This window comes from Lepeophtheirus salmonis, chromosome 13, assembly GCF_016086655.4.
Source record: "Lepeophtheirus salmonis chromosome 13, UVic_Lsal_1.4, whole genome shotgun sequence".
NCBI lineage: Eukaryota > Metazoa > Arthropoda > Copepoda > Siphonostomatoida > Caligidae > Lepeophtheirus > Lepeophtheirus salmonis.
The window spans coordinates 45,508,191-45,652,369 of NC_052143.2; the positions used below are offsets into that span (position 1 = coordinate 45,508,191).

At 32.1% G+C, this 144,179-nt stretch overlaps 5 protein-coding genes, 1 long non-coding RNA gene and 1 other non-coding gene across 9 annotated transcripts; 2 read left to right on the forward strand and 5 right to left on the reverse strand.

Annotated features, from left to right (window-relative positions):
- Positions 1-281: 281 nt before the first annotated feature.
- LOC139907078 (zinc finger MYM-type protein 1-like) lies at positions 282-3,133 on the reverse strand. Its single transcript, XM_071893054.1, has 2 exons — positions 1,823-3,133; positions 282-1,766 (listed from the first exon to the last, which is right to left on the reverse strand). The coding sequence occupies exons 1-2, from the start codon at positions 2,399-2,401 to the stop codon at positions 1,440-1,442; spliced, it is 906 nt and encodes a 301-aa protein (XP_071749155.1). The 5' UTR covers positions 2,402-3,133; the 3' UTR covers positions 282-1,439.
- An 11,455-nt stretch (positions 3,134-14,588) lies between these two features.
- On the forward strand, positions 14,589-15,799 carry LOC121127706 (E3 ubiquitin-protein ligase RNF220). Its single transcript, XM_040723141.2, has 3 exons — positions 14,589-14,920; positions 14,977-15,231; positions 15,296-15,799. Exons 1-3 carry the CDS (start codon positions 14,707-14,709, stop codon positions 15,631-15,633), a joined length of 807 nt encoding a protein of 268 aa, XP_040579075.1. The 5' UTR covers positions 14,589-14,706; the 3' UTR covers positions 15,634-15,799.
- A 1,582-nt stretch (positions 15,800-17,381) lies between these two features.
- LOC121127704 (uncharacterized) lies at positions 17,382-19,490 on the reverse strand. Its single transcript, XM_040723140.2, has 2 exons — positions 19,024-19,490; positions 17,382-18,972 (listed from the first exon to the last, which is right to left on the reverse strand). Exons 1-2 carry the CDS (start codon positions 19,313-19,315, stop codon positions 18,137-18,139), a joined length of 1,128 nt encoding a protein of 375 aa, XP_040579074.1. The 5' UTR covers positions 19,316-19,490; the 3' UTR covers positions 17,382-18,136.
- A 9,449-nt stretch (positions 19,491-28,939) lies between these two features.
- LOC121127619 (nicotinamidase-like) lies at positions 28,940-61,540 on the reverse strand. The gene is given in 11 exon segments (XM_040723039.1): positions 28,940-29,531; positions 29,594-29,736; positions 30,552-30,657; positions 30,659-30,721; positions 35,994-36,125; positions 60,599-60,733; positions 60,796-60,900; positions 60,957-61,013; positions 61,088-61,217; positions 61,273-61,418; positions 61,475-61,540. Coding segments are annotated over 10 exon segments (1,110 nt in total). The 5' UTR covers positions 61,308-61,418; positions 61,475-61,540; the 3' UTR covers positions 28,940-29,327.
- An 11,940-nt stretch (positions 61,541-73,480) lies between these two features.
- Positions 73,481-122,074, forward strand: LOC121127621 (uncharacterized). Of its 2 annotated transcripts, XR_011783089.1 has the most exons (4): positions 73,481-73,730; positions 119,294-119,346; positions 119,402-119,454; positions 119,505-122,074. It is a non-coding gene; the product is annotated as an uncharacterized lncRNA (long non-coding RNA). The 2 variants fall into 2 exon arrangements; XR_005867876.2 differs by lacking the exons at positions 119,294-119,346; positions 119,402-119,454; positions 119,505-122,074 and adding an exon at positions 76,693-76,869 and having other exon boundaries at positions 73,589-73,730.
- Positions 84,719-84,790, reverse strand: TRNAA-UGC (transfer RNA alanine (anticodon UGC)). Its single transcript has one exon. It is a non-coding gene; the product is annotated as a tRNA-Ala (tRNA).
- Positions 95,564-97,777, reverse strand: LOC121127620 (uncharacterized). Of its 2 annotated transcripts, none has more exons than XM_040723041.2 (2): positions 97,660-97,777; positions 95,564-96,796 (listed from the first exon to the last, which is right to left on the reverse strand). In XM_040723041.2, exons 1-2 carry the CDS (start codon positions 97,672-97,674, stop codon positions 95,687-95,689), a joined length of 1,125 nt encoding a protein of 374 aa, XP_040578975.1. In that variant the 5' UTR covers positions 97,675-97,777; the 3' UTR covers positions 95,564-95,686. The 2 variants fall into 2 exon arrangements, with proteins under 2 accessions (XP_040578975.1, XP_040578976.1); XM_040723042.2 differs by having other exon boundaries at positions 97,490-97,728.
- Positions 122,075-144,179: the final 22,105 nt, after the last annotated feature.

Sequence of the window (144,179 nt, forward strand, 5' to 3'; positions counted from 1 at the left end):
CTTCGAACATACATATATTTCTATCCCTGAAGCGTGTCTACAACAGGGTAGGGAATCAACCCCCCTACCCCACGGAGAATGATCAAAACAATAGAACTCTTTTCTTTCTTTTTTAAAGAAAAGCAAAACGTAATTTTTATAAAAAGTTGTATGAAACGTGACGATTTTATTATTTATTTCCCTTTCCCTTCAAAAAAAACAAAAAACTTTTATGTATCATATATGTTTATTTTTAATCAAGGAACGAATTAATTATAATAAAATACATACATACATGCACCTCAAATGTGTATTCCATAAGAGTTTAAAGTTTGTAGGTTCTTAAGCGTAATAGAAACCTCAATATCAGGAGGCATTTTAGAGACGTTCCTATTGTTTTTGTACGGTTGGGAGTGGGGTTAACTCATTAACTTTACTATAATATTATTTTGGGGGGAAGGGAGGTTAAATCCCAGTAGCCTATCTCCGTGGACGCCTCTTTATTTTACAGATATGAATACAAAATGGCGAATATATAATTTAAAAGAGAATAAGTTGCGTGGAGGTGACCACAAATAGGTTTTCCTCCGTTTATTATAAGTTAAAATATAATACATTTATATCCAAAAATTAATTCAGCATTTCACAAATATTTTGATTTAAATGAGGGAGTCCAAAGTAAAGTCAATGACTCAAACCAACCACCTCCATCTTCAACCACAGCCTCCAACCTGGAACTGGCCTTGAAGAGGAACTCATCGCCCATGTTGGGCACTGCCTCGAGAATGAAAGCCGACAAGGAGTAAACATTGTTATGAGAACGTTTATTGGCATCTCTCTCCAAGACACATATTAGTCCATAGGGTTCAGATCCGGCGAGCTCGGAGGTCACATGTTCATTGATTTAATATCAGTTATTAGTTCTATGAGATCATGAGTCTTCCTTGCTGCTGTTCCCAGTGCCGTATGTCAGGAAGATTTTTTGGTCCGCTTTACATGGGTGAACGCTTGATTTTCAGTGGTGAACGTGGGATATTTAAACAGGGCAAATGCTACAGCATAGATTAAATCTTGCAAAAATATCGTCCAATGGACTGTCTGACCATTATTTTCTTCAGGCAAACATTGGGAAAAATAAAATGAAAAGGAAAAACTCTAGACGGAAAGTCAATGCCGACCTATTCATAAAGGAAGGAGTATAATGGAGTATAAAATGCACGGTGCAAGAATGAGAGAAAATTTTTGAACTATACAATTAAGTCAAACAATTTAAACCTCCTTAAATATTTTTAAAATAATAACGGATGAAGATAATGAACGAGATTATAATATACCATGAAACGGTTACATCGACAGAAAATAAGTTATGTTCACAAGTCTTGATGTTCTTAACTCGCATGTATACGCGGTGATGTGTTTGAAAAAAATGAAGAAAAAAATGCATGTGTTCTTTATCATGATTAGAAGAAGAAGTTTTTCCTCTCTTTCCTTGACGCAAAGGTGTCAATCAAACTGTCCATGTCTTCATGGAGCACCTTGTCCATCATCACCCTCTCCATGTTCAAGAGGGTGAGGGAGGAGAGCCTCTCCTGGTCCATGGTGGTCCTCATGTGGTTCTTGAGCCTTCTGAGACAGGAGAATGACTGCTCCGCCTCACAGCTGCTGATGGGCATTGAGGCCAGGATAACTATCACCTTGTATAGCTCCGGCATAGGGCGGAACACTCCCGAGCTTATTAACTCCGCAGCAATTTGTGACGAAACCATGTCTTCTGTGTCAATATCTGCCTAGAGAAACATAAATTTTAAACATATAATGCAAAATGAAACATTATAATATTAACCTTGAATTGCTGGAAGATTGCATGGTCTGACTGGAGATGCTCGAGTTCAAGTCTGTAGTGCTTGGCAACACGCTCAATGACACAGGTCTCCACTTCACTGTCATTAACGATTGCAATGAGATCCATTGTGATGTTTGTATCGTCGGTGGCAAATCTGCTCTCAAGCTCTAATACAATCTTATTGATTGCAACATCGAAATGTGTTTCACGGAAGTAGGATTCAGTTGTTCCTTTCCACTTTATTCTCCTTGGAATCTTCGCCTCCTTGAATTCCAAATCAATTGAGTCCTCCTGGTCAAATACTGATTTCATCTCAGACGACTTCAACTCAGCAAGTTTCCAGATTGATTCAAAGATTTTCTCACTCTTAAGATCTTCAAGAGTCCTAATCACTAGGTTGACGTGTTTCCGGGCCTTTGTTAGGTCAACCTTTCTGCCTTGAAGTTCATCTGTCAAGCTAGATGTGTGTCTGAGGAGTGTCTTCAACAGTTCAATGCTGAAAACAAATTCGTGACTAAAGATGCTGTTGAGCAGAGAAGTTGCTGTTGAACTCGACAATGTATCTTTATCTTTTCTCATTATTATGAGGGTCTACATGATTCTGACCATCCCTAGAGATACAGCGTGTACAGCATCGTAGCGGAGACTCCAGCGGGTAGCAGACTGGTTCTTCAGGGGCATCACCTTGGCATGCTCCTAATCTTTACTTGTTATCTTCAACGACTTGTAGATTGCTGACCTCTTTGGTGACCCTTCAATGAAGTTGTATAAAATTTGTACTGTCCCCATTGTATTTCTCAACAGGGTTATATCTGAGAGAAGATCCTTGACTACAAGATTGAGGACATGGGCGTAGCAGTGGATGTAGACACACAGTGGGGCTGCTTCCTTCCACCTGGCGGCAAGACCCTTCTTGATGCCGGATATGTTGGAGGCACCGTCCGCGGCCAAGGAGACAGTGCGGGCGGGGTTAAGGCCGATATCCTTGACAGCCTCGTGAAGTTTCTCAAACAAATATTTGCCGTCAGTCTGGGCAACTTTTACAAACTTGAGGAAGCTCTCTTTCTTGATGCCTTCACTCGTCAGATATCCCAGTGACAGACTGAACTGCTCCGTGTTTGACATATCTGATGTCTCATCAACAATTACAGAGAATCAGTAGTCATCATCGCCGGCACAAGTCTTGACATCTTCAATTATATTTTCCGTCACTTTGGATGCTTTAATCTTTATCAGCTCATTTTGGATGTCAGGTGAGGTCCATTTGGCAAAACCTGCCCCAGCTGAACGAAATTTTTTGACTTCGGCCTCCAGTTTATCTGTGAGAATATGATTGTCGTGTGAACGCAGGGACAAAAGCTCCAAGAAGTTTCCTCAATTCTTTTCATTAGATTCCGTCAACTTTTCTCTTGTTTCGAAATCGGCCCATAAAGTAAATCCATGCTTTGCGAGGAACCCAACAGTTTGGAAAAGATACCTCAAATAAGCTCCCCACTTCACGACTTCCTCAGCATGTTGAGACTGAACATGGCCGAGAACCGAGGTATTCTTTCTCTTTGATGTGAGGTAATTGATCCAATTTTCCATCGACAGTTTGTGTTTTTTGTTGTTAGAATGAACTTTCAACGAGGAACTGTTTTTCCATGTTTTGAACTCAAATTTCCCAAGGTTGGAAATGGAAAATTTGGAACAGGCGAAACACTTGGCTGACTTTTCAACCTTGTCATATTCTAGCCACGGGAACTTACGGAACCAATCATATTGAAAGTCTCTGGAGTATTTGTCATCTATCTGAGGACTGTATGTTTGTAAATTGGGCTGTAGAGGATGATCTCTCTCGACTTTAGGCACAGTTTCCTGCTCAGTCTCCACTCTGGTTCTGGTCTGGATGTCCTTCCGCTTTGGCTTCCTCCCGGTAAGTATCGGGTCACCCAGCTGGCTCGTGAAGACAACAGGGTACTCTGGGCCTCCGTCCACAAACTCCATCTCCTCAGTCTTGCTCTTCTCACCTCCATGGACATTATCGCTAGTCTAAGAGTCCTCTGCAGAGGGAATATTGTTGTTGTTGACTACAGAGAAAATGTATTCCATGTTCAATTTTGAGAAAAATTATCTAGCTTCCTTTTGGGTGGACGTGCTACAAATATGTAATTTTACTATAATGACTCAGTACTATTATGAGTTGGTCATAAGTTACATATATATAATAGATTTTAATAATTAATTATGACTTAATTCATCTATATTTACATACCTATATGATTGGTGGACGGTTGAGTAAGGTTGTTGTCTTTTTTGGTCCGCTGAAGTGGACAAAGCGCAATACTGACGTACGGCCCTGGCTGTTCCCAACCCATTCGATTCTTTGAGAGACATGGCAACATCATAAATAGTTGATGCGGAAGGTTCTTGGGCCTGCACCTGGGACGGAGGCCACACTTATTCCTGAATGTTGTTTGTTTTCTGAGAACTTCTGAAGGATTTTGTATTTCATGTTATACAAACTTGTCGGCCAAATCTGACAAGCATACTTTCATAAACATAGATTTTAGGGTTGCCAAGATATTGAGCTCAAAACTTGTTTCCAGATTTAAAATCTTCCCCCTGTATGTACATACAAAACATATGTACGTTTAAATGAGTGAGTGACACATCCAACGAAGCCCCTGGGTCCCTATCTATCCTCTTTTTTTATATATAAAAAGGAACAGGAAAGTAAAACAATGGTGGATAATAAAATAACAATAATAATTAATTCAGAGCAGCTATGATGCTGTTAAAATAATAATGAAGAGATTTGATAAAAAAAGTTTTAATTAATTCTTGCTTTCATCACGTGATGAAAGAACAGGAGACCCTTTTAATGAAGAGATTTTTTAACAGATCTATATAATATATTGATTGGGTAGAAAATGTGGAAAGTACGAACCTCATAGGAATTAAAGGAATTAAATTTAAATAAACCGTTTGAATATACCACCCCCAAAATATTCTTTCTTTTTTTATAAAATATCAAAGTTCAATACATTTCTTAACCTTTCCCCAAATATATTTTTTCCAAATTACCAAAAATTATATGGTAGCCAACAAGTACGCTATAACCAAATAATAAGATGGGTAGCCTGTTTCATATAACAACTAGTCGAAAAAAGAAAAATCCATAATATTATAATCAGTTTAGTAGAGGAGAGGAGGGTGGACAACTATTCAAAAACGTATCAGAGCCCAAATGACTGCAACTGATTATGAGCAAGGCTGTGGACTAGATTAAATTTCAGGGCGAGTCCGAGTCTTGAGTGCGACTTGAACTTCAAGACCCAGTCCGACTTGAACTTTGAGACTGAGTCCAGGGTCTAATGGGAATTTCAAGTTCGAGTTCCGAATCCGCTAAGTCACACACACACACTTGCATAGATATATGTGTTGTATATGAATCTTGATTATGACATATAGATAAAAGACACTATAGTCTTGATTTTCATAAAAACGGAATATTAAAAAAACTTCAAAACTAAATATTTTCCTTTCGATTATATATATTTACGAACTATATATTCGAAAAAACAATTAACAATTATTTACATATCCAGTTTACTCTGAAGAAAAGGATTGCATTTAGTAGATCTTGACCTCTGGTATTTAATAGGAATTTCATTGCAGATAACAATCATTTGACACTCGCTTGTGATGATGGCATTGACACTAATGTGGACGCAAGGGAACGAACGTTTGAGGAATACATTGACGTATCATCGTCACCCTTCGACGTAGCCAATTTTTTGAACTATATATCATGCTCCTTTTTTTATACAGTAGTTTGTGTGTGTTTTTTACCATTATTGTGCATGGTGGCACACTCATTGATTAGAAATTTTGAAGTTGACAATCCATGTCTCAAAGGTTGCCTACCCTGCTTCATAAAATATATTCTTTATACAATAATATTACGGAAATTTATTTCACTTCATTAAATACACGCAACCTCTTCTTTAAATTAACCCATTACTAATGGTTATGGATTATGGGATACACTAAGGGCCCATTAGCGCCGATGATGTGTTGAAATATTAATTTCTCCATTAATATTTACTTCTTTTTTTTTGGTAAAGACGTTCATGATCTAGATAATATTTTTTTATTCTTCTTTAGATATGAAGTACCTTAAAAATTGATATTTTTAGCTTTATTCATGGTATTATTAAATTTTTGTCTTAAAAATATATATTTAAGATTTGAAGATCTTTTTTTTTTTTTTTAATTAATTTAAATAGAAAGAGTTGTTATCAAATTTTATAATACTTGCACAACATTTTTTTTTATTTCTTTAAAAGTTGTTCTAAATTTTTACGTTCCATAATTCTATAAAAATATTGGAAACAAATAAATCAATTTTTTCATTATCATTTCAATAGGAGGTGCTAAAATGTTTAAATAATTTTTCAGTTTCTGCTATAATGGGTTAATTGTGCTTAATTTTATAGAATAAAAATAATAATTTTTTGTTGGACAATTTAATAATTAAATATAAACATATTGAGGTGGTTAGTCTATCAACATAGAAAATAAAATATTTCTATGATTATTATTGTTAATTATCACTGTGATAATCTTGGATGCAAAATATTAAGTGTATTACAGATTTTCATAGTTTGTAAGCTTCCCTTGTTAAGTAAGTGTAAAACCAATAATCACTCAGCTTCTGATAAAAATTCCCATCAATTGATCATCAAACATTTATTATTAAGATGTAAGTTCTCAGTTAGTTTTGACAAAAATAAGGCTTTTTTTGAAAGAGATGTTGCTCAAAATCCAAGTAATTCATGTATTTATAATTTCGTAAGTAAGTAAACAATTCAAAATGAAGTAATTTCAGAACATTTGGTGAAGAAAAAACTTTTGTATATTAATTTTAGAAATCGTCTACCTTATTCAATCAAAATAAAACGTTCCTCAAACTTAACGTCATGTATTTTATACACTAAAGGTATTACTATTTACTTATTCTTAGAAATATCATTGATACCGCAGAAAATTTTATAGATATAATATTTAATTTTTAAGAAAAGTTTTAGAAAAACTTTCAATATTATAACATAAGTCGAAAAAAAGATAATTCAAGAGAATGTAACATTCTAAAAATATATTTTTGTATGCTTAATTATTTCGTTCATATCTAATATGTATGAAATGTATCTTTAAACAAGAAAAGTTCTTTAATTTATGTTAATATCAATTATATTTTTTATATGTATATATATTAGTAATGAAGATGTTGGCTTTTTTTAGAGTCCTTGGGATGTGAATTGTGTTAACTGACCAAAGCCGGAACATTTTAACTTAATTGACTACTTCAAATTATCAGAAAATGATTTATTGAGACAATATTAAAACCAAATAATATATTTTAGATATCAATATATCCCATTTGCGCTTATAATTCAGATCAATTTGAGTTTTTTTAAATATTAATTACGTAATAACTTTTATTATTCTGTTCAATGCTTATTAAATAAAATTTGTACTTCCTACGCCCAAGTTATATTGTTTTAAAGAAACACTTTTTATGATATTTGTGTAGCTGAGATCAAATAGATGCCAGATTTTGACAAAACAAAACAAGCAAGCATTATAATTTATTTACTTTAGGACATGCTAATGTACATACATAGATCTTAATTATTTTGTATAAGTACGGACTAAATATGTAAACCAGTATATGTAAGATCTTGTGGGTAGATTTAATCATTTGAATGCCACAGAAAGGGAAGAAATATTATATAAATCAAGTCTCTTGAAGAAATTAATTATTTTTCAGAAAACATTTTTGGTATTCTAAAAGCTCATATCAAATGGAATAGAAATACATACCTACTGATACTATTTTAACAAAGATACATAAAAGTTATTAATTAAATTGCAAAAATAAATTTTTATATATACCTTAAAATATATCTTTCTTATGAGCTAAAAATGTTCGTTGGCCAGAAGGGGATTGAATGGTTTTGAGAAATGATTTAATAATAAACAATATTACAATTGAGAGCAAACTGGTCCGATTAGGGATTGCTAAAAAATAACCTGGCCCATGGGGGGATCGAACCCGCGACTTTCGCGTTATTAGCACGACGCTCTAACCAACTGAGCTAATGGGCCTATTAAAGTTAATAATGATTTTAAACTAAAAGATTAAAAAAAAAAAAAATTTACATATTTTTTGAGGAAGTTTATAGGGGTTCTGAACATTGTAAAAAATTGATGTTTTGTTCTTTTCAATTTGCATAACTGAGTTATACAAATCCCTACTTTAGGAATTTTTCTTTCTTAAAAAAATTAATATTTGAAATTTTTTCCCTAATTTTTTTTTCTCCACAGGAAGGCCTTTATTTAAGTAAATAAATATAAACAGGAAATTTGCGTAATATATGCATACATTAATAAACATTATAGTTTTAAATTAATTTCCTATTTAAAGACCAAAATTTCTTGCTATTGTCTATCATGTACTAATCATTTAATCATATTTAATATATTGAAAAATAATTCCAAACAAAAAAAAAAAATCAAAATTATTAAAATATTCTAGTAAATAATAAAATTAAGTAAACTATTCCAGAACCTCCAATTCACGACATGCTTCTTGTAATAGTTGATAATACGTTTTAACATTCTCAAATGCCTCTCAGAAGTTGATGGGAGAATGCAGAGAATACTTCCACCAATCATGTTGTTCGCGAAGAGTTTGTTTAAGATATACCTTGTCTTGATAACAGTTGTGAATCCTACGCTCCCGAAAAGAAGCCCCTATCAAGTAATCTATCTAAAGTCCATAATATAGATAAGGCTACATTGAGCTAGAGGAACGAAGTCGATAAGGATCACCCCCAAGAACATGAAGCCCCAATAGAAGATATAGATACTTACTTACTTCTATTGACAACAAATTGGGTTCAAGTCCGGAGAGTGAGATAAAAAAAAACTTTGCAATTAATAAGTTCCGAATTGGAAGGAGTGACTAATGATAAATTGATTAGACCTAAAAAATCTGCAAAACCACCCATCATGGATGAAGTTATAATGTCTTCAAGGAATAGATCTGGATCGATCTTTAAAAGGACAGCCTGGGACTCAGAGTTATCTCCTAACAAGAGGACTACTCAAAAATTTAAGAAAAATCAGGACTAATTTTGGAGAAGTTGCTGTTACATTAAACATTTGATATCTTGATGTATCCCCCTCTGCAAAATAATACTATTTTTTCCAAGTTGTCTATGAAGCAATATTCACAAACATCAAAGCAAGATGTTATCAAGAGAAAATCGTTTCATTGAATACCATAAGTGGAAGAGAACGTAAATCCAGGCATGCTATTATAAAGAAAATTTTAAGCATGACACCTGATATTATTTGTCTACAGGACGTACGTTCAACAGTCACGTCCTCTTGTACTATTTCTTGTTCCTTTTATATTCCAACAAATTACTCTCATCACTATACGGGAACCAGCCTTCCTTACATTCGTTTCCAAATCTTTAGGGAAATCCCAATTCTTCTATAAGTGATTTGCACTGGCTAAGGGTAACTTCCAAATCGTCATGTTTTAATCTCATTAATGTCTACGGTCCAAACGTCTGTGTTTTATCAATCGACCATTAACAATCTCAAAAGTGATACGAATCCAATAATGCGAATTGGAGATCTTAATGTCAGTCTAAATATCAAAATCGAATCTTATCCGAATGCTTCTATTGTATTTAAATTGATATGTCAACTCAACATAATTGATGTATTTAAAAAGTTTGACTTGGACCTAAATTCTTCTTGGTGTGTTGGTCATAAATCGTCTAGAATCAACCATTCTTTAGTTTCTCCATGTTTATACTTTTGTGCAAAAAAGCATTGCATGAATTCACACCTTTTTCTGATCATAAGTTAGTTATTTTAGAATTTTTTACCAGCTTCACTAAGAAAAGTTTTAAAATACCTTACTGGGTTATCCATCAAGAATTTTTTATAGCCTCTCTGAAAGATGTATTAAAAATATCTTTTGATTCTTCCTTTTCGTGTAAAAAATTATATCAAATTTTAGACTCAACCATTCGTGACACGACTATCCTTTTTATAAAAAAAAAAAGAAAAAAGAAAGCAACATTGAGCCAATTACATGATGACATACAGAAAATAGTGAAAAAATGTTCCTTGTTCACTCGCCATTTGACATCAGACACTACCCAAGATATGGCAATTTCAGAGATTTCAGAAGAACAAAAGAGGCGAAAGTTTGAAATCAACAAAATCCTTTCAAGCCATTAAAAAATGTGTTGCCTAGGAACGACATATGTGCTACAAGGTTAAAGAAACTTATTATTGACGGCAAAAGTATAACAGAATCCAAATAAATCATCTGGCCCCGACAACATTAAAGGAAAAAAAAATTACCCTGTTCTGACGCCATAGTCCCGAATCTTTTGAAATTTGGGGAGAAGCTGGAACTTAAAGGAAAACTTCCTCCAGCATTAACTCGTGGAAGAATTTCATTGATTCCAAAGAAGGGTGATGGAACGAGCTTAGGTCATTGGATACCTTTAACTATATTAAACGAAGCCTATCGAATATTGGCTGGTGTTTTGGCTAGGCAAATACCCCATCTTGTGGGGGAAAAGTTGTCGACAGGGATGAGTCGTGTACTGTTAGGGAAGTAAGGGGTATTTGGCATTTGCTTTGCTGGAAAGAAATATCTCTTGGATATATATGCTGACGACATCACTCTTGTGTTGAAAGGAAATTCAGTCGGTCAGATAAATAAGAGAATCGAGACTAGCTTTTTTAACAGATTCCATAAAATATCTGGAATGAAAATTAATTTAGAGAAAACGTCTATTTTACCCTTAGATCTTTGGTCTCCTTTGATTCCTTCAACTAAAATAAACGGTTGTAGCGTCGTGGAGAGGATAAATATATTGAGCATTGAGTGGCAGAGTAATGGAGCTTCAGATACCAATTGGAACATTCTCCTCTTGTAAGCACGAAAATGGTGTAAAACCTGGAGAACACTAAGGCTTCAGAAAAGGGTAGGCATATACAATACTAAACTAATATCTCAACTGATATATGCCACAGCTGCACTCCCATCGATCGGGAAGAAAGCTATCAAGGAAGAAGAAAACTGGCTTAACAATTTATTTAGTCGTAAATATCTTACAGCGTTGAAAAGACTTTGCTCGAGACTAGGTGGAGGCTGGTCCTTATTGGAGAATATTTTACTTATAAAATACATAAAAGTTTTTGTTGATATAATTGCTAAACCTACTGTGGAACGAAGGAATTTTATTCATGAATTGCATTGTTTTTAAGTTTCTTATGTTTGGTACATCTCTCTCGATTGATATTATCAACTGCTTTTCAAAGGAATGGGGAGGGGGGCGATCCAGAGAATCATATGGAAATTGTCACTTCTTTATGATTCGAATAATATCGTCGATATAGTGCATACAAGAGACCCTTCTTTAAAAATCTTTTATCGCGAAAAATGATGGAAAAGACTGCCATCGAAAATGATACTATAACTATTCATGACACTCACAGAAATTCTATTTTTAATACCGGAAGATTCATTTTCCCTCTGAAGCGATCAGCTCTAAAACACGTGCCTCTCACTCCAGGGCATATGAAATTGCAATAAAAGAATAAGGAATACCCTGAGGTTAAAATAATAATAGAGCTTTTATAAAAATGGTATGCCTTCCTCCATCTTGGGGCAAGGTGATTGCACATTCTCTAGTGGGGATCAATGATAGCCAAAAATTCACGGTACAATTTCAAATATGTAATACATTTATCCAATTTTATAGTCCCTGCAAGGATTGTAACTTTTAATAATATAGTTCATGCTTTTAGCGATTATCCTATTCTAAACATCGTCAAGTCTTTTATCATTATAAATCAAGAATTCATTTGGAATTTTAGCCAAATTTTGTAAAGGCATACATATTATTTGGCATGACATCTAGAACATTTTAGAGTACAGAAGAAAAAAATGGCATTTGAAATGTCAAAACCTATATTAGCCAACAGAATATGGAAGAGGAACCAATTGACACCACTCACATTAGAGCAATTATGATATCTGCTGCAGCAAGGTATACTGCATTTAAACTGAAGATACCGAACCTAACGAACGATTCATCGTGGAGGTACGCGTTTGGATTAATAAATTACTTTCCATCAACTTCTGAGAGGCATTTGAAAATGTTAAAATGTATTATCAACTATAACAAGAAGCATGTTGTGAAGTCAGAGGTTCTGCAATAGTTTGCTTTATTTTATTATTTACTAGAATATTATAATAATTTTGATTTTGATTGTTTTTTTGTTTGGAATTATTTTTCAACATATGAAATATGATTAAATGATTAGTACATGATAGACAATGCCAAGAAATTTTGGTCTTTAAATAGGAAATTAATTTTAAACTATAATATTTATTAATGTATGCAATTTCCTGTTTGTATTTATCTATTTAAATAAAGACCTTCCTGTGGAGAAAAAAAAAATTAGGGAAAAATTTCCAAAATTAAATTTCAAATATTAATTTAAAAAAAAAAAATTCCTTAAATAGAAATTTGCATAACTGAGTTATGCAAATTGAAAAGAAAAAAATGGATGCTCAAGTTTTCTTTCATTTTGACAAAAAAAAATTAATTTTTTACAATATTCAGAAACCCTATAAACTTCCTCAAAAAATAGGTTAAAACTTTATTTTTTTAATATTATAGTTTAAAATTCTAAGTATTCCCAACAGGCCCATTAGCTCAGTTGGTTAGATCATCGTGCTAATAACGCGAAAGTCGCGGGTTGGATCCCCCATGGGCCAGTTTAATGTTTTTAGTAATCCCTAATTAGGCCAGTTTGCTCTCAATTGTAATATTGTTTATTATTAAATCATTTCTCAAAACCATTCAATCCCCTTCTCGCCAACGAACATTTTTAGCTCATAAGAAAGATATATTTTAAGGTAACAAAATTATATATAAAAATTTATTTTTGCAATTTAGCTAATAACTTTTATGTATCTTTGTTAAAATAGTATCAGTAGGTATGTATTTCTATTCCATTTGATACTAGCTTTTAGAATACCAAAAATGTTTTCTGAAAAATAATTAATTTCTTCAAGAGACTTGATTTATATAATATTTCTTCCCTTTCTGTGGCATTCAAATGATTAAATCTACCCACAAGATCTTAAAATATACTGGTTTACATATTTAGTCCGTACTTATACAAAATAATTAAGATCTATGTATGTACATTAGCATGTCCTAAAGTAAATAAATTATAATGCTTGCTTGTTTTGTTTTGTCAAAATCTGGCATCTATTTGATCTCAGCTACACAAATATGATAAAAAAGTGTTTCTTTAGAACAATAATAATTTGGGCGTAGGAAGTACAAATTTTCTTTCACACTTAAATGCAAATTCCAGAAAAACTTATGCACTATCATAAGTATATTTTTATTAGTTTAACTTTAACTAAAAAGTTAAAATGTTTTTTGTAAAATTGAAGTAATTTAACAAAATGTCAAGATTTTCAACTGTTTCTGCATGGCCTACAGGATTATATACATGTGTAGAAATGATGTTGTGATAGTATTCCTACAAATATTCAGTTTCATAATCTGTTCGAAAACATACATTGGAAAAACGATTGGAATGAGTCTATTTGAAAGACATTGAAGACAAATTTTTATATTTTTCTTAATATAATCCTTGAAAAATAAAAAAGTTGGGAAATAATGCTGTCCAGTTTATTTGATAAATTAAAAGTGCGGGAATATGCATTGAACAGAAAAATATAAGTTATTAGGTAATTAATATTGTTCAGAACTCAAATTGATCCTAATTATAAGCGTAAATGGGATATATTGATATCTAAAATATATTATTTGGTATTGATATTGTCTCAATAAATTATTTTCTGATAATTTGAAGTAGTCAATTAAGTTAAAATGTTCCGGGTTGGGTCAGTTAACACAATTCACATCCCAAGGACTCTAAAAAAAGCCAACATCTTCATTATTAATATATATACATATAAAAAATTATAATTGATATTAACATAAATTAAAGAACTTTTCTTATTTAAAGATACATTTTATACATATTAGATGTAAACAAATTAATTAAGCATACAAAAATATATTTTTAGAATTTTACATTCAATTTTTTCGACTTATGTTATAATATTGAAAGTTTTTCTAAAAATTTTCTTAAAGATTAAATATTAAATCAATAAAATTTTCTGCGGTATCAATGATATTTCTAAGAATAAGTAAATAGTAATACATTTAAAGTATAAAGTTTATGAAGTTAAGTTTGAGGAACGTTTTTATTTTGATTGAATAGGGGAGACGATTTCTAAAATTAATATACAAAAGTTTTTTCTTCGCCAAATGTTCTGAAATTACTTCATTTTGAATTGTTTACTTACTTACGAAATTATAAATACATGAATTACTTGGATTTTGAGCAACATCTCTTTCAAAAAAGCCTTATTTTTGTCCAAACTAACTGAGAATTTGCATCTTAATAATAAATGTTTGATGATCAATTAATCGGAATTTTTGACACTTTGTTTCATCTCAAGAATGATTCTTCCTTCAGGTTCTTCTAAATATGTGACTATTTAATTCATTAAATAAGGATGTGCAACAACTTACTCGGTCCTCCCTATCCGGGCTTGCGATACATCTCTAATTTATTCACGTATTAGGAGAAGGAAAGAGAAAGAGAAATCTATACTTTTGAATAAATAAGTGAACCACAGAAAGTGGAGTTATTAGTTATTTCTTATTAGTTTATATCTTGAAATATCACTGACATCTCTGAAGATGTCAGAGATAGTGGATCCTCGCTACGCTCTCCGTAAAAGGATTCGTGCTTCCGTTGAAGGAGCTCTTCAGAGGTGTGATGAGAGAGAACAAAGAACTCGTAGAAGTCGATGTCGACGACAATTCTGCTCCGTATGTGAGGATTTTATATCAGGAACTCAAAATGAAGTAATGAAACACATGGATACGTGTATAAGAGTCCCTTCCTCAGACGGTCCGTATAAATGTTAAATTAATACTTTCTAGTATCAAAACTCTTCTTTCCCATAGATAGTGAAGAGGGATCCACATTTGATGAGTATGAATGGGCTGGACAACGACGTGTTCGTGCCACTGGATTTCTTGAAAGAGGAGACTCTGGATTTACTTCTATTAAACAGGGAAACGAAGATGAAGTACTAGATATTGAGAGTGAATTACTTCATAAACTGGGCCCTCCGCAATATACCACAGCAGATATTATTTTCCCCGAAGCAGAATCTGCCAAAGAACAGTCAGAAAGAGACTCCTTATTGTTAGTTTTAGGTGAGTAAGGGAATATAAGAAAAGGTCCTTAGCTAACACGTTATGATTAAAATGTATATCGCAGGCCATAAAAAAGATTTTTCAAACGCAACTAAAGAAAAGATTGAGGCCGAAGAACACAGGGATCAAATCCTCCTTGAAAAAACGGACGAATTGGATGAATCTTCAGATATTGCTGCTTTACAAAAACAAATTAAGTTATTAAAACTCCAAAACGACGAGTTGCGAAATATAACTTTATGCAAAATATGTATGGACAATTATGAAAAACCACTTGTATCTTTAGAGTGTTGGCATGCTCATTGTGAGCAATGTTGGATGCGAACTCTGGGAGTGAAAAAGCTCTGTCCCCAATGCAAAGTCATTACCAATCCAGAAGACTTACGGAAAATTTTCTTGTAGTTTTGTTTATTTATTAGTTTTTTTTAAAACATAATAATGTTCCTTATTTGTAGTTTTTGAAGTATTACTATCTTTTATCTTTAAATATTTTACTCATTACTGTATATTGTTTTTCTTTCTGATAATCAATTATTTGAAATTACACTATTAACTTGTTATCCCATAACGGCGGTGCATTTTCCTTTCCTGAAAAACGATTGCGTTCTGGGCAGGTACATGGGTAATTAATTATACGTAGGTCATCAATGTAGTAGATAGACTTAAATGTTCATGAAACACGAATACAGATACTTGGTTTAAAAAGTAATTCTTACGAATACTCCAGTACTTTTAACAGAACATTATGCATAAGATTTCACTTATTTTGTTATAAAATGTCAAACAAACAATAAAAAAAGAATATCAATTGTATTGTCTTTAGACTCTGAATGTATTATCTAATTGCGTCGTTTAGAATATCAACAAGTTTGGAACAATTTTTTCTCACAAAAATATCATTTATATGTATATATAGATAGTGTACAGGCACACATCTATTGTAAGTGTACACGTCTAAGTAAATATATATATATATGATATTTTTGTGAGACAAACTCTTCACCTGATATGATTATATATATATGTCCCTCATATTGCTGTTTTTGGGAACAAAAAAAATTCTCGTTGTACAGGGACTTTTTCAGTACATAAACCCTTAAAATGGGAGAAATTATTTTTTAGTCAACTTTGTAGGATTTTTTTATGATTAGGTCAATGAAACATTTTATTCATCATAAATTATTTTAAATAATGTACGCCAGACAAGAAACTTGTAAAATTTAATTTTAACATTGTATTTACTTGATTTTTACTCCGGTCATTTTAATACTGTAAAATTTAAATAATCGAAACTTAATAAGACTATATATATTCAGCAACCTTTTTAATTGCAAGTTTGATAATAAGTAATAACCAAAAGTTTTCAGTCGTAAGTATCAAATTAAATACTTACAGGACTAAGGAAATTATACACTTTTATTATATGAATAATATATAGTCATCGTATAAACAAACTCATCAATAACCATAACAATTCTTGTTAACCTTAATCAATAAATGCATGTAGTCATTGCCTTAATATATATTTTATAACTAATTATTATAATATACAAAACCGCGTTATGAGGGGGTCCGCTGGTTATACACTTAGACGTGTACATGCACTTAGGATGATTAGATCTGTCCTCCCCATTTCGGACGCATAAATTGTTTTCTTCTCAAGGAATTCCTTAGATAACTTTCAGTAATTTAATTACTATTAAGTAAGATGGGATTGAGACAACCCAATAAGAAAATATATTCTTCATAGTACCTAAAAACTTTGCAAATTCTCATAAACTTCTTGAATATCTCAAAAAATAATCCTAACGGTTGTACTTAAAATTTCAATGAAGTACTGAGATAAATTTAAAAGTTAAAAACATATTTGTCTGAACTATTAGCCTCTCATGATTATTATATAATTTTGACTGCACTCTGCATATTTGCTTTTAAAGGGACTATGTATAAAATGTAAAATATGCGCTTAGGTACTCAAGCCTTGTAAGACAATTAAGAATTAAACAAGCAATTTCAGGCTAAAACGTCGACTTGGAGCTTGTAGGAGAATAAATATGATGAAGCTCTTAGAATCACACATTAGGTTAAACTCTTAACGACTATTAAATTTGCCTGTATGCTTACATTTTCAAATAAAAACATTGACGTCATCAAGTGAATGATTATAATATAATTAAAAGTCTAAAACAAAAAATCGATAGAAGAAAAAACTAATATAAAAATTGATAAAATTGTGAATAAAAATATGTTAAAATAATGAGTCTCTTTAAAAATAGCAATTGTATGGGTTAAGCAACTTGTGAGTAATATATGTAGCTGCAGAAGATGTAAGTTAAAATCGGCTGAAATTTTCAGACGCTATTGGTTTGGTGCATATCAAGGGGCTTGGGATCTTCAGACGGAATTAAGGAAGTTTTTTGAAGACATAAAGGTTGTAAATGCTCTAGTGAGTATTGATTATGAGCCTCAGAAGGAGGGTCTGAAGGAACTTCTTGAGAGGGTGATGTGTCTTGATTCTCCTCGTCATCTTCTGTAGTTGTTATATACGAAGAATCTTTGGTATGCTTCCACATATGAATACCCCAAGCTATTTTGGAGTCTAAATTATCACTACAGATTTCACAAGGGTACATTCTTTTGGAACTGGCCTTTTTTTTACAATCGTGATTATTCTTAATATTTTTCCCACAATCGTTACATTTAGGCACTGAATGAATTTTAACATGTCGGAGTAAATCATGTCTTTCATAGAATCCCTTTAGACAAGTTTCACATTTAAAACCCTGTTTTTCATTCCCATGAACCCTTTTTAAATGTCTTTTAAGCCCAGATGCATTTCTGAATAACTGGGGACACTTATCACATTTGTGTGGTTTTTCAGACTTATGTTCTTGAACATGGATGTTCAAAGAAGTAGTGCTACTAAACTCTTTAAGACAAGTAGCACACTGGTATGTTTTTTTTCTTCAGTTGACTTTTTTCTACCTTCATGAGCCAGATCAATGTGTTTCTTCAGATCTCTTCCTGAGGTAAAAGTCATCTTACATTCGGAGCATGGATGAGATAGTGACTCCAATGGATTCATTGACGAATTAAATTGTGTATTCATATTCGAATTAGGAGTAGGAGGATCGTTTTGAATGCGTTGTGGTTGTTGATGTTGAGACGGCAGTTGTGGTTGCTCAAGAACCTGACTACTCTCAACATCATTCATGGATGGAACATAATTGAAAGTGGGCATTTCCACCAGGCGTGTCACATAATTTTGGGGCATGTTGAGGGAGTTATTATTATTCATATTGTTACTATTATAATGACTGTATTGTTGATTGTTCCATACGGAAGAAGTTGTAGAAGAAGAAGGGATCTTATGGGATGTCTTTATATGATTTTCAAGGGAAACTTGATCTCGAAAATTGGATCCACAATGCGTACAAGTAAAATATACATCATTGGATTGTATACTTAGAGGATTGTAATAGTTAATATTATAGTTACAATACATTTGATTTTGATTGTTGGTTGAATAGGAGTTGTAGTTCGTATAATCGGAAGATGGGTTATTATTAAATCCACAAGGATTTTGAAGATAGTAGCCATTAGATCCATTCTGATGCGTGTTGTTATATTCGTAGTACTTATTGGATATATCCCGCTCTTTGGAAGATGTAGCAAATGTTAAATTGAGAGGAGAAGAGCGTCTCTCCAGATTCAGGGGGGAATTGCGGTCGTAACCAGAGTCTGTAAAAAAGAAAGAAATAGAGTTGAAGGAGCATTTATGGATCCACTTACTTTGACTAGAGTAGTACTCCTCCTCTTCCCGCGTTGGGTAATAATAATTCCGAGAGTCCGTCGTGGACAAATTGACAATCTCATTTTGGTGCTGGTGCTGCGGATGATGATGTTGGAGAGAGAGATCCTGAGGCTTCTGAGAGAGGGACTCTTTAGATGACAAATTCAAGCACTCTTCATTATAGTAGGACGAAGAACAACTCAAGTCCAGCCCATTGTTCGTGCTAAGGTTCAAACAGTCCGAAGGAGGACTCCGAAGGAAATTCTCTATTTGCTCAAGCGTCGAACACATGATAATCCACTCAATCTCCAAAACCAATGGGGAAAATCAAAACGACATTGGCTTTAGTCTCCAATCATCAAGAATATTTCTTTAATATCCATGAGATATGTCAATTACGTACAAGAATATTGTTATTATGTTATTAATAAGGAACGATCTTCTCTTTTTTTCTCTAGATTTATTTGTTAGCAGTAGGCGCTGCGCAAATGGTCCAATTTTATAGGGATGTGATGTTCTATCACCTTGAATCCGGGGTTTTTTATATATTATTTATTTTTCATCAGTGTTATTATAACATGATTTCAGAATTGGGCATTCCGCTAATTAGTAGACTAAGAAAACATTAGCAGATTGACAAATTAGCAGAATACCAATATTGTAAGATTTCATAACTTCTTACTTACTTAGATAACATCTACTGGTTTTTGAAGATTTGAGGAAGGTTGTACCCGGTTCCGGTTCAGCGTTTCGATCGGTCCCGGTCTCGTCCTTTCATTTCATTTCAACGGTTTCGGTCTCGGTTCAACTTTATCGATCTCGTTTCTTTTTTATACAGGCTAAGTTTTGTAACAGGCACTTAAAACAAGGGACACCCCTAAAAAAATAGATATTAGATACAAACAGGGCCGTAGCTACCTTATACCCAGAGTGCATAGTGCTTCAAGTTCCTACAGGGCCCCCGAAAACTAAGGTTGCTTATGACAATAGTTTTTAAAGTGGGTGCTGTGAGGGGAGGCTAAGGGGGAGACGCAGGAAGATATAGAATTGAGGATTGCTTTCAGACTACAAATTCATAGTACACAGGTTTCGTATAAAGTGGACCTCAACTAAAAATGTATTAGTGCAGGGGGCCTTGGCAGAGTAAAGTTTGGGAAACCCTGGCTTAAGAAATATGATAGTAATCAATTATCATATTATTGGGCCCCACAAGCAAGACCGCTAAGGCACATCCTTGGATTTGAGCCTATAACTTCATTAACGTTTTGAGAGTTCAGAAGTTTGAATTCCCCAAACACTCAAAAACTCACAATTTTAATTATTAAACTGACCATAAACAACCGCCAATACATAAAAATTATAATGAAGAATTTAAAAAAAATCGCATGGGTTCAGGAGACAAACTTTTGCATGAACATAATTCAATCAGCATTAGCGGACCATACACAATAAACCTACAAAATTAGTGATATCAGAATGGCCAAGAAAATTAGCGTTGAGTGGACTAACCAAAAATTAGCGAGTGAACACCTCTGCATGATACTATTAACAAATAACATCTTAAAATAAATCGTTGAAATGGAAATATATAAGATCTTTGATTATGTCACAAAGTTAGAAATCTAGGCGAATATTCGCCTATTAATAAAAAGATAAAAGAATATGGTAGACCTAATTAAATCAAGCAAATTCAGGTATGTTAATGGGTGACCAGAAGTTATACCCTATGTAGTTTAGCCTTGGGAAGTTTCGTCATCATACATATTTTTTGGCATAAATGTATCTTCTACATATAATTTAAGGCCTTCCTTAACTTGAAGTCCTTTGTAATTAATTATGAAATAATGGCATGGTAATGTTAATTCATATGAAATAAACGTTGTTTCATATTATAATGAATTCGAACCGTTTTTATACTGGTTTACTTTAACTGAAGAAAAGAGAAAGAAGGAACACAAACAAATAAATTTGAATGAACATAGTATTAATTCAAATTATAAATTAATAATTTGCTATTTTATTTAATATAAACATATAAAATACAATTGTTATAATTAATAACAATTTAAAAATATAGCATACGATCGAACATAGTTATAGACTGACATCACACTTTCGATTGATTTTTTTATTTATTATATTATATAGGCTTCGTTATGACGTCTCTTTAATATTTCATATTTTGTTTATCATATTTATATTAGTCAGAGAGACTATACTTGGACTTTAAAAAGGGGGACCTACAACTTCTTTTTGACTCACAAAACTTAAAGACCCTAGTAGGGACGACTTTGAATTCCATTACGCAGCACTCAGCAGAAGGAGAGAGGTGAGGAGTTGGAACTATGTGGAAAATTAATTCATAGTCATTTGGATGGATCTCTCCTACGTAGCAATCGGATATATGGATCCACATCCATCCATCCTTCCCGTTGATAGAAATATCCAATTCACATGCCTTCTGATCTCGACTCTTAAGGGGAAATCTCTTGACTGAACAAATGCTTCCCTCGTTGGATCTCATCTCCTTTAATAGAAGGATCGTTAATTGTGCAAGTGTCTCTTAATGTCAAGGTCAATGATAGTTACTTCTGATCTCGTTAATCATTGGGTCTATATATAAATTCCTCAAGATCTTCTACGGAATCATCGTATACTTCTACATATAAGAACTAAGGAGTTCCATAAAAAGATAGACAGACGATCCGGTGAGGAACAGAGTGAGAGTTATCTTCCTCCATCCACAGCTCCTTTTTGGACATTCTTGAAGGTCAACTCTACTTCGTCTCCTACTCTAAGAAGACTATTTCATTAATAAGAATCCTTCAGTGTTCTTGATGTATGTAACAGAGAAATCACTCATCTCAATCACATTATTTCAATTCCATTTATAAGTTGGACTTAGTGATATACCGTCTTTACGGATAATTATATAACCTGGACACTTCAATCTCACTCCTATTTTTTTATTACTACTAAGTCTCTTTTGTCATTGGTAAACAAGTGCAAGAAGATTCTAGACTCGGAAACATAATGTGCCTCGATATTTTGGTGTACAATGCATATTCTATTCTGATATTACATATAAATAGTTCTTTAGAACTGGTGAGTTCCACAAAAAGAAATGATTCCCTACAAATTACTCAGTGAGGAACAACGAATTATCATTTCTCATCCACAGCTCCTTCATCTTCAAGCCTGTTCCTACCAAAGTTGTCTTTTTTTCGTCTCTTATTCTGAGAAAAATATTTCAGTGTTAAGAATTTTCCGTTTCCTTGTTATATATATGACAGAAATCCTTAGGAAAAAAGTAGAAGTCAATCTTAGACTCTTAATGAATATGCAAACTTTTTTCTCTATACTTTTGTATGTAATGCATATTATATTTTGCTGATATCTGCATGAATAGATTTTGTGAATTGTTGAGTGGCTAAGTGATTATTTGATAACAAATTATAAGTAACTTCTGTAGACTTGCAATTTCGAAACTTGGTCAGTCTTAATAATCTTCTAAAAAATTTAATTGGTTATCACTATATTGAAATATTGTCCCCATGAAGATTTAGGATTTCCACACTAATAAAGATTATTAATAAATGTTTCTTATTAGAGTTCTTATATTATTTAATTATTAGTTATTTTAAAAATACTCATTAATGACAGATACCGACGTTCAAAATTATAAGCTAACTATTTATATTTATCCTGCTTTTCTTTGGTTTATACCTATATTTATATGTAGAATCTCCAGAATAATACATGCTTCTTATAATTACTAAAACGTAAGTTGTATTCTCGAGGAAACGTAAACGACTGAAACCGTTCATAACAAATAATGGGTTAAGAGATACTCTCTGGAAGAACGTGGAATTTACTTGTATAGCTGAAAGCTAAATATATATTTAAAAAATGTAATATTATTTAAGATATGAATAAAATACTTTTTTAGAGTAAATCCTTTATTAAATGAAACAAAATAAAAATTAAAGATATTAGCAAAAGGATGTTGTTTTTTACATTTCAACCCAATAGGATGATAGGAATCTCCCTTTTCTAATAAATTGACAAATAGCTTTGTAAAGCATCGTCTTGGATTTGTCAAAGTTAATAAAATGTATCGAGTTTGTTAGCTGAGAATATCATATTGTAAAGCTGACAAAAATGTAATAAATCTGAAGCCCTTTTAAGACCACTCCTATTAACACTATCTTGAAAAGTTTCGATGAGATCTCAATCTTCGCTAGAAAATTAAACACTCTGAGTTCTCAAAAATCAATAAGGTCGATCATTTGCAATCTTTCCTTTTTAAAAACTTAATGATAGAAGAGGCTATATACCCAGATATATAAAACAATATATTGGCTTGAGATTTTTCCATAGTAAAGTTAGAATTAGAAAATATATAGATGTATTTGGAACAATTGGATCAGTGCTCACAAATTAAATGATGTTTTTATTTTCACACTATATATAATCACCGTGGTATTTTATCTCTATGGATGAAACACATGGATAAAAAAGTTTTTAAGTTTTATTAAAAACAATGGGAAATGTAAAATTGGAAAAATAATTCTTTGTAGTGTTTATTGACTATGTACTCGTACATAGATCAGGGGTGAGTCCAGCAAATGTATTTTTTGGCTTATTCAAAGAAATTAGCTAAACTTTTCAAATGTTTCACGTTTGCTTGTTAGCATTAGATGACTTAACTTTCAATTCGCCCTTTGGCAATATTAATTTAGAAACAAATATAATTCTGCAAATTTTAATTAAAGGAAAATGTAAGATCATACAACTATTTTACTCTCCTCCCTGAAATCAAATGAGTGTATCTGCGGAGATGGGATTTGTGTAAGAGAGCAAGGAGAAGGTGGTAGTGGAGAAATATTGTATTACTGAATTCCTGGTGAACTATATATAGTGTTCCTTGATGCATTTCATACTTTTGGTCTAACAAATATCAATGTAGTCATATTAATGAAATCTCGTGGCGTTTTGGAATTAGCATTGAGTGTGTATACACTCTACAGGGAGCACTGTATATAGTGCTCCCTTGTGTATATCCCATACGCATTTTTTATCTCAGAGATAACAATATAGTCATATTAATTGAATTTTGGGAGGCGTTTTGCATTTAAAATCGAGAGTGTGTATCTAAGACTCAGCCAAGTGGTGCTCTAGAGACTAAAGTACCCATGGCTTATCAGTAATAACATTATATAATTTTTTTCTTAAGCTGCTATTCTTATGCCTTCATTCGGGAGGAGAAACATCTAAGTATTGAGTCACTTTGTATGAGTGTGCTCATGAAATACGATCAGTAACACTGAGGATTTCGGTGCGTAGTTATCTTCTATATTTTTTACCTAAAGTGTGTCTGTTCGACGTCCCCTAATGACTCCAGTTACTACCGCGTGTAAAGAAGTATGTATATCGAAATATTAGCTCTTTGACCGATATTTTTTTTATTACTATGTTGATTTTGTATGCATGTCCGCATTATACGAAATATAACTTTTATTGCATAAATCACATGATTTAACATTGAAAAACTCATATAAGATAAAAGTTGACATATTATTTTTGTAATTAGCATAATAATTATAACCAATGAAATTGGACAAGAAACAAACACGTCGATATTGTGCAAATATAGTCGTGAATAAGGTTGAATGGCCTTGTAATGTGTACATGATTCGATAAAATAGCGTGCAACGCAAAAAGTAATCCAAAAATAATTGTATTTTGCATTGTATCATTCATAGTATTTCCTTCAAAAAATTATTTCACTTATCTGTTGTTATATATGTACGTACATATTATATTATACTGTACCGTAATGAGAAAAGTTCAGAATTTGGTATCACTGGATATTCTGTATTTTATTCATCTTAACAAGAAAATGAACTTTCATCGTCCTTCATGAACGTGTTTGGATTTGATAATCAATAATATATTACAATAATATTTGAACAACTCTTCTCAAATTTTCCCTACGTTATTAGTATTTTAGTCATACAGATGTCTCAACTAAATAAATTACTCTTTTGGTAACGCGTATTACGCGAATATATTTTGATGTTTTTCTTCATTTTTACTACTCAAATCTCTTTTTTTTGATATCTAGTGTATAATATATTATTATCAAATATGTTTCCAGTGTTAAAGCCAGTTTTTGTTGTCCAAAATAATAAATAGGTAAAATAATGTTTCTTATTGTCAAAAATTAACTCTCAAAATTTCATTTAAAATAAGTAACAAAACACGACCGTTAGCTTGAGGAGATCCAATTTGTGCAGTGTTTTAACATTTTTTTTTGCAAGATATCGCTTTTCATATGACCTCACTAATAACTATTTTCCCGCCACTGAGCCTCACATTTCTCTTCAGTTCAGTTCTGAATGCGGTAACGTCTTCACTTTTTGTATAAGACAAATAAAATAATTATTCAGAACATACATATCTGCTCCTTCAGTATCTTCTTCATCTTCCATACCTTCCTTATCCATGTTGAATAGAAGTTGTTGATTTATTTAGAAAAGAGCTATTCTTAACTGAGGCTTGCTAAATGTCACGTACTTCAGGACAATCATGGAATCTGTTATGTATTTAATATGTCCTTTCTGGTTTTTATCTTCTTGTATATTCGTCTATGTATTATAAGTACTGAGTTTTACGTATTATAAATAGTGTCGTCTTTTGTAAATATATTAGAGTATAGTTAGAATACACATGATCTAGTGTTACTTTATTCCTCCACGTGAATTCTTCTCCTCATGTCTCTTGGTCATCCTGGATCTCTCCTATTATAAATAAGCTTGTGTCTCTCCCTCGTCAAGACGCAACAGAATCAAAGTTCCTATTAAGCCCGGTTAACTATGACGCACTATCCATTTCGGAGTCATAACCACGTTTATGGTCTTATATCTTTTAGTCCGGTTGAACGAGAGATGAAGATACCCCCTCAATATCGTTATTGCAGGATGAGTGGTTCACAACATCCTTTATATTATTAAATGCCCCAATTCCTTCTTCGTACCTCCTTAAATAAGTGAATTATGATCACGGTTTCCTTAAAGTGGTCTACGCGTTCCCATGATCTATCAAAATATCTTCTTGATCTTTATTTTCGTTACCGAGTCTTCCCATGAAATTTGATTAGTGTTGTACACGAAGTATCCTTACAAACTACCAGACTACATATATAGAATTCTTCAAGGTAAATTTGATATTAAATATGCTATTGGACTGTACCTCGCGATACATGTTGTGATCTTATAATGTTTTAATATAGATACATTCTAAATAGATACTATAAATGCACGAGATATCCAAGTTAATAAAAACAGCATTAGTATAAAACCACTTAAGAAATAAATTAAAATTGCCAAATGTCGAAATATTGTTTAAAATATTTATTTATTATCATTGGAGACTGATGAGTTTCATATCTTATACGTAGTAAACGGGTTCTTAATGAGACGATTATCTCCGATGGCGTTACTTTTATGATGTGAGTATCTTTCCGTAAAAGAATATGATGAAACTGATCCTGTAATAACTTCCATGTGTTCTAAGTTTGTCTTCAGTAAAGGATAATACTACTAAGTAAATCACGAACGAGAAAGTTAATGAATCTGAAAATATACATAGCAAGAACTAAAGAGTAAATTATTTTTCATACTTACCACGAAACACATACTTCAATTAGAGCTCGTCAAAATGAAGTTAAGAGTTATCATTCATCTCAAAAGTTAAGGTCAAATATATTTCCCCTTATTCTCCACAGTTCAATTCCCATTTTCCAGACCTCGAATGAGCATATTCTAAAAAGTAAAATCTATTCGATAACACTCTGCGAACGCCCTTGAATCATGTAGCTTCCATGAATTCATCTTCTTAACTGAGTGAACAAGGTAAATTCCGTGAAGGAAGAAAAAGTTTTATGAGGGAAAAGGACGAAACGATGTCCTCTATGTTATTTATACCATAGTCTAATAAAAAGTGACATATTGCTTGGGAAAAATGGTTCAATAAGCCCAAAATCTACTACTGATGCTAACCGAGCGTTACACCTCTTTTGTTTTAAAACATTTTAACTTACGCCATAAATTGCATCATAATTGAAGGAGACACTATTTTGATGACTTAAAGTCGATAGTTTTACTTCATAAATAGACAGATTTCCAATATACCTTGATAAAACTCTATTAAATGGATTTACGAATAAAAAAGAGCTTAACACCTCTATTTAATTAAATCAAAGTAATATTAATTGAAAATCCCTAAAAATGGCTAGATTTGTACATTTATTTTTATCGATTAGGGACGAGAAAAGTAAGATAGAGAAAAATATATTATCTCCCATTTTGAAATGGAATTTAATAGTTCATTAGCTTCCCTAAATTAATGAAAAAAAGGGTTTTCATTGTTATAAAACTTAGTTGCTGAGGCCCCCAAAATGAAGTATATCAAAATTGTAACGTCACGTGAAAACTTTCTATAGGGACTGTTTAACGTCCAACATGTCTATAATAATAAATCTGTCAATAGGAAAAATCTAGATGATTCTAACTAATATTAGGGGAAAAAAATGTCAAGGAAAAAAAAAGAAAAGTAATTAAGAAGAAAAAATGGCAAGATTCTTTTTAAATTCATATAATACGTCAATTAATATATATTCTCGCCTCTAGAATTTAAGAATAATAATAGGAGTCAAAGAAAAAAAAGTACTTTAATCTTTAGAGCGCTCACTAACAAATGTAAAGAAAATTCATTTCAACCATGGATAACTATAGATTGCTTAAAGGGGCCCTCATCGCAGCATTTCATGTCAGCTATTGTCGGGGGGAGGAAGTCAATCAAGTTTACTATTATAAGAAATGAAAACATTCAGCATGAAGTGATCATACAATACTTTATACTTTTATACTAATACAATAAGTTTATGTATGACGTACACATGAGCTATGACGTATTATAATTTTGAATGAAGAGGTTGTGGAGGTAAGTATAATCATTTATGTTTACTATTATTATCTATTCACTTATTTAATTATGTATTTCCCAGATATTATAAGAAAAGTCCTTTATCCATCTGGGATTGAATTAAATAACTCAAATTAGTCTCCAAATGGCTTATACTTGTGCCATTTTGTCTTTTTTCCAAAATAAGTGGGATATTTTTCATGGTTAAAATAACTAAAAAGTATAAAATACACTTTTGTTTATTAAAATATTTGATTTTTAAACATAAAGTACTAAAACAAAATATTTCGGGACACTATATTCTCTAGGATTTCACAGAAACAGTCCTCTTGTTAAACAACCAAACGCCTCCAATATTTCATTTAGACAACTACATTTTTATTTCTTTCATCAAAATATATTTATGATATACATTATAGCACTATACACAGTGAGCCCAGTTTTCATATAATCAGACGCTTATACATTCATACTGAAAGATAAACTTTACTTTATTAATATAGATAAGTCATAATTGTATTAAATTTAGAATTTATTCACAAGGGGGTCCGCAGGGGTGGCCTGGAGGGGCTGTATCCCTCCTCAAATTAAGAAATGTTTTCGTTCTCCTATAAAATTTGTTGTTTTTTTCAAAAAATTAATATTTGAAATTTAATTTTCTGTAAATTAAATATTAATATTTGAAATTACCCACATAAATATATATTATCCTTCAGACGCCCCTCAATCAAGTTTATGAATGAAGCAATTGATTTGAAGTAATTATTCTCATAAATCAAGGGGTACATTATGTTGAATAATAATTTTTTGGGTGAAAGGGGAATTGAGGTTTTTAAGGGTCTGTTCTTTTTACTATAGCTTTAATCTTTATTAGAATGGATGAAAATAAGAAATGACGAAGTAACTATACAATAAAACGACTATAAATTGTTATATAATTCGATCATATTTATATTTCAAAAAAATAAAATAAAATAAAATACAGAAATAGCAACGCAGTTTTAGTTTATACATCATCACATATATTACTTATCAAAATCTTAAACTCTGTGAAGAAAAAATAATAATTATTAATCATCAAGGAACAGATTCAAGTCAAAATTCGAAGAGTGGACCTTGCATATATATATGCCTACATATTTAAAGCTTTTCTTACAATCGTCTCAATACAAAAAGATTATTTGTTTAAAAGATGCTTTAGAGTTTGGGATCCTTGAATTGTCTTTTACTTTTAAGTAAATACGTACATAATCAGGGGAGTCTGCAGGATAATATATTATGACATATATTACGTTACATATTAAAATATAATAAATTAAGCAGTTGTTTCTATGGGGTTGTTACTCGGCTGTTCTTTGGAAGGGAGAGGTTTGAGGGGTCTTCCCATATCATCCACGGGGACGGAATTAAATTTAGAATTCTTATTCTTTGGACAATATAGTATCTTTTTTCTACACTCGATGGCTAATTGATAGCCTAGTTCTAATCGCCTATCACGACCTTGAACCATGGGTTTAACCTATTTATATACGAATGGAAAGTAAGTTAAGAAAGATTTTATATTTCGAGGACTGCACTTACCAAAGAAGAGTGAAGAACCATTCCTCTGCCAGTTTTGACGTTACTAAATGTTTGTTGAATGTTGTCATTATCAATTCCTCGAGAACAATCCTCCATGAGGATTGTACGAAATCCAAGATCCATAGCGTCTTTAGATGTGGATGCTATTGTAAAAAAACAAAGTAGGTGTATAGTCACCATTAAATTATGTTTATAATATATACTATACAACAAAATTCAGGTGTTGGAACGCCCGCTGGCTGAAACCCACATTTCTTATAGTTATTTAAGGCATGAAACAAGAAATTGATCTTTAAAATTTTAAATTGCAGAAGGTTTGGTCTTTATGGTATTTTTTTATGGTTTTTAGAGTATTATTTCGATTCAAAACCATATTTCGTAATGAAATAACCCTATAAATGAAAATTATATGGAATAAAAATTGATAAAAAACACTCTAGTTTTAAAAAAATAAAACATTTATGAACCTATCTTAAATATATGTCCTATAAAATATACAATAATGATGGGTCTTATTTGGAAACGAATATCTTTTTCCATAATTTTTTCAATTGAATAATATTATAGGGAAAACTTAAGAATATACCTTATATTACAGCTTTAAAAAAGATCAGTTATATTAACTTCTTATAGAATATTTAATAAATATGGAATATGAGGTTGCATGAAAATGTTTCGAAATGAAATATAATTAAGTCAATTATTTGACTAATTCTAAGAAGTAATTAATATTTTAGAGGCAGAAAGAGTTCAGAAATTATGTATAAATAAGTTGATTAGATTATTTACATGTGATCAATAAATACTAATCAAATGTATTGGATATGAAAAACATTTAAATTTTAAATCTTCTTGCCTCTAAAATATTAATTACTTATTACAATTAGTCAAATAATAGGCATGTGTTTTAGCCGGCAAGGGAAAATGCTGTTGCATAGTACTATTGATCATCACGAACCGACGCAAACATCCGTAGCGATTCCACAAATGTATAGGTCTTGAATATTCGCATTTCGTAGGATTTCCTCTAATTTTGTGTGTCCCAACTTTTTGTTATCAAAAAAAAGCTGAGTAAGAGTCCAAATCAGGATTACATCCTTTATGTATAATGATAGCATTCTCAAGTACCTAAAATATACAAAATAAAGCAAAGATTAGTAGATAATAAATCCATTATATTTCTATAAACTACAGCCGCACAATATACAAATATCGTTTTCCATTTGAGAGACGAATGCCTGACATGGGAAATTTGAATGAAGGGATAATGCAGGAATGTCACAAACCCTCTAGGGTATGCGCTGGGCATAAATATACAAATTTAGCTATGCTTGGGTTAATAATGAACATATAATGATTTAAAATATATTTATATTCGTTCCCATCAGTGTTATTTTTTGGTCTTCTTAGAAAATAAATTCAAATGTTTTTTGTTAATTATAATTTTACTTTTATTTTAAGTCTACATATATTCGATATGTGCAATTTGATCCCTCAAAAAACATGATATTTCATATATGTATAGTCAAATATGGATATAATAATAATATGCTTATTGACAAGTTTCTCTCAAGTACAAATTTTTTATTGCAGAAATTATTTCAGATACCGAGGGGTCCATTAAAATCTGAACACTTTGAATTTTAAACTTCAACAAGATGTAATGTATTAATTAACAATATAATTTCAACAAAATTAATACTGTAAATAGATGTGCGTCTGAGTTCTATTATTCATTAATGCACCCGCCCTTAGTGGCCATGATGGCTTGCAAGCGGCAGCGTAAAGCTTCCCACACGCTCCGTAAGTAGTTCTCTGTCATAGCGTACCAATGCTGGCTGACAGTGGCTTTGAGGTCCTCGGTGCTTGGATGACGGACACTGCAGGCCTTCTCCTCGACATGCACCCAAAATATGTAGTCGAAATTGGAATCAGGGCTGTAGGTGGTACAAAATAGTCAGAAAAAGATTTCTAAAGAACTGTAAAGCCTAATTCAAAAATCATTCAATAGAGTCTTGCAACAGAGGAGATGGGTTCATTCCATTACTGGTATCAAAAGAGGGCTCTCCACCCTTACAAGGCTCTTTCTACCCACTTTCTTTGATTGTTCTCTGGACAGTCTTGTCTGAAACTACGAGATCACTTTCATTGATCCTCAGAGACTTGAGGGGATTGCCGTGGACTTTTTTATTTAACTCCCCAGGGTCCACTTTGGACGTTTTGACAAAACCCTTCCTTCCAACGCAACGTTTCGGGCTTGTTGACAGAGTAGATAGATGTCCTGGAGACGCTCAACTGCTTCGATTGTGAGAATGGAAATTTCGTCGATCACGTTCAAGTCTCATTTTCTCAACTTGTCCGTAAGCTAGAAATCTCACGTTTGTTTTGTTTTGCAAATAATTATATAAGTTTTAATATATCGAAATATGAATTAATTTCAATGACTCATCCTTAATTAATTATTGAATACATAAGTGTTCAGATTTCAATGGAACGTCCGGTAGAAGGAACACAACCTAAAAAAATCCCTATAAAGTTAACTTTTTCTTCCCTTTTTTAGTATCAACTTCATGGGAATTTGATGTGTATGAAGAATTACCATAAGGATTTTTCCTTCTTTATTCCTACAAATTATAAGTTGACAAAAACTTTTTTGTTCTATATGTTGTTTTTTTTTTAAATTTATTTCATATTGCTTTTCAATTAATACGTATATTTATCATGAATTAACTCCGAAATACACTTTTAATGAAATATAAGCTAAAAATTATCAATGATCTGTCAAAAACATGATCTAATCAAACATTGGTTGCCTTTAAATGTAGAGTTTCAAAATTACTTAATTACATAAGTATCCAAAAATTGTGGTTCTCAACATACTTGTGATTTAAAAAAAAAAATGGGCATATTTAACCTTTCATCTGAGAAAAAGAGGCAGTTTCCTGTACTCAGATTTGAGTCTATGATCAAAACAATTCCCAGATAGGATGTAAAAAAAGGTCCTTAGTTGTGCAGGAACATATTTTCAAGAGGGAAGCTGGCATTGAACACATGAAGTTTTACTCCTTACCCTTTGCTCAGCCCAGAATGAGATATTTCTTTATGAATTTTTGACTACGATAAATATGTTTGGACTTGATAGCGTCCGTGAGAAGGGGCTTCTTCTTCGTCACCAAATAATTCCTAGACTCCTTTTTGATGGTCCTCCTGACTGTGTCCTTTAAAACATTCAGGTCCTTAACATGTGATCTTATGGACTTCCTTGGTACAGCCACCTTGGGTCTTCCTTTTTAGCAAATCTTCGGTTTCAGACGGTTTTTGACGTACATGGTCTTGGGATCCACGCCGGTCTGCTTGACAATGCCATTTTTGTGACTTCCACACGGAGCAAAGCGGTTACTTTTAAGCAATTCACTTGCTCCATAGTTGTAAAATATCAAAACCTTAGACTGCTAGCTATTATCTCCCGTCGGAAGTTATAAAATCAGTCCACGCAATCTCAATATATTAGCATTTAAAGGGATCGGAAAATAGGTTTGATAAACCCAGTATATACTAAACATGGGTTGATATATCGTATCCAAATCTGAAAACCAATATATCGGGCAAAATATTCAATATCAACACCATGTTGGTATAAGAGAGAATTCTAAGAAATTTCTATATTTCCTTCGATATTTTATATGGTACAATGAGAAAAATAAGAGGGAATGGAAAATAAATAGTAGTTCATTTTTTGTAGCCAGGGTACTTATAGCTAAAAGAATGAATGAATGCATCTGGTATGAATAATGCACTTCGTAAAAAGAGTGCGACACAAAATTTGCCGCTTGCTCATTACATTAGATAAAAAAATCCAAGATTAGATTTATTCATTTATTCAAGTTTGTCATCCATTAAAATCGCTCTTATTTTTAAACATTTAGCTTGCTAACATCACTAAAACTAGATCCAATTGATTTAAAATTTGTTTGTAAAAGTAAATTTATCTCATTCAAGTCAACCTTATCGATCAAGTAAAGCAATATATAGCCGACAAGAGCTAAAACAGGATTAATTGCCAACATGTTCTTGGGTTATTGCAACTCCAAAATGTCGAGTCAGATTCCAGAGCCTAAAAATATTTTGTCACTGTAAAGCTACTAATCAATATTTAGTAATGATTTTATTTTTAAATATTGTATATTTAAGATATGAATCTGTTGACAAACAAAATATTTGCTTTCCTGGATACGAGTGCATCTAGTCATTTGTAAAATATCGGATCGTGTATTTTAACATCAGGACATGTCTAGTGTATACACACCGGGTGCACCAGCTATCTGTGCCACAAAAATGATTTTTTTTTCAAACGCAATTTTCTCTACAACCAGTTATCAAATTATAAAAATAAAACCAGGTTCTGAAAGCTGTGGCAATTTTTATGTTGTCTTTCACGCTGGGGATTCCAAGGAGAGCTCTTTGTCTTTTCAAAATATTTGAGATAACAAATTGGTCTATTGATTCCATTTTTCCAAAGAGTGCAGGTTGCAACAAGCTATCTAACAAACAAAAAAGCTGATTAAGTACCCGCATTATGGATAGCTTGTGCACCCTTTATATATAGAAAATCAGATAAAGTCACATAATCACTGGATGTTGGAAGTTTCTAATAATATTATTTGATAGTGTGTTTTTGTAGATAAAGGTAGAATGTCTAAAGGGAACAAATTGATACTCATCTAAGGATGTGTGTGTCTCCATAAATCTTAAGTAATTAAAAGCACGTGTAATACAAGGCAAATCATATTCTAAACATACATATGGTTATGGTATGTACAATCATGATTAGAAGTAAGCACGTGTTAGAAGTCTCCTTAAACATGTAATTATGTGGTAGATACGGCATGATATTTATTTTCACGTAAACAACGTAACAATAATGAGTTTTTTTCTTTTTCTTTTTGTTTATTCTAGATGTGGATTTATACCATAAAAGTTTTACACGCATTTACGTGATTAGTAGGCTTTGTAGGCCCCTTTCCTGAGAGAACAAACTGCTATAATTTGTAGAAAATTATTTTATCAAAGTAAGTGACTATTAAAAAAGCAAACAAAACAAATGTATGCACAAATAAGACTGTAATTATTATTATTTAACTTGAAAAGTTCTAGCATGTTTGTTCATATCTTCCATTTGATATGATTAATTCCTCGAAGAAAAAGGGAGAGAAAATAGTCATTCATGACATTTATGCAATGAATACTATTTTCTTTCTTTCAGGGGCATTGGCTTAAGTAACAAATACTATTTTCTATTTATAGAAAACGTCATTTGATAAATATTACCAAAAATATAATTAATTAAGAAAGGTTTTTTTTGAGGACAGAGTGAGGAAAGAAAGTACTTACACTATATTTTCTAATTACAGTGGGGAAAAAATGTCGTTGGGGTAAAAAGAAGATATCCCCCCCCCCTCCTAAAAAAAAATCCGAGCGACTAGTCTGCTTCCATTATTGTCTAGATATTACAATGAAGCAGAGGCGTCCACAAGGGCTGGCAGGAGTTACTTGAACACCCCTCCCCCCACCACAAAATTAAGAAATTTTCATAGTTATAACCGCAAAGTAGTCGCTTTGCGCTGAAAATTTCAAGTGGCAAAACATAGTCTTATTTTCTAAATTCAGCCCCGGCCCCAATTATTTTAAATTAAAATAAATTTTTGCTAAGTAATTAAACACCCCTAAAAATAAAATCATTGATCCAAGTGCCCCTCGAGAATCCCACTTGGAGACTTGATTTTTACTTTTTATTCAGAGCTTTCTTTCTCATAAAAAAATATCCCATTACTGATACCTAATTATGTACCTGAACCTCTACAAAAATGTTGGTATCGTGGCGGAGTCGGACGATTCACAAAAGTCTATTTATTTTTAAATTAGCTATTTGATGAGGAAATTTTGGATCAAGTCTTTCGATTTGGGGCTACGTTCAAAATATATATTTTCTTTCTATTTTTTACTTTAAATAAATATAAATTCTTTTAAAATCAATATTTTTTAAAAGAAAATATTACCTTTTTTTTTGTTTTAATTATCCTTTTTTTCAAACAAATTGTGTCTATAATTTTGATGGCTTTTAGATTACCTTTTTTATAAGCAATATTTAGAAAGAATGTAAAAAAAAAAAAATTCTACATTTTTCTAATTTGCCACCCAAGAAAATATTTCTCCCTGGAGCAGCAATGGAGAATTCTGCTCTAGCACTGGTTCTAACACCTAGTACATAACAAAAATACAATAACACATATTTCGATAAAACACATGAATGACGATTGAAACAAATAACATTATTTACTATATAAATATTTGATAAACTAAAACATACCGACCTTAGAATAAACTGGAAAAATAAAATTACCTTTAGATCCTTATGTAGTTCAGAACCCCAGGACTCTTGAACGCAATGAGCTGGCCATAAGATTTGCTCAGTTTTCGGTGGACCTTCAAATATGACGACCTCTCGAACAGATGCTTTATTGGGATCCTTGATCTAAATATGAAAGACAATAGGGAGTAGTAGTAGAATAAATGTCAACTATGATTATAAAAATGAAATTCAAAGTCCAAATTGATCATGTTTTTGATCGATTATTTTTATATTTGAATTGAAAATTGTATGAAATGTTCCATAAAGGGGAAAATATATCTATCTGTAATACGGGTTGATTTCTAAGGGGAAATACTAGACAATAAAGTTATTAAACATGTATTTTTAAATATAATACATAAAAAGGCTGTTAAAGACTCTAGAAAAGTCTAACAATTCAAGGACTTCAAACAAATTACGTAGTGCGTAGTTCCTTTTTAAAAAAACAACAACTTCAATATACAAACAATTACCAAATGTACATATGTGTAATGATTTAGACTTGATTTCGTGTTAGTAATTGAAAGTTAGCTAAAAAATATCGCACAATTTCATTAGCTCGAGCAATAATTGTCAAATATCAATAAATTTATGTTGATAAATAATCCTAGACGCAAATATTGGGGAACATTAGCAACTTTTCCACCTCCCAGAAAATAATAACATTACACCTAGGGGCTCCACAGCGATGAAAATGGTGTTACTCGATTTTGCTTACCAAGGGAAAATCAACAACAGTTTATGAGCTTTCACTTTTAAATTGGTTCTGTCGTCTTGGGGGTGATGAGTGAGTGTGTTGAAAATGAAACATCAAGATGAAAACCCCTCAAAAACCTTTATCTGCTCTGTCATCACTTCGACATAAGTACTCGTACAAAAGGGCAAAGACTTGAGGTTATCCGTCAATGGCAATATATATTTTAGCTTGGGGGAAAAGTAATTTTGTATTTCCAGCCCTTTTTTTTCACAATGTACAACTTGTTCATTATTGGTAACATCGGAATATACGATAAGGTGTTGTAAATATATGAGTGTATACTACAAACACTTTGAGGACTGTATTGTGCTTGTTCGTTTCAGTCGTGAATGATCGTGTGTCGAATATGGAGGCCTCAAAGGAAGAATATATATTTTACAATTTTAAATGACTACAAGGCCGATATTCTTTCGCTTCGGGTTACACATCAGTGGTTCGAGTGATTTTCTTTTCCCCCTTCTAAATTTTCCCTCTACTATGAACAACTAGACCGTTTGAAGCTGGCGGTCGAACAGAAGCGGGCCGCATTGGTAAATAGACGACAAAAAGACAGCCCCAGACCGTACACATCTTTGAGTTCGGATGGGAAGTTCTTATGCATCCACCCTACAGTCAGGCCCTGGCACCAAGTGACTACCACCGGTTCCTCTCTATGGCCAACGCACTTGGGGTACAAATTTGGTATCAATAAATGCCTGCGAAAATTTGATGTCCCGAGTTTTTTTGCTAATAGGGACAAGGTATTCTACGAAAAGGGCATTATGAAGTTGTATTATCGTTGGCAACAGGTTATCAAAAAGAAGAGAACCTTCTTGGCCTAGATCAGATAATCGTACCACTCCATATAAAACATTAAAATAAAGCGAAAAAACCGAAATAAATTTTTCCTCAACCTATTATATACGACAAATATCCTGCATCATATCTGAAATATTTGATGGATGTACTTCTGAACTTGTGTATCTAAATACACGTTGATTTTTTATTAAATTATTTTTCATTGAGAGGTTTAAGATGGATTTAGATTTTATACATTAAGATGCAAAATTTAATTGTTAACATACCTTATTTTTAAAATTGTGAATGATGAGTTGATTAAATAATTAGTTATTGGGGATTTCAAAAACGTCTTAACAATGTCGATTATTAGGAAATAAATCTGGTTTTAATTACTTGATTTATACAAACCATACTACAAAATTCTTGTATGAAACTGAGTCTGATGGTACCAATTTTAGCTCTCTAGCTTAATTATTTGTTGAGTTATTTACGTTTAAAGAATCTTACGAATTTCAAGCTATGAAATGCATTGGAACAATCGTTTTTGCATATTAGAAATTGAAGCAAACAACTGATTTTCATAAATTGTACCATAAAACTCGGAAATTAAATTGTAATTAGTTTAATTTTCTAAGATATTATGTCATACCATATTTTGGTAATGTTAAATTTCAACAGCAAACGTATTTATATTGCTGCAGCCTGACTATGACTATACTTCGAAACAAACTTTAAAATCTCACATCTAGAATGAAACCACATCAATTCCGCACTAATTTTACAGCCTGATTGCCACTCATTATAAAAAAGGAAGTTATGTTGCTGCATCCTGTACTACAACTCAAAGTTACTAGATAAAATATTATGAATTCCTACATAATTCATATTATTTTATTCCAAAAAAACAGGCCAGATAAAAAATTAACAGGATTTAAATTAATTTTGTTGAAATTCTATTGTTAATTAATAAATTACATCTTGTTGAAGTTTAAAATTCAAAGTGTTCTGATTTTAATGGACCACTCGGTAAATCCTTTTTGGACTTGGAGTTCAATTGAGGATCGACATTGGAGTAATTTCTGCCTTTTGATATTTTCTATAGAACAAAATATAAAACATTCTTCCCCTCCTTAAGAGGCACAAACAAACAGAGGCACACTTTAAATGAAAAACACATTCAAATGTTAGACAAAAATGTTTAGAAGAAATCATTATAATTTCAGCGAAAATGCTAAAAAATAACGGTATATTTAATTTGTATAGAGAAAAAAAACACACAAATAACTTATTAAATGTATTGTAATTTGTGTAGGTACATATTTATTTTGAGTAATGAGGCCATTAAAAAAAAACCAATCAGAACAAATAAAAATAAAAATAGAACAATAAAAGAGCACTCACATTCAAGCACTTGCCTTCTTTACACAAAGGATCTTAGGATATATCCTAAAGGATCACTCTATCATTATTAAGTAGACATATACCCTTTCTTTATGCCGTGTAAACTATGTCAAATTTAACTTGTAGAAATATTGTTAGTAAATCAATCAAAGGAATTACAGCACTTTTTTAAAATTGATTAATAGTCAGTCACTTCTCACTTGATTTAAAACGGCACTGCCTTTCTCTATATGAAAACGTGACAAATTATTTTTTTCCTTGACCCAAATACAGTGTGTCCACGATAAATTGGAACTATCTCCAAATTCAACCTGCTTGATAAAAATGGAATTTGGAGTGTATTTGTTAATATGAAAAAGTTAGACATGATATTAATCAATAAATTTATTCAACATATCCTCCCTCAGCAGCCACCATCTTCTCCATCCTGCCCCGAAAGGATTTGCATGCCTTGATGACTTCAGCGGAATCGACAGCATTCCACTCCCTCGTAATGGAGCCCTTCAGGGCTGCGATGCTCTTGTGGCTGACCTTGCACACCTCCCTCTCCAACTTCCTCTACCAGTAGTAATTGCAAGGATTGAGGGCGGGTGAGTTGGAGGGCCAGGTTTTACGATCCCAGAAAGTGATGTCGTGGGAGTTGAAGAGGTTAGTGGTCCTCATGGCGATGTGTGCGGGTACTGAGTCTTCTTGGAATATGAACTCCCTCCCAGTGGCCGTATCCTGCATCCAGGGGATGATGAACTCCTCCATGATTTCGCAGTACCTTATTGCGTTAACCCTTTCCTTGGGATTGAAGAAGAAAGGAGGCATCACCTCACCGGTGCTGCAGATGACACCCAGGGGCATCACGGAGGCCGGGAACTTTGTGATGAAGACCGCAGGGACCTCTTCTCTCTCCTTGGCAAGCCACCTGTTATTCTGGACGTTGTAGCTTCTGTCGACAGTCCAGTTCTTCTCGTCAAAGAAGAAGATGATTCTTCCTCCATGACTCTTCAGGTCATTGAGGAGACGCTTACCGTTGGTGAGCCTGGTGGCCTTCATGGAAGCCATGAGGATGTGTTGTTTAGCTATTCGGTATGACCTGTACCCGAGGTCCTCATTCACAGCCTTGGAGAGCAGCTGCTTTCTCACTCCACGGTTCTTGGCCAACCTGGACAAGTCCCCGGCGAAGCCTTGATAGACTTCCGGAGGCCTTCAAGGAAGCGAGGAGTGTGGATTCGGTCACTTCTCATGTTGTGGGCCTTGCAGCAGACCTTCCCCTCAACCTCCCAGGCATTAAAGACCCGGCACACCGTGGTCTTGGAGTAGTTAAGAAGCTTGTAGATAGCAGAGGGCTTGTGTCCCGCGCGAGCCAATTCGAGGATGGTGTCTCTCCTTGCTTGTTCCATGATGACTATTGTTTGTTGTCAAAGCAATTGTGGTGGAAGTTATAGTGTATTGTTCACGCAACCTTTTATATTAGTATGATTTAAGCCCAAATATCCACATTATGGATCTGGACGAAGTTTAAAGTAGTTCCAATTTATCGTGGACACCCTGTATGTCTGTAGACATAGGTAGTTATTGTATATAGACGACCACAGCCAAACTACAGAAATACCAGAAATGCAATCAAATCAATTATATATATATATATTATGCAGGGTGGGCAGCCTATCTGTGCCGGGAAAAGTTTTTTTTTTTTTCAAACACCAATCCCACCAATAATTTCATTAGAAAATTATATAAATTTTGGAAACTAAGCATAAGTATATCATAACTTATTACTTCGTTTATTTATCAAAAAAGAATAAATTTTGGAATAACCATAATGTATCATGTGAGACAAGGTAATTGACAATTAACAAGAAAATGAACTGGGTATTTTTGTGATAGCTAGGTAGCACTAGGTAGTCAAAAAAGTTCAAAAAAAAAAAAAAAAAAATGACGTGGGACTTGATGAAGGTCTTTTCTTTTTTTTGCCGAATTTTACATTAAAACCGGTCTACACCGAAATTGAAGCGAATGGGCTAAGCTTATTACAACTTTAAACCGTTTTAGGATTTACAAGGTGAAATTCAAGACTAGTACTCATATATGTAGTGTTAGTTGAAGTTTGTTTGATCTTTTAATCTAAATAAAGACTTATTATTTTACCTCACTTGGAAAAATGTGTGGAGGTCAATCATAGTTAGGCTTATATAAGCTGAACAATTTAGCTCTTTAATTAACAATGAAGTAAAAACACATAACATCTAATATGAAAATTTAAAAAAAAAATATTTTTTTCAGTAAGAACAGTTGGACAGAATAGGGGCTGTTTAGCGTCCGACTCGATTTCCACTATCTTTAAATTACTTTTCGTTGAGAGTTTTTAAAGAGATAATTATTTTATACAAAAAGATGAAAAATTTTATTGGCAACATATCTTACAGTATAACTATGAATGATAAATTGAATGTTAGGTTTTCCGGAATTAAGTCGGTTCCAATAATCCAATTTTGACAAACCGTGACAATTTATAATTTTTGCATGCCACCAAATCCGATGGCACCAATTTTATCTGTGAAACGATTTGCATTTGAAGGAATTTGCTCATTTCTAGTTATTAAATTTAATTGAAAAAATCATTTTTTATAACTTAGAAATTAAAGCAATTAAGGGATTTTCATTAATCGTCCAAATAAAATATCAGGAGCTCAATTGCAATAATAAGTTGAATTTTTTAAAGTATTCTATGAAAATATATTTTGTGACAAGATTTATTTTCGACGGGAAACGCCCTGTAGTGTATATATGATTAGGACACAGTGATGTTTTTTTTAACAACTATACATGATGATGAAAAGAGTGTGAAAACCTACTGCGCACGCAGTAGGGGAGGAATCAAGAGTGTCACATGTCACAATATAAAAGTTGAAAAACATATTCCTCTCTCTCCACGCCGTAACTGCATCCAAGGTGGAAATGAGGGCTCTAAATTTTCAAACGAACATATATACAGTATACATGCCTTTTTGCCTAAGTGTACATAGATATGATACGCCATGTACAATTTCTTTGCATTTGGAATAGACTATGGATTTCTATGATAATATCACAGTGTTATGATATGAATGAGATGAATGAAGTGTAACTCATGTTTCCGGCCGTAGCCCAATAAATGTTCACCATCAAGATTGAGCAAAGAAAAATAACACTCATTTTTATACATTTTAAGGGGAAACTTTTTATTCTATATTTTAAAGTATAGTCATATATAGATGTTTCCCATCATTAGAGTCAGATCTTGGAAAAAATAAACACCCACGGTTAGTTATAACATACATATTTATGAATATACCTATAAGAACCCACAATACATAGACACACCCTCATACAATTTACCGTTAAATATTTCTTCCGACACTGAATATATCCATGCAGTTCTTTTCCATCATTTGGATAATGCGTAGGTTGCTATTTATATTTTTGGCCTCATAATTAAACAAAAAATGTTAAAAGTGAAATTGTACTTATTGCTTTTCAAAATATTATCCATGAAGATCAGTACATTTATGTAAGCAATTGAACTAGTTTTCAAAGATTTTTTTTTCATTCTGACTGAGGTAACTCCAAAAAATAGATATTAAATGCATCAGTGGCTTCATTTAGTAATGAAAACCAATGACCACGATATTTATTTTTGATGTATGCTAATAGAAAAAGTCATTGGGGGCTAAACCAGGTGGCCTGTACAGCGGATGACCCTTCATTTCGATGTTTTTATTAGCCAAAAAGCTATTTGTTTTACGAACTCCTCCTCGCTTGAATTCGTTATCCCAATTTTTTATTGTACTATAGGATGGCGCATGATGTTCATATAAGGAATTAAGTTCATCGATTCACTATTCCCTTCATAACCTACGTCGAAAGGGATGAAAAATGATTGCACGTGAGTGTTCACGAGTCAATTACAACTTTTTACTGGAAAGAATATTTCAAATCACTATAAAATACTGAAATCAAGTGTAAATAACACAACGTTATTCTTGGTTTATTTATTTTATATTATTAAGTAGATATTTGTAAATACCAAGCTATCTATTGTATACAAAAGATAGAGCTTACAACGCAAAGTTTCAATAAGTAGCAACCTATAATTATATAGAAATAAGAAAATTTTGCATGATTCAAGGATATCAAAATATAATTTCATTATAATATGCAAGTACACATTTCTTATTTATAAGTAAAAAATAAGGGTAATATGCAGAAATATTTTATTTTAACATAAAGACAGGGCTGTTTTTAGGGTGAGTGGGGCCTGGGGCAAATATAAATATATGCAAGGCCCTGTTTAAAAAAAATATTACTTCCTTTAATTGGAGCTGTACTTATAAAGGATAAGGGATTGTCCTTGAAGTCTATATACATTTAATTATGTATATTATTTCCTTCTCTAGGAATGACCTAGTATTGAAACAAAGCACATTGAGTTTAAGAGTGTGTTGTCCATAATGGCACGTCATTCCATTTTCTTTCCTTTTTATAAAAAGTATTGTGGAACCTTTTCTTTTCAAATGACTTTTTTTTAATGAATTGTCTACATACTTCATTTAATGGATTTTTTTTTTCAGAAAAACTTTTTCCATTTGTATTCCCTTTTTTTAATTTTAAAGTATGTAAATTTAAATTTTACATGATGTTGTGCAACAGAGGGCACCAGTTATGAGCCTCCTGAAATTTGCCTGGTTAAAATACGGGTAAACTGTATTGTGGTGAGTTTTTACCCCCAAAATATAGTGGCTTTGAGAGCCTCTGTGTTTGGATCACGGATATTGCATGCCTTCCCCTCGACATCTACCCCAAAGGTATAGTTGAGGGAGTTTGGAATCAGGTCTGTAGGGGTAACAAAAGTGTCAAAGAAAGATTTCAAAAGACTTATTTAAAAGATTCTTGCAACTGAGAAGATAGGGGGGGGGGGAGTTCTTTCATTGCTAATGTCAAAAGTGGCCTCTCGACCCTCACAATGTTCTTTCCATCCACTTTTTGATAGCTCTCTGCACAGTCTAGTGTGAAATCCTGAGATCTCTTGCATGGGCTCTCATAGACTTGAAGTGATTGGCCTAGGGTGTTTACTTTAACTCTTGCCCCCGCTTTAGCCTTTATGACAGAGTCCTTCTTCCTCTCCAACGTATAGGGTGGTCCTGGAGACACCCAACTGCTTGGAGTGCGCGAATGGAAATTCTTCAATAACGTTCAAGTGTCATTTTCTCGACTTGTATCTCAGCTACAGACCTCAGGTTTCTTTTGTTTTGTAACTAATTGTAAATGTAACATTTTTTAATATAACTAAATATGAATCAATTTCAATCTCTCGACAGTATATATATACAAAAAAAGTATAAGTTGGTAATCTGTAAGATATTAGTGCCCCTATCAATTATTTATCTCTATTTCGAACATTTATTCGTATTAGCAAGCAAGGCTCACTAGAGTTTTTATAGTGAGCTCTGTCAGCAAATTTTATCTATCGTCTATCAAAGTTCCCAACATATAATTTTATATATAAATTTTTTAGATATAGTCTCACGAGGATTTATTTCTTCATGTTTCTTTAATTGGTTAGATGGAGCTCCAGTGATTAAGTATAAGTGAACAATATAGTATTACAATTACTCTAACTAACCTAGGAATCTTATGTGAAGTTCATATACATAGAGTATATTTCTTTCTGTAGAAATCACCTGGGCGCAAACCTACGCACACTGCCTTCAAAAGAATAATTTCTCCCGAGCACGTTGTCGATGAGCTACGGCGAATCCAGTATACTTATTTTTTAGAGATACCCTCACCAAGATATAGACAATTTTCAGATCCCTAATGCTATATAGAGCGTTTTTACTGACGTCATGAATTGCATAATAAATCACGATTGAAAGAAACTCCATCTTGGTAGTTCAAAGTTGATATTTTTACTATATAAAACAAATCTCTAATAAATCTCCATTATAGACGATCAAAGGGCTTTAATGATAAAAAAGGCATTACATCTGCATTGAATACTACTCGATATTCATGATAAATACTGATATTTAAATATAATCAAATTACTATGTACTAAAAATGGCAAAATTTGCCCCAATGAAGAAACATAAATTACTGTAAAAAGCAAAAATACACACCCCCTTTCCACTATTGACGCTGTATTGTATAGTATTTACATATTAATATATATATCAAAGTGTGTCAAGTGTGAGTAAGTATTAGCTACAATGACGTCATCATTGCTCGAGAGATTTGTGATTCTCTCCACCCCCTCTTTCCTTTTCCTTTCTTTGCTTGTACTGACTTGTGTTTTCTTCTTTCTTTTCCCTCCATTAAAACTGAATATTTTTGTTCTTATAATAGCAAGGAATAAGTAATTTTGAAAGCTGAGTAATAAATAAGTATTATATATCCATTAATGTTTATGTTATAGAAATAGAGAGAAAAAAAACAACAAAGAAAAACCTTTTTCTATTTCTTTCTTTGCTTGTCACGAAAGTATATATATAGTCATATGTACCATAGATTATGTTCAATTTATATTTATAATGAAATATCCTGTTGGTTTTTTTCCATGCTGTACATTATGTTCTTTCTTTCTTCTCTGGCTCTATGCCCTTCCCATGATTTACTATAATATGTAGTAAGTATGTTTTAAAATAACATGGAAATAACAACAATTCACTCTAGTAACGAATTAAGGCAAGTCTCTTGAGTACAACAGGAAAAAAATCCATAAGGATTAAACATACTAAAAGACCCACACTATTGTTAATACACGTTCCGAGACAGTATTTCTTTTTTAACCCGGTTCAGTCTGTTGTAATTATTTTTCTAGAGCAATCTGGATCGAAATTTCCTGTTCTAAAAAAAATCCTCATTTTCTTGTGCTACTAAATTTTACAACGAGACCGAGCTTGGAGCGAATGATTTCGTTATTGAAAAAATAATAGTGGTCCCAGACGAGTCTATCATTTAATGGGGGTAATCCAACACTAGTAAGCAGACTGGTAGGATAAGAACACGTACAATGTGCGTGTGCAAATCGTATCGAGACAATTAGAGACCAATAAAGGCAATATTACTTGTAGCCAATGTTGGGTTATTAAATATAAATCGTTTCGAAATTTGTAAGCTTTCATAAGCTGTATTATTGGTTGGGAAATAAACCTTAGTCAATGAAGCCATGAACAATACAGATCGGCTATTTTCAGGACTTGAGATAAACAAAAATTCAATGTATTCTCTCCCTCAGGTATTTTTATCAGTTGACTCTTTTTGATTTAAAGTAGGCAGCTATAAAATGGAGTAATCTATGGTAACCTAATTGTTAGTGAAAATGATGTTTAAAACTTTGGGTCGTTTTTTTTTTATGGATCGATAGAAAGGATGCGACTGAGTGTGGGATGGAACCAATTTTATGTCTCAAACTAGAGGAGTATAAAATATGCTCTCAAAAGTGGGAGGGAGCGGCTTTTTCTAGATGGTAATTTGTAGCGGGTTTTTATTGTCCAAAGAAGTTGTAATGACTTTTTAATTATTGAAGACGGAACATCTAAGTATAAAGTAATAACTAAACGGGGTGCTCATGAAAGGCAACGAGTAAGAATTAATATTTTTTCGAGAGTTATAAGTCCGTGTGGTACTCTGAGTAGAATTGACGATCAACATCGGAGTAATATGTCGTTGGTATATACGGAGTGGGATGTTTGTATATTTCCTTTATCTCATGGCTGCTTGCAGCTATCTGATAAAACGTCATGACTGCTAAACTGCTCTCTTCCAAACATTCTTCTCATTGTCAGGACGACTGCATTCATTTTGGTTTCATTTTTATTTTTGCACACCGGTAGGACACATTATATGAATCAGAGTCCATAAAATCCTAAAAAATGAACTTCCATTGTCGTCAAACATCCCTTACTTTCAAAAAGAAAAAAGCTTTTGATTTTGTGGATAAATATATTGAAAGCATTTCAAATTAGGATTAAAATTAGAGCTGAAATATATATATAAACAAAACAAAATCCATACACTTGAAGACGAGATAAACAATTAGTATAAAATGTTGGGTTTTTTTTTTTTTTGGGGGGGGCATAGAAGAACAAAATTTCTGATAAATCAGCCAAAATTATTTGTATGTAACTATACTGCCCTTCTCTGGCAGAGAAATGTATCTAAACTTTATCGAATTTTACAGTAGAGGCAAAAACGTAGGTTTAAGGATTAAAATGGATTTTTTTTTTTAATGGGTTGAAAGTCCCATTATATTTATTGTAATATCAAAAGGGTACTAGGTTGTGGCTCTCCTATCAAGCAGTGTAAACAATATTAGTTTTTAACCTTGAGTGGGAGATTAAGACCAGTGGAAATAATAATATTCACATATAATGTTTCATCAATAAAAACCCTTTTCCCGCATTAGAAAAAAAACAAAAAACAGAACCAAATGTCATTTCACATTTAAAACAAAAAGAAAAGATATTTTTGATTCTAAAGTCTATCTGCGATTGTTGTATCAAATAATAAATAAAAACATGTTTTTCTTCTTTAAAAGTGTATATTGTACATATAAACAAATAAATAACTTCATTTTATTATTTTAAAGCTTTGTTGCCTCAACTTTATTAATATTTTCAAATGAGCAAATCAAACAAATATTATTACTCAGTCATAAAAATAAATGTAGCAACTTATTAAAAAAGTTGATTCATAGACCTCATTAAGACAACGGACCATGCGTTCTGTTTACTAATATTAGTTTGTAGACGACAAAAATGACAAGATAGTGGGGCCCTCCAGCGGCAAATTAATACAACTCCTGAATCATAATATTATTTAATATAAAATACAGGTGTATGTTACTCACACAGAGGGCGCTGTGAAATTTATACGAAGCATGCCCATTATTTTTTAAATAACAAGCTACAGACTGTCACGCCACCCTGCCAAATATATATTTTTTTCTTACTCTATTTAGCTAAAATTTGCAAAATTGAGATTATTTTTTGAGAAATACTCAAATTAAAAGAACCTAAATGGCATTACGCTTTGACTTTTAAACAATATTTGTTTCCTCACTTTGGTAACGCTTTAGAATCAGCAAATAATCGGTTATGTGAAACTTATTTTAATATTTATATATATATAACAATTAATTCATAGTATTGTTGCAATCTTTCAAATAATTTACACGTTTGATTGAAAATATATTAGCTTCAACTTTTAGAGCTCATCCTTAAAATTTTTAGTACAGGGTGGAGACCTACAATTGGAACAAAATTTCCTCACAATCCATTTGTTCAGGATGTGGATGAGGTCAAAGTTTGTTACAATTGTAGTGCACAAACCTGTTGATAAAATCGATGGATATTGATTGATATAGCTGATCAGGGGATACACAGGGGTGGGATTGAGGGAGCTGTAGCCCCCCCCAGGGATTTTATCTGTTTACTAAAATAAAAATTCCAATAATTTTAAATTAAATTTTTTTAAATGTAGGCATATTTGTACATAAAAGTCATATATGGAAAAAAGTATAAACAATCTATGAAAATTGTCTCAATCCATCTTCTTCCATATTTTCTCTATCCACTTGTACATACATACAATACATTAATGTTTTCTAAAGAAAGTGTATTATTTTATGGGGAAAAAACGTTCTGTATTTTTTTATATTTTATATCCACTGTATGAGAAATGATGACTTGCTGATAGAATGAAGATCTATAAAGTGATAATAGTGATTTAGGTAATTAACTTTCCAAATTCATCGAAGGTCATGGGTATACATATATAAATATATTAGTGATGGAAATATTAATCAGAATCGGGAATCGAATGTTGTTTTTTTTTTTGGAATTGGGAAAATGCGATGCAGATTCTTATTAATTACTGATGTTTAACTATTTATTACTCTTCTAAGTAATAATAATATAAAAAAAACTAAAATAGACACCCCAAAATTAAAGAATTTTTGCTTTATATTAGATAATTTAATATATGAAATTAAATCTAATTTTTCAATTTCTTTCACACTAAATTAAAGTTTCTTTGAATAATTATGTAGTTTTGAAATTTTTCTCCAAAAATTTAATATATGAATTTATGTTTTCTAATTTATTTTTTTTTATAAATTTTTTTTTTTGAAACCAGCTCGGGAATTTGTAAATTTTTCTCAAAAAAAAAAAAAAATTTGAATTTTTGTTTCAAAATTTTTTTTATTACAAATTTAATTTTTGAAATTGCTTTTCAAAAAAATGATTTTTTTGATTAAGAGCTTGGGAATTTTGAAATTTTTTTGTAAACAAATGATTTTTTCGATAATAATCGTAGATTTTTGAAAATATTTTAAATTTAAAAATTTATATTTAATTTTTTTTCTAAAAAATTTATACAAAAAAATCCAAAAACCAAGCCCCTCCCCACCAATATAATCATGTGATAGCAAAATAATATTTTTATCTATTATTTAAAATATTAAAGAATCAGCATCTGGATTTTTTTGGGCATCGTACCATCACTAATATATATATATATATGTATTTATACCCACAACAAAAGAAGGCAGCCCTCATAAAATTGAATAAAAACATTCACTACAAATCTGTATTTCATTTCGTTTTAGCTATGACGTCATCAATGCACAAATAATAAGTATGTAAATATATTATTTTTTACTTCATGCAATTTCGTGAATTTCCTATTTATTTTTGTGTACAAATATTGTACATTAGCGTACAATATGATTAACTTTCATAGTCAAAATATATGTACACATGTTTTGACTATAAAAGGGAAATATTTCTGACACAGAAAATTACAGAGTACACGTGATAAATAAATCTACCATGGGTTTACTCAAACTATGTCTTGCATGCTTAGTCAATTTAGTTTGTTATAGATAAATCACACTGAAGCATTATATTATTTACTAATAAGGATCCTAGTTTCCTATAAATAAAAAGGAAAATAAAGTATATATGTGACCTGTCAACACAAAAGCAAGATATAAAGATTTTTTTTCTAAATTGATTCTGTAATAAATTAGTACTCTTCAACCTGATGATAATCAGGTGTATATTGGGCATGTTAAATAAAAAGGAAACTCAAAAAGAATATGGTAACCCTGACAATTTGAAGAATGTTTTGAATTAAAAGCTATCATAACATTTCATTAGATCAGTAACAAATAACTGTGACGAGGGAGGGGGGGAGGAAAATAAGGTAAGACATAGGTAAGAATTAGTCTGATCCTCAATTATATTCTGTTTCCAACCAGATCTTCCTAAAAATAACAACTCGTCCACAAATCCTCAAGATTACTCTCCGTTTTTTAAGAGCACAGAAGGATTGTTAAATAAGGTTTGGTAAATAATTGAATGTAGTAGAAATGGAAGTTCACTCCTCGGGAGTTAAATAATAATGACAACAGCGGTGGAAAAGAAAATTCACTCTTCAGTTTGCCAACTAAAAAAAAACAAAAAAAAAACGAGTGAGCTAACAAATACACTCATTTTTTATCACTATCTATCAATTTATTATTCGGAGGAATCCTTTGAAGGCGCTGCTAATTAGAATTAAAGAAACAAAAAATAATTGTTGAAATGAAAAATTGATGTATTAAAATTTAAAGGGCAAATTAAGTTTTATACTTAAATAAAATGAATGTTCTAAGGTATACTTGGGTATCCCAAAAATTCGAAAACAATGCCTAAAATTGATCAGAATAATGCTTATAAAATATTGGATTGTATATATATACTAGTATTTTCCTTATTTTTTATAAGGCCTCAGAGGTTTCATGTCTTGGACTCATATCGAACTTGGAGCATTGGGAATTATTGGACTCTTAAAAAGTATGTGCTATACTCGTCTGAAGATCTATGTACTACCCTGGCATAGATGATGTATTGCATGCATGGCAAGAGATCAATTCGTGGGTGAATAGATGGATATTAAGTGAATAAGGAGATAATTACGATCTCAGAGCGGTGTAACAGATATTTCACTCAGTATTTGTCATTTATGGTATGAGGCCATAATAGTAAAGTGATATTTTGTGTGTGTAAAGAGATAGATATTGTCTCCATGTATTTTTATCAAGTTAGATACCACGCAGGTTGTCCTATTCATCTCATTTTATTATAGAATGTCACTCTGAGTCTCATGAATTACACTCTATTCGGACAAGATAGCATTAGATACAAAATGGCAAATCGTCAACAATAAGTGAAGTATCTCCTAAAGTATGTATGCCCCACTGCCTATAGCCTAACAAAGACTATCCAAAAATAGACGTTGCAAAGTATCATGCTCTATTCTCATAAAAACACCACCAAAATGTGAATAAAAAAACACATTATTTATTATTTAAATTATTGAAAAAATAAGAAAGAATATCATATATATGCATAGTTACATTTTGTTAGATAACCCTTTTGGCTACATAGTCACAAAATATTAGCCAAAATAGATGGTTCTGAACTCTTTGAGGTCGTAAAAACCAAGACGTGTATCCACTAACATCACCCTCCCCTACTAGAAATTGTTTCAAGGAAGTCGTCATAATCTTTGTGTTTATAGGCGTCTTCAAATTTCACAATCTGATTCCCTGGAATATCTTGATTCTGCTGAAGAATAGATGGGTGGTCTTGGCTTAGGAATATTTAATAGATAGTTTTGGGATAGGTTTGAAAGATTGAAGGAGTAGATTCTTGTTTTAAAATCTTTTTTTTTTTTAATACCCCGGACGTATGGAACGATAGATCTTTTTATCTTATCTCTTATTAATGAAATCGTCCCATCTAAAATGAAGATATATATATGATGTCTAATTCCAGACATCTCATGTTAGCTTATTCTGGGGAAAATGATGTAATGAATATTTACATTCTTCATCTCTAAGTAGAATAGATCCTTAGCCCACTTTTGCAGCCAACAACAGAGCAATGATTAACCCTTTTATCCTATAAATAATTGAATCCCAAAAGAACGACAAAATTACAGTCAGCAATTTTATTGAATATATATCCCTCCTTTATGTATAAAACACACAAGGTGGATTATAGCTTGCCAATTACCTTTATTGGAATTGAAAGGAAAAAAGAACTATGAACATATCCCTTCCTCTTAGCTATATACTTCCTCGGTTTTGTACATTTTGAACAAAATTTATACAAAAATGTTTGTCTTGTTAAATAGTCTATTAAGAAATATAATTATTTCGTTGAGTCAGGGCAATAAGTAGGGGGAAAAAGTATTCTCAATCAATCCATATTGAAGTCAATAAAAGAAAATTGATTCCTATTTATAACAGGAATTGAAACAAAATAATATAAAAAGAAGTATAGTTCTTTTCAAGATCAACAAGACTTTGAGAAGCCAAGACTAGGACACTATCAATACTTTGAGGCATTAAGACAAGAAAATATATACTATCAAGTTTTGTAAAATACATATATGTATAGAAAATATATATTAACTACAATATGCACTCGATAGAGCGCAAAAACTCCACTAAAAATCAAATTGAAATATCTATTTCAATTGATTTCAAAGTTATGGTCCATTATTCATTTTTTACGTTTTGTGTCAGCTTGACCTCTAAAAAATTTAATAGCCTCTTACTGTGACGGATCGGTAACATATGCCGTAATCCTTGTGACAATTTTTTATATATTATTAGCTATATTACTTCATTTATATATCAAAAAGAGACAAGGGAATTGCCAGATGACAACAAAATATGCTGGGTATTTTATTGTTAGCTGAGTAAGGCTTTGTGGTGGAATGGATTATCATAATTTTTAATTCTACTCATATTTTCTGTTTATTTTTGTTAAATGTGAATTTTGTATACTATTTTATACTTGTGGTAGTACCCGGTATTGCCCAGAGTTTCAAGCGTCGACAAAAATACAAATTTTGCTTCGATAATGTTCAAGATAATACCCCAACAAATCCTTGGTGTTATTCTAGTAAATTTCATGACTAAACTCACATGTAACTACTCACTCAATACACTCTCACCTCAAGAATTAAAAAAATATTAATAACATATTAAGAAAAATAATAATATGATATAATGGGGTAGGAGTACTTTAGCTCGTTGCTAAGCCTTATCTAAAGTCTAACAATTTTTTAAAATTTTATATAAACAAATCCTTTATTTTATTTTTGAATATTAGTTGAACTAAACGCCTGCAAGATGTAATTCATTTAATACATTAGTCCCCTTTTATTTTATTCCTGTTTTTTTTCTTTATAATGTATTGGTTTATTAATCCGGGAGCACTCTATACAGCTCACCCGGTCAAGTCTTTTCATGCATTCATCAATTATTTTTTACTCGCTAAGGGCTTTGAAGTTGAATAAATAATACCTTTTAAATTAAAGCTTGATGTGATTATAAATATCCGGGAGTGCGATAGAGTTTTATATTGAGAGAAGTTGCGAGAATTATATGTATCGGGATTTCTCATGAAAAAATGAGTTTCAAGAAATTTTTCCGGTCATAAAAACAAAGGAATACCTAGCGTATAGGACATAAACATGGGAAAATCTTTGGTGAAGGAGAGTGTTGAAGGCACATTTCCATAACAGGAGCTGATGTGTGGCGTTATTTTGAGTAATCCTCGAGTGAAACCTTTTGTGGTTGACGTTCCTGTATATCAATATATATATTTGTCTTATTTCTATGTGTACCTGTGGTTTTATTACATATTTTTGATTGAAGAACTATTATTGTACGACCCAGATATTCTCTAGAAATAACATAAATCTAAAAACAATAACAACGCATGACAATTTATAATAGAGAGTAGGGTTGTGTCAGACCTTATTCATTTGGTCTAGTCCGGTCTTGGGACCAATACTATCAGTCCTTGGAACCGGCACTTAAGACCGTCAGTCTTTCGACTGTCAGTACCAAAATAGGTTAAAAAAGAAGAAATTAATCATCATCATCGACCACCAAACTGTTTTAGTACTGATATGTAGAAGTAAACTGTACCGTACCGAGACTAAGTTGGAGAGGACTGTAGTCTTCAGTCCCGAATAAGGACCAACACAACACTAATATATATATATATAGAAGCTAGTTAAGGTATATACTAAATTATAAAACGAAAATCGTTTTGATTTAAAAATAAGTAACATGAATAGATATTAATAAAATATTATCATAGCTCAATCCTTTCATGACCGGGAGTAGCCCTCGATTTTGCTACAAGTTTAAGGGTCCTCCAACTATGTTTATATTCATTTTGACAATGTAATATTAGAATTTGCAAATATATTTATAATAGTAGGGACAGAAGGAGTATTGTAACACGTACCAGGTAAATATATTTGCCTCTAAATCAATCATCTATGACAAAATCAATTTTTTGTTTGTGGTGCATTGCATGTAAATTGTAAGTTCTTTTGTGAATATGCATACATTTGAAAATATAATGAAATATCAAATTCTTCTTTGTTATTTACTAAGGGATTTTTAGAAGTAAAAAAAAAAGATCATGAATTAGAAGGAAAAAATTTAATTTTGAAACTTTTTCAGCCCCCTTACCCCCCTCATATATATATAATCCTGCGGATGTCCCCACGTTGGATAGTTTATATATATATATAGTCCTGCGGACGTCTCCGCGTTGGATAGTTTAATACAGTGTTTATGCTGTCCAAACGGACAGGTGCTACCAATTCATGCAAACTAAGCTCGTTTTGACGTGAATTAGATGTACTATCGTACTATAATTGGAATCTGCTTTATTTTAACAAATCTATTATTCCATAACATTATTTATTTATTATATTATTTCCTATTTATACCACAATATTATAATTCAACAAAGAATAAAAACAGTCAATTACACTTTGATAACTGCCATAACAATATTTTTATAGATTATAATTCCCTCTCCATCAAACTTGTGCGGCAAGTGTTTTTGGAGGAAAGGTAAAAAGAATGGTAAAGCTCTGAATCAGCACATTATATTTATGTTAAGACTGATTGAAATCAAAGCAATCCTATTTCATTATTATTTTTGATAAATGCAGATCATCTATTAAAGAGTATTCCTCCACAGTAAATCCAATCCCCGAGCATTTCCTTACTAAATCATAACTAAGGATGCCATTTATAAATAAAAATAAGGACAAAGAAAAGGTGGGAGAAAGACATTTGGTACTACTGAATTAAGACCATTATTACTATTAGCTGCCTATCATAAGATTTTTTTAAGGGGGGGGGGGAGTGAATTACTGCCTTAAAAAGGAGAACCTTTTTATGGATTTTTTAAATAAATTACACCATAGATAGGTGATAATTCTTACTTCAGAGGGACAAGTTAAAACCGCGATGAAGGATTAAATAATGAACAACAATGAAGAAGAAAGAGAACAAGGAACAACTTTATTTCTTTTTTAATTTCTAAACTGAGTTTTTTGTTTACAAAAATTACATCCTTTATCATAACTTCATTCACTGGACGTGCTGAACTTAATTATTTGCTTCTTAGCGTATGAATATAGGGATATCTAACTCCCACATATCTCAGACTGGATCAAAACAAATGGAGAAATTAGCATATTTTCATTATGAATTTTATCTAATTAAAACTATATTAAAGTCGGCAATTTTTGATGCATAAATAATACTTATTAATTAAAATATACAGCAAGATATATATGTATCATTCAAAATAGCTTAGTTTTTCTTTAAAAAAATAATTAAGAAGGCAAGTTTGTGAACGAATAAAAAACTTAACCTTGCTATGAAGTCAATAATAACCAACTTCATCATTAAACTTAATCAAATAAAATGCATAATGAGAATATGAGAATTCTTCATTTTGTTAGAATTTAGTCTAAAATATGTAGGTATATGTACTAGTGTTAAGACATGGACTAAGGCCAATATTTTTTCGATTCGATCTCAAGACCACTTTGGACCGATACTTTGTCAGTTTCAAATCGTGGACCAATTTGAACGATCTTACTCTAGCTTTTTTATCCACTCTTAGAGTCTCAACTGTCAAATGGGAAAGAAAACATTTGAAAAAACATAGAGGTCTCTATATTTTTCTTGCTGGTCACTCTTAATTATTATTAGAGAATATTGATTAATAATTAATATAATTTAATATAAGAATTCAAGTTTTATGTATTAGCTTTTTTGAGTACAAAATACGATGAGTAAGCTGCTTGAAATCATACAAGAGTCAACTTATGAAAATGAATGAAACGGAAAAGAAAATACACTATGTACATCTTTGTTTATTTCAAAAAGCTAGCTCTACAGATTAGTTTTCTCTTCTATTCGAGTTCTACAGATTAAAAAAAAAAAAAAATCAACTGACGTCATTAACAGTTTGTTTATAAAATGGGTCTAGACCGAATTATAAAAATGAGCAATCCTGATTGATTTTTTATAAGGGATAGATTGTTGTGTCTTGACGAGGTTGAGGAGACACAAACTATTTAAAGGTGGAGAGATCCAGGACGACCGAGAGAAGTGAGGAGAAGGAAAGGCGTGGAGGAATAATACAACGGTTATTTATAAGAACATCTGTATTCTTAAAAATACACAAAACTACTCTAATACATACATAAAATACACGACTATTTATACTTAAAACGAGGTAAAAGACTGTACTTTACACATATTTATATACAAGAAAATAAGAGAAGAGAACAAGGGGGAAGGAATCACGAATACATTATACAGATCGAGTTTTTGTATGAAAGCGATACAGATCGAACTTCTTTAAAGGGGCGTATTAGTTTGTTCCAACAAAATTACAACGGTCTCAGACTGAAATTCAATACTAATGTACAAATATGAAATGTCCCGGGGAAAAATTTGTCGTGAAGGAAGTTAAAGGGAATACAAACTCCAGACGCGAACATGTCTGGGTTGAAAAGGAAGATGATAAATATAGTAATTAAGTAATAATACAAAAGAGATTCAATTCCTTTTAAAAATATACGACTTGATAGGAATGTAAATTTATCATTCTATATATTAATTAAGTAAAATTTGTCTTTCTTTCTATATGAATTTCTGAATGTATGAAAATAGTCACAGGGTGCTCTAGTGGTATATAGTGCTCTATGACGTATATCATAAAGATATTTTTATGTAAGAAATAAATATGTAGTCATATGAATGAAATATTGCAGGTGTGACCATATAGTATCGAACGTTTATACAGTGCTCCCTGATGTAAATCATATACATATTTTTGATATTAGAAATTTTTGTACTAGTATTAATGAAATACTGCAGGCGTGTGTACTGTTTCTGTTTTTAACTGGTCTATAATATATATAATCATACTTCATGAGCATTTACAGTATATGTTAAGATTTGAATTAAATATGAACGCTGGTATGTTATAATTAATTTTGTTTTTTTTTATTAGTGAGCTCTCTAAAGAGTAAAGTACTCATCAATCATCTTCTTTATTATTGACTCAAAAAAATCTGTTAGCCAACGCCTAATTACTCCAGGAAATGCCGAGTACTACCAATACTATCTAATAAAATCAATATCCATTAAAAAAGTATTAAATCTGCAACAAAAATACAACATCAAAATTTCTTTATCTATGAAATTAAGGTTCCTTTTAAATACCCAGTAAAAAATGCGCCAATATATTCTAATTTTAGTTACTTTAAAATTACTCATACAAAAAGGTCTTACCACGCAATGACATTAATATTCTATGACGTACTAATCCGTATTTTTAAGAAGTAGCATATTTATTGTCTTTGATTTGTAATAGATTTTGCATTTGGATGAGTGTATGTTCGTTTCTTTTAACTACTCTACATATTTCGGGTGGGTAGTTGAAGTCTGGACACTTATAAAAAAGCGAAATAAGAATAACACAAGAAAAGAATGCAATATTCCTCCCATCAGCTGACAAATTGTGTGTATTGACACACTCCTCCACAAAATTCAACGCAATCAATGACAAAATGGCATCACAAAGAGAGAAAATAATCAAGATTACCTTCTACTTTGCGTGGTAGACACACCAACAGAGATCCCAAAACTTCACTTAGGTAAGTAGACAGACTATTTACAACGTCAGGATGGCAATTAATGAGAGTATTTTCATCGAAACGAGCTTCAACAAGAGGGTGGACTGCCCCACATACAAAAGGTTACACAGTCCTTTTTAGAGATCAACATTCAATTCTGGCTAAAAACAATGTGGCTGTCATACTCTCCAGATACCAACCTTTCCTAATTTCCCTTCAAACCGCATGTGGAGACCAGGGTGATTCGAAACAAGCGGTCTTTGGATTGTAGAAATAAAACATAAAATATTATATTATGGTCAAAACTATATTATCAATCGAATAAAACAATCCTTTACAATTATTTCTAGAAAATAATCCCTTTCATATGTTGGCCGCAACTGGCCTCTAAATGAACCATTCTTTCTCGGCAATTTTCGATGACACGTTCGAGCATTGTGACCGGAATCTCACGAATAACTCGCTCAATATTTGCTTCCAATGCTTCAATCGTCGCTGGTTTATCCACACAGACTTTTTCTTTTACGTAGCCCCAAAGAAAAAAGTCCAAAGGCCACGATCTTGGTGGCCAATTCACCGAGCCAAAACGTGAAATTAATTGCCCACCAAAATGATGTCCCAATAAATCCATTGTTACACGCGCAGTGTGGCAAGTGGCACCGTCTTGTTGGAACCAAATATCGTGGAGACCATGTGCTTCAATTTGAGGTACCAAAAAGTCTGTTAAAGATGGCGAATCGATTTTTCACGATCTTCGGCTACACTCTCGGCTACGGCCGCAATATTTTCTATGCTGCGAGCTGTACGTGGCCTACCAGACGACGGGACATCCTAGTAAGTTGCTGCCCCTTCAAATTTTTCGATTATTCTGCGAATTGTGGATTCTGAAAGTCGATTTTTTATGGACCATAAGTTGGGCGTAATTTGTGAAAAACTTCTTTCACAGAACGCCGATTTTTATAGTACAATTGAACAATTTGTACACGTTGTTGTGGCGTATATCTTTCCATGATGAATTGTAAAACAATATTGAGTAAAAATGACGTATGAATTTGACAGAATTCACGGCCGCCTGTCAAAAAATCCCTACTGGAAAAAACCGCTCGTTTTGAATCACCGTTTGTAAGTCAGGGATAGGCAACCTTTGAGACTTGGAGTGCCACCTTCAACATTTCTAATCAATGAGTGTGCCACTATCAACAATATTGGTAAAAACACACACAAACTGCGGGAATAGTTTCTAATTTTTGCATGACAGTGAATATGCCTCCGCGTGCCGGCAGTGACATGCGTTCCATACGTTGCAGACCACTGGTATAATCGATAAGAAAAGTATCGTTTATATAGGTACATACATAATACGTGTAATAAAAAACTACGTTTTCAAAATATGGAGGATTTACTATCCAAAATTAATAACATGAAAAGAGGTAAAAATATAATTTTACTTTTTTGCACCTGTGCGTGTTATCTTATGTATATCCAGAAGAGTAACATTTTCACTAGGTCGAAAATAAATGTGCATCATAGTCATAAAAAGAAAAAAAAATCATTAAAAAATATAAAAGTTACAAATTTGACTTTCCATTAGGAAGTCGTAAACAATACAATATTTAATATGCTCTTGATAAGCTTACAGTTATAGTTTATATTTAGTTAGACAATCATGCTAATTCAAAACTATAGGTATATGAATAGTACTTTATATATTTTTATAATACTGTAGTTAATGTCTTTACAAACATATATACCTAAACTTATACTGGAAACATGTGTCCTTTAATTACTACAATTAAGATACCTTATACATATATGTATATACTTTTACATAACTCGTCAATTTCTTGATGTGAATAAAAAGTAGTTCATTCTAGTACAAAGTTACTATACTATTAGTTAATGGTTTTTTTAAACAAAGATAATTAGATATATAATCATGAAATTGTTATCCTTGTTTGAATCAAATATTAATTGGATTATCAAGGTGAAAAATGAACATATTAAACATACATAGACGGAGCCTGAAATTTGCAGTAAGAGGGAAGGAGTTATATTTGTTTTTAATTTACATATGTTATATATATAATACGCCTTTGTACTCGTATATTTAAATATTCAATGTTGAGAGTCAGATCCCAGAGAGGGCTACCTTTGGACCCTCTGCAAGCTACCCGGATCCTAATTTTAACTAATATAATCCTAACATTATTCATAGGAATAAAATCAGCGGCGCTTCTAGCCAAGTTTAACTAGGCAAGCCACGGAGGGGCTAGTGAATTAAACAGTCAAATTGGCAACAAGTGATATTCAGCAATAGAATACGACGATTGTCCTGTTGGGCAAAAAGGACAACAAATACATCAAGAGCTCTGAGTATCTAATCTGTTGTGGCATACTGCAGGAATTTCCTGGTCATGATTTTGGTGTCCAATATAGTTAGGGCTTGCTTATAAAATCGTGATAAATGCATGATTGTTTTATTTGTCAGCACAGGGTGGCCATTAATATATATATATTTATATATAGGGACACGGGCCATCCTTGGCCTTCGTATAGAACTGCCACTGAATAAAATATGTGAATAAAAGTGACTTACTTTACTGTCTGATGCTAATTTCCGTGTATGTACATTTTCCACGAAGGAGATATGATCAAGGGGGTGCCAATCCAGACTATAACAAATCATATCGAAGGGTACAGTGTCAATGAGCTTATTGATGGGTGCCACGACCTATGGATAGCAAATACATTGGTAATACATTACAAAATTTCAATGGCCCATGGGTTATTTACCTCTTCTCCATTCTCACCAGCTGGACATTCAGCTATGGATAGAGACCCAGATATAAAGTCATTTTGTACGTCGACAATGAGAAGTGCGGATTTGGGGCGGACAATCTGTAAAGTAACACATCAAAGTAATTGTAATTGTACTCAAATTTCAAAATCTTTACCTTTTTGACCCAGTTATTCCAGCAAAAAGCAAATTCCTCCTTATTCATACTTCCGTCCTGTTTTTTGATAGTGCGTGCAACAATTTTGTTGATTGTAATGTTAGATTAATTAAATGTATTTATTGCCTTACCCCTTGACGATTAAATATGTTAAATATGTCATTACACATTTGTTCATCCACGGAATAGGGTTTCCCTTTGTCATTACGGAATAAAGCTTTGAGAAGTGAGGAAAACTCACTGATATTCAAATTATTATCTCTGAAAATGCAACGCAATTATATAGATTCATATTGACATTCAAATCCCAACTCACTCGTCTTTGTCAAAGGCCTTGAAACACGCTTCCATGTTGCCTGATTATTTTTTTTGCCCTTCTTGTTTACTATTGAGTGTAAGACTTTGAACTGATCTCAGCACATGATAAGACGACAAGGAATGTCTTGGAATATAAAAATTGGTCTTCATTATTTTTTTATACGATTTTCTATGTTTTATAGTCTACCTGATTTACTTACCTTTCTCTTGTTATGTCTCTTATCTACGAGACCTTTCCTGCTTTCTACCAGGGAGTAAATTATGTTCTGTAAGATATATATTTATAGACTTTAATAATCTAATTCTTATAAATATGTGAGACAGAGTACAAATAATTGTAAATATGGAAGTATATGTATACCATGTTCCATGACTTAAACACCCTAGAAGATTGAGTACTTGTTACAAACAGAGGCTCCCTAGGATTTTTTTGGTTTTATAGGCGAGGCTTATAAAAATTTTATAATTTCAAGTTTATTTATTTATGACCTTTAATTTGGAAAATACATTTGACTATTTCCGGCTATAAAAATACTTAAATTTTTTCACGACAACGCTGTACCGGGTAGTCCATTGAAATCTAAACACTTACTAATTCCATAATTAATGGAGAATTGAGGGATTGAAATTAATTCATATTTAGATATATTAAATAATAAACAATAAGTTACAAAACAAAACAAATATGAAATGTTTAGCTTACGTACAAGTCGAGAAAATGACACTTGAACGTGATTGACGAATTTCCATTTGCGCAATCCGAGTGGTTATGCATCTCCAGGGCCATCGTCTACGCTGTCAGCAAGTCCAAAACGTTGGAAAGAAAGAAGCGAACTGTCAAAAAGGCCAAAGTGGGCCCGTATTAATTTAAGGAAACAGCCGAGCCCAATCAACTCAAGCCCCCCTACAACCCTTAGACCAACCCCCTCGGCTACATCATTTGTGTGCATGTCGAGGTAAAGGCCTGTAGTATCTATCATCCAAACACCACGCCCCTCAAAGCCATTGTCGGCGAGCAATGGGAAGCAACGACAGATTACTATATCAACAGCGGGAACCAGGCCTTCCATTGCCGCCTGGAAGCCATAATTGTCACTAAGGGAGGCTACATTATTGATTAAGAGAGCTCAGATACAGATCCATATTTTAAACTTCAGCGTTTAGATTTTAATGGACCACTCGGTATTTCCCATAAAGTAATGTAAATATTAAATGGAAATCAAATTTTTCAGGCTGAAATATTCATGAGGGTGCTACACCCCTTCATACCCTCCCGAAGCGGCAACCCTGTCTACACATTGACTTAATCCTAAAATTCAAAATACAGAGTTTCACTTTGACTGATATATATGGAACCCCATATTTATGTTACTTCTTTAAATGGTTTTTTTAAAAGTAACCTTAGCCCCTCACAAGTTAAAATACTTTACAAATAAAACGTGTGAATATCATTCCATAATTTTTATAAAAATAATCTCTAATAAGATTTTGATACGACATACACGATGAGACACCATGACAACACAGGTTTCAAATATGCCATGTTGAAAAAAATAATTTGTTTTTGAACATTCTTAAAATTCATATTTCATGCTCTAACACGATTAAACTGGGATATGTGAATACACATGGAGTTTCACATGGTGTAGTTTGGTATTTTGCTCTATTCACACAATAAATATATTTGAAAAATCTAATTATGATCGCCAGTTAAGAAAATCATAGGATTTTTTTCTTGATTCCTCAAGCATATAACCGTATTTCAAAATACATCAGACTTATTAACAAGAAATTAAATCTCAATGATTAATTAGGTATTTATGTGGAATTATTTAGATTAATAGTATTCGTAGGATATAATATACAGTTCCAACAAAATGTGTCTTTTGATACAAAAATCCAGTAGAATAAAATGTCTTATTTGGAAGCTAATTTTTTCCCCATTGCATTATATTATAGCTCAAACTAAAGAATACACGTTATAGTATATTAAAAACCCGTCAAAAAAGTTCAATTTAGATTAATTTTTTCACTTTAACTTTCTTCAGGAATATTTAATAATAGCTATCATGAAAATGATTCGAAATCAAACATAATTAAGTAAATTATTTGATTAATTGCAAGTAGTAATGATTTTTTAAGAGACAGGAAAAGTTCAGAAATTAAATATAACTAAGTTGATTAGATAATTTACATCTTATCAAATAAATTTGATGTGAAAAATATATAAATTATAAATCTTCCAGCTTCTAAAATATTAATTATTCATTTGATCAATTAATCAAAAAATTTCATGCAACACTACATTGGATATTTAGTAAATATTCTGTAAGAAAATTATTAGTTAAACGAAAAACAAAATCTAAATTGATTTTTTTTTTTGACAAAAAATCTTTTAATATAAGGTTTATTCTTTAGTTTTGGCTATAATATTTTGAATTGAAAAAATATTTGCTTATATATATATATATATGATTCTTCATTTTAATTGATTTATGAATGGATTATGATTAGACACATTTTGTAGGAACTGCATTCAATATAACTGAATATATATTTTATTTTTTGAATGCTAAAATGTTTTTTTTTTTCCAATTATTATTACCTTCAATTTTCATCTATATGGTTATTTCTTAATCGAAATTATCGTAAAAAAAATAGACTTAAAAGTTAATTTAAAGTGGGTATTTTTGTGTCTCATGGTTTTTAGTGGTTGGCAAAAATGCTGTTGAAAAGTGTTTTTGAAAGGTTGGGAGCCAGTTAAGAGAATTGTGGACTTTTTTATAATAACAAAATTTTCATTTTTCCATATTTCATAAATGCCAATTTTGTTTGGAGTGAGGGGGAGGCACATAAATTTGAGGGCAGACGTTATCGGTGGTTCAATTTTTATGACATATTGGCGCTGAAAGTACAGTTTTTAGTACCACTATTTATATAGTACTGCTTTAAACGCGTCAGTATCCCGGTACTACAATAGTTCCCGGATACCGGCAACATGGACATTCATTATAGCTATATGTTATTAATATTTGCTACAGCTACTTAGAAACAACGACAATCATTTAAAAAAAGCACACTATCAAGACGCACATCTAAAACAAAACTAGTGTAAATACTTTGGCCCAGCTATTGAGGTAGGGAGTCAAGACCTAAAGGGTGACTGAGCCCTTATAGTAGAAGCTACAAAAAATGATAATACAAATAAAGACAATGATATCTTAAGGTGGGTTCACTCAAGTCCTTATGCACTCATTGAGTACTCATAATTTCTGCCTTTTAATTATTATTATTGGACTTCACTTCATAAATTATTTTCGAAATTAAAAAGTTACTACATAAGAATAATAATAGAACGGAAGAAGAAATGTGTGCTATAACGTACGTAAGCACTTTAGTGAACCCACCTTTATACTAATCAAAATTTATTGTTTAAAATTAACAATTCACTATACAAATCCATATCCTCCAATCAATTTATTATTAAAGAAACTCCCCTTGTGTTAGAAACAGGACTGCGGAGTCGGAAAATTTGTACCGACTCCGTTTACAAAAATCATTAAATTTATCTATATAAAACTGATTTATAATCTAAGGCTTACATTGAGTGTTTGTTAAGTTATTTTCTAAATGGTTATAAATTATAGGGATTAAGTCCTATTAATTTATAAAACTTGAAAGCTAACTCATTAATAAGTTTCTTTCGCAAATTTCAAAGGTGCTCTATATTCTATACAATCCAAATTCCCTAACATCTCTTACAGTCTAAATTATTATGTTGCATAGAGCATAGCCAATATCCATGCTATATCCTTACTTCGTCTTGTGAATAGTCCATGACATTAGCATAAAGTATAACTGTGCAGTAAAAGATTATTTGCATTGTTATTTCTAGGTTAGGAGTGCATAAATTATCTGCAGAAAATAATTATTAAATTAGCAATAGATTGCTTTTGAAACATTTCATTTGTTGTTCATTTTGTTAAATATCGTATATTACAAATATTTTATTTATACCTGGCACAATTATTTACTATATACATAAACTACCTATAGCAATAAATCTAAATTTATCTTTTCTTGACTAAAAACAGTACAAACAGGGTGAGGACTCAAAAATTAGAAAATTTTAGATGCCGTTTTTACTTTTGTAGGAAAAGTTGGTGATTCAACAATTTTCTACTCACTTTTTATTCAATATGTCCCTCTCCATTATAAATTCTTTAAAAAAAATCTTATTTGTCATTCCCTCTAAGATGCTCTAAAAAGCGAGGTTCAGGGGATTCATTTTGGTGAGAGCGAAAACCAGAAGTTTGCTGGCCAGAAGGAAGCCATGTTCTCCCTGCAGAAATGCTGCACCTTCTTGGACGTATGTGCCGGGGTAACACATAGTTGTCCCTGGGGAACATTCCACATGGTAAGACATGGTACCATCTGAGGACCTTGTAGCAGACGTCCGTGTTGACTTTCTCGTTGGCCTTGAAGAAGTAGGGAGCCATCTTGCTGCCTTTGGACGTCGGTCGACGTTTTGACCTACTACTGCTGGAGTCCGTATCGTGGAGTGAGAGTTGGTGAAACTCAAAATACCGAAGTCGGAGACGTTCATTTTATCTGCCAAGTATGCAGCCCTGGTTAGAAAGAATTTCTTCTATCATAATACCAAATTTGTAAATAAGTTCTCAGACCTAAACCGTCTCACCAATAAATTAATTGAACAACATTGCTCTAATAAATTCGATTCACTATTCTTAAGATAAATCATCTACTAAAATTAGAATTATACCAATTGAAGAATCCCCCCTCATCTATATGGTAGTAGGTCAAAACGTCGACCGACAAAATGTCGACTGGACAAAACGTCGACCGGATATTTGAAAAAATTATTTCTACGACATTTTACTCCAGACATTTCCAGCCCGAGATATTTACCCCACCACCCATACATAAACTAACAGTGAATAACCCTCACAAGTACCCATTTATACTTCGAAATTTGGGGCTATTTCGGGTACCGCAGGGTTTCAAACGAGATGAAACCCGAGACAGTCTCAAACTTCAGGGGCCTTTTTGGGGTGTAAATGGAGGTGGGGTAAATTTAAGTAGTTGCGGTGGGTTTCATCCCATTTTGGGGCCAGGTTGTACCCGAAAACAGCTCAAACATTAGGGGGTACATATGGGTTGTGAGGGGCTCTTGGTTGTTGTTTAAATAGTAGCGGTGGGTTTCATCCCATTTTGGACAAAATGGTGACTGAAAACAATCCCAACATGTAAAAGGGGGATTGGGAGTGCCCCTTATTGGTAGTTTATATAGAAATGGTGCTGCTGGGCTATACTTCAGGCGGGAAATGTCTGAATGGGATAGATTGCTACACCATTTGGAGTAGCCTTTTATTTTATATTCTATGGTCAGTGGACGTTTTGTCTGGTTGACGTTTTGTCGTTTATTCGCGTTCTGTCGGTTGACGGTCGACATTTGGTCCACGCACCAGCAAAGAGTAGTTCACTCTTTGCATTTTTCGCTTTTGATTGATTTTGTTGGTTATAAATTGAGTTATTTTTACAGTATTTTTAATCAAATCAAAACATTTTTTTTTGTTTTACAGAATTTTTATATTTCATAAGTATGAATTTATTTGCGTTTTTTAAAGCAACAACAAATAACTTACAAAAACTAGGGTCAGCATCATTTTTATCTTCGTATGGACCAACTTTAAATTCATGTTCAGCTAACCAATTGAAACACTGCATGTACACTTTCATTTTATTGGCACAGTCTGCTTTGATTGGTCATATTGATTAGAATAAATTATAGCATAAAATTAGTTTGAAAACTTGGTTGATTATTTATTAGTTTAACTGGATGAATGACGAGGAATACAATAGTAGTCAGATGCCTAACAGTAGCACAAACATTAAAAGTCTTAAACGTGTGACGGCACTCTGCCCATAGCGTCGCTATAGTTATAAAACGTTTCATGGAAAGTTTTAGAAGGTTTCAAATGTCGTATAAAGCGTAAGACTGTCACCATTATATGTGGTTGTATAAAATAACTTTATAATTGTTCTTTATTAGCTTATTATATACTAAAAATCCTAGATATTTTTTTTTAGGGGGGGGGGGAAGAGAACTCAAGCACTGGTAAACGGGAATTCTAAATGAAATCTATCTTACGTCTTGACTCACCTCTAATACTAACTTTAAAATCCCCTTTTTAAGAATAATACTAAGCAAACAAATGGCTGATATTATATTTTGACAAAGATTTTCATGCTGGAATGTATAGAATCAGATATTACAATACAATGTAAATTTGTTTCATCCTATCGGTATATAAATAAACAAATATTATTGAATATGTATTTCCATTAATTTTAATATCATAAGAGTAATAATTAATCATAAATATTTGAACAAACCGATAAATATTCAAATATACAGGCGAATCAAAAGAATCGAAGGAATTTGAATCCTTATGATATGATTAATATATGTATTGAGGGGAAAATATATACAGGTATAATAATAGAGATGTAGAGCTGATGGTATACCTAGATCTAAATAGGTACATACTACCCAACTGACATTTCAAGGTAGTTTATTGATATAATGGGAAGGGCCCCTTTATTAGAAAATACGTAAACAAATTTTCCAGACGGACATCTCATTTCAGACGGAAAAAATTAATTACCTTTTCTTGGAAGCACATTAGATAAATCATATATTTTTTAGCAGGCTCGTTTTTTTGGAATTGGTAATCTGAAGAATGAATTTTCTTTTCCCTAATAGTTGTCATTAATATTTTCCAACTGGATTAAATTATATTCAAAACCTGATCCGTGTGTGCTCTTAAAAGACCGAGCGTAACCCTGAGGATTTGTTGCAGAATTATAGTTGTAAGTCCTTGTTCGACTCAGAGTAGAATTAGGGATCCATATCGGAGTAATTCTAGCAGCTTATATCATTTTCTCGGTCCTTCCTTGTCATTGCTGATTGTAACTGATCTAATGAAATGTCACGAACATTTTTCTTTCTCTCTAACCAAAAATTCTTCAAATTTAGCATGTTGAAATATATTTTTTTTAAATTGTTGTTGGCTGTGTTCTACATATACAAGCTTGGATATTGAACGGAAAAACGAACTGCGTTCACTCTTTCCGTTCCTTTTTTGAACAAATGAACAACGACCGGAAAAAATGAACGATAAATGGGGAAAAATATGAACGGCGTTGATTTTGGCGTTCATTTTCTTATTGTCCATAAGAAGTAGCTTTTTGACTATTTTTTCCTGAAGATTACTTAATCTTTTTTCTTGATTATGGGTATAATTATAATTATTATCATCGATGGTGTCTATAAGACAGTTTATTTAGTCTTTTTTTTTCTTAATCCGTTGCTTTGTTAAATTACACCATTCACTCGAAAATATGTTATCTCAATATTACCTTCAAAACCACAAATTATGTGTAATGGATCAAATAAAAAGTTAAATGGACGTATGTGTATTCATTTATATAGTATTTTGTAAAGTTTTAATTCAATTTGTCTATGCGATAACCTAAATTTTATCCCGACATTAGCACCTTCAATCTTTATTACTGCGCAATATGAAAGTAGTTTAGTCATAAATATTTAACTTCTGCTTGGTTCAATATATATCATTAATTGTCTGGAGAGTGTTGGAAGATATTCATATACTCGAACTTCATATTATACAATTCAATTGCAGGTATTTAAAACTATCAACTTTTGCAGAATATTGAATTCTGTAATTCCTGAAAATTTCATTCTACTCACTAGATGTTGTGAAAGTTTTTTTTATTTATTGAAATATCATATTTTATTTGATCACAGATTTCGGTGTAGGAAATCCAAGTAAATGAATATCTTCCCACGCTCTCCAGACAATAAATGAGAGTTATTGAGAAAAGGAGAGGTTAAAAATTAAGACAAAGTACTGTCATATTGTACAGCAATCCAGATTAAAGGTACATCAATTTCGGGTTGAAATTGAAAACCATTGAAAAATTAAAAAAAGGCAAATGGATGACGTTTAATACCTCTTCCTACTCTTGGTCCTTATATTTAATTTTCATTTATATGGTATTGTGATCAGCCATACAATCGAACAGGGCCAATCCGAATCAATTTGGTGCTCTGAGCAAAATATTAGCCAATAATATGTATATTCAATATTTTACTGCTACACAAAGCTGAATATATTAATTGCCTTAGATATTTAATATATTCTGATAATACACAAATACCTCTAATAATATAATAAGTGATTAAAAAAACAACATCCATAGCCAATTTACAATATAAAATTGAACTATGTACAAAAAGAAAATTGTAGACAAGGGTTACAAAATAAAAATATTACAACTGCACGAATATTTGTATTGTGTATACTGTTGATATGCAATTATTATGTTCATACTAAGTAATGCAGTTATTAACTGGTCGGAGGAGTGCATTCAGCAAGCACCCCCCACCAAAGTCTCCCAAAGTCTTGTATTAATGTATCTAACAATAAATAATAATATGAAAAACAGAACCCACATGTCTCTAGAGGTTAACACTAACACCACTGATGGTTATTCAGAGATGTACTCACCTTTTGAAAAAATCAGCGAAGCAATTAAAAACCAATCAGAAGCCTCTCCAAAAAAAATCGCCAGAAAAAAAAGAAAAAAGAAACCCGATTGTGCCTAACAATTAAAGACCGACCAGACCTTAGTTTTATGTGGGCAACTTGGTTCGACTATAATGTTGGAAATATTGAGCCCAGCTCGAAAGTAGGGTTAAGTTTAGGGGTCACCTTTTCTTTTGCACCTATTGTGGCACTCCTGAATGAACGGCACACTTAGCACTTGGCCAAATATTGTCTGATGTATATTGTTATACATTGGAGGTTGCTTTGAATAAAAGTACTGCCTCTATTTTTGAGGCTATAAAAAAACAATTTGAAAAATTGGACACCATTTTAGAAAAATTGAGAGATTCATTTTAGAATCCCTGGGTTGGCCTGTTTGCTATTAGTAAGATAGGCCCTTGAGTCTCATTTTTGTGTATGCCAAAACGCAAAGGGCTTTATATATTAATGAGTATTTTTTTAAGGTGGGACTTTTTATACTAGATAAATATTAAACGAATAAATAAAAATTCAGAAATGAACTGCGAACAGAAAGTTTTTACAAAATGAACGATTGAACAGGAAAAAGGATGAACGGATAAGAGACTGATTCTAAAGTCATTGTTTAATAAAGATTTTTATTATTGGATTTTTACTATTATGACATAAAAAAAAACATAATTAATGCATTCAATATGTAATTTAAATTGTATTATACCTACATAGTTTTTAGTTATGAACAAAAAATGGTATTCATGTTAAAGCCTAATAGCTTTTAGAACGCTATTAAAATCCAGTGTTTCTTTAAGTTAAGATGTAAATGACAATTATTAATATAGTTCTGGTGTTTAGCTTAATTGTAGAAGTATTTTGAAGATAGAATGACGGAAATAGATAAATCTTTCTTCACTAAAATGTGTATTGTAGGCTTGTCAGAGTAATTTTTTTAGTGCAAAATTCTTTGTTTCCGAAATGAAGGGAACATTTAGGTAAGATCCTTTTGAGAATTAACTAATTTTCACAACTTTAATTTTTTACAACAAATAAATGGGTGAGGTTTTTTAAATTTATTTAAAAAATATTTGTAAAATATAATTTTTTTGCATTAAAAAGATGTTTCCACACAAGAAATTCCCCTATAAAATTGAGCCTCAAAATGATTTTAAAATTAAATATTTACTAAAGTAACATTTAAAATAATATTAAACGTTGACAATTACAATATACATAATAAGATATTTTTTCTCAAATTATACATCCTCCTCTTTTCGTCATTAATCAATAAAAAAAAAGGAATTGTTCAATTTAGCCATTTTGTAGGAACTTTCAGTAATTTTACGTTGATTTAATTCAAATATCCCTATTTATCATTAGCATCAAGTAGTATTCAATGATAAGTGCTAAAACTTTTCTTATTCTTAAAGCCATTTGATGTATTTTCATCAAGATTTATTGAAAATTGCCCCATTTTATTTAGTAAAAAATCATTTTCTAGTCTTGAAGATGACGTTTTCTCCAATTATGATCCAATTTATAACGACATCATTGTTTGAGTCGGTCATTTTAGGGCCTACACAACCAAGTTTACTAAGATTAAAGACAATTTTTAAATTAATATTAAGGAAAATAGTGAAATATTGGATGTCAAAATAGGACCAACAAATAAAATAACTAAAAGCTTTCTGTCTATCAGAATTTTATCAATTTATTGTCTAGTTTTATAATATATCTGACCCTAAAATGTATTAAGAATATGTTATTGCAGCGTTATAGAATCTCATTTTCATATGGTAGATAAAAAATAACAGTAACAATGGACAAAAGTAGATATTTTTCTCTAATTAAACTACTTTTTTCGCCAAAAATCGAGATAAATGAAATAAACAATTGTTTAAATGAAGCCTTTTCCTAAGGACTTTTAGAATATACTACGTTGATTTAATTCAAATATAACTATTTATCATTGGTATCAAGTTGCATTCTATGCAAATGTAATTAATGTCTTTATACATTCTTAAGATGAAATTTAATCAATATTTATTAGAAATTTGTTCATTTTATGTTGTAGAATTACCACATGATTATATATATATAAATGATTGACTTATTATTATTGTTATTGGGAAGGGGGAGGCTTGGTTTTTGAATTTTTTTTTAAAAATTAAATTTAAAATTTATAAAAAGTAAAATTATTCGGACCAAAACTTCAAAATCCACAGATATCGACAAAAAATTAAATTTTTATCGAAAAAAATTAAAAATCAACAGCTATTCACAAAAAATGAAATATTTTGAAAGTATATTTCAAAATTTAAATTTTCTTTTTAAAAACAAAAATTAAATTTTCTTCTTATAAGCAAAAATTTTTATTTTTTGTTAAAGGCAAAAATTTCTATATTGGGGGAAGGCTAAAGTCCCTCCAGCCAACCCCCTGTGGAAGTACTGACTATGAGCACCAAAAACGACGTCTCCTCAAATTATAATGCAATTTATGTCGTCAGTGAAAACACTATTACTTTCTGAACATGTCCATACATGTGATTGCATCATTTTATATTTTTAACGGTGATGGCCACATGGTTTAATAAATAGCTGTCATGTAGTCACTATCAAATACTATGTAGATAGAGAGATAGTCTGATATGTAGCAGCTAATTTTAATACATCAAGTACATAAAAGTTGCTCGGTAACAAAATACATTCTATAAGATATTTTTTAAATGAGTAATATTAATAACATTCAAACATTCTGATTGATGTTTACTAAAGAATTACATTTGATTTTAAAGGTTCTTTAACTTTAAGATAATAAAATATGTTAGGTACATACCTTTCACGAAGAGTATGGAACAGGGCAAGACTAGTCAAAATTCATGAGTTTCAAATCATTTACTAGTTCATAATTATTTCTTTTGTGAAAGAAGACGAGCTGGCGTAGTTTGTTGTCACTCATGAATGAGCGAGCACCTGAGACTAGTGTTGCCTCGGTCCATTATCGGTCTGAGTTGATCACGTGATCGACTCACTCGGGCCGTCCAAAAAAATGAACCGAAAATAAAACTCTTGTCAGGGGACTCAGTCTTACAAAAGACGTAGAACACAAAAGAAAGAAACTTTTTAAATATATACAACCGGCTTGCGGAGATATAGGAATGCCCTATTTCGAAATAGCAACTAAATGAAATATCATAATTCATATATATTATTTTAAAAAAGGTGAGTGACGTCAATTGTTTTCTTTTTCTAATTTATATCGGTCCAAAAAGGGTCCCATGGACTCACTCAATTTAGAGCGATTGATAGTCGGTCCGGTTCCCTCAGTCCAGACGGACCCAACACTACATGAGACTCTAGGTACATTTTACTTTGATGATGAGTCTAGCCGATTTTAATGAGCTATCACAGAGAGAACAGAATATGAGTATTATTTTCTTGTATCTGAAAACAAGTTTATAACATATTTACTCTCTTCGACTGAGCAAGGGTCTAGCTTCAAATAGATTTAATAAATATAGAGTGAAGATGTGAACAAGAAGTTGACGGCGTCGCAGTTGACCATAACATTTAAATTGTAGTTCTAATTAATACGTAGGTACGTACAATGTTGTCCTTGGTACGTATGTTAAGTGCTTCAAATACTTCAATTGTTCAATCCTTATCGTACTCTATGTCTGATTATATTTTTGATTACGGAACTCTTCAGGTATTATAGAAGTTGCTGGTGATTCCATACAAGATCTGGAGTGATTTTTTCGTAAATATGTAATCTTTCTAGTGATGTGTACCAAGCAAGACTCATAAATTGGTACTCGAGTTTTATGAGGTAAGAAATAAAGACATATAGAACTCGGCTTGTGTGTCTAAAATACAAGTATTTACTCGTAATATCTTAAAAATTATATTTCTCCCCTTTTTTGAAAATATTAAAGCATCCTCTAAAACGTATTTTTTTATACGGATTTAAAAAAGTTTTTACAATAGGAAGAGATCTGCTTCTTCCGATCTGGTTAAGAATGTTAATCTTACTATTTTTAATTGGAGGAGGGAAAAACAATTTTTAAATGACAAATTTTCAATAAAGTGTGTGTATATGTCCTTTATACGTTCCCACATCGTTGAACCTTGGAGACTGAAATTTTGCATGTGCCTCTCTTTTTAGCTTGAATAAGTGGGTGTCTATTTGGGGGGAGGGGGCTTATGCTATATCCAAAACTGAAAAACCGTTTTTTGCAGCTCAAAGAGAGTAGATATGGGTTTGAATTATGTATGAAAAAGAGATTGGTGTTTAAAAAAAACAAAAACTATACGAATAACTACGTTTTTCTAAATTTATTCAAAATCAAAAAGTTATGGGCAAAAAATGAAATCGGTGAAAATTGCAATTTCGTTTATTTCAGGTGCATAAAAATGATCTTCCAATAGAATATAGGATTCGTAAATAGAATAAAGTTTGTAGAAATTTGTCTGGAGATGGGTTTGCATATAAATTTGCCGAATAAAAATTGATGTTTAACTGAAATATCTGTCATTTTCAGAAAAGGAAATTTTTCAATTTCCTTTTCTTTTTTTTCCCCCCCATTTTTTGATCAAAAATCAATCTTCAATTTTTTAAAAAGAAATGTCATAAAACGATACATTTTGGACCTAAAATTTAGAATCAATCTGTATAAAGCAGTATTTTTAATTTCCGGAACATTTTATAATCTAATTTATGCAATATTTGCAGAAATGAAGCAATTATCAAGGGTTATTTCTTCGACAACATTATTCTTTATAACTTTTATGTTTTTGCAAGTAGCAATTTTCTTCGCGAATTTTGATTTGGGAATTTTTTTAAGTAAATAGAAAATTGACTTGTCATCTAGACAATTTTTAAAGGCATATATGTTGTTGCTATGTAATTTGAATTGTACAGCAAATTATTTTATTATTTTTTATATTCATAATAATACAACTAAGGTTATAAGAAGCAATAATAAAAGTATTTTTTTTTATGGGGGAGTTGCTATGAAGATACTTTGTAAGACACCTTACTCAGGGATAAACCGTAATATTTACTTACTACTGCCTTACTTAACCGGATTGATATAATCTGAAGAATCCAAGAGAATTAGAATTATCAGCATCTTTTTCGACAGCAACGAAACATTCATATTACATATAATTACTATATAAAAGTATTTTCTGAATATTTTTTTAACTTTCTTAATTAATTTGACAATTTTCAATGTGATTTACCTCTCCTTCCTTAGCCCGAGCAACGCGGGGTAATCCTTTGCTAGTTCTTTATAAACTATGATTTGCTTACTTACAAATTAGTTAGCGTGCAAAAAGTGTTTGCTAGTATCAGGGGCGTCAGCAGGGGATGTACTGGCGGGGGTGTAGTAAATGAATTTTTGTCCATACCACCCCAAAGTTATGAATTATGCAAAAATTGCAAGTTTCATACAAATGGGAGTCATGAGTATGACTCGTTATTCCTCGAGTAGTTTTTTTTTATAAACTCGAAAATACTCGAGGAACAAAATTCAACATGGAGTACATCACTAATATTTTCCATTGCTTCGGTGAACGAACTTTCGGCTACAATGAACTTCCATTGCTTTTGATCAGCGTTGTCACTATGTATTTTAGCTTTATGCACCGCCACAGAGTACTAAAACTTTAAACCAAGTAGCGAAACGTGACCGTTAGCCTAAAGAAATAATATGGTGGGTATTTTTCAAAAAAACTCTCAAGATGACGCTTTTTTTGTGACGTCCATCATTTATTTTATACTGAAGAGGATAATATGGATTTGTCTATACTCTAGTGTCTTTAGGAATATTTATACGGTAAATTTGAGTTAAATATCATACTTTTTAGCTATAAATTAATTATGTCTGAGTTTTTGATCATGCTAAGACTGATTTTGAATGTAACAAAAGTTCTTCAAAAGATTCTTCAATATCTTCCGATCATTTCTCCTACAAGGAAAGTTTTTTTGAGGAGTTTGGAGGTCCTGAGGAAGATGAATATTGAATACTATTAAGTTATAAAGGAAGTATGTCAGTATCCTCCTTTCCTTCGAAGTTGTCTTTCGTAAAATGAATGTCAAATTTAAGAGACTTGTGCTTTTTTGTCAACGTCCGAGTTTGGCATCTCTTTTTCAGATGGGAGATTCAAACAAGGAAAATGTCTTCAGAAGCAATAAAATTACACATCAATATGCCTAAAGGCATAAGTTTTGCTCAAATTATGCCCGAATTTGCCTGTACGATCTTTGAGGAATACAATTGTATCACTACGGAGATGAAATCAGGAGAGCTGAAGGCATCGTTTCAGCATCGCTATTGCAGGATGAGTAATTTCAAAGCCAAATGACTGTTTTTATTACAACATTCATTCTTAAATGCATACAGACAAACTTTGCTTTTATTGATATAGATATACGTAATCAACAAATGATGAGGAAAAATATTGGATATTTACCTTCATAAGGCACAAGATCATTCTTGAATATGAAGTCTTAATAACAATGAGAGTCATAGAAATGGATTTAAATTTCAAATAAATTATGTGCATAAGGTTGTCAATTTAAAGTCATGAAAAGATATGTTTTTAAGGCATAAGTTATTCTTGGAAGGAGTATGTAGTAACATAATATTTTCTATTATAATTCTAGGGAAATAGTGTCTAATTCTAAGATGCTGTAATATTATTTAACTATTCCATAAATATGTCATAATCACATTTTAATTAAGAGATTATCATACTTTTTAAATTTAAATTTCTCTTTTCCATAGATACTAATGATGTCACGGATCGTGGGTTGGAACCGTTAAACAGAGAAAAATAGGTTACCCCCGAACAGTTTTTCAAAATACGTAAAAACCGGTCCTTGAAAATAAACCGATTCCTGAACTGTAAATTATTACTTAACAAAATAAAGAATGAAATGCCATCAGCATATATGAAAATAATATTTATGTTTAAAAAAAAACTCGGAAATTAACACGTATATACTGAAGTATTTGCGAGTTTTATTCGCAAAGTAGTACTAGTTATGTTCAATTAATAGTATCGAACATTTACCATGAGAAATTGAAGAATATTCGGGAGTAAAGGGGCTTAGTTGCTATGAAAGAAAGGGCACTAACCCCAACTCCGTATCTAACGAAGATACAAACAGGAATTCTCCGATGATGATTCTTACAGAAATGTTCAAACCCGTCTCGTATACATCAATGATAGCTTGTATTTAGTAGAAAAGGATGTTTCCTCCTCAGGGATTACATAATCATGATAGCAGCTTAGGAAAATAAAATTCACACTTCCGTGAAGACAATTCTGAAGTAAGTCTCTTCTTTTATTTGCTCCAGCCTGATATTTATAGGGGTTTTCACTAACAGCGCTCACATTTTTTTTATAAATAAAACGAAAACGGTTTGAGATATCGACGATTTCTTTATTTTCCGTTAAAATACATTCAAGTTAATTTATGAATAAAATTCAATGTCGTTTGTATGACCACCACGTGCACATTTTACGAAGTCCAATCGTTGAACCCAATTTTCGACTACTTTTCCACATAAATTGGCTGAAACTGCAGCAATTTCGCGTTGAATATTTATTCTGAGCTCTTCTAACCTCGACGGATTATTGGTGTAGACCCGGGCTTTCACTTGACCTCAAAGAAAATAGTCTAGTGCCGTTAAATCGCACGAGCGAGGCGGCCAATTGACTGGTCCATTTCTGGAGATAAGACGCTCACCAAACTTACTCTTCAATAAATCGATTGTAACATTTGCTGTGTGTGAAACCACATATCGTCCAAGTCCATATCTTCCAATTCAGGGAAAAAAATAAAATTGGTTATCATGGCACGGTAACGATTTCCATTCACAGTAATCACAGATTGTCATCGTTGACCAAAAAGTACGGCCTAATGACACCGCCAGCATGCAATCCCCACCAAACAGTAATTTTTTGGGGATGTAATGGTGCCTCATGAATCACGTGTGGGTTTTTTCCGGCCCAATAGCGCATATTTTGCTTGTTAACAAAGGCATTGAGCCAAAAATGTGCCTCATCGCTGAAGATGATTTTACGTTGAAAATGAGGATCATTTTCGAATTTTCCTTCAGCCCATTTTACGAATTCCCGACGTTTGAAGTGGTCAAGCGGCTTCAGTTCTTGTGTCAGCTTGATCTTATGCGGGTATAGGCCAAAATATTTTCACAAAGATTAGCCACAACGATGTCACAGAGATGCCCAACGATTTTTGAGTCATCTTGAATTGATGCGCTTGCGGCAGCAATATTTTTTACACTTGGTGCATTTCTTTGTCTCACTGGCACAGGAACATTATGTAGCGTGTATGGGGACTCAAATTTTTTCAACAAACGTTGAATGGTTGATTTTGCAGGTTGATTACGTTGACAATAAATTGGTGTTAACGCTCTTAAAGTTTGGATCAAAGACTCACCACATTTGTAATAAAATTTAATAATTTGCAAGCTTTGCTCGAGTGTGTACTGCTCCATGATGAAACTAAAATTATTTCTGAGCACAGCTGTCAAAGAAACAATAACAAATATGACTTTGCTTTCAAAACCTATCAACGTAAAATTAAGCGTTCTTATTGAAAAACCCTTTATATAATATGGAAGACCGGTATGTTAAAAAACGAAAATTAACGTGGTCACCTTGAAAATTTGAAATTTTTTTGGAGGAGAATAGCTTAGGTCTCATGGCATCGGAATTGGCCATTTTTGAAGTATCAGAATCGGTTATCGGAATTGACTCAACGCTCCCAATTCCACCGATACCTATGGATAATTAACTTATATGGATAATATTTCTTGTTTAATCTTATTTTTAGCGTCAAAATTACAGTTACAAATCAATAAAATAGCTAGACTAGACAACGGAAATGTAGAACAGGGGAAAGTTCATAGAGAAATTAAACAAATTTGCAGGTTTGTACAGGAAATTTACTTGGAAGTAAAAATTTAGAAATAAACACATTTTTAGTGCCACATACATTTGTATTGTATCATAAGTCGTTTTAAAAATTCATAACTGTAGTAGTTGGGTTGAGCAACTTACTCTGAAGCCAATAAGTTACTTTTTAACAAAATATATTTCTCTTTTGTATGTTTGTTGAATAATATTGTTTATTACAGAACTGAAGTAGAGTCCTTATTTTCTGAGTCAACTTTGGGTCATCAGTGTTCATCCCGGGCCCATTAAAAAAGACACGAGTCCCGACTTAAACACTAAGTTAACTGGTTTATACATATTTCAATTCCTAGGGCAAGCTTATAAAAATCAGTTACTAACTAGAGAAAGATCAAGACCATGTCCCAAGCAGAAATGAATTGACTCCTGAGGACGGAGAGTAATTAAATTTATTAACAAATAGTTGTGATTGATAAATTTTTGTATTTTTTTCCTATCCGTAATTAATAAAAAGTTAAAGAAGAAAAAAAAATTGTGTTATTTGTTTATGAAATTCCTTTATACATTATAAGGCTTGGGTATCGCAATTGGAACCGAAATTGGCTGAAAATTTGGTATCGGTACATCCCTAATCATTATTCATTGCTAGATTCGGAGTGGGGTTTGTGATAATTTCCTGCTTCTTAGAGCTGCTTCAAATAATAAGAGGTTTAAGGTTTTTCAAGCTTGTTCGTTTTTGAAAAAATTCGACATATTTGAGTGACTCGTCCCCTAGAATTTTATAAACTGTTGTTATCATTGTGTGTGTTTTTTATGTGTGCCACATTACTGGGCCGTCTGGGCTGAAACTTTGTATGAGTGTCTCTTTTGAACCTAGTCAGGGTAAGAGAGGGTGCTGTTTTTTTAGGAAGGGGGAACATAAGATGGCTTATTATTATATACCCAAAACACAAAATTATTTTGTTTTTTGAGCTCAAAGAAACTGAATAGGGGGATGAGTTAAAAATCTAAAGTGACTGGCGTCTCAAAAAACAAATATACGAGCAAAGAAATTACCATTTTTTTGGTTAAATCAAAAAAGTTATGGGCATAAAAAGAAATCGGTGAAAGTATCAGTTTTTTTTTTTTCCCAGGTGCGAAAAATGGATTTCTTATAGAATATTGGATTCAAGCAAAAAATAAAGTTTGTAGAAATTTGTCTTGAAATTCGTTTGCATATAAATTTAACGGTTAAAAATTGATTTTCATAGAAAATATTTGTCATTTTCGGAAAAAAATTTCAACTTTTTTCATTTTTTTTCCCCATTAAAGGTCAGTTTTCAAGTTTGAACAAATAACGATTTTAGCAAAAATGAACCACTGATTGATGGTTATTTTTTCAACGAGATTATTTTCCATAACTTTTTGTTTTTTAAAATTAAGAAAAAAATCTTGGTAGGATGTGTTCCTCACATTACAATGCCAATACATTTATGTATGCATAAAGCTCTTAATGATGAAGTAATATTCAGTTCTTCCATTATTTAGTGACTAAAAATCCATGAATTTGTTATAACTCAATTCAGTTTATGATTGATTAATAATTAATAATATATTTCCTTACTATTATTTAGAAAAGATGTTAAATAATTTATTCATTAATTGATATATGTTATGTTTATTTATGCTCTTGTTATTTATTTAGGTTATATTTTTAAATAATTGCTATATGTTATTAATCAGAACATATTTACTAGATTTCGTTCAAGGAGTCCATTCTTTTCTAAGATAACATTATTCATACATATGTAGTAAATATTTATAATCTAAACATGATTCCGATGGATTTTTTAATCTTTTTGTTATACAACGTCAATTCAGCATAAGTAACTGCTCAGTTGATTACATCTATGTTAACACTACTCTTATAGATTATCTGTACATTGCCTTCTTCAATATCATTATTGGGTGAGCATGACAAATTAATAGCTATCGTCCTTCTAAAGGTCGACGACGAAACATATTACCTTCAAATTGAGGTAGAAACAAGTACTTTTGTTATTCAAGTAAATATTGAATTGAACAGAAATTCTTGAATAACCCGGTAGAGTGCATTTGGGACTTCTAGCAGCGTTAATCCACAACTTTCACTTTTCACAAAAAGGACACCATTCTTCGAGGAAGTTAATTAGTAGGTGTCCCACACATTCATGTGATTAAATACAAAATTAATCGCCATTATAATAAAATAAATTGAATTGATTTTTTAATGGATGTTCATAATAACAATGAACTGCGTATGAGATGAAAATTGCGCCTATGCTCAATTTTAGACGAATCATAATTAGAGATAAGAAAAAATATTTTTGATTGAATCTCTTTTTCTTTTCGTCTTTTTACAACAAACGATATAAGATTAAGTATATACTCGAATCATTATAGAAGGGACCAGTGAAAGTTGCTACAGCCTTTTCGCCCTTATTAAAAAAGAGAGAAAACAAAGGCTACCCTACTTTTTTTTTGTCCCCTCAACTAGTTTAGTCTATAAAAACACGTTTAGCGCAGCACGAACCAGACTCCTTGTGAGATAAATATTATCAGAGATTCAAATAATTTGAACCAATGGCACGTTAAAAATGAAACCAAAAATTAATGGGGTTACTTTGTCCATTTGAAGAATGTTGGGGAAGAGAACAGCTTAGTTGTCAAGACGTTTCATTTAATTAGTTACTAGCAGCTGTGAGATGAAGGAAATAAACTTAATTCTTTTTCAAGTCCAACAGGGACTTGCAACAAATCCTAAGAACTACTCTTTGTCTTTGACGCGCTAGTGATTATTTTATACTTATATGTTTTATCTTCAAGAAAAAAAAAGTATGATGATCTCTTTGGGTAAAAAAAAAACAACATATATTCAGGTAGCAATTACAAAAAGCTTTTTCATTGTAATTTTATTTTCGTCTATGGACATTTAAATTTTTTCAGACTCAAATAAATCCAGGGAGGGGGGGGGGTTAACCACCGACCCTAAAAATCTGTTAAAAGTAGGGGGGGCCAATGGCCAATGGGGACGTCATCAAGGGTGCTGCATGATTTTTTTTTTTGTGTGTAGGGAAAACGAGGAAATTTCTTTTGATGAGGGGGTGATAGTCTTTTTTGGTAATTTTGATAGAATATATCGTTGTTTTTTTTTAATATCCAGGGTGTCCCCGATAAATTGAAACTATCTTAAAATTCAACCTGCTTGATAAAAATGGAATTTGGAGTGTATTTGTTAATACGAAAAAGTTAGACATGATATTAAACAATAAATTTATTCAACATGTCCTCCCTCAGCAGCCACGATCTTCTCCATCCTGTCCCTAAAGGATTTGCATGCCCTGATTACTTCCGTGGAAGTGACAGCATTCAACTCCCTCGTAATGGAACCCTTCAGGGCTGCGATGCTCTTGTGGCTGACCTTGCACACCTCCATCTCCAACTTCCCCTACCAGTAGTAATCACACGGATTGAGGTCGGGTGAGTTGGAGGGCCAGGTGTTGCGATCCCAGAAAGTGATGTCGTGGGAGTAGAAGAGGTTAGTGGTTCTCATAGCGATGTGTGCAGGCGCTGAGTCTTGTTGGAATATGAACTCCCTCCCAGCGACCGTATCTTTCATCCAGGGGATGACGAACTCCTCCATGACTTCGCAGTACCTTATCGCGTTAACCCTTTCCTTGGGATTGAAGAAGAAAGGAGGCATCACCTCACCGGTGCTGCAGATGACACCCAGGGTCATCACTTAGGCTGGGAACTTTGTGGTGGAGACCGCAGGGACTTGTTCTCTCTCCTTGGCTAGCCACCTGTCATTCTGGACGTTGTAACTTCTGTCGACAGTCCAGTTCTTCTCGTCGGAGAAGAAGATGATTCTTCCTCCATTGCTCTTCAGGTCATTGAGGAGACGCTTACCGTTGGTGAGCCTGGTGGCCTTCATGGATGCCATGAGGATGTGTTGTATGGCCATTCGGTATGAACTGTACCCGAGGGCCTCATTCACAGCCTTGGAGACCAGCTGCTTGCTCACTCCACGGTTCTTGGCCAACCTGGACAAGGAAGTCGCCGGCGAAGCCTTGATGGACTTCCAGAGGCCTTCAAGGAAGTGGGGAGTGCGGATTCGGTCACTTCTCATGTTGTGGGCCTTGCGGCAGACCTTCCCCTCAACCTCCCAGGCATTGAAGACCCGGTAAACCGTAGTCTTGGGGTAGTTAAGAAGCTTGTAGATAGAAGAGGGCTTTGTGTCCCGCGCGAGCCAATTCCAGGATGTCGTCTCTCCTTGCTTGTTCCATGATGACTATTGTTTGTTGTAAAAACAATTGCGGTAGGAAGTTATAGTGTATTGTTCACGCGACCTTTTATATTAGTATGATTTAAGCCCAAATATCCACATTATGGATCTGGACGAAGTTTAAAGTAGTTCCAATTTGACAAAAAACTTTAAATTTTTTTTCAAATTTCCAAAATAATGACGTCTAATTTTTTGTTTTTGACAAAACAAAAAATCTTGTAACCTTATGGTTCCAGCGCTTCTGCTCTCAATTCACTAGGCTTAATTTGTATTATCACAAAAAAAACCTCTCAGACTATGGTTTGTATTATAATTATGTATTAATACTTTTGTACATGTTTAATATTGTCCACCAATTGACCAATATCCCATTTAATTTGCTTGCCCCTGTTCTGCGCAACATGGTAGAAACGCATTGTAACTCACTTGGAGCTAGTACTCGCAACGTTTTCCGTAATTTGTGCCCTTGCAGTCAACGTTGCTGCCATCAGGGAGTCCTTGTTCAGCCTGGAAATTAATTTGTCTCATTGAGGTAAAACGAGATCAAAAGTGCTCAAAATTGTCTTTGCACACAATATTTCTGACTCAAGTAACGAAATCTTCACATTAAAGTTAATAGGACTTCAGTTCTAGATAAATTTGTATAGTATGTAGTGTTGGGGTTCGGTCTCAAAATTCTAGTCCGTTCTGAGACTATTATGATTTTTATTGGACGGAACTAATTCGCTTTAGATCATTCCCCTTAGCTCCAAAAAAACAGCCTCGATAGATCTCGTATAATGTTTGGTCTAGACTGATTTTATAGGTGAGTTTTTGATGACGTCATGTATGTTTCGGAAAGGTGAACATCAACCTAGAATGATGCCAGAAGTGAATTGTATTGCATATGTCATATTTGTGCAACTCATAAACCAAGACATGGAAGATAATTGGTCCATACATTGAAACCAAAAAAAAAATCCTCAATTTGAAAAAAATTAAATTTTTTCTCTGGTCTGAACCGAAAGACCGGTCCAAGTCGTTCTAGAAAAAATCACATAAGATGTAAGGTCCCAAGAAATTTGGTCTTGAACTGAGTTTTAACGCCATAACGAAACTGGCCATTTTCAATGAAACTTTTGAAAAGAAACCATTGAAATATATTTTTTGACGTTGATGGGTATACTATGCATAAATTTAAGCATATAAAGAAATAAAAATAATAATTTAGAAATAAAATTGCACAATATGGAAGTAGTAAGTCTATTAAGAGAAGGAACCTGTAGACATGTTAAAAAAATGCATTTATGAATTGTAACATGAGACTGCCTATGTATTGCAGTCTTTAATTATGTTTAAAAATATAGTATATGCTTACAGATATTATATGAAGGACATTATTAAAAGTATGGTATTATTTCATTTAACGCCTAATATTTTATCACATGTAATTAAAACAATAAATGCATAAAATCACGTCATGTTAAGTAGTCTGCTGCAATATGAATTATAATTTATAATACATTTGTGCATAAATAAATGAAAGAAACACTTAACTAACATGAAATTATATTGAAGAAAAAAGTTGGAGATGCCGGGGATCGAACCCGGGGCCTTTCACATGCAAAGCGAACGCGCTACCACTGCGCTACATCCCCGGTTGACAAATATAAAATGATAATTTTAATTTTATATTTGTACAATTTAATTATACATATTTCAGAACTATTTTTAGTTGCTCAAGCAAAAAGTATATAAATAATTAAGTAAATAAAAGTAGAAACAATACGGTACTTGACTTGACAGGAAATGATTCGCCAAAATGCTTGAAATAATAATACCTCTAGCGGACAAAAATAGTAAATTTTGACCAAGATATTTTTTTTCGCTAATAATGACGTTTGCCTTTGATGTGCTACTTGGTTTAATGCTTCAGTTTTCATCGATGGAGAAGATTGTCTGTGTGGAAAGGAAACCTTGGCAACAAAATCTCCCCTGAAGTACCCCTAGCCAGTAGGATTTACTTTGAGTACTCCCTTGAATGTTTGTTTTTGGAAATCTCTCAATCACTTCGGTTCTGCAACGAGTCACGAGAACATCGATTCTGAATTTGAGCTCCTAGTCTCTCTGTTTTCTCTCTCTTTTTTACTTTTTCTTATCTCCTAGCTAGGTCAGTCTATAGACTTTTCTAATGAGATCAATTCAAAAAGAAGGTTTATCCTTGAAATATTATCATGAACGTATCTCAAATTGACAACAATATAGAGCTTTTTTAACAAGACTTTTTTTAAATATATATATTAAAGTTCAGACTTTCAGCTATCCAATGAGATACTTTTGAGCTTTTTGAATATATTTATTTTGAAGCTATGAGACTTTGAATAAAAAAACACTCATTGTCAACTTGAAACAATAACAACTCGAGTAATAAGCATGATACAGAAATTATAGTTTTAGAATATTTTTACACAGTGCTTTACAAAAAGCATTGAACCTTAAAAATATACGGCCTTTTTTTGAAGACCATGAGGCTAGCAGAGAAAAAATATTGCTACATGAATCATCATCAAATATATTTATCATTTTTTTTTTGGCAATGAGGCCTTTGACAAATGGTATTCGGAAAGTTGGCTTTTTGGATTAAGGTTTTAGGCAGAATATCATTTAATTTTAATTAAAAGCAAGGTTGTCACCATAGGGTTTGAGTGGGAGGTGACAAAGAATGAAGATTTTTAATTTAATAAATAACTGTCACGAAATTTTTGTTTTTTATTTATAGTAAAAAAATACAGAAAGACCAATATCTGTATTGGTACCGGAACCAGTACAAAAATATTGGTAGTAGGTCAACAAACTAAATAAATTTATGACTAAGGATTACATTTTTGCTCAGAAAAAAATAAGCAAAAGGAGAATTACGGTATTACAGAATTAAGAACCTTGTTACTATCAGCAGCCTGTCGTATGATTTTGCAAGGAGAAAATGAAATACTGTTATAAAGAGAAGAACCTTCTAAATAAAAAATAACAGTTTACACGTAAAATCATTTAATTTTACTCATTTCACATACAGTCAACTCCGTATAAAGGAAACTAAAAAATTGAGTATATCCGACTTTTTCTTATATCCAAAGTATATGAAAAACAACATTTTTTAGCCATTTATTTAAATAAGTAATTTTGAAACTCCCCATTTCGAGTCAAGTATTCTTTGATTAGATTCTATTTTTGACAGATCATCGATGATTTTTTTGCATATCCTTTAGAAAACGTTTTATGTATCATTATTGATTCAAAAGCAATGTAAATTAAATTTAAAAGGAAAGATAAAGGTAAAAAATGTTGTCCCAGCTTACAATTTGTAACCTAAGAAAGGAAAAATTATCATGGAAATGATTCATTCTCAGGAATTCCTTTGAAGTTTATACTAAAAAAATAGGAGGAAATATGTTTTTTTCTTCATCTCATAAGGGTAACAAAGTTAATTTTAGGTTTCCATTTTTATTTTTTTTTACATACCGACTTCTAATATTATTTTTATGAATAAAAAAAAAAGAGTCATTTCATTAATACAAACAACAACAAAGAAAAATCCTAACAACCGCCATTAACGATATTATTGTTTTGTATTTTTAGTCGTAAAGGTATCAAGCAGCACCGACAAACTTATACCTTTATTGTCAACGGAGCCTGTGTGAAAATATTGATATCTTGACAACAGTAGTACTTACATGACCATATTCAGTTATGAAAGTTATTGAAGTGAAAATTGCTGCTGTAACCTGTAACATTATTCATATTGTGTTTCAAAGTTGTTTATTGAATAATTTATTTAAAAAAATACAATACAAATATTATGTACATTCAAAACAGTCTTTTTCATTCATGGATTGAACGACAAAGATGATCTTATTCACAAATCAAATAGGTATCACCAGCTTAATACAATAGTGGAAAACAAGATAGTACACACTTACATTTAAGTATCTAGATTATAACAATATGTTATCTATAGTAAGCTCCGAAAATGAATTTTAAAAACACTCCTACATTTCAAATTATTCTCCATTATCGATTGAATTAAATGAAATAATATATTATAATAGGTGTAGTAAACAGATGTCCATTATTTTCCAATAGATGCCTTTAGTAATGTGTATCTAGCGTTGTATAACTACGATCAGCTTACACTAAATGACATTAGAAAGATAAGATTGTGTACTTAAAAATATTTTATGTACACTTTTGTGATTGTTTGACTCAGTATTGTTTGAGCGGCCGTTAAAGATAGATACCATCAAAAAGAAAATACGCTATATTTTACATTTTTTCTTATATATATATAGAGGCGAAAACGCAGGCCAGACAGCTGAAAATGTAAAATGTGTTGATGGTCCTGATATTGTAGCAGCTAATTACGGGGAGTTTTGTTTTCGTCGATTCCTTTCCTGCAAATTTGATGTCAAATTTGTACCACGCTCTGGAAGGTCAATTGTGGAAACTGAGGAAAGGATAATGGAAATGTTCGAGTCAAGAAGATAAACATTGATAGAAAAAAAATCCATAAAGTATAATCGTTTTTCTTTTTAGTACCCCTAATATAACTTTTCTAATACTCTTTTATTCTTCGTGAGATTTGTTGATGTCTATTGTATACTCAAACCTTTCTTATGAACTTTAAAAAAAGTATTATCTTCAAACTTCTTTTTATTTTTAAAACTCAATTCTTTTTAAAAAGTATTTTGATGGAGTTTCAATGTATTGAATTTAGTATTCAGTATTATAAAAGTGTTTATATTTTTTGACTCTCTCTATTTGAACACCTACTACAAAAAATATTTTTAAATAAGTTTGTTACTATACACACGTACTCTAATTAAAATTATTTTTGTTTTGATTTAAAAATAGGCAAATATAACTCATGACACGTTAGGCTAATAATGAGTACGACTCAAGTCATTTATCAATGGAGTATTTACAAATAAAAAAAATATTTTCTTGATAACCGGAGATAATTTTTGTTTTAAAGTTTTGTTTATAATTCTAGATAATCATCTTTGGGACTATTGGGCCATCATTAATGATTCATTATTATCAGCAGTTATATTTTCTTTTCTGTGAATTAGACGGAATTAAACATTTTAAAAATTATGTAATTGTTTACCACGCCACTCACTGGTTTAGGAGCTTCTGTTCTAGAGAAATATATTTTGACGAGTCTGTAATTAGTTTTTCTCCAAATGAAATCTGATTTTTGAGGATTTTAGATAGTTTGATATAATATTTGCAACCAGCGATAGGGTGTGTTAATCCCTACCCTCCTCCCAAAAAATTATATTGTTGATCCTAAATGGATCAACAATTAACTATTTGATACATCAATTAATTATTGTAGAATAAATATATTTAAAATTGAAGACGTTTTCATTATATTTTATTCATACATTTTTTCGTTTCCAATTACTTGTTTAATTATGTTTCTACTTTTTTCATTTTTCTTTACCAATATTTATTTTGTTGGTCAAGCATAATGTCGATAGGGATCTTTGATTTTTTGTATTATACAAAATTATCCATTTTTTTAAATTAATCCGAGTTCAAGGGTCGGTATTGATTGCATGATAACGTGGTCATGAGATTTATATTAGTCGTGTATGTTGTTTATTTATACAACTTGGAGGTACTTCCGATTAATTTTTTTTTTTGAAGAAGTCAGTACCAGGTGTGTGGTGGCAAAAATTTATGACCCTACTGTGATTTTATTTCATTACAGCGAGTCTACAAATGTAATTTATCTCCTCTCCACTTATTTGGAACTCAGGCTACTTTAAATCAATTTGCAGTTTTATTTTTGGAATCTAAATAGGTATTATTCCCAGGCTTTTTTCATTGTGTAGATATTATGCCAATTGTATTTGTAAATTTTTGTACAAGTAACAAAACAAATTGCAAAAAAAGCTCTTCTACAAAAACGGCTTAATCATCGTAAATTTAAAATCTTAGACCTGTCTGTGACGGTTATGGCTTTTAAGCCTTCCCAACCATGGAGTCTTTTTAGAATTGATTGGAGTTTAACAACGGGTAATTCAACCAATCAACATTCAGAATTTTTGTGTTAATGAAATAAGGTTAATCCCAAAAAAAATTCAGTCAGAATCTGTTTACAAAAAATCCATCTCATTTAAAGTTAGGTCTATACCAATTCTATAGATGAATTGAAGATAATTGTTGACGTCCGTTATGAATCAAAGTTGTAAACATCGACACAACACCGTCATATGATGTTGAATGTGTTGCATAATTAACACCTATTGCTACAGCTCATAAATATGGATAGAGGAGAAAATATTTCCATAGATTGAGACCTAAACAAATTGGTTCACATATTGAGACCAAAAAGATTGGTTTTTGTTCTACCGTCTGTAGTAATATTGGTATAAATTGGTTTAGAAAATATCAACTTAGACCAAACCAGAAAAATAATACGATCTTTGACCAATTGTGACACTAGTTTTTAATAATTATTCACGAAAAGACACTAGTCTGTTAAATTCTGACCTATATTTGTAATAAATTCATGTTTTCTCTCGTGTCTAAGCATCTTATCAATTCTCATCTTTATATTCTATACTCATAGAAGAAGAAAACGGTAAGGGGAGCGGCTCTACTCCCCACCCTCTCCTCCTTCTGCCTCCCTTATAATCAAGAGGAAGATGAACAAAAATAAAACAAGAAAATGTCTTTCATTGCAATGTGAGTCTTTATTTCTCCATTAATTTTTTTTATACATGAGATGATTTCACTCCAATATGATAAGGATTAAGAAACATTCCTTTTTTCTTCATTTCTGGTTTGAGGGGGCGGGGGGAAGAGGTGGATCCTTTATATGCTCCTTGGTTCTCCTACTATTCATATCTTGTTTATAAATATATCGTGATTTCAATTCTATGACCTCAACTAGGTATTATAATATGAGTAGTAAAAGGTAAATCATTATTTTTCCAATAGATGGCTTTATTAATGTCTATTTCATATTGTATACGTGTGATCCGTTTATGTTACATGCGATTAAAAAGATAAGTTTTTCGTACTAAACATTTTTTCAAACAGTTTTGTGATTTTTTGACAATGTATTTTACGTCAAAAATGAGGACCATCATAAAGAAAATACGTCATATTTTACAGTTTCCCTTCAATAAAGGCGAAAACGTAAGGCAGGAGGCTGCAAATGTAAATAGTGATTCTGGTCCTGATACTGTAACAGACAATCACACGCTCGGTGCTATATGCGCACGCACGCCTGCAATATTTCACAAATACGACTACATTGTTATTTCTTAGATCAAAATATGTTTATTAGAAACATCTTGGAGCACTATATTCAGTGCACCCGGTGACTTGTGGTCAAATACCCACATATATTCCGACAAACAGACAGGCCAATTTTGCTTTATTAATATTAATCATTCTACAATAAACTGTCCAAAAATTTCAAAAGAATAAAACTCATATACATCTTAAAACTTAATATATCTCATAATTTTCTAGTTTTTTTTTTTACAGGATGTAGATACTTTATACGCATAAAATTTATGAAAATTATATAACAGCTGTTTGCTTAATTTTAGGGATACATATGTGTATCTCAAGTTAACAGAATAAAAATAATTTATTTACCTTAAAAAAGTCCCTAAAATTCAACTATAATTTGACCTGAACATCAATAACTTATCAAATTCGTACCTAAATAAATCAAAGCCGATTCATTCCAAAAATGTTAATTTTATGCTCGTAAAATGCATAGATATAATCCCTCAAAATCATAGTTTGAAGTAATTCAATTTTCTATACCAATTTTAAGCAAGTTTGGAGGGTAGAATAGATCTAGGGTCCTTAACCCTTTTTTCTCCAATTTCCCACTTTTTGTGAGGCAACTCACCAACCCGCCTGTGCACCCCCTCCCTTCTCTTTTCCCTGTGAATTCACGAATCTGAACCCTTAGCATACTACCATATCATCACAGCACACAATAAATATAATAACCTTAAAAATATTTACACGCCTGTGTAATTACTTTATAATAGGAGCCCTTTTACCCAACTGTTACACCAAGGAGAGACGTGATAGAAGTGAGTTTGCAAGGAGGTACTATTGACATTTCTAACCTAATAGTTTTGTTACTTTTACCCAAACATGGCCTCTAATACCCCATACATTGGTTGGTTTTGTTATTAAAACCGTCTATAAATGGTTGTGTTTGAAATTTGTTTGAAAATTTGGAAAAATCAGTTGACATTGAAATTCTTGACATTTTGAAGCAGTGGTTCTTTTGTCAGACCGGGTAATCCCCACTTGACAACTCCGTTATTCCCCACCACAGATTAAGAAGAACCACTTGGATAGACAATAGCAAATATATTTTCGAAAATTAAATAAACCAAGCCATATTATGTTAAAAATCAATATCAGAATCCCGACGATTGATAACTAATTCATGACTAAGCAAAAGTTTTCGCTCTATTTATTGTACGCTCCTATATCTTCTAGATAGAAAATATATACATGTCAACTTTTTAAAGAGATGTCGATTACAAAGTTGATACATTTTCAAGTGACTTGGTAAATTAAATCTAAAGATATTTTCGTCTCAACCTTTTCAAATTGAGCATACAACTTATTCAGGATTTATATTAAGACTGTTTAAGATTTTATCTTAATATTATATATAAAAATAATCTGTGAATCACGAATATTTAAATATCATGTAATAAGAATTTTAATCAACATTGAATACATTTACAGATTAACCCTGAGGTTGTTTGAGCGTGGAATGACCCTTATATAAATATTCAATACTTTACTTTGGGGGATTTTTAGCTCCAAAGTCCAAAAATTCAATTAATGGTACTGGAAAACTTTCCCTTTATATCTTGAACTGATAAAACTATTGATGAGACTCGTCATTAATGAAGACAATGAATGAACGAGTTTCTTATTTTAAACCCTATCAATATTATAGACATATATTTTAAGTGAAAGTTTATTTTTATTTGACAAGATTAAAGAACGAATTTAAGCCATATAAAATTTTGAGTAGCAGACAATAAAACTCAAAATGTCATACAACATAACTTCAAAACTGAACTTTGCTATTTTAATACCTGTGATTATTTCATAGATATTTTATTTTCTTTAAAAGGGTGGGAGAAAATTTTTTACCATTTTTTTGTAGACCTTATTTTACTACGTGACTAGTCTGGACCGAAGTTTGCTCTAGTTAAAATTATAAGGGCTTCAAACAAGTCTTGGATTTCTATACCGAAAGGCAACAAAGGTATTTATTTTAATGCCCTATTAAGAAAGAAATCATTTTTTTGAATTTCAAGTCTTGCCTCTAACATTTGATGACTACGTCTAAGAATGAGGGAGAAATATGCTTGAACAAAAGGCAGGTAGGACATTTAACTCATACACATGCATGTATCTTATACAAAAAGTAAATGAAGTCTTTGAACAGACAATGTTTTTAAAATGAAGAAGTTTAATGATAGGGTCCTAAAAAGTAGACAATAAAGAAGTTACGATGAACTGGATTGATATATGTTTATAAAGCATGCTTTTGGAAAAATTGTGTTTTTATTTTACTCGGAAATTGCTTTTTTTTTACAATGTTACCTAGTTCGAACTTTAAAAAAACTATGAAAAGGTGGGATTTTGATTGAAGTAAGACCAATTTAAACGTGGTAAGCAATGGAATTTATATATATTATTGCATTAACATTGATTGAAATTGGTTTGAATACATGAGTTTAAAATCAAATCAATATTACAACTAATCAAGGTAGTAGAATTAAAGATTTGAACTCAAAGTCCCACTAACGTTTCATTAAACTGTGACTTCAAATTTGACTCGTATTCTAGGAATATGACCTGTGAATAACTTTGGTAGGTAATCCATCTAGAACCAAATACCTTTTTTGAAAACATTGGATCCAATAATATATCCTTCAAATCAATAACCGGAGAGTGGTTTTAATTTTGACACCGATTTTTCGATTTGTTTTATCTTTGTTTCGCGGCTTTACCTCCCACCTCATTTTATTTCTTCATGTTTAATTTTGTTTATATAATATTTCGTTAAGAAGAGAAAATAATTGTTTAAGTATATATTTGTATGAAATATAAAGTCATTTTCATTTTGTAAAAATGTGTATTTTTTAGGTTATGTCTAATGAAATTGTCACAACTACTAGAACGTAGAAAGATGATGTGTTATACAAAACTCTCAGGTAAAAGTTAAAAGTATAGTATCGGACCCTTCATCCCCTCTACACAAGAATAGACGGAGATAAAATGAAACATTTTGTTTTGTTACACTTATCTCATAAATTTTGTTTATTTTGTGAAACAAAAAATGTTTCATTTCGTCTTAATTACAAAAATAAAACCTTTAAACGAATATATTTTGTTTTGTCTTGTCTGACAAAATTAAAACTACCGAAGAGATATTGATCTTGAACTTAAAAAAGCTTATCTATATGTATGTATTTATCTGCAAAAGTAAATGAAGGCATTATTGATCGAAGACATAACAAAGTAGTCAATGTAGATTTTGCAGTCGTTTAGCATGTAGTATCTAGCGTTTATACAAGATGCACTGTATATAGTGCTCCCTGATGTATACCATATTCATTAGAAGACACTTTTGCCGAAAACCTTATTGCCAAAAGCCACTTTGCAGAACAGAAACTTTACCGAATAAAATAATTAAGATGTTTGATGATGATTCATGCTCTAATAATATGTAGTTTCCACTCAGGTTACACAATTTTTAAATTCCAATGTTTAATTATTTGCAATGATTAAGTGTTGATTAGTTAATATTTGAAGTATTTTGTTATAAAAATGCGTCAACAGTTGGCTTAAACTACTATTAGAACAAAAGTCATGACAGCTATCCAATAATTAATTAAACAAATAAATTAAAAAGAGACAAATATTTAAAGAAGAAAATAAGTCAATAAATCAATGATTGAGATTAAATGGACAATGCAAATCAATCAATCATTTATACCAAATCTGTTGGAGCTCTTCCGTGTCTGGGCATGTCCTCCTTCTCAAGGTTGTCTTTGACCAAATAATTATCAAGATGTGTTTTACATTGGAGTAATGCAATACTTATTATTGCAACATGAATCATCATCAAATTTAATTATATTTTTTTTGGGCACAAAGTGTTAGTTCGGCAAAGTGGTCATTCCAAAAAGTATCAATTCGGTATAATATCCGTTCGGCAAAATGACATTTGGTAGGGTGGCTTTGAGCAATAAGATTTTTGGCAAAGTATCCTATAACAATTATATTCATATTTTTGTTCCAAAAAATAACACTGTAGTCGTATTAATGAAATATTGCAGGCGTTTTGGATATAGCATTGAGCTTGTATACAGGGTGTACTGCACATAATGCTTCCTTCTATATATCATATACATATTATAAATCTAAGAAATAAAAATGTAAAAAATGAAATATCGTAGGCCTTTTGCATATAGCATCTGTTTTGTTAGTGAGCGCTCTAGAGAATAAGGTACTTCTTGGCTTATTCCTCATCACAACATATTATTATTAGATACTAGCAGTAGTATTCGGCATTCAAAAACAACTTCTGAACGGATCCATGGGTTGGCATTCTGTTTTTCATGAGCAAAATAGCATGCCACTACTCATTCAAAACGTAGAATTGTCTTTATAATGTATTGTTATATGATATTTATATATCAGAGAGCAAAATATACTGCGCACCCTCTAACTGATTTTCATACATACAGATAAAATTTGCTTTATTAATATAGATTAAATTTTTAGTAAACTGATGACGTCCAAAATCAGAAAATGTCCTGAATACTTATTCCACATCATATTAATTACCATCTGAAGATTTGTAAGTGCTGAGCCTGCCCTAATATTATTTACAAGTCACAACCAACATTTTACAGTATGTTTTTTCGCCATGAAGAGTTTTTATTAGAAACTTAATAGAAGGCTTTTAAAATAGCAAAGTCATTTTTCTGAAAGAGAAAATGACTATAAAAAAAAGAAGTTTGACTAGCTGTCAAACTTTTCTTAACATTTGTAAAATGCGAAATAACCTAATACTGAAATATTTAATACTATACTTTGAAAATATGTATTTGAAGAATACCACCAGTCTGAATACAGTTGACTTTAGATTTGAAGCACGTAGTTTTTTTTAACGCAAGAACAATGAGGACCATGATTATTTTTTGTTGTCGATATCAAGGTATTGTGCATTTTTAGATATGTTTTCGCTGTAGATATTTTTCAAAGTCATTTTTTTTTTTTAGAAAATCTAAAAGTACCTTTTTCTCTTTTTTTTTTGTTGGATCATTCTAAATGAATAGAAAAATATATAAGCTGAATATAATTTTTTTAATTAGAATAGATAAAACAATCAGAATGAATTTGGAAACATAATAATAAATAAATAATTTAAACTATTATTTATTTGTTGTACATAGATAGAGATAGATACTTTATTGAGCCATCTTGATGTATGGCTCAGGATCGTATCCAAAAAGCTCATGATCTAATTTATATTTTTCCACTAAGCCTCGCACATTGTCTTTTGTGATCATTGAATAATATTTGGCAACTAGTTTTTGACTTCCATTCTGATCATGCGCATGTGGAAAGGATGTTGTGAAGGAACTTCGAGGAGCCTTTCCGATCCTTTCCAATAGTCTCAAATCTTGAGATAGAGTCTCTAAATGAAGGACAAAGTCGGGTGTTGTGAGGGGTGAACAAAGCGAACATTCTTTCCAAATGGGTGCCCAGTGATAGGAAACTCCTTTATGCCCTGAAATGAATGGATCCTCTGAGCCTTCGATGAGGAAACGTATAAATTCTTTGAATGTAAACTTCAGTTGCTCTCTGGATACAATTTCCGAGTGGGGATGTATTTCTTCCCAGATTCTGAACATGTAAAGATCATTTGTGTAGCGATATGAGTCGTACATATAATTGAGAAAAGAAAGAGAGGAAGAGGAATTAGAGCTGGAAGTTGCAGCTGACAATAATTTGGAACGGAATCCCTTGTTAAATATTTCGTTTGAGCAAATTTTCCAACGTTGATAGGGAATACCCTCTGGATTGCACCAATCCTCAAAAATCATTCTATAAACAGAGACCAAACGCTCCAAAGGATGTCGAACTACGACAATCTTATAAGCCAAAGCAGATTTATCCTTCCAATTAAGGGATGAGTATTTGATAAAGGATTCAACTTCATGTTCAGCCTTCATCTGCCTAGAAAAGATGCCCCATGACTTGGATCCCGTTTTATGTGGAATGCAAACACTCATGGGGACCTTTGGAGTAGGGAAATGAACCACTTCCACTCCCAGAGATCGATGCTCAAATAACACAGCTTTTTCTGGACGAAAAGGATCCGAGTATTTGCGACATTTACTACGAAGGAGTTGAATTCGATCGTCCATTGATTTTATGGAGGAAGTAGATGAGGATGAGAAGAAGGATGTTCTTTGAAGCTGAGGGAGAGACATGCTTAGGGTTAGCCATAGTCCAAATAGACAGAGTGTAGAGAAGGTTTGAGCTTTGCTCATGCTCAATTTCCGTATGAGAATCTGTGAAAAAAGTATTTACTTTATTCTATTTTTTAGAATATCCGTAACAAAAGAGCACATTGTGAGGGAAAAAATGTCGTGAGTAGATTTAAATAATTTGCTTTGGTACATAGAAGTAGAATTAAAAAGTGGTTTGATGAAGGAAGAAAAGAACTCAATTTATGTGAAGAACATTTTTTTTTCTTCACATAACGACCTGACCTTTGAGTTTTGAACTTAATAAAATGGTTCATCTGTTGTTAGACATTGTCTATGAATCCTTCCCTTTCTTTTAAGTCAATTCATTTCCCCCAAAAATAAATAGATGGCAATAATACTAAATCAAATGCCAATATTATTATGATGACCATAAATGTATTCAAAAAATGAGGTCTCTCTGCCAAATCTGTTTCGTTTTATAATGTCGTTTAATGGACATTTGGGACTGAATATTAAGAATAAAGTATGAATTAAATTTTGATTCGGGTGTTTTTTAGAAAATATATTTCGGATCTTGTTCCGTATTTAAAAAATATCATTTCGATATTTTAAATTACAATTTCATTTTACGACCATTTTCAACATGTGCTATTTGTCCCATAAATATATTAAAATATCTTTGGAGAGGGAGTAAAAAGAAAACATGTCCGAGTTCAAAAAGGAATTATATATTTATAACTTTGAATAATACTCCATTCTTAACCATGAACTCACCAAAGCCATAATCAGTAATTCTGTAAGAATGTATTCTTACATTTTTTCAACTAATCACATTTTTATAAATCCTTTGATATCTTAATTAATATCAAAAGACAACACAAATCTCTTAATTACACTACACCTTCAAAAAAATCTTTCTTTAGTTACATTATTGTAGTACACACCTTTCTTGAACTCATTGAAACTACTCTAAAGGCATCACATGCTCGCACTAGATCAAACTTGAAACTACTATTACTTAAAATACTTCATTTTTGTTAAAAAAAATAAAGTATTTCTTCTTCTTCTTATATATATATACATAGATAATAGCCATATTTCGTTAAGAAGGGAAAAAGACCACTGGGAGTGCGCGTTGTTATTGTTTTTTATTCTTAAAATAAAAAATGGAGGAAGGAGATGATTAACTATACTTATAAAAAAAAAAATACTTAGTACAATTATTTTCTATGCGTTAAAAAATGAAAAATGCCATGTCAATTTGATGCTTCGTTTAGCATCTTTTTTCTTCATTATGTAGGTATAATATTTATGTACAAATGTATGTATTTATAAGAGAGAAAAACATGATACGATGATATCCCTCAAGAAATGATGTATTAAAAAAAAAGGAATAATTAATATTCAGAGGCGTCAGTAGGGGCTTAGCTGGTGGGCTGCAACCCTCCCCGAATTAAGGAACTTTTGACTTGGACGAAAAAATGTAGTATTAGAAATTTTTTATGAGTACCAGTCGATTTTTGAAAAAAAGTTCCAAAAAATGTAATTTTTGTGAATACCTATCCATTTTTGAAATTTTTTGAGATCATCTGTGGAATTTTGAATCTTTTTTTTATAAAAAATGAAATTTTTGTAAATATTTGTAGATTTTTTAATTTTTTTTCAAATTTTTTAATTTTTGTGAATAGCTGTGGTATTTTTGAAATTTAAATACGTGTAACTTTTTCCAAAAAAAATAATTTTTAAAATTTTTATATAAAAATTAAATTTTTTTGGATTTTTACAAAAAAGAATACAAAAACAAGACCCCCCAAAAAAAAAAAAAAAAAAAAATATTTTTATATATATAATCCTGCGGGCGCCCCTGCCCTTCATATTTTCAATCTACGTAATTATCTTTTCGTTTTCATGAGCGAAAGAGGGAGAAAAGTTAACAGAGAATTCTTATTCTTAAGGGCGTATAATTTGGCGAGATTTTTTTACTTCAAAATACGAAAAAACATATAAAAACTATTCTGGATTTATACTTGTTATTAGAGTGACCTGCTTATTGGTTAAAAAAGATTATTTTTGAATGTGCTATGATATTTTTTGCAATGTTTCAGATCCGTCATTCTATTAACGATTTAAAGAGGAAAAGTAGTCTTACAGCCTCTAACGTTTAAAATACAACACTTCTTTAATACACCTTTGTCCAATTTCTTATATTTTTATGTTTAACAAAAATACCTTATTGGAAAAAATTCTTTAAAAAAACTGTAAATAAAAAATAAGCAAAGCAAACCGAAAAATAAGAGAATCATAACCAAAAAAATGGAGGAACGCAGAGATGCAATTCTTGAGCTATTCGAGCGTGGAGAATCACCATCAAAGATCTCTTAAGTGATGTGTTGTAACCGCTATACTTTGTATCGGGTGACCACGAGAGGCCCACCAAAAGCTTTAATTAGGTCCAAATTAAGGCCAATGAGGCAAAAAGTATTGGTTGAGGCAGTTAAATACACCAATGAAGCCAGGAAGGCAGACTGACCGTGAATGGTCTTACTCGTGAATTTGACGGCAGCCACACTATATTATATCGCGCTTAGTGAAACAAGACTTAAATCTTCATGCCTACAAGAGAACTCCTTATCAGGGGTTGAAGCCTTTGAGCGTGTAACCCGTTGCAAAATCCTCCTCAACAAGCTTGAAAAGCAACACTCTTGGCCTCTAGCCACTAACCTTATTCTATAATAAGCCCGATCAAATATTTTATGTTAAAAAAAAAAAAAAAAAAAAAAAAAACTGTAAAGAAGTGGCAAATTTTCTAAAATACAGGGATAACCAAGCCACCAATACCTCAACACAGGATCAATATCAAGGTTAAGTAGTCCTTCAATTAATTAATTATACATAATAATTTAATGCCCTCGATCTTTCAAAAATCATTGGCTGTCTTAACTTGTATTTGTATCTATAGATATATGATGTACATACATATACCATATTTAATTTGGTTTAAAAACTATTACTTACCTTTTGGCTTGACTTGAATGCTACCTTTTTCTCCTATTGAAATCATATCTAATATATCAAACATAATTACATGTTTTCGAAGACTTCATAGTCTAATGACTGCCATCAAATCAGACGAGTTCTTGAATAAATAATTGATGATAATTATTATGATTTATTAAAAAAAAAAAAAATATTATGAGACCTCTACACAGAAAAAGAAAACCGTTTTGACTATCACTTTCTAACCGTTAAGTTAATATAATATTACTCATAATCCATCAAAAAAAATAGATGGATAAAAAATAACTATAATTAATTTACTTATAAATAAAGGCTAACAAAACATAGTCAACGTGTTAACGATCCCTCCTAAACTGGGTCGTCAAGCACTTAAAATATCAGTTTAAAGCTATTTATTATCTTGAAAAACAATACAAACATACATAAATAACCTTAATTCTCATTTATGATGTCAACATCTTTTATTTGAGAAGGAAAGTGATTTAACAATTGAGGTCTCCTCTCAATTCTTAAAAAATTATACTTACTTATGCTTCTTTATTTTTTTTAGAGCTCTTAACTAACGCATTGCCATTATGAATGTATACCAGTAATTTAATGGTACCGGGATAACTGACAGATTTAAAACGATACTATACTAAATTGGTAATACAACAATAGAATTTGTACTTAATTATGCGCCACTACGCCATAAAAACATTAAGCCACCAATAAAGTAACCCCTAATCCTGGGAATTGTGATTCTTTTAGGGAACTCAATCACTTGAATCCGTTCAATAATGATTTGTTCAAAAGATTCGTTAACTGAATCAATTCTAAAATATCCTCCTCCACCCCCACATAAAAATAAAATTCAACAATTTTTCTCAATTCATCTATATAATATATAAAAACCTGGATTGAATCCATGTATCAAAAATTTTAAGGATAAATTGTACCGAAAAAATTGTTAACTATTAGCTGCCTTTAAGAATTTGACCAATCCTTATCTCAGAAGGGGCACATGAAATGAATTCGGAGGTAATTTTGCATATATGAGTATCAATTATTAGATATGGACCTCCACTAGGGAGGTCTTAGACTATTGTTCAGATAGACCAGGACACCTACAGTGACCCAATAATAGAGACTAGAAAAAGTAAATGCAGTTATTTTAATATAATTATCCCTCTTCCCAATGTTTCTTTTTCTACGTATCTAATAATTACTTTTATTCCTGGACCCCTGGGAAATCGTCCCCTTCTGTCTTTAATCTTGTTTCACAACTCTCTGGGATAATGTTAGGTTCCAATCGATGATCATTTATCAAAGCTTAGGTATGTTATTAAAAACAAATTGAAAGGTAATATTGGTGAGGGTTTGAAGAAGTTAGCTTGGTCGTCAAAAAATTAAAGTACTACCCTGAAACATTAAAAAAATCCAAGATCCCTATATTTTGATTTATAAAAATCAATTTAGGAACTCATTGTCTGAGCCAGATTACAAAAATCACCTGTTCTTCTACCCCAAACAAGGCCATTTTGAACATTGAGTACTAAGACCCCAAACTATTAAGTCTTACTCTCACTCTAAACAAGAATTTCCCTATAAAGCATCAACAATAACGATTTTTTTCCCCTGTTAAATGTGAGTTCTTATTATTATAAATACATGAAAATAATTCTTTTTTAATATATCGGGATTTCCAAGGGAAAAAGTAATTGATTCAGAATTTTCTAGATGGTAAAACGCCATAAGAATTCGGTATTTCGGGAGAATATCCCTATTCTTAACAGATTTTTCTCTAAATCATAAAAAGAAAAGTTGCGTTGCACTGAACGATTAGATCTTTATAGAAACTCACTATGAATCTGAATAAAGCAAAATAGTTTTAAAATGGAAGAAAGAAGGTAGGAAAACTGTAATAAAATTCAAAGTTAAAATGCATTGTAAGATTTTTTCACTTTAAATACATTTTCGTAATATTTCCCATAAACTTTTTTTCACAAACAAAATTTAAATTTAAAATACAAATACAAATATATAATATGTACTTCAAGAACAAGAATATTAGAAATCAACCGTAGACATTGTTTAAAAATATACATACGTATATTCAAATGTTAAAAAACTTCAAATAAGGATAAGAATGTAAATTAAGTTAGGTAATATATTTTAACGTTGAAAATAAATAAAAAAATGCACATTTGATCTAATTAGTCAATGATATACCTCCTGGTATTTCATATTGTTTAATGATTTGCACAATTTTCTTTTTTATTTATTTTTTTGCAAATATTATACATATAAAAGATATTTTTCTCCTCAAAACTCATTAATGGAAAAAGCCTGAAATCAAATGTTATTTTTAGAAAAAGTTTTCCAAATAGAATTTGAAAGAGAAATTTTTTTGATTGTTCCAAAAATAAAAACATGCTCTTTAAATATCTTCGAAATATATTTTGCAATACTTACTTTATGTTCATGGGGGAAGAGAGAGAGAGAGGGGGGGAGATGAAACAGCAGGTAGATAGATACATACATTCCAATATACATTGGAATATTTACCGGGTGGTCCATAGAAATGTGAACCCTTACTAATTCAAATATTAATTAAAGTTGAGTGATTGAAATTATTTCATCTTTTGATATATTAAAGTATAAGTAATTAGTAACGAAAGAGAAGAAGAAAAAATAACTCTCCAGGACCACCGTCTACGCTGCCAGCAAGTCTAAAACGTTAGAGAAACCTTTGGTCCCCCTGCAGCTCTAACACTAACCCCCTCGATAACTCCTTTTGGGTACATGTCTAGGGGGAGGCCTGCAGTGTCCGTCATCCAAGCACCGAGACCCTCATAGCTACTGTCAGTCAGCACTGGGGCGCACTTTAGTGGGTACTAGGCCTTTACAGTCTGGAAGCTATCGTTGTCGCGAAGGATGGCTACATTAATGATGAGAGCTATGACATGCATCTATTTATAGTATTAATTTTGTTTAAATTCTATTTTTTATTAATAAATTATGTCATGTTGAAGTTTAAAATTGAAAGTGTTCAGTTACTCACACTTGCAATTGGTATTACAAAGGCACAACCCATTCCTTACTTGTATCCAAATTAAAAATTATAGTGTCATGACTTAGTCCAAGCCTTATTATTATTATTTTTTTTCTGTTTGGTCTAGAATGATTTTTCTTAACGGATCTCGACCGATCTCTATACCGAATTATTTAATGTTTTAAGAGTCTCAGACCTGTTTAGAATTTCAAGACCCAATCCCAACATTAGTACCTACATCAATGAAAGATTTTATTGGGGAATCTTAAAATTCAAACGAAGAAATATAAAGATATTCCAAACTGTCGTGTAACTTTTTGAGATATTAGTCCAAAACTATCTTTTTTATAGTGAATGTATTGATAATTAGGAGTAGGCATTTCGGAGAGGGGGAGGAGAAAACTGGAGCGAGACAAATGATACAACTGAAGTAAGACCCTTGTTATGATTTGTGAAGGGGGGAGAGAAAATGAATAACTGACATAAAGAGAAAAACCTTCTACATTTTGTATTTGCACAAATGTAGGGAAAGTGTTTTACAGGATGTCCACGATAAATTAGAGCTACTTTAAACTTCATCCAGATCCATAATGTGGATATTCGGGGTTAAATCATACTAATATCAAAGGTTGCATGAACAATACACTATAACTTCCACCACAATTGTTTTGACAACAAACAAAAGTCATCATGGAACAAGCAAGGAGAGACGCCATCCTCGAATTGGCTCGCGCGGGACACAAGCCCTCTGCTATCTACAAGCTTTTTAACTACCCCAAGACCACGGGGTATCGGGTCTTCAATGCCTGCGAGGTTAAGGGAAAGGTCTGCCACAAGGCCCACAACATGAGAAGTGACCGAATCCGCACTCCCTGCTTCCTTGAAGGCTTCGCCGGGGACTTCCTTGTCCAGGTTGGCCAAGAACCGTGGAGTGAGCAAGCAGCTGGTCTCCAAGGCTGTGAATGAGGCCCTCGGGTACAGTTCATACCGAATGGCCATACAAAACATCCTCACGGCATCCATGAAGGCCACCAGGCTCACCAACGGTAAGCGTCTCCTCAATGACCTGAAGAGCCATGGAGGAAGAATCATCTTCTTCTCCGACGAGAAGAACTGGACTGTCGATAGAAGCTACAACGTCCAGAATGACAGGTGGCTTGCCAAGAAGAGAAAAGATGTCCCTGCGGTCTTCACCACAAAGTTCCCGGCCTCCTGCAGCACTGGTGAGGTGATGCCTCCTTTCTTCTTCAATCCCAAGGAAAGGGTTAACGCGATAAGGCACTGCGAAGTCATGGAGGAGTTCGTCATCCCCTGGATGAAGGATACGGCCGCTAGGAGGGAGTTCATATTGCAACAAGACTCAGCGCCCGAACACATCGCCATGAGGACCACTAACCTCTTCAACTCCCACGACATCACTTTCTGGGATCGCAACACCTAGCCCTCCAACTCACTCGACCTCAATCCGTGTGATTACTACTGGTAGGGGAAGTTGGAGAGGGAGGTGTGCAAGGTCAGCCACAAGAGCATTGCGGCCCTGAAGGGTTCCATTACGAGGGAGTGGAATGCTGTCCATTCTGCGGAAGTCATCAGGGCATACAAATCCTTTAGGGGTAGGATGGAGAAGATGGTGGCTTCTGAGGGATGACATGTTGAGTACATTTATTGTTTAATATTATGTCTAACTTTTTCATATTAACAAATACACTCCAAATTCCATTTTTATCAAGCAGGTTGAATTTTAAGATAGTTCCAATTTATCGTGGACATCCTGTAGTTATACTTTAATATCTAGAGTATGCAATTTAAATCAACTTCATCAAGAAAAACTTGCACATAGTATCAAAAGTATCTTTTTTAAAATTATACTTTATAGTAATAGCAATTATTTTTCAAAATGTTCTCCTTCCATAGCTACCATGGCCTCCAGTCTTGGCCTGAAAGTCTTGCACACCTTGATGTCGTAGTCATTGGACATATAACTCCACTCTTTGTCATCGGAGGTCTTCTGGGAGTCAACATTGTGGTGCGGGACTTTGCAGGCCTTGGTCTCCAAGTTTGGAGGGTAAAAATTGTTAAGGTTTTTCATGGAATCAGCTCAAATTGTAACAGTCTTATGGCTTGATGCTGAGTCTTGTTGTCAACAAGAATCCCCTTCGCAGTAGTTGGGGTTCAACTACGGCTTTACAACCTCTTTCATCCTTGGCCCACCCAGATCCCCTTGAAGTCAAGAATTCTGAACTGACAATCTTGTTGTATCCTCCACTTCCTGGAAAGGCTCTTGACAATGTTAAGGAGCCTCCTGACCTTACCAAAAAGCTCAACGGAGCAATTCACAAAGTCATCTGCCTCTTCGACAGTGTGATGGGCGTGGATAAGATCTGCAATCTATTCCTTTTTTAGTTATATTACCGTGGTTTGTTAACGTATTACAACCAAAAAAAAGAGCGTATGAAAGCTGATAAATTTTGAAACAATTTCTTACTAATAGTTCAACCTCGATTGCATGTAATTATGGTTTGATAGAGCTCTCACTGAGGTGAATCAATTTTTTTACGCACACTGTATATTCATTTTATTTTTTGGTAACTCCACAAACATTTATTAAAGAATGAACAAAAATGAACGGCAGCACCAATAGTTTTTCCCTGTCTAATCTTTAAAATGTTGTTTTTACATATTTATCAAATATGTTGCATTTTTTGTATGCAATCTATGCAGAGGAATGTACATTACCGGAGCTACTGCTTAATTATACACCTACATATGTTCTTACACCTATTATGCATTATGAAAAATAACCAATCGACATTTTTTGAGCTAGATATGTTTGAATTCCAATTGTGTTCTAAGAATTTCTCTACATCGTGCTTTGACTCACAAAAAGAAATTTTGGGAGCCCTGTGGCTTTAAAGTATATATTATTTACACAACTAGTATTGTCAAAAGTATACAGGCAAAATATGGATGTGAAATTTGACATGCCCAAATTCACATTGGATTTTAAAATAACATATTTATATAGAATGATGTAAAAAAGAAAATATTATATCTTTGGGAATAATTTTTACATTTTATTTCGAAGATATACCTGGTAGGTATTATTCAAAAGCAAACCTTGGATACAAGAATTTATTCATTCTTGAATAGCACAACCACTCATTCTTACATGTACAGTTTTCTGTGCTTAAGTCAATAACAACTGACTTCTTGCAAAATTTGAGTCCTTTTTGGTTATATTTGGTGTGATAGTGTCCTTTACAGTTACAAAAATTGTATTTTTGTAACGAAATGGGCCATTTTTAGACATGTTCTACGGTAGAAATTTTGGCTTTTATATAGAAATACAAACCTATAGCTACCCTTTGAATAAAATATTACTAATCAATATCATAAAACAGTATCGAATAAAATGATATGTAGGACATTAATATTATGAAATATTTATGATTATGTCTGTCAGGGTCAATGTAGGACAAAGCAATAAAAATACATAATTGAAAATAACTTTGGATCACATTGAGGTACAGAGCTCAAATTGGTGTCATTATCCAAGTTTAATAAGTTGCTTCATAATGCAAAAATCCAAGGTCAAGATCATTGGTAAAATCCCACAAAAGGTCAAAAACGCATTTATCTTTTTGTAGTACACAATATATATACGAAAATAACATATATTAAAGTATGAATTCAATAGATATCCAATTTAATTCAATTCAACGTTATCTATTTTGACAATAAAATATAGAGAAGAAGTTATAAGAATAACTTCAGCCAGGGTTTACTTTTGATACGAGTACGTTATGTTTGATAAATATGGAGCAAATATTAGGCCCTTTAAATGATTAAAAACAAGGTATACAATATTTAAAATGATTAACCGATTACCAAAAAATATAAAAAGTACAATTTTCGACTCATTTCATTACATTGGGTCAAAATGGCTAATTTTGACCCAAAAATATCCTTTTTCGAATTTAAAATGGCTTGAGAGGCCATAAACTTTGCCAAAGTCAGTCTTTTGGCAGTTTCAAAGAGAAAAAGTTATTTTGCAGGGCTAGAAAAATATCAAGCCAAAAACAGGGCAGTCAAATAATAGGTGTTGTAAAAAGAAGTCCATTAATTCCAAAAGATTGTTTAGTAATGTGTATCTTGCATTGTATAAGTGAAATCAGTTTACGTCAGATGGCGTTATAAATATAAGACTTTGTATATAAAAAAAACTTTTCCAAAAGTTTTGTGATTGTTTAACTCAGTATTGTTTGAGCTCGTTTTAAAGATGACACCACCAAAGAACAAATACGCCATATTTTAAGGTTTTTCATCGATAAAGGCGGAAAAGGAAACAAAGACGTCTGAAAATGTGAAAAGTATTAATGGTCCTTATAATGTAACAGCCAATATGTCCAATTTTGGTTCGCCCATTCCGTAAGTTTTATGTCAAAGATGCACTTGATTGTCATGTAAGCACGGTTTTGATTGCAAAGGAGATAAACATTTACGGGGGAAAAAAACCTCAAAAATAATGTTTTCGTTTTTAATATCCCTTGTTCATATATATTTTCTATGTGGTATCCAACGTTATCTAAGTTCATATTAAGCCATGTAATGTGTGTCTCATTTCCCAGTAAATTTTCTTGAAGCGAGTTTCTGTGAAATTTATTATTTTATTTTTTTTACTTTCAGAAAAAATAATACATTTTAGGCTAGTCTTAGCCATATATTATCAATTCTTATTTTCTTCTTTTTATCATATAAACTTAAATAGTGAAATATATACTGGTAACGAGGATTTTTATCTGGGTACTTAGTTTAATAAGGTTTAAAGAGAATAAATATTCTGATATTGATGAGTTGAATGCAGGTATTGTGTTGAATCAAATAATGTTAAAATCTGAAGAAAAGAAATCCACATATATATTGATGGCTATTTCGGCAAAATACAATCCTTCTAGCATACCAAGGCTAATAGTTGAAGGTATTGGAACAGTCTTTTGCATACCTTCTTTGTTAACTTTTTTTATCCCTAAGATTATAACTTATAATGCAGAGGTTTGCTTGTTTTTAAATCCTGCGCATCCTGTCTTATTGAATTTAGTAACCCGACCTACCAAAGAACATAAAAAGTAAGTGGTGAAACAAAAAATTTCTAATATAGCTGAGAGATAGTGTAATTTCGAGATTCACTACCCAGTCTGTGGCCGGCCTAAAAGTCAACTTGGTATGCAGTAAATATAATAATTAAATGGAGCTGACAGCCATATTAATAAAACAAAGTTTATCTGTATGATTGTATGAAAACCAGTCACATGGAGCACTATATATATATATATATAAAAGGAGGCGGGGATCAAATTGTTGCCAAAATATTTTTCTACAAAAAACAACACCAAATATACATTTTTTAACTTTTTTATTGAAAATTAAAACTATGACGAGCATATAGGTATATAGTAGCCATTCATTCGATATAATCACCGTTGGCATCAATAAAGGCCTCAATACGACCTCTGAACCGGCCGCAGGCTCTTCTGACCATCTCATTGTCCATGTTGCCGAATACCTCCTTGATGGAGTCCATCAGGCTGGCCTTGGTACTATGGGGATGTCTGTTGGTATGTCTCTCGACATTGCCCCAGACAAAATAGTCCAAAGGATTAAGGTCGGGAGAGTTAGGAGGCCACAAATCCTTGGTTACGACGTCATAACAGTTCTCGGTTAACAACTGCATGGAGATTTTGGACACATGGCAGGCTGCTGAGTCCTGTTGCCACACCCAGGTTCTGTCTCCGGCCTTCATGAACCTGGTAGGATCATCCTCAACCATCTTCTTCACCTTGTCGACAAAGTCAGTGTCCCTGACCTTCCTGTCGGCGCCCTCCTCCTTGGGTGCCCTCTTTATGGTGGCATCAACATCCCAGGTGTCCTCTTGCTTCTTACGGATACGCTGAATAGTCCGTAAATTCACTCCTAAGGTTGAAGCAATCGTTGAATTGGAGATTTCACCTCCATTATTAACCAATGCCATGACCACGGCGGACATCGAAAGCTCCTCGTTCCACTTATAGCTCTTTATCTCCTCATATGATGACAGCATGATGCTAACTGAACTACGTATCGTCAGTTGACAACAATAGCTTTCCTATTTGGTAACCGGTTTTTTATTTGATAATGTCGTCTTCAAGTTATCAAGGTTTAAAGTAGGCGACAATTTGATCCCCGTTCCCTGTATGTATTATCACACTATAGATAGTGCTCCCTGATTTATATCATAAACATATTTTGATCATGAAATAATAATGTTGCATTAATGAAATTTAACAAGCGTATATCATATACATATTTTCCACCTGAAAAATATCAATGTATTAATGAAATATTGCAGGCATGTGGATTTATACAAAAACAGCTGTTTCTGTTTGTTTTTGTTATTATTCTCTGATGTATATCATAATTCATTTGCAATTTGAGTATACAATAAGATTTGAATATGATATAAATGCTGGTATGTAAAAATAAATTAATTCTCTTTGTTTTTGTAACTGATCCCTCTACAAACAGACTCACTCATCAGTCATAATATCATATTCAATTTTTTACTCTCAAACTCTTATTACTATTCTTTTATTCTTGACCACAGAACACGTCATATGTATTGTGTATTTACATGTAAGTGTGCTCATAAAAAATAGACCGTAAAACACTGACAGTTTCTGCGGGAGTTAAATTCTAATTAATATCAAAGTAAAATTTGTCTTATAGACGACGCTTAATTAACCTGGGCAATATCGTCAACTATGATTAGTTCCTAAATAATTAAATGCGGGATTTTCTGGGAATAAAAATATTTCCTGCAGGAGTGACCACCCCAAAAAATTATGAGAAATGAGATCCCCGTAGACAAACCCCAGCATGAACATAATCACTCAGAAGCTTAGTGTAAGTTTGTAAAATTATTATATTACATAATATATTGTAGAGTGTGTATACATTATTATTAGAAATGCTGAATGGTTGAATATCAATTACTCATCACATCCATCAAGTGTTCCTATTTTCAAATATATAATATATGTAATTATAAAAAAAAAGAAAATGTGAAAACAGGTACATTTCAAAATAGATTTGCCTGAAGAAGAATACATTGGTATCAAGTTAGTGCAGTGGTTCTCAAACTGTATACCGTTTGAACCATTACTACAAATAGTTGATGGCACACTATATATAAAATAAGACTATTATATTATATTATATAAGTCAGCTTAATATTTCTCCTGTTTTTAACTCTGTTTATTGCTCATAATTTATGCTATTTCCATAATTGTTTGTTGTCAAACTAACTCTTTCTAAAATCTGTTTTTGAGCCTATAAGCGCACCATCTTTTCACATCATTTGGAAGAGAAGAGCTGTAGGGCCATTACCAAGGCCCTGAAAGACCTCAATTTGTCCAAGTCATCGATTCACTACACGATCAAGTAGTACAATGGACAGGAAGTGTCCTTGACAAGCTCAGGTGTGGTTGCCCAAGATCTATGAGGACTCCCAGGTTGATTGAGGCAACGAGGTCGAATATGAACTGCAAAAAGAAACACTCCATGAAAAAGATGGCTCAAGAAGATGATGTGTCTCGAAAATCAAGTATAGGTGGCCAGGGAAGACCTGAGAATGTAGTTGTATCGTCTACAAAAGCGGTAGTTTCTCAGCAAGGCTACAATGGCCAAGTGGTTGATACGAGCAGAGGTGCTTCGGAAATTCATGAAAACTCACGTTTCAATTATTTGGACTGACGAGAATATCTTCACCCTGTAGTTGGTTTACAACAGCTACAACGACTGAGTGCTGGGTCGGAACTCTCTGAAAGAGTGCAGCGTGTTCAAAGTGGTCTAAATGGAAGTCACCTCCTGCAGAATGAAGACACCCTTGATCTTCTTCATTCCCGAGTGCGTTGAGGTTAATCAATGTATCTATCTACACATGATGCAGTCCCAAATACTTCTCTGGATCCAGGAACAGCGCTGGGAAGGGTCTCACTGCTTCCAGCAGGACGAAGCAAATACTGCTAAGATTGTGCTAGATTGATGCCAAACCACGTTCGAGCACTTTTAGAGGATGACTTCCTTCTTGCCCTGCTATCAACGTAATACACTTCTCCATATAGTCCATTCTGGAGAGGAAGGTTATTGTGACCTTTTACCTCAGTGTTGACTATTTGAAAGCCGCCATAGTGTCTGTATTGGACAACTTATCGGAGGAGACCATCCGGTATAGCGTGGAAAGCAGTTCTGAAGAATCTGAGTGTTGTAGTTGCCGAAATGGTGGGCATGTGGAATGAACTGGCACTCATTTCGAAGGATATTTTACGTTGATTGCAGTGGTGTAAAAATATTTTTCGAAAAATAAATATTTGAGTACTTTCTTGGCTGTTGAAGTTGTGCTAAGATGTATGGGTCACCCTGTACATATATGTATTGGGGGCATCAACATAATTTCCTTTTTTCATAAGGCAATAAAACTAGTTTTATCAATCATAAATGTTTATTTTTGATCCATAATGATGGTACAAAACTAAAGTTTTGTTTTATATAATTTTAAAAACCATATCAGACATTTGACCCCCCGCATTTCCATACACCGAAATCGAAAATTAAATACTTGGTTAGTTTTTTCATTTTTTTGTTACTCTTTAAATTACTTTTCATCAAGAGGTTTTAAAGGAATGGATATACAAAAAAATGATCAATAAATTATATATATATTTTTATAGTTGTGAATGGATAGTTGATTAGATAATTAGTGGTTGAAGATTTTGCAAATGTCTTAAAAATGTGGATAAATCCGCTTTAAACTATCCGATTTGAACAAATTGCATCAATGTAGAAGTTTTGTATGACACCAAATTGGATGGCATAAATGTTAGCTCTCTAATATACTTATCCATTGAGTTACACTCAAACAATTTAGCAACTTAGGGAAATGAATTGAAAAAATAGTTTTTTGTATATTATAAATAGAAGCAATTAACTGATTTTAATAAATCGCACCTTAAAAACTCAGGAACTAAATTATAATTAATTTTATTTTATTAAATATTTTTTGGAAATATTTATTTACACACGTTCCTCAATACTCCATCGCATGATAGAAATTGACAGTATTTTCAAAACAACTCTAGAATCTCGCCTCTATGTAGAATGAAACCACATTCACATCGTCAGTCTGATTGCCACACATCATGAAAAGGAATTTATGTTGATACACTACACTGTACACAATAGATACTTGAGTGGACCTGAAAAGCTGTGCGGCGGACAGTTCGGGAACCTCTGGGTTAGTGTAATGATATACATATATTAAAAACGACGGAAATATATCAAATAAATAATAAAATGTAATAATCAACAGTTATATATATTCTGTTAAACATGGTTATAAGGCCAAATAAAGTTAGATGATTAAGCTATCATCATTAATTAATTATCGTGCGCGGAAAACTGCCCTCGGGAAATTGGCCAGAGGAAGATTGCCATAGAGAAATTATTTATGACAAATATCTAAACATATTTGTTTGTTCCATCCCCCAAGGGAGTACCTTTAAGTGTGAGTAATAATATTGCAATTCAATTTCATTGCATTTTTTGTAACTCAATCCAATCTTCGTATAAATGGATCGAGAGGATTGGTAAGGGGGGGGGGGATACATAGCTTAGGGTCTTTTAAAATATGGTTGAATACTCTCCACCCTCGGATTGGACCAATACATCCAAGGAACCCTTCTAACACCACAAACTAGTTCAAAGCCCTTGGGCTGGTCGGGGTCCCGGGGGTAGTGTGGGATAGTTAAAACCAATGCCAAAGTATCATATACATCCAAGGAACCCCTCTAATATCAACAAATATGATGTTCCGAGCCCTCGGGCTTCGTGGGATACTTGAAGGTATCCCTGGATCCTTAAAAACCACCGCCAATGCATCATATACATCCAAAGAACCCCTCTAATACCAAAAAATAGTTTCAAGACCTCGGACTGGGCGTGGAAGTTTTGGTAGTATTAAAAGCCAAGTGTCACTGGCAGATTCAATAAGGTGCATGTCTCACATTTGTTATTTAAAAAAAAAATCTTATTGACTGTCTTAGTTCAATGTATACTTCTGTAGTATTACTTCAGTACGCACATATTGTTGACATTTTATTTAAGCCTCCTTCATGCCATATGCAATATAATCATTATGCAATTGCCTTTTCGTGGAGTGCATTCTATATTTAGTACAATCAATAAGATGGCTCTGACATTACCTCAGTACCTGTCCTTTTACAGCCTCCCTGACTCTCATGGGTCCCTTACAAAATCCGAGAACTTGAGTGATAATAAATTTCGAAGCATAATTGTTTGTAACATTCACATAAATAATATCTTCAATGTACTTTTAAGTGCGATCCGAGCACTGAATTTTTCTTTGTTTGACGACCTGCGCATTTATCTATGTACTATCAAAGTAAGTTTTTCTTTGTTTTACGATTGACGCATTAATTTATAGAGTACTCTGTTATAAATCTTCTTTATATTTGCCATATATCATTCAAATTATATTCAGTTTTCTTTTGGTTTCTCTACTATCAGAATTACTTATTTCTACAAAATGGCAAAGTTAATTAAAAGTGAAAGAAACAGTTTGTTGCTTGTGGATGAATTTCAATACATTTATCACAAGAATGGCGAAAATTCGAATGGAGGAAAATTGTAAATGGGAATGCTCTCGAAGAAAGTGAAAGCATTGCAAGGCTAGAGTTCTACTAATACTAATTCAGACTTAGAAAATGTCACAAATCATAAATTAATTGATGAACACTGTCATGAGGCGACAAATGATGAATTGAAGACTATTGCATTCAAAAGGGATCTGAAAGACAATTCTAAAATCTACCCTCATCCATCAACACGCTATCTTGTCTCCAATAGCATGTCAAATCTTACTCGGGGAACCATTGGAGAGCTACCTAAAAATATATCCAGATGTGTTAGAAGCTAGAAACAAGAGACTCACAATTTCCCATCTGCTCCTCTCTCGGACAGGATATTCCATTCCAGTTTACGGCATTGCAAGAGAATGGAGAAAATATTCTACTATACGATTCTGGGGAAATGACCAAAATCGGATTATTATATTTTGTACAAATCCAGGATTGGAAGACCTTGCAATCCATAAAAAATAGGCAATAAATGGGACTTTTAAAATTGCACCAGACATCTACGGTCAAGTTGTTACAATTCACGCAATCGTTCAAAACACTTCTATCCCAAGTATATTTGCACTCCTACTAAGTAAAATCGAAGAGATATACTTTAAGTTTTATCAAAAATTAAAGGAAATGATTTCAGAATCTCCTGACTCTCTTTTAGCGGATTTTCAAATGGCCCCTATCAATGCACTTCAGACCTAATTGTAAATTGAATGCTTGTTTTTTTCATTTCTCTCGAAATTTATACAAAAAAATTGTCGATCTTTCCTATAAACAGCGTTATCACAAAGAAAGTGACTTCAGTTTAAAATTGAGACAATTTTATTTACTCGCATTTCTACCACCAAATAATGTGATTGATATGATTAAAGAACTAATTGAAGATGAAGCAGTCCCCATTGAATTTATTACATATTTCGAATTGACGTACATTGGAAAATTAAAAAGAAGAAGGAAACAATATGCGAAGAGATGCACCAAGATACCCCATCAAATTATGGAATGTGTTTGATCGAACAAAGTATGGTGAGCCCAGGACGAACAATGGGGTGGAGGGGTTTCATAATGTAATAACTAAATCTGCAATTACATCTTTGCATCCTAATCTTTGGCATCCAATTGAAGCATTTAAAAAAAGCAGAATTTTTGTACAGATCAAAGCTTATTCAACACGATAGAGGTGATATTTTTCAACAAAAAAATAAAGACAACTATAGAACGTCTTAACCTGTCTATGGATGCGTATCAGGCGACGAAGAAACTTCTTATTGTTATTTGAACTTGAAGGGTAGTAGCAAATAAGATTCCCCGCATATTTTCACGATAGACTATCCAGATCAGAGAGTTTGATGGTGAATAATGCATTGGTCCCAATAAAAATAGCCCTCATTTCTTCCTTTTGCATTTCGCCATTTGCCTTCAGTTAACATCCCAGCTATTCTACTTTTACAGCTTGAGATAGCAAACTCCAAGTCGCGTGTCTTTTTTAGAGCATTAGCGGCATTTGAGGGGCTCCCGAATAAAAACAGAGGAGCTACAAACTTATCCCGTAGACCATATATGTTAAGGAAAATAAATTCCTTCATAATGCAAAGAGCAGGCCATTAATTAAATAATAAAAATGTTCAAAAAAAAACACAATTTTTGAAGGATTATTTTGCCTTCAGTTTATAAAAATAAAACTAAAGTTCAAAATATTGAACTATTTTTTTTACTTTGATGAAGATGAAAAACAAAACCCTACTCATAACGTTATCCAATATTTAATGTTCTTCTTTTTGGGGGGAAAAAATGTAGGACTAGATTCAAATCGAACTGGGCAGTAGTTCTATAGGTATTATGATCTCAACACTAATACATATCTACCTTTAGAAGTGAAATTGAATTAGTGATTGTATCTTTAAATTAAGGTGCATTTCCCGTTATTCCAAGCATGGAACTTATCAATGCACTTTATCCTTATAATTACAGTACTCCTTGCAGTAAACTATAAATCAGTTTTCTTCAATTCATTGAAGAAAAAAAGAATCAATACTTTCTTTATGTAAATTAATTGAATGTTGATACAAAAAGGGCAAAAGTCTAAATCAAAATATTATGTACAACATTTATAAGGTACGAAAGTGAACAATACATTCAACTGATCATTTGCTCTACTTTTAATGTAGATTATTCGATAAAAAATAACGGAATAGATTCATGACAACCTTCTTTGAAGTCGGTATTATGAAAAAAAGGACTCCAGTCGTGATTCTGTTTGATTAAGAAAGGAAATTCACACGATTTCATTTAGTGATAACAAAATGAATTTTTACGAATCCATTCTTTTTTTTAACAAAGTAATTTTTCCAATTTCAAGGATTATATTAATTATTGTGTTTTTTTTTGTTTTTTTCACTTTTTTATTAGAGTTAGATGCTTGCAAACTTATTAAATAAGATGAATTGTAAAATTGAAACGCAGAAGGAATACTTGCACATATTTAGGTTCTGCATAGATTTTGTATCCAAATATTTGACACTCCGGCGAAGAGATGGTCAGCTCTTGACGATGAAGGACATGTTCGCAGTGTACCAAGCTACCATGATAGCAGTTTGGAGCTAATCCAAATTTGGTTGAGAGGTACAGGAGACATTCTTCTCCAAAAAACTCAAAACTGTAAAGTTCAGGGGATTGAGGTAAGGACTGGAGAAGGGTCACATGGATATACCGGGCCGTGCAAAATTATTTACCATTGATGTAAATATACTTTTTAAGAGGTTTTGTGGCAACCAATCGGATTGTTTCGTATATTTACTGTTAAAATAAACAAAAATCCTTCCTGTGAGAGTGTAACAACTTCCACACGTGAGACCATGTCCAATCAGGAAACAAAGAGGATCGAAATTGCAGCCCTCCTCCGAGCGGGAGTGCCTCATAACAACATTGAGGAACAGGTTAGGGCCTCGTTGAAGACAGTTTACAATGTTTCCATGCGCTTGGAGGCTGGGGGTGATCTCAAGCATTCCCCTGGGGCTGGCAGGAAGCCCACTGTCTCAACAAGGCAAGTAAAGGCAGTGTTCAAGATGACTCCCAACAGGTCCATTGCCGACATGGCCAGAACGATGGGAACGTCGAGATCAACTGTTTCAAGGGCATTGAAAAGGGCTGGAGGAAAGTCTCTGAGGCATACTGAACGCCCTCTGCTAACTGAACGTCAGCGAGAAGTTAAACTTGAGTGTGCCAAGAAAATCTTGAATGATATCAAGAGCTCATCTGGACGCATCATCGTTTTTTCAGATGAGAAAACTTTTACGGTCGATCCTGTTTTCAACAGGCAAAATGACCGTGTTGTGAGCTTTTGAGATGTTTGGAGATCCAAGGGGAAGGCCATGAAGCCGGTATGGTTCCCCACTGGCTCAGATTAACAGCGGAGGATTATGTGAAGTTTCTGGCGTCCAAGGTCCTTCCGTGGATCAAATCCATAGTCGGCAACTCTCCTTGGGGTTTTCAACAAGATGGAGCACCCGCCCACGCTTCCAGAAAAGCTCAGGAGTGGCTTAAGGCCAACATGAACTTTTGGCCAAGGACTACTGGCCCCTTCAGAGCCCAGATCTGAACCCACTAGACTTCCTTATCTAGGCGCACGTGGAGACCAAGGCCTGCAAAAAACGACAAAAGAACATAAATTCCTTAAAGGCTGCTGTCAACAAGGCCTGGGCCTCCATGGACGTCGATTACATCCAGCAAGTCTGTGGCAGCTTCAGACGTCGCCTGACCAGTGTCATTGAGTCAAATGGTACATTGATTAAATTTGATCACACACTATTTTAATAATCTAAAAATGTATGAATAAATTGTTTCTCAAGTCATTCAAATGTCATTATTGTCCGCGATATGTTCTGAACAAAGATCGGTAAATAATTCTGCACGGCCCAGTAGGTCAGACATCAGCCATATTGTTGCTGTACCAGTTTTGGTTCTTAAATGGGGTTTGAGTGGACTTCTTGATTCTTTAGGCAGTCTTGCCTCAGCAACCTTCTTGCCACTGATGCCGGCTTGGAAGAAATTACGCACTTGTTGCCCTTTAAGTTGTTGCTTCGACATTTCTACACTGGAATAAAGTCATAATTAACTGTCACTAAAATTTTTGAGTCCCCCCCCCCCTATTAATTAGCTTTATACTGATCCAAATACAGAAAATGCCGTCCACCCTTCAAAATTACTTTGTTACTACATTTAGAAGCAGTCTAACATTACATTCTTCATCAATTTCTCTTAAAGAATATAACTTACTGCATCATGACTTGGCATAATTTTTCTAGGTAGAGCTGAAGGTTTTCATTTGGTACTCAGCAATCACGTGTGAATAATTTCACAAAGTTCCTCTGTGAGAAGTTATAATGATGCTGCAAGGCATGTCTTTTGATATTTTGTTAATTTGGCATAAAAAATTATTGTACTTATAAACCCTACTTATAAATGTGTTCTTTGTTGAATTTTTTCTTCAAAAATTATTTATCAATTGATAAATTAAATGCAAAATACTCCATTATGTAAATTTATAGAGTACTAGCAATGGGTTACTCGGCGTTATTCGGGCCAAGGAGGAGCAGAAAATCATATTGACAATAATTAATGTTATTTTTTCTTCAAGTAAATGCTTAGACCCCTTCGGTGCAAGTGAACATTATAATATGGCGCCTCTATTATTATTATTATGATATTTTTTTGTTATAAACCTCAGATAACATAACAACATATATATATGAAAAGTTTGTCTAGATGAGAATAAAATAATTTATTTTGTCAAAAAATTGACAAATCGAAATTTGCTAAGATAATTGTAAAAACTGTTTAAACTAATTTTACAAATAATAGTATGTACTATTTATTGGTATTGTAAAGTGGAACACAAACCTACCAAGATTTTCTTGTACGTGCAAAAACAAAAACGTTATGTAGAATAATGTCGTCGAAAAAATAACCCTTCATAACTTTTTTTTTTTTTTTTTTTTGCAAATATTGTAAAATGTATGTAACTATTCTTCCAAAATTGAATATACCATAATTTAAAGTTAAATTTTTAAAATCTATGTCTAAAATGTATCGTTTTGTGGTATTCCTTATTAAAAATTGAAAATTGACGTTTGGTAAAAATGAAAAATGAAAAAAATCGAATAATTATTCCGAAAAGGACAGATATTTCAGTTAAACCCTCAATTTTTATGAGCTAAATTTATATCTAAATGAATTTCAAGACAAATTTCTATAAGTTTTAATCTGTCTACGAATCCTATATTCCATTAAAAGATCATTTTTTTCCACCTGAAAAAAAAAGTGCAATTTTAACAGATTTTTTTTTTTTTTTTTTTTTTTGCCATAACTTTTTTGATTTTGAATAAATTTATAGAACGTGGTTATTTTTATAGTTGTTGCTTGAGACGCCAGCCCCTTTTTGATTTATAGCTCAACCACTTATTTTGTCTTATTGAGCTCCATAAAACAATTTTTGGACTTTTGGGCATAGAATAAGACCCTCTTATATGACCATTAAATATCAGCATCCTTGTCTTAGCCTGACCAGGTTCAAAAGAGATACCCATACAAATGCACAGTCCATTAGGCCCAAAAGTGTGAGCACCCATAAGGGATACACAAATTTGATTATATATATATATAAAGATTGTGTATCTTTTTTTTTTTTTCATTTCACCGCCTAATGATTTCTATGTTTATTTATATTTTGGGTTTTGAAAGAAGATAATCTTTAATTGATTTCTGTCTTTCTTAATAATTAATGAATAGGTTGTTAATCCATTGCGATATGGAATATAAATCAGAAAATGTACTCGTACAAGGTGAGTCATGAAAATGTGCTTTTGTTATAAACCAGTTGTTTTGAATTTTTTACAGTATGTGTACCACCAGAGAAAATGTCAAAATCTACATGTGCCGTCATTAGGCAGGTATGTTATATAAATGCATATTTTCTTTTTAAACCTGTTTTATCTAATAGGTAATGGTAAAAAAAAACATTTTGATATCAAAATCATGTCTCTAGCTTCAATAAAGGAAGTTATGACCAATTTATCATCGGAATTTATCCCTTTTTTTCGTACTGTTTATGTCATGACCTACAACAAAATCTGATACCTACTATGATATTTCAATAAAAAACATGACTTTCTTCAATATCAAGAGAATTGAATGATCAAGATACTACTATAGATAAATAAATGTATTAACGTCCATTATACCTTCGATTTTATCCATGACACCCCGTTTGTGATTTTAAATACTATTATGAGGTGATTGATTTTCCAGTGAATGTTTCAATTCAACGACGCAACATATTGAAGCTTTTTTAGACTAAGTCAAGGATTAAGAATTTATTACCATATAAATGTGCAATTTGAAACATTTTCGTCGAATTATAAATTTAGCTATCTTGCATATGTGCAACAAAAATAATTTAAGCGTCAAATTAATTATTATTTTGTTTCAAATAATTCAAAAATATTTACTTTTGAAATTATTATTTAAATATCAAGACTTCTTAAAACGACATTAACTCACTAACACAAAAATATACAGTATATTTTTTGTAACCTGATGAGTTCTCGTTTTCTGAACATAGATTTTTTGTGAAGCATCAATCACTTTGCAACAGTTATTAAATTACAATTCCATAGTTGGAAAGAATCGGATAACTACAACCAACTGATTTGACAACTTTTGTGTTTTTTTCTAATTTGAAAGGTTGCATGATACAATTAAGGTAACGACGAGTTCAATATCATGCTTTGTTTTTCTGAATTTTTCTTTCAAAAAAATCAAAAAATTAAAACTTTTGGAAAAAAGTTTAAAAAAATCATAGCTTTTCACAGAAACTTAATTTTTTTGAAAAAAACACTAAATAATTATACTTTTAAAAAAAATTCAAAACTCCATAGCTCTTCACAAAAAGGTAAACCTTTTGGAAAAAGAAATTTAAATAGTAAATTTTTCAATCCATAATTTGTTTCAAGATTCATCAATCAGATTTGCAGTCCAGTAACATTTGCATTCTTTACAAATTGATGAACCTTACCATTTCATACACTATTTGGCAGGTTTAAAATGTGTGGATAACCAGTTTAAATACACCATCACAATTATCGAAGTTTTGAAATCTTTTATAAAATTTGCAGATCTCTCACGCATATTTTGACATTTTTTACTTAAATTTTATTATTTTCATTAAATAATTTTCGCAGGTCGGACTTGGCCCTTGGGTGGCTCTTTGAGAATCCCAGGTCTAATGTATAGTTTCAGACTTTACTTCTATTTTTTCCTTCTTAATATCAAGATTTCTTCATTATTTTAGATAATATATATGATTCCATCTAATTAATGTCACTCAATATGGGTTTAAATAATAAGAACTGGGTTCAAAGAATTTATATTTATCTATAACACGCCAAGTTCTGACTTTGATATATCCCATAGTGAGCTATAATGGCTGTGCCAAAACGTGGGCGTCAAAAACTATCAAGTTTGTGGAAAATACCAATTCTTATAGAAGGAACCTGCAAGAACATTTTTCTCCCTCTCTATTTCTTCATTGTCAAGGTGGAAATCGTCAAGTGGGTCAAACAGCCTCACATCCTTGGTGTCTGTTACTCCACTATGAATAACTCCAATTTAATACACAAATCCTAATTAAATGACTTACTCAGAAACGAAGAAGCTAATAAACTTTATGTTTTTAAAGAGCTTTTTAATGTACCAACATTTATAAAATTTCCTTACAACAACAGCAATTTCTTCCTATCCCACTTCATAATCCATACACACAAATGTGTGTTTAATTTATTACTTTTACATTGATTTTTTACTTTTTTACTTGAAGGTGAGTATTTGTTAACATCACAGCTTAGCATTGCCGGAGTAATTAGGTACTGGATAAAATACAATTTTCCTTTAATAATGTAGAAGATAAGACTTGAATAAATTCTCAGTGTTATCTTCCGCTTTTCCTTATCCCACTCCCACGTAACTACTCAATACTATAATATCAATTATTCATATAACGGGTTCTCTCCTTAAAAATGAAAGAATATTAAAAAGAGTTTTGGAAAATAATTAATAAATTAGGAGTACTTTCGTCTAAAGGAACGCTCACTAATAAAAACAAACAAAATTCTTTTTAACATACAAGGGTTTATATTTTGTTCAAAATCTTAACAAAATTAATACGACTCTAATTCTATATCATGCTCACATTATGGAATGCCCTAATTCTCTTAATGGAACATCCTTCTAGATTGAACAAAACAAGAGTTGATGTTTTATAACAAGTTATGAGTGCAGATTTGTCTAATTAATTGAAATATACCTCTAGATTCATAGTATATTCGAGAAGGTGCTTAGTTTGTTCGTAGAATGTTAGACTTTAAAAAAAATTAGTACAAATATAATTTCTAAAAAAATCATCAATGGATGTCTTTGATACAAAATAGGGCATCAAAAAATATGTTTTCTAAAACAAAGTGAATAATATTTCCACATAATGCCCGCCTCCAAACAAAAAAAAAAAAAAAAAAACATTCATAAGCTCTAGGTAGATATTTCATATAATACCTTAAGGCTACAATTATACTCATGATTAAGTGTGTTACTCACACGTGATAATCTTATATTGTTATTAATAAATTTATAATTGAGTTTTGAGCGGTGTACATGTAGTTTCTCAAAGACTCAAAATAAATTTCACTTTCTTTCCTTTTCTCTTTTCCTTATATGTGTTACATATATTTATTTTTATGTAACGCAGATACTTTGTGTTGATAAATTTCTTGAATCAAAAAAATGCTTCTTGCATAAGATTTTATGACGACATTAAAGAAATTATGGCTATTGTAAGATTATGTTGAATCTAAATATGTCCCTTGCTTCACATGAAAGGGCGTATAAAGAAGATTTGCACTGTATACAAATTATGTAGAACAAGTCAGACATACAAGTATATTGCACGACAGTTTCACATAAGAATTAGATTATAAAATGTTTACTTTATTCTAGTTTAGGACAGTTCATTGAGTGATGGAGTGACAACTTTCGAGTTCAGTTGTCCCCGTTATTACATCATTTAGTTTTTTCCCCCGTTTAATTAGTCTTGGTTTTTTCGGCACTCTTTGAGATGGATGTTCCATATTTTTTGAGGAAACGGAAGAGAGGGAGCAACAGGCCCAGAGAATAGTTCATAATATAGAAAAATAAATTAGATAGAAAAACCTTCTTTCTTCTCCGTGGTTAAGTGGCACAAATTTTATAAGAGAAACCATTTGTAAATTTTAAAGCCCCTGTACTACAAATTTACCTTTTAAATTTTGTATTTTTCATAAAAGAAATTTCAGATGCTATTTCAATTTGTTACCCAACTTAATTTTTTTTCTAAGGAATATATTTGTTTTCTGTATTTTCGTTGAGCGTTTTTGTTTTTTTTTACAAAATATTTTTTTAACTTGACCCTTTTTTAAATAATACATCCATAGAATAAGGTGTCAACGTTATGAGTAATTTTCTCTACTTATTTATGTAGATACGAGTAAATCATCTAGGTATATTCAAAGGAAAAAAGTAATTCTGTCGAAAAATGCAAATTATTTTGTCGCCGTTGAATGAATTTAGGAAATATGTAAGTCAAGCTAAAAAGCACCATCAGATAACGTTAACTATTGCCTTCAAATCTATTTTTTCATACTATCATTTCTTTAATCAAACGCAATTTGAAGCTTTTTTCAAGAAATTAGAGTCAAAAAGGGATTAAAATGACCATATTTTTTGTAAAAAATCAAAATTTCGTGTTTTTAATTAGAAATTCGTATTTAAGCGTTAAATATAGCTCTTTGAGAACGTTTAAAGGCGTTTGAGCAAATAAATAACGCAATTTGAAGCTTTTTTTTTTTTAAGAATTTAGAGTAAAAAAGGGCTTAAAATGACCATATTTTTTTGTACAAAATCCAAATTTTGATTTATATGGATTTATAAATATTAAATTTTCAAGTATCTTCAAAGACTTATAATGAAGGAACTAAATGTCATAGAACAATATAATTTTTATTATTTGAAAGCTACATTTAATTGTTTTTAATGAGATCCGCCTCTCTTAGATAAGCTGGCCACCTGGCGCCGGAAGCTTGCGGATCCAACTTTGCTACTGTACTGGTTCTAATTTTTATGTACATTCCCTGGATGGATGGAAAAGCCCATTGAAGAAATTACACCTTCCAACAAGACAGTGCACTTTTGGAGCCCGGATTTTTTGCCTACAAACAGCCTGGACGCAAACCCATGTGGTTCCTATCTCTAGGGGAGATAGTCAATTACTCGTACAATGGAATAGTTTATTTGATATCCTCCAAAGCATTCCTCAAATGGTCAGGGTAATCTTTTTTTTTATTATTAAAGTAAAATTTGAATTTTAGCCAACGCCTAATTACTCCGGGCAATACTACCTAAGTCCCCCTTCCCCCATCTTAGGACATAATGTATATACGTCCAAGCAATTGGAGGTAAGGTTGGTTAGTTTTTATAATAACGATAATATTTACCCATTGAGGTTACGGTTCGTTTATCACATGAGTGTTAAAAATAAAACAAGACGGTTGAACTAATTTTAATGTATACGTAAATCTGGTTTGTGTGCATGAGGTACATTTTACATAAGCATGTAAATGTATTATGTGTATAATGAAGATATTTAAAAAGAAAACAAGAACATAACACAAGCATATTCCGTGATCATTGCTCTAGAAAAAAAGAAGGAACAAACACTTTTATGTACATAGAGCAGGGCCTTTACTACTTAAATTAGTTGTCAAGAAGGTATTATAATACGTAGAATATACAGCATATTAAACATACCTCAAATAAACTTTTTACCAAAAGAAAAAGAAAAAAGTGCATGATGAACTGTGCATATTTCAAAGTTGTTAAGAGTTTTATAAATTGACTAACGTTTTTAATGCATTTTGTATTTAAAAAAATGAGCACAAGGTTGTTGATTTAATGTAATTTCACACATAAGTGGTACAGCAACATAAAACTGACTTTTTGGAAAAGAAAAATCAATGTGCAGGATTGGGAAGCAATACAGTGACTGTTAATTAATGTTAAGTTAATCATTAATGTAGGAAGACTTTGTGATTATTTTTTGACATTTTTGACCCCACCAATGTGATGAATCGCCTACTCCATGGCTACTAGGACCTTTAGGAGGGCCATAAAGGTGGACTTGGGATTGCCTTCATACACAAGGACGCCACGCCACCTTCTGACCGAAGTAATGAGGGACAGGAAACCCTCCCGTCCATGTTTTGCTGTCCAACCCAGTGCATCTTACATAATACATATTATACATACTGTTTGTATGAATGTATAAATATATGAAAACGATTCCCAGGGTGGCTGTGTATAGTACATATCCTTTATATATTTTCAACAAAAAAATAACAATTTAGTCGTATCATATTAATGACATTTTAGAGGCGTGTTGTTATAGTATCAAAACTGTATACAGGGTAAACTGTATATAGTGAACTTGATGTAAATCATATAAATATTTTTGATATAAGAAATAATAATGTTATCGTATTAATGAAAATATTGCAGACGTGTCCATTTATAACAAGATCACTGTTTCTGTTTATTTTTGTTATTGGTTTCTTTTATCTATCATAATTCATGTGCATTTTCAGTATATTTTAAGATTTAAATTAAATATAAACGCTGGTATACTATAATGATTTTTTTTTTGTTTTTATTAGTGATCCCTCTTAAGACTAAAGAACTCAACAGACATCTCAACATATTTAATTTTTTATCTCAAACTTCTATTATTATTCTTTTATGCTTGAGGACCGGACACATATGAATTGATAAAAGTATTGAATAGTTACGTATGAGCGGAGTGTAACACGGATAATTCCTTTTGTAGATATTTTCTATATTATTATTATTTTTTTTAATCTGATGCCTAAGTACTCTAGGCAATACCGTGTACTATCCCTGGTTTCTAATAATACAAAAAAAATATATATATATAAATTAAATCTGGTACATATTTATTCAATTCTGCTACAATTAGCTTTGATTATGGCTTTCAGAAGGCGATGTAAGTCTTGTGTATGGTGACCATATTAATTCTAATCCAGGCCTTATTTACAGATGCCTTCATTACTAACACACTTCCTTGTCGCTACTTTCAGCCCTTCATATCAATGTGCAGCAATTATAAATAGTCAAGGTGTTTGCATCTGGCAGTAGAGTGTTCACTTTGTTCTCCTACAGATTTTTTTAGTGTCCGTCGCCGTGTGTTCAAGAGATACACCATGATGTAAGACTATATTACCACAAGGAAAATTTTTTGCCACTGAAGGAAGCAATTTACCTTGAAGGACTTCAATGTAACAATTAACATTCAGCCTATAATCCCCGGAGAACTATATGAGGGGTGCCAAAGTGCTCAAAGCTATAGCTGATGTAGGCTTTTTCTGGATCCTTGATGATCCTTTCAGAGCCATATATCTCTCCAAAAATTATGAAGCGGTCATTTGGATGCTTATAAATTGGGGTGTTTTTTTCTTCTGAAAAAATTATCAATCTTCCAGCAGATGTAGATTTAAGGTAATTTAAAAACCCTTTGCATCGTTGATGATTGTTTTATTTCATGTTGTTTGTAAAGATATACCTCTATAACATTATCAGGGACTTACAATCAAGTTTTGAAACTGTCTTATTAACTACGGTTACTCCATGATCCTTAGCATGATTTCTCTATGACAATTAATGTATATTTTTATTTAATTATAATTATGATATATATTTCTTGTGAATTTTATATATTTAGCCTTCTATGCATTTAAATTATGATTCATTGCATTATATTTTTGTAATTCGTTCCCTCCACTTCTGATAAATACTTTACTTAAAGTGTTTTTCATTTTGTTTTCCCTGAAAGTAACTACTTTCATATAATTCGAAATTAACTAAGTTTAATAATAATAATAAATCTATTGAATACTTGATTGGATTTCCCTTAATGGGATCTGTGCCTTAATAATAGATTGCTTACCAGAGCAATCCTTTTTATACAGTTGACATTTCATAGAAACAATAAATGTTTCTTAACTTCAGAAGGCAGCCACTTAAAATACACATAGTTTAAAAAAAAATGGGTTTACGAAAAAAAAATTCGATTTACAGTTTTAAAACGTGGATGAGTAAAAAAAAATAATGAGTGATTTTTTTTTGAAGTATTATTCTCCCAATTTATACATTGACAAATTTACAACCACAAAATAAGTTTATGTTTTGTTGTAACTTTGATTGTTTTATATACCGTTTGAATGTTGAATTTCATAAACTAAAAGAACTATAATAAATTGTTAATTAGATTTAATTTACACCACATGATTTCTGTTAAAAAGACTACAATAACATTTTGTTTATAAAAAAATACACTTTGTTTGTTTCTCATAAGAATAAACAAAATGTTATCTTTTTTTAACATTACATTGTTCAACATTCAAAATGTACATAGAATGATGATTTAAGAGACATAATTAGTGTTTTCAAAGTATTTGAATAACCTGTGTTGATAAATACTATGAATTTGTAGTACTTATTATTTTCTGGTCTGTTTATGTAGAGGGTTGATCTTATATAGTGGTTCACCTTTTATTTTTTCAATAGCAAAATTAAAACGAGGGATTTTGTGGTGATATCTATTTAAAAAAATAATTTTTGGCACAACTTTAATTCAATATGTAAACCCTCAGCATTAATAATGGGCTCGATACGAGGACTAAATCCCTTACAGACCTTAATTATATGTAGTCATACTCGAGCATGGTCTACTCCTTCTTGATGGATGCTTCAGAGACTGGACAATCCCTTGAGGACTAGCATACACCCTCTCATCCAGACACACCTACATAGAGAAGAAGGCGTCCATGTCCTGAGGTCCCATCAGTCTATTAAGTTGTCTTTCAGGAATGTCTGGGTCTTAGTAGTGCAACGACTCGGAGCTCTGTCTTGAGTGAAAACAAAGTTGTCCCCGAACTTTTCTCTGTCCCTAGGAAGCACTTTCTTATCCAGAAGTTCGTTTTAAGGATCTGCATTGAGCCGCACCTTCCTCTCTACAAATATGGGAGGGTAGGTTTAGCCTGTGAAGGCCACTAGATTTTGTTTTCAAAAGACATGTCTCACTAAAGCTGAATTGTATTGATGTAGCGGCTGTTCTGCTTAATCACAGGGGCATCAACATTGAAAAAAAAAATCATGAGAAGAGAACAAAAATTTGCGCAAATTTTTGTTGGCCTTGAGAAAATTTAGAATCTTTTTTACTCTTTCCCAAAGTCTCAGCTAGCTCTGTTCAGATATAAGATGTCTTATTGTCCTCCTCCCTGATTTTGCACCAATATCATTCCGGATTGAAAATAATAAAATGTGTACCACTAGATAATATCAATCTGTGTAGTTTAAAAAACACTAAAATACATTTTAAAAAAAATCCACTTATAAATCAAGTACACAATCAAAGGAGAAATGAAATACAGCAAAACCCCAATAAATAGGGTTTAAATAGAAAGAGGTCAGATCGGGACAATCGTATTGATTTATTTTATATGATTATAAAAGGCTGTATAAGACCTCGAATTATATACATTATAATTTAAAAAAATATTAATACTGAAAAAAGTATAGATATCGGGGGTAGCGGGCCTCCAAGACTTAATGCCTCACGAGACCATTTCAACCAATCCAGAGTGTAATACAATTTTTAAGTGATATATTTTCTAAAAAGCAAAAATTATTACATAGAAATTGATAAAATATTACCCATCATTAATTATTTTTATGAGAAAAAACAGGCTAGTTACTTTTGTCTAAATCAAGATTATAGTCAATGAATAAATTAATTTGTTGTCAAAAAAGTATTAATTGATGTAATTTTGACTAATGATGTACCTTTTTTTAAGAGTCTACTCAAATATCGCTAGAAGTTAGTTTACTCCAATAAGTAAATTAAAGCTGAATCAAATTATTTACTTTTCATTTTGTGATGTTTAAGATGTATAAAAAGCCCCCGAGTAATGTATTGCTTCATATAGCAGATTATAGCATAAAGTTGTTGGTCAAAGGGAATTTACCTAAGGTTTTTATTATCTTAAGTAAAGGTTGTAATATCACAACATAATAATAGCATAATACAAAAAAAAAAAAAAAACTGACACAAGGATTTATTAAATATTGTATTTTTGTATGAGATCATGAAAACGTCAAGAAAATTGAACAGGTATAATATAAAAGGTAAAATATTTCCAAGTTTGTTAGCGTGCTTTAATTTTCTAGTATCTTTTCATATCAAAAATAAAGTACATGCATTTTAATTCGTTTGTCCTTTAAGTCAGAAACATTTAAACAATTTCGAAACCATCGTAATAATTTATGTAAACTATCATTTAATTAAAAAAAACATATGTTTTTACATAAATAATAATTATCTATAATTTTTCTAAGTAAATAACTTGGATGAGCTTTAGTAATATCCTGTGATGTACTTCACGCTCTATGAAAACCGTATTCATACAATTACAAATTCATTGAGTTTATCCTTGTCTCATTATGAATTATTCCCAATCTTTTTTTTTTACAAACTACAGATCAAATCAAACCCCACTAAATATTAATAAGTAGTAATGGAAGAAAAAATTATATTTTTTAATGTAATTCAAGCTAGTTACATCAAGTTACGTACTACATATATAGTATTATGTATGCCACACATACTTTTAATAAATGATTCAAATCAAAGAAGGGTTTATGATTGCTCTTAATAACATTTCTTTTTCTGGACAGCTATTGTGTATTGTGTTAGAAAACCCCTACTGAAATAATAACTTGCATTAATAATCATTAAAAAAATGTTACAAGTAATTTCATTAATACGTCTTTGAATTTTAATATTTTATATAATGATAAATCTACCTAAATTAGTGTGCAAACACTTTTCCGGAAATAATATATTATGTCGGAAAAAAGTCATATCGTATTTTCTTTTTTTCACTAAGTATATCATTTTCATTATTGATAATATTGGATCATACGATAAAATAATGTATACTACAACTACTTTTTCTACAGTATTGCACTTGGTAAGTTCAGTCGTGAATTGAGTATGGAGGTCTCAATTGAATAAATTTGTATTTTTTAATTTTTTTCTACTTTAAAGGAAAAACACGTCCTTTTGGAAGTGGATTGTGACTGGCAATAAAAAATAAATCACTTAAGTCAATGGAAAGTGACAGAGATCGTAGTCGAAAGCAAAATAAGTGACCCACACCGTGGTCAAACCGGGATTGACTGTCAGTAAGATGTTGCTCTGTGTTTGGTGGGATTGACAGGGAATAATCTATTATGAGTTCCTCCCGTCTAGCCAGACGCTCAATTCTGCCCTCTACTGTAAACAACTCGACCGTTTGAAGCTGTCGATCTAACAGAAGTGAAAAGCATGGCTGAAAGGGAGATTAATCGTGTTTCAGGATGGATGTTCTTATACATCCATCCTGAAGTCCTGACCTTACACCAAGCGACTACAACCTGTATGGGCAACGCTCTTAAGGATACACATTTGGCCTCAGTAGAAGCTATTGAAAATTGACCGTCCGAGTTTTTTGGCAATAAGTACAATGGGTTCAATCAGAAAGGCGTTCTAAAGTTGGATTCTGGTTGGCAACAAGTTATGAAACAGAATGAAGTATGTTTGGCTTAAATTGGATGAGTGTAACACTTCTTATAAAGAATTGAAATAAGACGATAAATACAAAATTAATTTTCCCCCAACCTATTATTTCATGATGGTTCAGCTTAAAAATAAAAATTTAAATATAAAATTATTTTCTAAGAATTGCAATAATTAAGTGTCCATTAATTAATAATTGATTCATTTTATTATGAAGATTATAAGGAAAGTTTCCTTTCGGCAAAATGGCTATCAGCAATGTATCATATAATCATGTGAAACGTACGTAGATTTTGGGCCGTATAAAGTATTCGGTATATCATTATTTTTACGAGATTTTTTAATACCAAATACGCTCCACTAAATAATACATAAAAACTTAGAATATATTTAAAAAAACGTGTTTTGTACTTAAATTGTAGTAAACATCAACAGGAGCCAATCAACCTTTCAACAAGGCTGCAGCAGGGGCTCTTAACATTTATCAGTCCAATTTGATGATCTCGATATATATAGTTATTTACTCCTTAAAAAAATAGCTTAATAAGTTAAAACTGATGAGTAATTGTCCAAAACTACGCAAGTTTGAGTGGAAATAGGGTCACACGTTTTGCAGGAACATACACCAAGGACCTCGACTAACCATACATAAAATGTCCATATATTTTCCATATTTCAAAATCCTACCTTTGCCCCTGTGTAACTGGCGCCGGAATGAATTTGCAAGTGGAGGGAGAAGGGGTAAATTATATAATGATGACTTCATCAAGGTGTCCACAGGAATTTTTAGGGTCCATGACTAGGAATTTTTCTTTGGTGAGAGGATAAGGATAGCTGTTTGACAGTTTGGACAGAATGTTTTTTTATTAAAAATAAATACCCAATTTTTGAAAAAAAACTTTTTTGTTTTGAGTAATTTGAAGGAATAATTTTTTTTTATTATATAAAACCAAAAGTAAATAAACTTTCCAATTTTTTGACATTGAAAATTATTTAGGGCAAACGGTATTTTTATTCGTATTTCTATAGAAATTACTCAAAAGTGTGAGTGACCCCCCTATGGTTCTGGCGCGACTGCTCTGTGTACATGTATGGTTTTTCTGTGAGATGCAACTTTTACAAGGAGATTGTATTAGTTTCAATATCTATGATGCATGCCAGGAGCGTCCGCAGGCCATGGGCAAGAGGGGATGTAGCCTTCCCCTCCCCCCCAATAAATTTTTCTTTTTTTACAATAAAATTTAATATTTTAAATTTTTTGAAACTTTTTTTGAAAAAAATTAATTTTTTTTTTCAAAAAATCTCCCCCCCCTGATAAATAGGGAATCTAAATTTTGAAGAATATTATTGATACTTTATTCTTTTTTCAATCAATACTAAAACAATTGTATTGTTATTTTATTACACTTTAATTATTTTTTTCAGTAAAATAACTTATAATTATCTAGTACGGACAACATATAATAATGTATTCATTTGTGTTAAGATCTTAGATCTTTGCAAGTGTAATATTAGAATATGGTGACAAGGAATTGGGGTGTTTAGAGAAGGATTCCCGGCTCAAAAAGTTTGGGAATTACAATGACATTCAGATATTTCAACATAAGTCGACAGAAGTAAAGACGTTTTTTTATACATTTTGTAAAGCACATAATCACTTAACAGCTCCGAATAACTATTTATACGTAATAACAGGATTGAATAAGTTTAGCCGACCAAAATATCAAAAAATTGAATCACATTATTTTTACCTGTCTAAAGTCATGTTCCATTTGTTTTCCAATCACAAGTGACTCGGTAGTTATAAAGCAATCAGGCGTGAGCTTGGAGTGTCCAGCTTATATAATTATCCGTATGGACCGTATATCACGAAGTCCAACTTATGAATGGAATCAGTGCCGTATGTCAGGAAGATTTTTTGGTCCGCTTTACAAGGGTGAACGGTTGATTTTCAGTGTGAACGTGGGATATTTAAACAGGGCAAATGCTACAGCATAGATTAAATCTTGCAAGAATATCGTCCAATGGACTGTCTGACCATTATTTTCTTCAGGCAAACATTGGGAAAAATAAAATGAAAAGGAAAAACTCTAGACAGAAAGTCAATGCCGACCTATTCATAAAGGAAGGAGTATAATGGAGTATAAAATGCACGGTGCAAGAATGAGAGAAAATTTTTGAACTATACAATTAAGTCAAACAATTTAAACCTCCTTAAATATTTTTAAATAATAACGGATGAAGATAATGAACGAGATTATAATATACCATGAAACGGTTACATCGACAGAAAATAAATTTATGTTCACAAGTCTTGATGTTCTTAACTCGCATGTATACGTGGTGATGTGTTTGAAAAAAATGAAGAAAAAAATACATGTGTTCTTTATCATGATTAGAAGAAGAAGTTTTTCCTCTCTTTCCTTGACACAAAGTTGTCAATCAAACGGCCCCTGTCTTCATGGAGCACCTTGTTGTGCTTTATTCTCCTTGGAATCTTCGCCTCCTTAAATTCCAAATCAATTGAGTCCTCCTGGTCAAATACTGATTTCATCTCAGACGACTTCAACTCAGCAAGTTTCCAGATTGATTAAAAGATTTTCTCATTCTTAAGATCTTCAAGAGTCCTAATCACTAGGTTGACGTGTTTCCGGGCCTTTGTTAAGTCAACCTTTCTGCCTTGAAGTTCATCTGACAAGCTAGATGTGTGTCTGAGGAGTGTCTTCAACAATTCAATGCCGAAAACAAATTCGTGACTAAAGATGCTGTTGAGCAGAGAAGTTGCTGTTGAACTCAACAATGTATCTTTATCTTTTCTCCTTATTATGAGGGTATTCATGATTCTGACCATCCCTAGAGATACAGCGTGTACAGCATCGTAGCGGAGACTCCAGCGGGTAGCAGACTGGTTCTTCAGGGTCATCACCTTGGCATGCTCCTCATCTTTACTTGTTATCTTCACCAACTTGTAGATTGCTGACCTCTTTGGTGACCCTTCAATGAAGTTGTATAAAATTTGTACTGTCCCCATTGTATTTCTCAACAGGGTTATATCTGAGAGAAGATCCTTGACTACAAGATTGAGGACATGGGCGTAGCAGTGGATGTAGACACACAGTGGGGCTGCTTCCTTCCACCTGGCGGCAAGACCGTTCTTGATGCCGGATATGTTGGAGGCACCGTCCGCGGCCAGGGAGACAGTGCGGGTGGGGTTAAGGCCGAGATCCTTGACAGCCTCGTGAAGCTTCTCAAACAAATATTTGCCGTCAGTCTGGGTAACTTTTACAAACTTGAGGAAGCTCTCTTTCTTGATGCCTTCACTCGTCAGATATCCCAGTGACAGACTGAACTGCTTCGTGTTTGACATATCTGATGTCTCATCAACAATCACAGAGAACCAGTAGTCATCATCGCCAGCACAAGTCTTGACATCTTCAATTATATGTTCCGTCACTTTGGATGCTATAATCTCTATCAGCTCATTTTGGATGTCAGGTGAAGTCCATTTGGCAAAACCTGCCCCAGCTGAACCAAATTTTTTGACTTCGGCCTCCAGTTTATCTTTGAGAATATGATTGTCGTGTGAACGCAGGGACAAAAGCTCCAAGAAGTTTCCCCGATTGTTTTTATTAGATTCCGTCAGCTTTTTTCTTGTTTCAGAATCGCCCCTAAAGAAATCCTTGCTTTGCAAGGAACCCAATAGTTTGGAAAAGATACCTCAAATAAGCTCGCCACTTCACGACTTCCTCAGCATGTTGAGACTGAACATGGCCGAGAACCGAGGTATTCTTTCTCTTTGATGTGAGGAAATTGATCCACTTTTCCATCGACAGTTTGTGTTTTTTGTTGTTATAATGCACTTTCAACGAGGAACTGTTTTTCCATGTTTTGAACTCAAATTTCCCAAGGTTGGAAATGGAAAATTTGGAACAGTCGAAACACTTGGCTGACTTTTCAACCTCGTCATATTCTAGCCACGGGGAATTACGGAACCAATCATATTGAAAGTCTCTGGAGTATTTGTCATCTATCTGAGGACTGTATGTTTGTAACTTGGGCTGTAGAGGATGATATCTCTCGACTTTAGGCGCAGTTTCCCGCTCAGTCTCCACTCTGGTTCTGGTCTGGATGTCCTTCCGCTTTGGCTCCCGCCCGGTAAGTATCGGGTCACCCAGCTGGCTCGTGAAGACGACAGGGTACTCTGGACCTCCGTCCACAAACTCCATCTCCTCAGTCTTGCTCTTCTCACCTCCCTGGACATTGTCGCTAGTCTCAGAGTCCTCTGCAGAGGGAATATTGTTGTTGTTGACTATAGAGAGCTGCTCGGGAGAGAAGATTGGTCCGATATCGAGATTAGGAAGTCTTATTCCATGAGAAATCCGTCCGCTGGGGTAATTTGATGAGTTGCCATTATTTTCTGTGTCTGCAGTAACTTTCTCTTTAGCAGAAACGGACTTTTCGGATCTTGGTTCAGGCAGTAAGGCCTCAACTGGAGCAGAGTCATCGGGACAGGAGGAGGCAGTGACTGAGGATGAGGATGTAGCAAGGGAAGTTTTCTTAACAGCAAAGTTCAATGTTTTCTGCTTCTTATGATCAATTTTCACTTGATACTTGCAGCTGGGGTCATTCTTATGGAGTTTAACTTTGTGATCATTAAAGTTGTCCTTCTGTATTTCCTTCTGACAGATAGAACAAATCACCAACTCTCTGTTAAAATGCGTTTTCCGCTTCCCGTGATACATTTCTGATAATTAATAAATTACTGCAACAATCCACTCTAAAAAGTACATAACTATTATTTATGTCCCTTTTAAGCAGTAATAATTTAATTTATCTTGTATTCAATGAAACAAATTCTCACGCTCTTAAATATTTCAAGAGTACTCCATACGAAAAATGTTGTGTGCGTCTTTTTTTTTTTTTTTTTTGTAAAGTACTTCACATTTGCAACCAGTAACGTTAAACGTAATATCTAACTCAAATATCCACTCAATGTGAAGTACTTTAAATCCATACGAAAAATGTTGTGTGCGTCTTTGTTTTTTATTTCTGGCTGTAAAGTACTCTTGAAATAATTGCAGTAATTTATTAATTATCAGAAATGTATCACGGGAAGCGGAAAACGCGTTTTATATTCAAAGGTTCAATCATTTATATTTATAAAATGACAGGCAATATTTGAAAGAGATATTACGGTAAATTACAGGATTTGAATTCAAATTTCTGCGATGAATTGAGATACCCGAGAGTGTTAACTGTAGTTTAAAACCTCCGTTTTATCTATCTGACTTAATTTGGCCCCAATATTGTCTTAGAGATATAATTTACTAATTCTATAAATGTGCCGGTGAATTTTGGCTACTTTAAGTACAATTTGTGGTGCCTCCAAAGGATTAATCAGAATCATTTTTTCATTTAAATGAACTATAATTTGTTGGAAAATGTATTCCATGTTCAATTTTGAGAAAAATTATCTAGCTTCCTTTTGGGTGGACGTGCTACAAATATGTAATTTTATTATAATGACTCAGTACTATTATGAGTTGGTCATAAGTTACATATATATAATAGATTTTAATAATTAATTATGACTTAATTCATCTATATTTACATACCTATATGATTGGTGGACGGTTGAGTAAGGTTGTTTTTTTTTTGGTCCGCTGAAGCGGACAAAGCGCAATACTGACGTACGGCCCTGAATGGAATTGATATAAATGTGATAGAAATGATTAATTTTTTTCGGATTCTTATTAATGAAATAGTTTTCTTAGAGTTGGAGACAAAGCAAAGTTGACTTTCAATCATTTGAAAAAAGGAGCTGTGGACTCTCTCTGCTCCTCACTCGGTATCTCATTCGATTATTCTGTCGTTTTATGGAACTCCTTCGTTCTTATATCTAGAATATACGATGATTCCGTGGAAGATCTGAAGGAATTTATGTATAGGGACAATTATTAATGAGATCAGAAGTCACTAGGTCCAAGTCACCTTGATATGAAGAGGCACCCACACAATGAACGATCCTTCCATTAAAAGATATGAGATCCACGGAGTGAAACACTTATTTATTGGATATCGCCTTAAGAGTCGAGATCCCTTGCCAGACCATGAAGAGAGTTATATCATCGACCACCTTGATAAATTCCCAACTCACGTTGTTATATTAATACTATTATTTTCATTTCTGAGTGAAATGAACATTTGTGACGTCACTCAGCTCAGCCAATAATACTAAGCGACACACCTTTATTATCATAGTTTTACTTCTGCGAGAGGAATAACGAGGGAATTGGGTTCGAGTTAACACGAATATATATGAGTGGTGGAAAGTCTTGTCAACTTTTTGGTTTACAAATTTACACATAAATGTCAGTAATAACTATAAAAGAGACTGTTGCTGAACTTCTAAGAAATATCAATAGGGGATCTACAGAAAACAAAAAATCAACAAGTGGGGTTCACGTGACGTCAAAACTTTGATGTCGTCCATTTTAAAAAGCTTAAATAACCAAGTTTTATAAGGATAAAAACCCTTTTTCATTAATATTAAAGAAAATAGTAAACTATTGGATGTCTAAATGGGACCAACAAATATAAGGAAATAAACCGAACTGTCTATATAAGTTTTATCACTCAATTGCCTTGTTTTATTATATAAATAACTCTAAAATGTATGAAAATTTGTTATTACATCGTTATACAATCTTATTTCTATCTTATTTGTTGGTACAAATTAATTATTAAAATGAAAACAAAAATATATCTTTCTATAACTATCTTACTTTTCTTGTCTCTAATCTATAAAAAAAATGTGCAAATCAAACCATTTTTACGAATATATATCACATTGATTTAATTCAAATTTCATTGCAGTATCCAATGCCAGTATTAAGTCTTCTTTTTTTATTGATAAAGCCATTGGATTGGGTTGTATAAAGATTTATCCAACTTGATGGTGGCTCTTTCAATTATGCTACAATTTATGACGTCCGTGAAAATGCTCTGTTGGGTAAAAAAGGTTTGGGAAACTCTGATCTAAAAAATTTCATTTTCTTTAACCTCAAGCTGTAGAAATAATTATTAAGATGTTACATATATTTGAAAGTGAAATATTGTGCCCTGTTAAATAATTAGCAAAAAAAAAAAAAAAAGAACTAAAAAAAACATAAGTATATATTTATGCATTCTTATATACCGTATTGGATATTATTTAACATATGAACATTAACCACAAAAATGCAGTGGTACTTTGGTCTGAATCTTTATAAAAATCATAAATATATATTTTGTATTTTTCCAAGAGGGAAAATGTTGAATACATCATTCAAAAATAAAGACATTAATCTTTTCATGAGACCTTGCTGTAAGACAACAAGAATCCTTCTTGATAACAATTATTGTTGTTAAGATTTCAATTTAAAAACATGATTAACAGGTCTATCAAAAAAGATAATTACAAAAGGTGAATTGGTTTCCCCTAAAATATTTTAATTTAATTACATAATATGTTCCAAAGCACCCCATTTCAAACTAAAATCGAATTATATCAAAGTAAAAATATGTATTCATAAACACCTTCTAATACAACAAATGAGTGTGAACATAAATATGTTTTATTATGGGTGTACCAATACCTCGTAGTCGGTATTAGAATCGGGGTTTTTTAAATCTAAGTATTTGAATCGGACCTTACATATTTATATAAACTATTAACACGTTGCGTGCGAGGGTCACACAGAACGTATCTCTTGCGTTACGGGAGTTAAAGGTTTCCACAATATCTGTACTTGTAAATATTGAAGGTAGTCAGTACCCGATTCATGGATTTTTGAAACATAATTATTATTTTTATTCACATGTATACTCACAATATTTTAAAAAAATAATTGTGAAAAAATTAGAATTCTCCAGTTCATACAATGTTTTTTGAAGTTACAATTTTTTTTTAAATGACCCATCAGTGGGTACACCCGTACTGTATTGGAAGGGACCCACCGTTTGCAAAAAAAAAAATATATATAATTTCATTATTTCAACCTATAAAAGGAAGTGAACATCCTTTTTTAACACACTTAGTGCACTAGGATAAAATATTACCCCGAAAATAAAACAGTTTCGACTGTACATGGTGTACTAACAAATTGGCTCAATGTTACACTTTCTAATTATGTAACAGTCTTAAAATTTGGTAAAATCTAGGGAAATACTAAAAATACTTGTATGACCTCAAAACATTGCTAAAAAGTATATTACGTGTTTAAATAGTTAGTCTTAACAGTTCTAGTATGGAACTTTAATAAGTTATAATTTACTATTATCATAATTAAAATTTATTATATGAAATATTCTTTATTTTTCAATTTTTAGTTAAAAGTAAGTACTTATGAATTTTGATGAAGTTTTATATTATGGATAACATAACGAGTTATATCAAATGATTAAAAAATAATTTTATTCACAATTATGTCTTTTCTATTCAAGGCATCCATTAATAAAAAGTATAACATTTAAAAATTTTAATCAATTTGTAATTTATTTATGTTTTTCCTTTATACATAATATTATTAAGGAATCGATATCAGAATTGGTGTTGGAATAGTTCATATAGATGGCAAGTGAATTGGTTGAAATTTTGGTGTCTGTCTAGTTTTTGTTCATCAATAGGCTGAATAAATATGTATAGACACTGTTTATAAGACGTTGACGATTTTTCAATAGATCAATTTTATATTGTATTAAAATTTCAGTTCTTTTAATATAATATAAAATTAATCTATTGAATAATTTTCAGTAGAAACATTTTCAGTTAATAATTATAGTCAGTCGAAAGTTTTTTTAAATTCATGTATGTGTATTGCGAGTCGATTATGTATAGTTTGATCATTCTTTGTAATCTGCCAATTGCACTAAATTCTTAATTACCTTTATTTTATTTTGTATTTTTAAAACAATTTAGTCCAAAGGTAGGCGAAAAGGCTTACTTCAGAGGGAAAAGTCAACACCATGAGTCCCTATTGAATATTGCTAAACTATGCCACAGATAACTTTATAATTTGTGGGGTGTCCAAGTTACTTTTTTTTTTACAAGTTAGTTTAAAATGATTAAAAAAATGCCCTTAGTTCTTCTGTACTAGTAACACGGGTTTGGAATAGACAGATAAGTTGTAAGGTTGTTCTACACCCATGACAGTTTTACTAATTGTATAATTTTATAATATTGTTATTTAGATTGATATTCAATAATTGTTTTACTTCATCTTTCCATACATAGGTTGAGATGTTTAATCCTCGCCTTTTAATAATTTTATATAACTTCCTTTACACTGTGTTTTCTACCTCTATTCATGATGATGAGTATCAGCAACATCTCCCTCTGATGCTTCCTCTTAATTGAAAGGAACTGGTTCTACAGGCATGGTAGCTGTTTCCCCAGGAATGTCTTTCCCTCTTTGACTTCCTCTTTGTGACAGGGTCAATCTCGAACAGGAGATTGGAACTCATGAGTTGAATGATCACCCAACTCAGGAGGGACCGTCAACGTCTGCTCTTGATTTCTAGCACATCCACATTGATTGGTCAATTTATATATCATCATTTCTTTTTGAGCAACGTTAAACTCTGATAGAGTATTTTTTATTTTATTATTGAGTGTAAAAGTTATCTGCTATTTGTTACGCACAGTGTTGCTGAAGTGACAATGTTGTCCAGGTTTTTATTGATTTCAGTAATCCTTGCCATCTTCCATGAATTTTATCTAATAATCCAGGTTTTAGGATTACTCTCACACCCTTTTTGATTGAGTTGGTATAAGACTTCAACCATTTTCTGCTAATACTTAAACATTTAAATACTCATGTCTCCATCTTGTCCAAAAACGTTTCATTAATTTTTTCCTTGACAATCACATATTACCGTAGGGTAACATCGACAAGATGGATTCATTTAGAGTATGTGTTACTCCCTTTTGACAATCATGAGTCAGGAGTTTTGGAGTAATAGCTGAAGGTGATAGGGGATCCCGATCGAAAACTCCCGATTATTATTTATGATACTTTTTATTTCTATAATTAAAGTTTCTAAAATAAATCGTAACATATCCATATCCGATTCCAATATTATTTATTCATTTTTAATTTTTGTTTATATGGATATAAATTTTTTTGTTATATGTATTGCATCAATAAACTGGTGCATTATTTAATGGAAAATTAATTGTAGGATTTGGGTTAATATACAAAATGTAGGTTGAGTGATTATTCTTTCTTGTAATTGCGTTGAAATTCTTTCCACAATTTTGTTTTTAATAGTAATTATATGTATAATCCATTAATGTTCTGATTTAACTTTACCCATAACATTTTTCCACATAGCAAATGCTCTGTTATAATTATTACTCATTTAATTAATCATTAAGATCTTTCCATGTTTCTAAGTGATTTATCATCAGATTCAAGTGGACTTATCTCCATGTTTTCTACTGATCAAAATTTTTATAGTCAAATTCCTCAACTATATCATTATAGGGCGATGTTATTTCATAATTTATATGATCAACTTCTTGAAAAAATTGTATTATTACTTTTTTTTACATTGTCAATTCCTATTACACTTCTTAAAACCCAACCCAACTTTAATATCCTCAAAGAAGTCTGACTGAATCTGTGTGGTGTTATAATGAATCTTTTATACCTCAAGGTCCACGACTATGGCTTTATGATGAGCTCTTTAAGCTTCAAATACCTTCTTCTAATATATTCAAAGAAGACTGATCGATTGGTTGAGTTGTTACAATAAGCCCCTTGCGTTGGTTTATTCTTCCAATATACTCAAGGAAGCCTGATTGAATATTTGTGGTGTTACAATGAGTCCTTCAAGTTTCAAATACTACCGCGTCTGGTTTTATAATGAGCCTTTTAAGCTTCAAATACCACCGGTATGGTTTCATAATGATCCTTTCAAGCCTCAAGCTCTACGTTATTCAATCAATCCTCCTAAAATATATGGAAATCGTATAATATCAAATGAATTTACTCAATACAATTGCACATAAGAATACGAAATTTGTTGGGCAGGATAAGTGATGATTAACAAAAGACTGAAATTTGAAATAAACAGAAAACCATAATTGTTAAGGCCTAAGATTATTCTTTATTCATTGAGACATGAAGAAGTGGACTTCTATGTTCTCCAAAAGTTAGAACCAAAAACAAATAGAGGAAATCGAAGAAAGATACTTTTAACTTGATCATTCATCTCAAGATATGCTCTTATTTGGATCTCCGTATTCGACGGAGGAAAATTCATCCAAGGAAGACTACCAGCTTCATAGGGGAGCAGAGTAGACTCCTTCATTGGGAAGAATATTCCTGGACTACAATAATGAAGAGATCCATTCTCGATGAGTTGGAAATTTCAATATTTCAAATATGAATACTAATTACTTTATTTGAATATTTAACAAGTGTATTATTATATTACCATTGTCTGATTGTGATATTTATATTAATTATTATTTATTACGAGCATCACGACATTATCTTTACATAAATGCACACATTATTAAGAGAATATTGTATATTTGCTTGTACACCCCCTTAAAAAATAGGATCCTTCAAAAAATACAAAATCGAACCAAAATCTTTAGATATACATATTTTTTACAAATATGTTTTTTTGAAATAAAACATATAATATTTTTCTTTAATATAAACTCTGATATTTTCTTATCATTATCAATGATGAATTAGTTATAGGTGTCTAAAGAAAAGTGTCGTTTTTCATCATTTTTCAGCCAAAAAATGGAAATATCTTGAGTTCAGAACAAAAACAATAAAAACATTTCATAATTATGAAAACCCCTTTTACATTAGTTTTATTCATCGTGCTTCAATTTAAGGATTGTCTTAGTGATGAAAAATATCTTTGGACGATAATTGGTATAAATTTTGACCCTCTAATTGTTCCTCTGTCTTAGTGTAAAAATTCTTATATCATTTAAACTTTTCGAGTCAAAAAGTTATTAACAAACAATGAAATATTACTATTATTTTTAACAATTAACAAATACTCATAGCCAACTAAAATATTAATTTTTTTAATAGCACGTAAACTATAACTATAGGATAGATCTACAGTTACTAGAATCTAGGTTAGTTTGAATCCTTCGCCGTTAATTTCGGATATCCGAACTTTTGAATTAAGATCTGAAACCAAAATTAAACAGATACTATTACCTAATTTAATTTGCATTTTACTCGAAGTTCGTAACTAAATATAATAGAATCAGGATTAAGGTTACATTCATACTGATTACTGATGCCGAAACATTAAATAACCCAATGTTTTTACTATTTAAATATAATCATTACTTACTTGCGGAGTACCCAGCATTGCACAGAGTAATTATGGTTCTGCTAAAATACTAATTTTGCTTTAATAATATTGAAGATAACTCCACAAAAAGTCCTTATAGTTACTGTCTGTTTTAAAATTAGCACAGTCACACGTAACTACTCAATACTCATACTAATTCATATCTGTTCTCTCCTCAAGAATGAAAGAATAATAATAAGAGTTAGCGAAAAAACGTACTCATTTGATAGGATGACTGATGAATACTTTAGTCTCCACAGCGTTCACTAACAAAAACAAAAATAGTACTTTCCATACACTACAAAAAGCCTGCGAGAGTTAATTCATTGTTACATATATATTTTATTCAAATCTTAAAATATACTATAAATGCATATAAAGTATGATTAGAGTTGAGTTTATTGTAATGAAAGAAAGAGTGCAAGGAGAAGACAGGAGCGAGACATGTAATACACCTGAACTACTCAGCATTCCCCTGAACCGTCAAGGAGTTAAATCATAATCAGTGCCGTATGTTAGGAAGATTTTTCGGTCCGCTTTACAAGGGTGAACGGTTGATTTTCAGTGGTAAACGTGGGATATTTAAACAGGGCAAATGCTACAGCATAGATTAAATCTTGCAAGAATATCGTCCAATGGACTGTCTGACCATTATTTTCTTCAGGCAAACATTGGGAAAAATAAAATGAAAAGGAAAAACTCTAGACGGAAAGTCAATGCCGACCTATTCATAAAGGAAGGAGTAAAATGGAGTATAAAATGCACGGTGCAAGAATGAGAGAAAATTTTTGAACTATACAATTAAGTCAAACAATTTAAACCTCCTTAAATATTTTAAAAATAATAACGGATGAAGATAATGAACGAGATTATAATATACCATGAAACGGTTACATTGACAGAAAATAAATTATGTTCACAAGTCTTGATGTTCTTAACTCGCATGTATACGTGGTGATGTGTTTGAAAAAAATGAAGAAAAAATACATGTGTTCTTTATCATGATTAGAAGAAGAAGTTTTTCCTCTCTTTCCTCTGACGCAAAGGTGTCAATCAAACTGTCCATGTCTTCATGGAGCACCTTGTCCACCATCACCCTGTCTATGTTCAAGAGCCTTCTGAGGGAGAATGATCACCCGCCTCACAGCTGCTGATGACACCTTGTATAGCTCTGGCATCAAAGTTGTCAATCAAACGGCCCCTGGCAAATCTGCTCAAGTCTTCATGGAGCACCTGTGTTTCACGTGGATTCAGTTGTTCCTTTCCACTTTATTCTCCTTGGAATCTTCGCCTCCTTGAATTCCAAATCAATTGAGTCCTCCTGGTCAAATACTGATTTCATCTCAGACGACTTCAACTCAGCAAGTTTCCAGATTGATTCAAAGATTTTCTCATTCTTAGGATCTTCAAGAGTCCTAATCACTAGGTTGACGTGTTTCCGGGCCTTTGTTAGGTCAACCTTTCTGCCTTGAAGTTCATCTGACAAGCAAGATGTGTGTCTGAGAAGTGTCTTCAACAGTTCAATGC

Coding starts and splice junctions, on each gene's coding strand:
- LOC121127704 (XM_040723140.2), bottom strand. CDS start 19,315: ATGTGTTCGACGCTTGAGCAAATAGAGAATTTCCTTCGGAGTCCTCCT. Junction 18,973..19,023: donor GGAGTACTACTCTAGTCAAA/GTAAGTGGATCC, acceptor TCTTTTTTACAG/ACTCTGGTTACGACCGCAAT.
- LOC139907078 (XM_071893054.1), bottom strand. CDS start 2,401: ATGAGAAAAGATAAAGATACATTGTCGAGTTCAACAGCAACTTCTCTG. Junction 1,767..1,822: donor CAATCTTCCAGCAATTCAAG/GTTAATATTATA, acceptor ATGTTTCTCTAG/GCAGATATTGACACAGAAGA.
- LOC121127706 (XM_040723141.2), top strand. CDS start 14,707: ATGTCAGAGATAGTGGATCCTCGCTACGCTCTCCGTAAAAGGATTCGT. Junction 14,921..14,976: donor AAGAGTCCCTTCCTCAGACG/GTCCGTATAAAT, acceptor TCTTTCCCATAG/ATAGTGAAGAGGGATCCACA. Junction 15,232..15,295: donor CTCCTTATTGTTAGTTTTAG/GTGAGTAAGGGA, acceptor TGTATATCGCAG/GCCATAAAAAAGATTTTTCA.